The sequence below is a fragment of the Melopsittacus undulatus genome, chromosome 1, assembly GCF_012275295.1.
Source record: "Melopsittacus undulatus isolate bMelUnd1 chromosome 1, bMelUnd1.mat.Z, whole genome shotgun sequence".
Classification (NCBI taxonomy): domain Eukaryota; kingdom Metazoa; phylum Chordata; class Aves; order Psittaciformes; family Psittaculidae; genus Melopsittacus; species Melopsittacus undulatus.
This window is the reverse complement of record NC_047527.1, coordinates 103,588,357-103,711,235: the sequence shown is the minus strand read 5'-3', so window position 1 is coordinate 103,711,235 and position 122,879 is coordinate 103,588,357. Positions and strand designations below refer to the sequence as shown.

General features: G+C 39.9%; 2 protein-coding genes across 3 annotated transcripts; one reads left to right on the top strand and one right to left on the bottom strand.

Moving 5' to 3' along the window:
- Window positions 1–2,006: 2,006 nt before the first annotated feature.
- C1H9orf152 (chromosome 1 C9orf152 homolog) lies at window positions 2,007–6,400 on the bottom strand. Its single transcript, XM_005150029.3, has 2 exons — window positions 6,172–6,400; window positions 2,007–2,575 (listed from the first exon to the last, which is right to left on the bottom strand). The coding sequence occupies exons 1-2, from the start codon at window positions 6,398–6,400 to the stop codon at window positions 2,007–2,009; spliced, it is 798 nt and encodes a 265-aa protein (XP_005150086.3).
- Window positions 6,401–17,641: 11,241 nt separating this feature from the next.
- Window positions 17,642–100,982, top strand: XYLB (xylulokinase). 2 transcript variants are annotated; one of them, XM_005150028.3, is made up of 19 exons: window positions 17,642–17,719; window positions 19,609–19,691; window positions 20,580–20,649; window positions 21,861–21,941; window positions 23,669–23,755; window positions 24,918–25,046; window positions 26,279–26,344; window positions 30,347–30,419; window positions 34,972–35,090; window positions 36,282–36,363; window positions 37,363–37,403; window positions 37,809–37,924; window positions 39,958–40,073; window positions 42,970–43,043; window positions 44,398–44,494; window positions 86,040–86,098; window positions 89,895–89,982; window positions 92,236–92,330; window positions 100,715–100,982. In XM_005150028.3, exons 1-19 carry the CDS (start codon window positions 17,675–17,677, stop codon window positions 100,796–100,798), a joined length of 1,605 nt encoding a protein of 534 aa, XP_005150085.2. In that variant the 5' UTR covers window positions 17,642–17,674; the 3' UTR covers window positions 100,799–100,982. The 2 variants fall into 2 exon arrangements, with proteins under 2 accessions (XP_005150085.2, XP_030905659.2); XM_031049799.2 differs by lacking the exons at window positions 89,895–89,982; window positions 92,236–92,330 and having other exon boundaries at window positions 100,715–100,938.
- Window positions 100,983–122,879: the final 21,897 nt, after the last annotated feature.

Below are 122,879 nucleotides of genomic sequence, written 5' to 3'. Positions count from 1 at the left end.
TATGTGCAAGTCTGGTTCTAAACACCACCTCAAGTTGAGGTGGTGCTGGAATATCACTTCTAGTTCTCATAATGCCCAAGAGCAGGAGTAGGGTGCAAGACTGCGCAGACATTTGGCTGTACAATGTAGGCTGCTCAATGCTGTATTTGTATATGAGGTTCTCAAAGGGTGGTTGGGACTTGTTTCCGGAATCTTTTTGGTGCCTGTAAAAAGATGTAAGTGTTCCTGCAATGGGTTACACCAGAAATAATTAACTCGTGGGGTTAATTCTTCCCTGTGACCAGCTGTCCCAGCAGTGGAGGGATTGTATGCTAACTGCTCTGATGTGTGACTGAAATAATTGTATTGGAGTATTATTTGTTCCAGGATGGACACGTCTGCAGGACTGTCCTTACATAAAACATTCCTCTTTAGGTAACCATACAGACTAAGTGGGGGTACTGTTAACTGCAGCTTCAGAAATGGGATCCTCACAGAGGATTATGAGCTTGTGAATAAGACACTGAACTAGAAATTCAGGATTCCAGGCTCCCCTGTGTGCATAAATGAGTCAAGTTTGCCCAGTAATAAAATAAGGGCAAACTTGCTTTTATGACAATCCTGAGCTCAGTGCTTGAAACTTAGGAACTATGTAACTTAGGAACTAAGGTAATAGAATGATGAAAGTGACTGCCCCATAATCACCAAACATGAACAAGCTAACAGTGAAAGATTTTGAAAACTGGAACTTTCTCATATTTGAAGTTTTAATTTTTTTTTCCTCATGTTTCCCTGTTTCATTTTACTGCTGCTGTTTTGGGGGAGAGGGGAGAAGTCTTGAAGTGTAAGTATGGCAACTTTCATCATAACCAAAACTACATCATTAACAAATAAAAATTTACTGAAGTTGTTTATCCATGATGTCCTTGGGAATGAAGTTGAAAGACTTCTCAGAAGGCAAAAGGCCTATTCTTAACAAGTTCCAGTCAGTACAAAGCACAGTAATATGCTAGAGAAACCTCAGGAAAAGGACAAAGTGTTTGTATGAATGTGATCAGAAAGCAGTTAAGTTACTTAGTCTATGCATAAACTTACATTGAGTTTTAAATCAGCATATTCAAGGTCTGTGTTTACGTAAGAAAACTTAATGTAGCTATAATCCTTTATTAATGTCTCATGCCTACCCAGGAACAGAAATCAGCATCTGAGCTGGAAATTAGTCTGGGCAGGCCAGTTAACTGAAAACACTGGAAACCCTGAAAAATCACAATGAGCACCTCTTACCAAACCTGCCTTCATTTTGCTGCTTTTACTGAGGATGAGTGGAAATTTCTTTAGGAGTTACTGAGGCATACTCATAGCTGTTGGTAATAGCTGGTGCTTTTCCACAGTATGTATTATAGATTTTATAAGAAAAAGGTGACATTTACTATTAAACCATTTATTTATTACCATTAAAACAATAAAAATGAGCAGGGATTCTCTTCATTAATTTAAAAAATATACACATCAGAACGTATCTTCAATATCTTTTTCTAAGGAAAGTGAGTGATGAAATCATACATCAATTGCACCAATCACTTTCAATACTGTTTCATTTGTTACTTGTTTATTGTCTAAAGTAAATATTACTCTGCTGAAATTTGTCCTGGTTGCTTCATCAGTAGTTCTACTAGTCTTTGCTATAGCTCTTTCAGGTATTTCAGATATTGATGTGATAAAATCTTAGTTTCTGGAATTAGTGACCTGAAAAGAAGGAGGGGGAAAAAAAAAAAAGAAACACAAAAAGAGATGAAATTGCTCTTGTATCTCAAGATTCGAGTAACAGAAGTGAATATCTGTCATTGCAGCCCAGCATCTTTGTAAGAACATCTCCTTTTACACTGTACTATAAAACAACAGATTATGTAGTAAGGATCTTCTTTGGCTAGTAAAAGTAATAGACCCTTAGCAGGTCAATCAATGTAAGTAGGAAGGCTATTTTTCATTCAAGTTTTTTGCGAAGTTTTATGTATTACTGAATGTCTTCATTCTGAGACATATAATCCAAGCCTCTTTGCTGCTTCAGAAACTCTTGGCCCTTTCTTATTAGGAAAAGGGTAAAAGTTCAGTTTATTGCAGGCTGACATGCATTTTGTAGGAGAAATGTGTTGATGTGTCCAAACTGCTGAAGTGGCTGATTTCGGAGAAGGCTTTGGGCAGGTGCTTGAAATGCTGCTGCCGTTCTCTTTACTGAAAGTGTTCAACATGCTTGAACTTCCCAGTTGACTGGGTGCAGATAGTTCATTAGCTCCTTCTAATTCCTTGGATTGTAGTGTGCTGTTTCCCTGTGAAATCAGTCTTTGTTTGTCAAAGTTGCATGGTCCATTCTTGCAGTGGGAGACATCCTGGATAACTCCTTCATAAGGGGCTTGCACCAGACGGTGAATTCCCAGATGGGTATGCCATAGTGAGTTGTCTTGTGTGTTGCCACTGCTGGTCATCTCCAGTCTGACCTTTCTGACAGGAACATGCTCTGTAAATGACTTTGATCTAACTTTTTTATTAATTATAACAGTATTGACCATTGATTTTGGGATAACAGATTCATGTTCACCTGCAAGAGAAATGCATTTATGCATGTTACTATGGTGGCAGAAATCAAGGATCTAATTTCTGCAGCATAAACTCAGCTGAAGAGCTTTCACAGGTGAATTTATCTATACTTTTCCCATCTGTGGCTGAGAATAGTGCAAGTTCTTTTGAATACCAGCTTATGGAGTTGGAATATTGCATGCTTGGTTTTGCAGTTTGAAGTACATAAATGGCACCTTAGGGTTAGGCAAGTAAAAATGGAGATTTATTGAGTCAATATTGATCTAACTGATACTCTAAGACTCATTAGCAACAAAGATTGAGAACTGACTTTCAGTAATTAATTGCTTGTAAGCAAAGCTTCTTAAGGTGAGTAGGGACTTGCTCAGTGTGTTGGTAAATGCTGTAATTTGAAAGACAAAAATGTTTTGTTTGATACTGTTTGAAGCTTCTAATAACAACCTAAAAATACTGTGACCACTTTTAGATGAAACAAGTTGTGAATGTTTTCCTTCTTTTTTTTTAACAAGGGATCATTAATATCTAGGTGTGTATTTTAATATTTTATTGCAATTTTATTATTGTTATAAGTATAAATGGTGTAAAGTAAGCAGCTTATCACACTCTTGTTGCCTAAATGATCACTTAGAGGAAAAATGTGCCTGCTCCATGGATTGTATAGAGTAGCTGTAACAGTGGGAAAGAATCTGGTCTCTTTTTTTTTCTTCAATGCCTATAGCTTAATTTCTAGCACAGTATGAAAGTAACTGTCAGAAATGTATAAGGTATTAGGGACAGAAATGGTAATGCTACTTTAATTACATGTAGCAGCCATCAAATTACCGAATATGCCAGTCTTTCTGTGCCTTGAATAGAAACTGAACAGCTACAGTTACCCTAAAGCTAACCAGTGCTGTTGACATTGCAAGTACTCATGAAATATACCTCAGTTAGTGTAAATCTAGTTTAAAGTAGTTGTGCAGAATGCTGACCCTTATTTACAGGCTTGAGTTGTAGGAACTGTGTCTGTTGCAGTAGGAGTTATGAAGCAAAGTGAAAAAAGTAGACATAGAAGAGTGTTGATTATATTCTAAACCACAATATCTGGATAGCCATTTTAAAAAGAACTGTAACCCTGAATTTGAAATGAAGCTAGTTCGAATAGGATGCTGCATTTAAACCCTACCCCCATCCCCCCCACTGCCCTCTCTCCTCCTGCTGTCTTTCATACTGTCTTTACAAGGAAATATTTGAAGATGTCAGATCCAGCTGTTTTACTGGCAATAAATGAACCTCTACGGTGGGAGGGGCTTTCCTCACTGTCTTTGGCTCCCACTGATGAAGCAACAACACCAGTATAATAGAGAATTTTTACTGCTCCCTGGGTTGACCACATAAGGTTGATGTAAGAGGTGCTCTGCAGCATGGCTGTGTGAGAATCATGTCAACCTACATCTTCTGCTCTCTTGCAGTGTTACCAGGACAAAGGAGACTAAAGCACACTCAGAGCTTGGACGTACAGATGTGTGTATGTAACAGAAAAATTAATCTTATTTCAGGTTAGCTTGGGAAATACGTGGAAGATTCCTAAGTCAGTCTCAGTGTTTATTCTGTTGTGACTGCATGTGCTGAACACTCCTATTTAGTTCCTAAAGCAAATACTCTTTTTTTTTTTTTCCAGTTTCTTAATAAATAATGAAGACACGGCTGTATAATCCCATAGCTGGCAACTTTCACATCTTGTCCTGCTCTTTGTTCTCAAATAAGCAGGAACAGGCAGAAGCACGAATGTGTCTGTGTGTGCTGGGGAAGGAACAGAAGAAAGTTGTTTTCAGGTGACTTCTCAATTACTAACCCACCAATCAAAAACCCGGAGAAGTTAGAGAATCTTAAGTTCTGTTTAAGGGCCCACAGCTTCATGACTCTGGCAAATAGGTAGTGACATACAAAGCTCAAAGTCCTCAAGAAAAGTTACCATTCCAGCTGCAGTATAATAAATCTGAAATGCTCAAAATCCCTATGGTATCGTGACAGGATGGCTGGTCTGTCATGCAGGAACAAGACCTTTGGCAGGGATTTTTAAGACCATAAGTACTGAAGCTGTCTTCTTTCCGTGAGGCTTTTGTGTCTGGCCTTTGAGGTTTGTATGTACGTGTGGGGTTGTGGTGGTACTATTGTCATCATGCTCTTCCCAGCCTAGCCGTGATTTAACCTCTAAGTAGGGAAACAATTTGCTATCAGTACAAAATACTGATACATACGTGGACTGCCTTTTGGTACTAGCTGGAATTTCTGGATAGTTTAAGCTTGTAACTTAAAAGAGTGTAGGGCATGAGACTATTCCAGTATGGCAGTGTTCATTTCTGCATGACATATTCTTGGAAACAGATGCATGTAACAGGTTGAAAGTGCTGAGCTATGTAATAGATTTTCCCAGCTTCCAAACCCTAGGAATGTGTAAGATCAACTTGCAGGACATTGAGCACTCAGCATTATAAAAACCCTCAAACGTAACTGCTTCTAACAGTAACATGAATCTTTTCCATGCAGGTTGTTTGAAGATTAAAGTTGAGTTTTGGATTATGTGTATGTGTATGAAAATATTTGTATGTGAACTTCCAGCTCTACTAGATTTTAAACTTACCAGAAACTGTGCAGTCTCACTGTGTTACGTCTTTTCTTTAACCACCAAATGGTGTCCTTGCAAAAAAATCTCCTGATTACATTCATTATATTTGAAGCTTTAGTTGAATTTAATCTGAACACAAACTTCGGCTTGCTTTCTTTAACCAACTTATATTTTTGCTATACCTGATTAGATGGGCTGTTTTGTCTTCAAGTTAGTTGCCTTTTCATACCTGATACAATAAGCTTATATATATATATGTATTTTTTATGCCTCACAGAGATTTAAATTCTTTAAACATAAGAATTTCTAGACATTTGAGTAAAAGAATGTTGAATATATATCTGATATAGCAGGTAGATGAGTGATATATACCTTTAATTGTTTTCTATATATGTATTTTCCAAGCAATTTGCAGTGAAGATACTTTAAAACCAGGACCTCTGGTTCAAAGCTTCTAAGATTACTCACTGTGACTCTTAGTATAAGTTACTTTTTAAAAAAACCCAATTCATACTAGTCACTTGGTATTTGGTTTTGTTTCCTGTAGTCTTGTAGGACACATTGCTTTACACGGACAAAAAAGGGGGAAGCAGACAAAAGACTCATAATTGCTTGTTCTGACAGAAGCATTGAAGAGAGCAGAAATGTTACAGAATAGATTGCACAAATACACTGATGCTAGACATAAAGACATAGCTCCTGTAATAGTTAACATTTATGTTTAGAATTTTACTGACATAAAACGTATAAAACCTTATCTCAAAAATTTTCGTCTGTTTCAAATTCATGTTAATGTTTCACCATCATGTATAAACATAAGACCACATTTCAGTGAAATGAATGAAACCCCAAAATAACAGAAAAAGAATTCACTTAATACCTCTTTTGAAGCTAAGCATAAGAAGAGCAAATCTAGGAGTTCATAAAGATTTAAAGAAACAGTCATTACATCTACATTGTCATTTTTTCCCCTATAAATATAAGCATACCTGTTTTAAAAATAATAACGTGTGATTGCAGTTTTTGCTTCTGTTTTATATGGTCATACTGCTCCTCAAGAAAGCTCACATCCATCTCTGTTGGCTGCTTATCACAGTCTGAAGCCTGTTGCTTTGAGGTATGAGTCACTGAAAAAATACCAGTCATGTATTTGTAAGCCTTCACCATCTGCTCCAACAAGGAAGAAAAAGTCATGCAGAAGCAGGACATTTCCTTCATTGTGTTGGGAATAAGCAAATCAAGTATGAGACATCTGAACTCTTCATAAATGAAGAAGTAACTTTCTTGTAAATGAGGTGACTTCTTTCAGAAGTTGCGTGGTCTGCTCTGAAGTTGTGGATTTCAGCCAGCTTGTTTTCATGTGGTGTGGCTGGAGCTACTGCACACAGAGTTCATGATTATAACTGAGCAATTTGATTTAATGTTGACTTAAGGTTGTGAGCATATGAAACTTTGCCAAAAAACACAGTGAAATACAAAACCTCATTGAACACAGTCAGGTGCACAAAGGGCTGGGTAATACTGGTTTATTGTAGTAATGTGAATTCTTGAAGGGATGCTGTCATGGTGACCTCCCCAAGACAGTAATTCCACCAGAGAAATCTTTCATCAGGTTTCTTTCCATGTACTTTGTGTCTTTTCCACTCCATTTTCCCTTCCTTAAATTTTATCCAGTTTCATTCTTTCCACGCATCTTGGGGCAATGGTGTGGGATGGAAGGATTTATTATACCTCAATTTTGTGCTTGTTGCTTCCTTCCAAAAATGTATTATATCAAATAAAGTACAAGACTGTGTCTGGACTATGAGTTGCAAGTTTCTGCCCCCAGAATAGGTCCATATGAGCCTGTTGCAAGGGCCCAAGAGAGTAGTATGTGAAAAAGTAATGCAGTTAAACAGTAGTTTTAATATAATTGTGCATCTGCTGGGTTTCTTGCAGTGAAAAGCATTGCATAAAAAAGCACTGTGGAAACACTTTCCACACAGAGTGTGGAAAGAATGCTGGTGTGCTGTATTTTTCCAGTTACTGTCAAAAGTTATGATTTGCATCATAAATTATTTACTGATTCAGGCTCAAATCTTGCGGATCTTGGGAATCCCTTTGGAAGTTGTGCATGTGACAAGGCTCTAGTTATGCAGTGCATAGACTTTTGGTAAGTCACAACAGGCTTACATGGAAGTCTGCTGTAGTTAACTTATTAATCATCATTTTTTGCCTTCCTAATATGTTTGTGTCTTGCAAATCATGCTGCCTACTTCAACTGCAAGTCTTCTTCTGCCTTAGCCAGGGAAAGAACAGTAAACACAGCAGTTTGTCAGGCACAGTAGATATTCTTCAAGTTAGCTTCTCTCTTGACCTTGGAAAAAAAGCACGTGTCATATTAGAGTTGTTCTGATGTATCATGGCTTTGGTAGGTCTACTTTGATATTCTGCCTTCAGCAGTGACAAACATCAAGTGCTCTGTAGCAAGGGGTACTTCAGTTGCCTTGTTTGCTCAGTATTCTGAGTTGTTGCCACATAGAGTCCTCCTTTGGACCTTCAGGCAGTTGGTGTATACATTGGGGCAGGAGATTTAATTTAGCTTGCTACAGTTTGAGCTGGCATTCAATACAAACATTATTCATGGTCATAAAAATTACCCAAATGGTCATAAAAATTCCAGTCACGCTATTTGACTCAGTGACCTCCTGTGAAATTCACTTGTGCAATCCAACTATGTATTACAGAAAGAACTACTAGGACAGCAACCTTGAATGTGAAATGTGAACTCTGCCTTAAAAGATACACACTTCTCACTAGAAGAGCATTTAAAGTATGAGTTAGTATCTAATCAGAAGTTATTATTATTATTTGTACTATACTATTCCCTCAGGATTATGGCAGAGCCATCACACATAGTTACACAAACTGATTATACAAGGCAGTTTCTTCCCAAACAGTTGCATGGGTAAGCAGCAAAACCAGAAACTGGGAAAAGAATCATAGAGTTGTTTGGATTGGAGTGGGCCTTAAAGGTGATTTAGTTCCAACCCCCCTGCCATGGGCAGGACACCTTCCACTAGACTAGGTTGTTCAAAGCCCATCCAACCTGGCCTTGAACACTGCCAGGGACAGAGCATACACAACTTCCCTGGACAGCCTGTGCCAATGCCTCACCACACGAGATGCCCAGTGACATAAGTCCAAGAGGTACAGCAGAGTGGTGGAAACAAGAAAAGGATTAGCTTATGTTCTGCAGAACCAATCCCATGTATATTGGAGTTTATTGCCTTTTCAGGGAAAGCCTGTGTACAGGTCATCTTGATTCAGTCTCCAGAGGTGTGTGTACATATATTTGTGTGTATGTGTTTTGCTGTGTGTATACTTTGCTAGCAAGGAGTGTGTATCTGTGTGTGTGAGTATATATATACACAGACACACACATATGTAATATGTGTTCTGTGAATAATTTGCAACCACAGTATGATTCATAAAGTGACTTGCAGGCTGAACCCGCATGGTATCACGAAGTGCATAGGGTTAATAGTGGTTTTGATGTGCAGTTTTGTTAATTGCGGTTGTGATGATAGCTCATCTGTGTTATACCACTTAGATAAACTTGAAAATGGATTATCCACCAGTTCTGTTCTTAAACCATAGTGGAACAGCTTTCTTTGTACCCCTGGCCTGTTTAGTTATTACTAATAACAACAACAAAAAAATTTATATTGTCATACATACGCACAAAATTATGACTTCTGTTTGAATCAATCAATTGTTCTGTCTTTAAACTGAATTACTTAGATCTCCAGACCACTGTATACTTTCAAAATACACAGCAGGTGGCACTATTAGTCTTAAATGTTAGAGGCCTCCACTTGCCTTGCCTTGCAGGTTGCTGAGGGATATAAGAAGTCAAGCCATTTCCTAGCACTGGCACACATATTTCCTAACAGTAATACAGGTTCTGAAAGTGTATTGCTATGGTTAGGTTTGTGTGAAAACTTGCCTTTAATTGAGTAAACGCCCTTCCAAATCATCATCTATGAGTGATCTTCGTTTGATTGCCAACTGAAGTCTGAAGTGCTGTATTTCCCTTAAGTCTATTCTTCTGTCACACAATGGAAGTAATTCTTCATTTCCTTGAGGCAAAATAAAGAATAGTTCATAATCCAAAAGCAATGGCTTTTACAACTTGAAGTAAATGTTTATTGCTCTTGACCTTGGTGGCAAAATCTCATTTAAAAAGTTGCAACTAATTTTATCTCACACTAATTAATTTATGAGTAGGAAATTAGGTTTTATTAAAAAAATGTTTAGAGGACCTTATAGGAATAATTGTTGATTTGAAGATAATTAAAAATGCTCATAATGGTTAACTGACTGAATGCACTTCCTGTAACACTGGATTTTACTGTACACCTGAGACCAGAGGTATATTATTAGTGTTGTTCATATGTAGAATTATAGACGTGTCCAACACTGTTCATGCAGGTTACAAAGATAGAATACAAATATCTTAGATTTTAATTGGCACTGAAAAGGAAAATCAGAATTACTGTGACAGTCCTCTTTCTCTAGCTTTTTAGAGTGTTTGTTTTTCTTTCTTTTAATATAATTCAAATGCAGTCTTGAAGCATTAGAAAGTGACTGTTTTATTGTTGGAAAATATAATAACAAAATGAAAGGTAGAAGCAGGTTGGCTGCTATTATTTGGGTTCCAGACAGTGTTAGTAGAATCAATAGTAATTGTTTACTTTTTAATGTGATTTTTTTGATAAGAGCATATATATTTCTGTTGTTTGAAAGTGCAACTTCAAAGCTTGCCCCAGTTAGGACTTAGTGTAAGTAGTTAAGAGCACAGAACTTTCTGATGATGCAGGATTACTTTTTGGTGCTCTCTAAGTGTACATGCTAACGGGATGAAGAAGCTTATAATACAACATCTTGAGATGTTTCTTATCTGACTTTTCATGTGCTTTCAGACATACAGGGTACAAATGTATCAGAGGTAGAGTGGCCCAGCTGTCCTTCAAGTCCCTGTGAAGGTTTGGTGAGCTTGGGTGATATGTAATCTACCCTCACATTTCCTTGATAGGATTCTGTTTTCCCCTTTTATCCCTTTGAAGTCTTTAAATAAATATAATCAGACTCTGTGTGCATGTGTGTATGTAGGTATATATCAATATATCTATATATCCAAAATAGATCAGGAATGTTATTTTGTTAGCTGGTCTGAGAACATTGCCTGATAAGTACAGGTTGTAAAATGGCCTGCCAAATTTCTGTTCCTTAGATCCCCAAGGCTCCCCAGTAACTGAATGCAGTACCACTGATCCAGCCGTGACTGGGAGGGCTTTTGCAGAACGCAGGTGTGCTTTACTTCTAATACTTACTTATCTGGCTTTGCATGTATTGGGAAATTGGTGCTATCCAGTTCCCTTTGCAGAATCATGTTTGGGTTTTGTTGTTTGCTTTTTTTTAACCTTCTGGATGATAAATTTGGTCACACTGAAGTCACTGGATTCATCTCCAATTGAATTGTGCTGGTTGTGAGTGGTTGTGAGGAGTTAAATGCAGCAGATGTTCTGTAATGTATTTTGTGCCTGGCTTGATCAGTATTTAAAGATTTCTGTTATTCTGTCTTGACTCTGTTGTAAATAATCCTCAGATTATTTAATAATTTAAATAATTTAATTATTTAATTAATCTGAGGATTATGTAATCTCCCTTTGAATGTTAGTTGCTGTGGTAAGTAAACTAAAATGCTGAAATTTACTTTGTTAGAGGGCTGCTCACTCTTGTTGGATGTCTGCATTGTTAGGACTGGAATCCCCCCCCAGTGCAAAGAATCAGCACCCAAAATTTAAGGTCAGGAGTTGTTGTTTGTTTTGTAGTTCTGCTATGTTTGCCCACTGAGGATTCTCTTTTAGAAGTGATGATGTGCAGAGACAAGTCTAAAAGGAAACTGAAGGTATTTACCAGTTAGAGATTTTTAAATAAATGAAACCTGACATCTTCCCTTGCAGTTCGTCAGCCTTCCTTTTTGATTTTCTGGTTTCTTAAATTAGTGTGACAAACAAGAGAATTAGATTTACTCCATTTTGACCTCATAAAACTGTCTGCGAAAAGAAGGTGAGAGGGAAAGGAATGGCCTTCAATAGTTGTCTTTGGGGATTTTTGTAAATTCACTGAAGCTTCCTTGATCCTATAGATGCCTTATATTCCAGTTACTGGTCAGTGGAGTTCATGTTTCTGCTACTACTACCTAAGTGTCTTTTCTACACCAACTGCTACTCTGACTGTTTCCTATCCATAGAGTTATGATAGAGTTCTTTACCGTGAGGGTGGTGAGGCACCGGATCAGGTTGCCCAAAGAAGTGGTAAATGCTCCATCCCTGGCAGTGTTCGGGGCCAGGGTGGACAGGGCATTGGGCAACATGGTTTAGTGTGAGGTGTCCCTGCCCATGGCAGAGGGGCTGGAACTAGATGAGCTTTAAGGTCCCTCCCAACCCAAATGATGCTATGATCCTGTGATGGCTGGTGACAGGAAGGTGACAGCAACCTGGCTTTATTTGTTCTCCCAAAAAATATAATATGCATATAAGAACTCTAGGATGGTCTCAGGGAGGGTCTAAAACAAATTGGATAAGCTATATAAATTTTCTGCTTTGATATTTCCACCTGTAAATGGCATGATTTTGATTCATTCTTGGTTGCAAAATTATTTTGATCCTTTTAGGATAGTGCCAAAAAGTGCAAGGCTTGGCCCTTATTAGTTTCCATGTCAGGCATTGTTTCAGTAGGGATGAGTTTATCTTAGATTGTTTTTAATCAATAAAATGTACTTATCTGTACGTGCAGTTTGATAAGAATCAGGTACAGCATGAAAGAACTGGTTAATCTGTTGTTAATGAAAAGTTTTATCTGGATGACAACATCTTGCTTCTGAGATATTTGCTTTTGAGCATTAGGACATAAACCACTTCAGTATTCATCTTCAAGGAAATCTGCAGGGTGTATAAGCTAACTTCAATAAGTCTTGCAAATGACTCTAGTTGAGACAGTCCTCCAAAGAGGATGGATAACTACTGTTATTATTGTGAAAATTAATACGGACTTGAAATCTGTGCAGGGGAGGAAAGTATCCTAAAAATAATTTGCTATTCAGAAACATCCTTCACTTCACTTCCATGCAGAGATCTCCTGAGGAATTTGTACTGCATTTCATAATCACTAGTAGTCTAATTGAGTCAATGAAATTACATCTGTAAAACTAGAGTATCTAAAACCAGCTACAATTCCATAGTGCCTGATTCAGTACCCACTGAAGTCAACACATGTTCTGCTGAATTCGACTGAAGTGAAAGTGGAGGATTTTATGTATATGATTAAATAAAAGGTGCAAATTGGCCAGTACCTGTGAAACTGACAGTATAATTGGGATTATGTAGTTGAGCCATCATTTAAATTCTTTTCTTGTACCCATTGTTCATGTAAGCTCATATGCTTTTATATGGGAATCCTGCACCACTTCTTCATGAGGTCTCTATAAAGGGCCTTAATTGGTTAATGCAGTACCACACTTGGGGTTTGGAATATGCACATGTCAAGAATTAGATTGACCAACACATTTGTGGACTTACTACTATACCGAACTATGTCTTCAATTTCCATACAACAACTGTGATCTAGGCTTCCTCTTGTGGAACTTATGCATAGGGCTTTTGCCGGCTCTTTATAGATACTTTCATCTATTCAAAATACAGTCAGTAAAATCAGAGAGGATAACAGCTACATCTTTAATTCTTTAATTACTGCTTTAATTCTTACAAAATGAATAACGAAAGTCTCCACAGCATTTGGAGGCAAGGATAAACACAATGGTTACCACAAAATCACGTGCAAAAGTAACTTCAATGGGTAAATGCATATTTAGGGAAAGGAAACCATTTTTGGTGTTATAATGCCTGATGTGCTGGAAGGCAGCTCTGCAAAGAGGGACCTACGGGTCCTGGTGGGTAAGTTGTCCATGTGCCAGCAATGTGCCCTTGTGGCTAAGGTGGTCAGTGGTGTCCTGGGCTGTGTTAGGAAGAGCATTGCGAGCAGGTTGAGGGAGGTATCCCACTTTCGGCGCTAGTGAGGCCACACCTGGGACACTGTGCCCAGTTCTGGGCTCCCCAGTACAAGAGACACATATTGCTCCTGGAGCAAGTCCAGCAAAGAGCTACTAGAATGATTAGGATCTGGAGCATCTCTCCAATGAGGAGAAACTGAGGGAGCTGGGCCTGTTCAACCTAGAGAAGGCTCCAGGGGGATCTGATTGATGTATCTGAAGTGAAGATATCAGGAGAATGGGGCCAGACACTTCTTTGTGGTGCCAAGCTATAGGCTGAGAGGCAACAACCACAAACTGAAACACTGAAAGTTTCACCTGAAAAGGAGGAGGAGAAACTTTCTTCCTGTTGGGGGGACTGAGCATTGGAATAGTTTGCCCAGGGAGGTTGTGGGTCTCCCTCCTTGGAGGTATTAAACAGCTGTCTGGACACACTCCTGAGCAATGTGCTGCAGGTGACCCTGCCTAAGCAGGGTGGTTGGACTAGGTGACCCTCAACCATTCTGTGATTCTGTGATCCGTACTTGGTTAAACATTGCTGGAGATTCTGTGATAGCAGAGAACCTGCAATGCTAAGTAGAAAGGGAATGACCTTTAGAGCATTGTCATTGTTCAGATACCTTTCCAGTAGGTAGGTCTAGTGCTCAAACTGAGATTATTTTTTTTAAGGTGATGTGTTAATATGTTATTGTTGTGCTACTTGAAGCTAAACACCTCCCACCTAATTAAGTGACATTACACGTGACTATTGAGTTACTTGGCAAATAGGTTGGGATTTATCTGACCCAACTTGCTATGTTTAATGTTTCTGAGGCTAATTAAAGTGCAACATGATTTCTTATTGGGAAAAAGATAATTGTGCCAGCAGGCCTAACAGTGCTAGGTCTAACATGGGCTGCTGCAGTTGTACTGCATGTGCAGAGCTGATGCCTGTACATGCAATGACTCTTATCTGTCCCATTGTTTTTGCGATGCCAACCGATGCTGATGTATGCATGTGAAATAAGTGTTATGGGCTTGGAAATATTTGGCTGCCCTGCTACTTAAAATAACTAGTTAGATGCCCAAAATCAAATGTTGGAAGCAAAAGTGTTGGTAGTTTTGGAGTGGATCGTGGACTTCTGTTACAGGTGAGGGTGTAAGTACTTCCACATCCCATTAAATTATGGAGCCAGTATAAATCAGGATAGCTGGACTGCTGTCAATTTAGTATTCCTAATTTATATCAAAGGTCTGGTCTATCTATTCTGGAGCTTGTTGGCATGTCTAAGATGATTTGATGATGATGAAGCTTGGTAGTTAGGCTGTCACTGTTTTTGAAGGAGTTCACCTGCGTGAAGCTGAAGAGTGCAGTTAAATCTAAGTTCATATCAGGGTGCAACGCAGATTAGAGACAAATTCTGATACTCAAAATGAGAATAAAAAGTGAAAAATACCACTATGTAGGCATATGGAATAAAGTTAAAATAATTTGTTTTGCAATAAAATTAAATGTATGTGCAGTTGAAGTTAACTTGACAGTGGGGAGAGAAAAAAAAGCATTAATTGGTATACTAGTTATAACTTATCAGAAGAGCCAAGGGCCTAGCAGAGCATGGAGGGTATTGCTTCTCCATCAGGTCAGAAAGTAGTTAATAGGAAAAGGGGAATAAACTTGCTTTTCCCTTTACGCTGCTCTGTGTCTTGAGTGATTAATCAGTGCTCTGCCTCAAGCTGTTAAGCTGCAGTGGTGACATTTCAATTATAAATGGCATTTTGTCTATCCCCTCTGGAAATTCTGGATTTGTCAGTGCTAAAACTTCACTAGTACATGATTGTAACTTCACTGGTAACTGCACAGCTAAACCTTGTTTACTTTCAAGAAACTATTTTAGAGGCTGTGGTAGTATCTGCAACATGAAGATAGGCTGAGAAAGTTGGGGCTGTTCAGCCTGGAGAAGAGAAGGCTGCATGGAGACCTCATAGCAGCCTTCCAGTATCTGAAGGAGGCCTATAGGGATGCTGGGGAGGAACTCCTGACTAGGGACTGTAGTGACGGGACAAGGGGTAATGGGTTAAAACTTAAACAGGGGAAGTTTAGATTGGATATAAGGAAGAAGTTCTTTACTGTGAGGCTGGTGAGGCACTGGAATGGGTTGCCCAGGGAGGTTGAGAATGCTCCATCCCTGGTGGTGTTCATGGCCAGATTGGACAGAGCCTTGGGTGCCATGCTTTAGTGTGAGGTGTCCCTGCCCATGGCAGGGGGGTTGGAACTAGATGATCTTAAGGTGCTTCCCAACCCTAACTATTCTATGATTCTATGAACTTTAATGCAGGAAAAATAGCAACAATGAGCATTTTCCATATACAAATAACTAAAGAGAACACTGCCTTGGTGGAAGGGTGGAAAACAATAATTGGGTAAGGCAACAATTCTCCAAACTTGAAACTAGAAAAACATGTGAAAAAAAGTGAAAGTAGCAACATTAACATTCCCATTCTGTCCTTGACTGGATTCTCCTATTGTCTTACACCCTTGTTTCTACTTTAAGGAGATCTGATAATAAAAGGCCAGTTATTCCAGCCCTAACTTTTCTGTGCTACTTGAAGCAGAGTATTTCTTGCTTTTGAGGACTATTCTTCTGATCTGACTGCTGAACAATATAATTGATTCTTACATCCTCATAAGATTGCTTTATTTACAAACTGTTATTTTCTTTCTACTAACCAATACCTCCTTATAAAAAAAACAATAAAAATCCACTAGTGTCTCTTTTTCTGAAGTCATTTATTGTTCTTCCACCTTCAGAACTGACTTCAGTTTCTCTTCAGTACTTTGAAAATGGCAGGATCTCAAGCCTCAGCCTCTGTATCTGTTACTTGTTTATAGGGAATGTGCAGCAAGTTAAAGGGCAGAGTAAGCCTGTCCTTGGCTCACCAGTCACATCCTGCATTAATGGAAAAACAGCCTCTATGTTGTTTTTGATCCTTTGCTTTCTGGTAAGAGTTTCACTAAGGAAACAGTTGTTGGTAACATTTAAACCCCCCTTTATTTCCTTCACAGCCTCTTGGTTAAGTGAGACCTTTGTTCAGGATACGTCCATCCAGTGTGAGCTCCTTTGAGGGGGGGGAATTCCATCACTGCCTGGTGACCATCTGATTTAAAGAATACAAGCTACAAACTGGGTGACCATATACTTTTAAATGGGCTTGTACTTCCACTTACTTCCTTTGGATGTTTTGTTATTGCAGACTACTCAGGTAAATTTGCAGGATCAGACTCTAAAATGCAGGCCCATAACACTGTGCATTTAAAGGGATTTGTATTTTTCAGCCAATTTTCAATAAAACTCTGTCTTCTTTACAAATGTTGTGGTCACATTTCTAATAAGGTACTGTCAATACAGAATATTCAAAGGTGCTGTAATAAACTGGGTTTAAAAATCAGTATACTGGAATGTTAGTTTGCATTGTAGGTTGAGAGTCTTCAGGACTAATGTTATAAAGGTTTTTCTTTGCAATTATAATTAAAAATCTTCAAAGTATAAACCTATGGGAGTTAGGGTTTTGAGAAATCACTGGGAATATTTAAAATGCATTTGAAACATTCAGCGTATTACAAAATTCAGTAATAATTTACAGTTTAAAGGGCATTTCAAATTAAGTATTTGTACTATTAAACTAGTTTAAGATCCTGGGCATGTAAAACCCATTTGACTTCATTAAGGCTGTGCTGAGGTACCACCTTGATTGCAGAATGAAAGCATTTTAGATGAGCCTTCTGATTAAGCAATTCCACTTTGCCTGTCACATGTTACGGCAGGTAATAAACCCAAGATACCTCCCCAGGCCCTTCCAGCCGAAAAGGGAGAGCAACCCAATATTTCAGCCTAAGTACCAATTCTTGATTATTTTCTTAGTGGGATACTGTGTATTTGTGCAAGCTGGAGCGCAGTACCGCAACAGGACTGGTAGACAGTAATGTAATACTAACATTTCCTGAACTCCTTTGGAGGGTAGTTTGAAGTTGCTTCTGTTTTGTTTTACTTCCGTTCACTGTGCAGCTGCTTTGGCATTTTATCACCTACTCGGGCACAGGCAGGCTGAGGGATCACCGTGTGTTATCTTCCACTTACCGGTGATCAGCAACTGCCGTGAGCAGCCCTGGCACCGAGCAACCCGCCGCCACATCACATCTCCCCTGCCCAGAGCTCTTCCGTGCTCCACCGCTCTGCACAGCCCCTCCGTGCCAGGCATGAGGGGCTGCTCCTGCTCGCCCTGCTCCCGTGCGCGGAGCACTCATTAACTCCCGATCTCCCGCTCCGCACGCCCGGGCTGGCGGCGCCTTCCCGGGAGGGGGCCGGGCCTGCAAAGCCGCTGCGGAGCAAGGGTGAGATCCGGACAGGCCTGGCCGCACCATGGCAGCTCCCTGTTACTTGGGCTGGGATTTCAGCACGCAGCAGGTATCCGCAGCCGCCTCCCCCTGCCCTTCCCCTCCTCTACCCTCCCTTAGCCGGCGGCGGCTGCGCGCAGGGCCAGCAGAGCCGAGGTCCGGAGGAGCGGCTCCGTGCTGCCTTGCGCGGGGCTCGGGTGCCGCCGGCGGGGGAAGCCCGGCCCAGCCCGCCCGCCATCGTGGCCCTCTGGGCTGCCGCTGTGCTGACCCGCAGCACGGGAGAGGAACGGGCCTTCCTCCCGGCAGGCGGCTGTCGGCGCTCGTTTCCTCCACCCAGCGACCGTTCTGTTTTGCAGGGTTTCCTCGTATACAGCAGCGCGCTGCAGGATGCTGTGCTGTGTGCTGGCGTCCGCACACGCCGGCAGCCTGCCACAGCTCACGCAGGATAATGCCTAGTGCTTCACGTGTTTTAAAGGTTCAGGGGGCCATGGGCAGTGCGTGTGCCTGGTTGTCCAAGTGCCTCACCCAGCATAAACGCGTCTTTTATCCCTTTCTGTTTGTCCCATCTCTTGACTGAAGCTGTAGGCTGCATGTTCTGATGTGTCCTTCTTCCCCATCCTGCTAAGGATGCCTTTAATCCTGGAAAGGATTGTTGTGGCCCTTTACATGCAGGCTGCACTGAGACCCCTTTGCCTGCTGCATCAGACAGGCTGGGAGCTGTGATTTGCACCTGAATCCAGCTTTTCCAGTGCCCTCGTGTGGATCAGGATTAGTAGGATTGTGAACCTGGATGTTTGGGTTGCTTCTTGAAGTTTTGATTTGTTGGCACAATTGGGTATTGCTACACTGTGAATAGAAACTCTGCTGAAGTTGTGCTGAGGTATGAATATCTTTAAAATAGGCATATGAGCATAAATCACTTCATTATGGCTGTGCTGGAGTTTGGAAGCTTGAAAAGACACATCCAGGTTGGATTGATTAAGTGTTTTTAAGGGGGTATGCTGCAAGCAGAAAGCCAATTAAGCTGCAGTGGGTCAGAACCGTTTTAAAGCTAGCACAGGCATCAGGCTGGTAATGAATAGTTGTGCCCTAGTGCATAAATAATGGTCCTACATTAGTATGGCTAAATTGGGATGGCCTCGTTACTTGAATGCAACTGAGATGACTTAGTCTTTGTAGGTTTTTTCTGTCTGTTCCTTTAACAGCCGTTTGCACTCTCTCCTATGTTGAAATATGTGCAGAATGTGAGCTACCTTCTAATTTTTCTTCTAGGTTGTTAATGTTTTTCTTCTGTAGTAGGTGAACTTGAGTAGACAGAGGAGGAAAGGTTGTGGTACTCTTCTAGTATGTGCTTACAAAAAAGCTCAGCTTTACGGGGTTACCTGTTTGGGATATTGCTTTCCATATATTAGAGATGCTTGGAATCAACTTGTGTAATGCCCTCTGAGATCTGCCAGCCTAGTGGAGTTTGGTTTACTCATCATTTGGGGAGCAGGGAAGGTCCTCAAGGTATTCTAAGGGCATGTTAAGCTCCTTGGTGAGATGGGACAAGAAAATGAGGGGGAAAAACCCAACACCAACATATGGCATCTTTAGTCTAAGATATTGTATTCTTTGGAAAAATTGCAAAGAATGGTTACAATGATGCAAGTTACAAACCTAGTCACTTGTTTGCTGTTCTTTAGCATATGACTGCCTCTGGATCTGGTGTGTTTAAGGAGAGGGAAAATGAGGGGGGAAGGGAATGCAAGCACACAAATAGGCATGTTGCTGAACAAGTGGCATGCTGGAAATCCACGTAATAACTTGTTTAATGTAAAATTGTGCCCATGCTTTCAGCAAGTTGTATGGATTTGGGTGATCTTTCACATTTCCTCTGTGGGAATTGATTTGTTATAAATGAGTTATCAGTGCTATTTATTGTAAGTTTTTGTTAACATCCTGTTTTATATCTTCTAGCTGAAAGTCATTGCTATTGATGAGCAGCTGAGAGTAATTTATGAAGATAATGTTCATTTTGATAAAGATCTTCCGGAATTCAAGTAAGGCTTTTTATGTTTTATTTGGATATTAGTATTTAGAATTTTTGCGTTTGGGTGGGAGGCTGTTGTCCTGTTTGGTCTCATTGACATGTGTGAAGGCATGGAAAAAGTTCCTGCGGTGTTCATGCTTCATACTTGGCAAGGGTAATGTATGCTCTTGCCTTCCTTGGTATGGAAATATGTCAGGGACCCCCAACAGGAAATAAAGAAAATCTACCCCAAAGCACTATGTATAAATAAATATTTTTTTTTTCTTTTGGGCCTTCAAACTTGTGAACATATCTGTTTCTTCTTGAGTTGCAGAAGTAAGCATTGCTTTTGTGTCAGGGTAGAATGCTATGATAACAGCAAGTAAATTGCATGAGGGGAACTTCCAAAAGGTATTTAGAGACAAATGCTGTGGTTCCAAATCTCACAATAAGATGCAGGATAACAGTATTTGTCCACTTCAATTAATAGATTAGTATTTACAAATGTTCTCCATAGTCACAAGTTTCAATTAAGTGTATTTATTTACTTAATGGTTTAACTGCAAAGATTGAATTTTGTCTTGTAGGTTCTGGCCACTGCTGGGAACAGTCAAGAAATTTAGAAATAGCTATGAATGACATAGGGCCAGTGAGCAGTATTAGCACTGGAATCTATCACAGATCTTCAGGGTTAGAGCCTTTCCTTGCAAATTACTTACTGTGCAATTGGGTCAAATATCTCTTATGTTACTTCCTAGCAGCTGGCTTTTACTTTTTCAGGTTTCGAACACTGATTGTATCCTTCCTCTTAGCATAAAAGCATTGCAAACCCTTTTGGTTATTAATAAGCTTGAAGATCTTTTCTTGGTGGGGAACAACATTACTGAATTTACCAAGAGAAAATTTTTTATTCATGTAGGACTCAAAGTGGAGTCTATATTCACAGTGACAGGCTAACAGTCACCTCTCCTGTGCTAATGTGGGTCAAGGTATGAGCAACCTTTATGCTGTTCAGCTTCTTCTTTGCTGTTATTGAAAAGGAAATGTATTCCAAACAACAGTGAAATTCATCATTCAAATCAACATAGCCCTTTTGCTTGCATTCTGTTTCTTTTAAATGTTATTCTGCCTTTGGTATGCAAATATTGATACTACCATTTTGGTGGGGTTTTTTTTGTTTGTTTACTCTCTAATATTACAGCAGTGTATGTATGACAATCTTTAACTAACTTCCCCTAATTTGGAAAAAAGACAATTTTTTCCCTCATCTTTTTGTTTCATGTGTTGCATACAGGTTATTTGTGCTATTTTTTCAAAGTAAGCTTTGATACCAGTTTGAGACATCAATTGGTTAAGTGGTTAAAAAGCAATTTACTCAGTGATTCCCAGTCACTTCACGTGGTGTTTATTTTGAAATACAACATTCTTTTCTATTTTAAAAGAAGGCATTCCTTGCTGCTGTGCAGATTCTACAACACTGTTCTCACCTAGCACTAGGTATATACGTCTAACTGGTGTGATTTGCATAGTTAAGGTATTTAAAAGGTCAAAGAAGCCACAGCGAGTGATCCTTAGTAGTTGATAAAGGTTTGTTAAATTTGCTTGCAATTGGTCTTTTGAACCATAGTGAACAGGAACAGTTGTAATTATTAAATGAATAATATGATGATATATGATGTGTGCTTAAAGTGCTAAAATTCACTTGAATTAGCCTTATATTAAAGAGACTCTGAGTTTTCACCTGGCACTGGGGGAAGTGCTATTGAGGATACCTAACATCTTGTATGATGGGATGTAGACTGCACCCTGTTGAGATTTCATATATTTCCAAAAGTAAGAACAGAAAAAGATAATCCTGCTTTGTGTCTGGCATTGTTGAGAGTCGTCTTTTAATGAACTAGAATTCTTTAACTCTTGCCTCTTATTTAGGTTTCAAAGAATGGATCTTTATGATTCAGCTTCTTCAAAGATCTTTTTTTTCCCCCCATGTAATTCAACTTGTCTTTTATGGACTCTTCCTTAGTAAATTAATTTATGCAGCTTCTTGAGAAGTTAGTCATAGTTGTTAGCTAATTTTTCATTATTTGCCAATGAATTCTTATCAGTGATGACATAAATTTTACTGTTTAATTCCAGAGATTGTGAGTATGCATAATTTGATAGCTTTTACAGATATTCTTGATTCTGCTTTGTTTTGTAGGCTCTGGATATGATTTTGGAAAAGATGAAGTCTTCGGGCTTCAACTTCTCTCAAGTCAGAGCTTTGTCTGGTGCTGGCCAGGTTAGTTTATAAAGAAAAATATCAGTCTTACTGTATTTCTTCAATAGAGCATAAGGCATAGTTATAAATTTCATATAAATAATTGTACTGCACACCACCACAATGACATCAAGCAAGACTGGAGCTTCTGTATAAGGAGCCATTAAAAGATCTGTTCCTTAGGGGAACTTAAAACTTTGAAGCACACAAAGCAGTCACTATGAAGGTGGTGGGAGTGGACAATGAAGTTTACAGTGCAGTTGTTTAGATCAGTATAGTGCATAACTAGTTGGCTTCCTGTTGTTTAAATGCGTTGTACAAAGATTCTGAAATGACTGAAATAATTTTGAGTTTCAGCTTATCCAGGTGTTTGTGGAAATGGTGTAGAAAAAATAGCAAGGAGCACAGTTTTCTAAAGGTTTACTAACATGCAGTTGAGTGCAGTTTTTGCTGGTTAGGATAGAGATCTGCCTGGGAGCAACAGAAACCAAATGGTGATAGTCTTTGCAGAAATGACAAAGATGCTGTCATAACTTAGCCTATAGTACATAATGCTGCTTTTAAAAAACCCATTGTGAGATTTAGTCAGCCAGTCTCCTAGTACTCTGGTGAAATAAAGAAGTCTTTTATAACTTTCACAGATGATATGGTGAGGACAGCACTGAAACAATAACTAATTCTGACACATGAGGTTTTGATTATTCATCTTGCTGTATCTGGGACTAATTAATCAAAACTCTTGCTCTGATCTCCCTTTCATCGATTTCAGTTGAAAGTGAGCAAAGTGTGTGAAAATCATAGCCAATATCAAGGCTCTGTTATGAAATCTTCAGTGTAATAGAAGTTAGGACTGCAAGTAATCCCACCTTACTCAAGTAAAAAAAAAGAAGTGCATTTCCAGATTTCCTGTATTCCCTTTATTTTACCCATCCTTTGACAAAAGTTGGGGGAATAACTTGAGTCTATATTCAGATTCTTTCAGAGAGAAAAGATTTCTTTGAGTTGCCTCCTTTGAATCCACATTGTCTCCCTTTTCTCTTTGAAGAACTTTGTCTTTATACCGCAGATCACTGTGGAGGTGCACTGATTTGCCAGTGATTATTCCAAAGAAGGGATAAACATGATCTTGATTATGTTTGAAATGTCAGAGAGATGTGAAACACAATCTGGATGACACTGTGGTCAAGTACTCTGTGTCCAGGGGGTTCTGTGTGAATTGGTGTCATTGGAACTATGAGTGGGTTGTTGGATGGTGCTTTGTAGTTCCCTTAGGGTGTTCTGCAGGTGCATAACTAGAGATGCCTGCCGTGAGGAAGCTGCCTGAGAGATGGAGCTTAAATAACCTCAAAATTCTGCAGTCCTTAGTGGTGACTGGGGCGGGCATGTAACTGAAGAATCTGGTGGCTATGCTGAAATAGCACAGAACTAATAGTCTTGACAGTGGAGCTATGGCCACAGCTCAGAGAGCCCTAAAAGAAGTATCTAATGCCATTAGCAGTATAATAATAGTTCCCAGTAGAAACTGCCATAGTTCAAAATCATCACTGTCTCTTGGCTGCTACATTTTCTGGTTTAGAATATGCTTTGCTCAATCTTGGAGTCTTTTAATAAGAGACAGTTGATTTGAAAATGTGCATTTTTTTGATCCTTGGTTTGGAGAGAGTTCTCTGTCCCTTAAAGCTTGAAATTCAGATGAATTTCTCAGCTTGGGAGGGCATCTCCAACTTCTGTTTCTGTACTTTCTGCAGCAACATGGGAGTGTGTACTGGAAAAAAGGAAGCATGCAAATTTTAAAGAATGCGTCAGCTGAACTGCCCTTACATCAGTCACTACAGGTAAACATGCATAAAAGAGCTCTGAAGGGAGACCAGTGCTGTCCTTTTTCTGATCCTTGCACATTGCTTTTCTCCTTGCAAACCTTTCCTCTTGTTTGGCAGAGTTGCATCCTGCTGCAGCATAAAGTGGAATGTACTGGTTATTCCTTCAGCTCCAGGGCTTTTGACATTTCCTTTATTCCCCAGTGACAGTACATACTGCTTTAAAAGCTTACAGTTGCCAGTGGGCATCCCAGAATCTTTCTGTGTTGGAGTAGGAGCCTGTTTGTTCTTTTGGGAAATGTAATATTTTTGTAAATGACCTATAAATATTTTACTTTAAATACAGATTTGTGTTAACAAAAAATTGTGGTGAAAAACACTGTTGTACCAAAGTTTTCTCGCAGTGCTTGTGATTTAACTAGAAAAAATATATATAAAAAAAACCCAATTTGCACACTTAATGTCTGAAAAGATGAGAGTGTAGTACTATGTGGAGACAAATTCCTAACAAGTACGTCATTGAACCTCAACATTTTGTGTGTGTGTATGGCTGGTAAGTTTTGAACACAGTCTTTTATTTAAAGACAAACTTTTATTTAAAAATAGGGAGGAATCAGCTTTTCTCTGGGAGACCCTTACCTTCTTTATGTCAAGATCAGAAAGGACGGTTCTATGTTGAAGGGGAGACATTCATGCATCTGATCTATTAACTGATTGATTTTGGAAATACCTGTGCAAAACTCACAGAAATGGAATTAAATGCTCCTTGGTGATACAGTAAACATTGATTGCATGTCCAAATGGGTATGTCAGTCAAAGTAGACCTGTGGAAAGATAATCTGATTGTTTAGAGAGGAGTTCTAAAAAATGGGGTAAAACTTGCATAAAGCGGCAGGTGCTTTGGCTGCTGAAGGAGTGTACTGAGACATTGTGCTGCAGGTTCTGTCAAGTAACAGCAGAATAAGCCTGTGTTTCCATCTGGTGTAAGGCTTGGTTTAAACTTCTCCCCACTGATCAGTCTGCTGCCCAGTGCCTGCATTCCTGTCATTATTGAGGGGAGACCAGAAGGCATGTCAGAGAACTAAACTGTGAGCTGGAACATAGGTCTTTTGTATTGCTATGACTGTAGCAGAGACTCTTAGAGATCAGATTTACTAATAAAGGATATTGTTCATTGCAGGCTTGTTTTTCTGTCAGTAACAGCCCCATATGGATGGATTCTAGCACAGCTTCCCAGTGCAGTGCTCTGGAGAAAGCCGTGGGGGGAGCACAGCACCTAGCAAGTATCACTGGTTCTCGCGCCTATGAGGTAAGAAGCAGATGGGAAGAAAGTCCTCAGCAGTCTTGTGATAGAAACAATTCTGCCCTTGTAATGGTACTGTAGCAGATAGTGATCAGCCATGAACTATGAAGGAGAGTTTTTGAAGGAAGTCCAACAATATTGCACTTTGTAGTAGTTTCATGAAGGAAGATGTGGAAAAATTGAAGTGAAATTAGGTAAATACTGAAAATTTTGCTGCAGGAAGCAACTGTGTTGAGCTGTCGCATTTGGCCAGTGTTTCTGAAATACAGTGTTTGGTGGCCTGGTTCTCCCCTGGGAGCTCCTGTGCAGCCACATTTCCATTGGGGTGGCAATCCCGTTGGAGCTACAGGTTTACTTTGGGTTATGATCCCCCTGTTTGTGGATTAATGTTCTAGTTTACTCATGCAATTAGAAGATTGGCCTTTTAATATTCCCTAAAAGCTAACAAGCAGCTGTTGACCTCAGAGGTTTGGGGTGCTATCAGAGAGTACTGTCGCTTGTCACCTTGATACCTTTTTCTGTTGTAACTGGGACAGTGAGTTATGTAGTGGGACCAGTGCTGCCTTCCAGGCATGTCAGCACCTGCCTGCTTTTACTGTTGGTTCAACAGAATAAGGCTCTAACTCCCCAGATTGCTGATTCTGGTTTTGAATCATCATGCAAGGTTTATGGCCAGTGTTGAAAACAGACTTTGCATATCACTAACAGTTTATTTTTAACTTGCTAAAGGTTAAGGTTTCACTGTTAGAAGTTTTTTTGTTGTTTAATACATGTATAAAAAATAATTATTGTTGCAACTGATATTAGCCTGTGCTGGAGTTGCTTCTTTGAGTATGAAAATTTCTGCTTTGCTCCCAGTTCACCCACCTCTCAAAAAGGTACATAGGTTCGGAGGCTTACACCTTTTCAAGGATTTTGAAGGCAGCATGTGAATTGTGCTGGTTTCTGTGCACGGAATAAGTGTGATTCATTCCATTGAACTGTCATTTCTGAAATGTAAATTACGGATAGGAATGCTTTTCACATGCCTTTTCTTTTCAAAAGGTGAGCAAAATTCTCATAATGAGACTATGTGTTATAGCCTGTTTAGTGCAGATTGCCTGCTGTGCACTGACTTTCATCATGCATCAGGCAAATTAAATATCCAAAGTGCAATGTACTGAACTCATTACACAGAGTTAATGATTATTGACTCCATTTAGAGTTTGTGTTTCTAAGCATTTGCATTTTTTTCTCAGCGTTTTACAGGAAACCAGATAGCAAAGATTTACGGCCAGAATCCTGAGGTCTACATGGAAACTGAGGTTGGCTCAACTTCAATACACTTATTGGAAAACACAGTTGAAAATCTTTTAAAATTAATTTTGTAGGGGTGCTTTTACAAACTTTTTTACTAACAAGTGTATTGATCCTTGTGTTTGATTTTTAAGATAAGTTTGATGAGTTTATTTTTTGTTTTGTTAAATTTTTAGTTGTTAGGCAGATAAAAATCAGGCATCAGTTCCATCTTCAATGTTGCATTTGCCAAACTGCTGAAGTGGGCCTTAAAATAAAGTTGCTGGGGGAGGGGAACCTCAATCCATTTCACTCCTACCAGTTTGATGCCAGTGCCAGCAAGAGATGCTCAGAGCCTGTAGAGGGATGGCAGGTCAGCAGGAGAGCACCTGAACAGCAGCACAAAGAGATTCCAGCCCCTCCAGCCAGTAAGTCAGCTTCTTTGGGGACCCAACTTCAATGCCTCTATGCAAAGTCATGTAGCATGGGGAATAAACGGGAGGAGTTAGAGAGTATGCCTGCAGGGCTACAGTCTCATTGGCATTGTGAAAACATGGTGGGATGGCTCCTGTGACTGGAGTGCTGGAGTGGAAGGATAAAAGCTTTCTAGGAAGAACAGGCAGGGGAAATGAGAATGGGGTGTCACTCTACATCAATGGCCAGCTGCTGTGCATACAGGTCTGCCTGGGGATGGATGAGGAGCCAACCGAGAGCTTATGGGACAGGATTAAAGGGAGGGCAGGGACAGGTGATATTATAGTAGTGGTCTGCTACAGAGTGCCTGACCAGGAAGAACAAGTAGGTGAACATTCTGTAGACAGATAGGAGCAGACTTACATTCACAAGTTCTGGTCCTCAGAGGGAATTTCAACCACCCCAAAAATCTGTTAGAGGGACAACACAGCAGGGAATAAGCAAAATCCAGGAGGTTCCTGGAATAGGTTGATAATAACTTCCTTCTCCAAGGGATAGAGAAACCAATGAGGAAAGATGCTATGCTAGAGCTTGTTCTCAACAGCAAGGAGGAACTGGTGGGGAATGTGAAGTTCAAGAGTAGCCTTGGCTGCAATAACCATAACATGGTGAAGCTCAAGTTCCTTAGGGAACTCCTCCTGCAGGGAGGGTGTATAGCAAGGACTGCATCCCTGCACTTCAAGAGAGCAGACTTTGGCCTCTTCAAGGGTCTGCTTTGTAGAATTCCATGGGATAAAGCCCTGGATCAAAGAGGAGCCCAAGGAAGCTGGGTAATATTCAAGGATCACCTCCTCCAAGCTCAAGAGGGATGCACTGTGACAAAGAGGAAGTTGGACAAGCAGGTCAGGAGGCCTGCATGGACAAGCAATATGCTCCTGGAGAAACTCAAACACAGAAGGGAAGCTTACAGTGGGTGGAAGCAAGGGCAGCTCTCGTGAGATCCCCTCCCTTGCAGTCCTGCATTCAGCTCTGAGACCTCCACCAGAAGAAGGACATGGAGCCGTTGGAGCAAGTGTAGAGGAGGCCATGAAGATGCTCTGAGGGCTGGAGCACCTCTCCTATGGGGACAGCCTGAGAGAGTTGGGCTTATTCAGCCTGGAGAAGAGAAGGCTCCAGGGAGACCTTAGAGCAGCTTCCAGTGTCTAACGGGGCTGACAAGAAAGCCAGAGAGGAACTTTTGACAAGGGCATGTAGGGATGGGACGAGCGGGCTTTAAATTGCAAGGGTGTAGATTTAAATTAGATATTTGTTCTTCCCTGTGAGGGTGGTGAGGCACTGGCACAGGTTGCCCAGAGAAGCTGTGGCTGCCCCATCCCTGGCAGTGTTCAAGGCCAGGGCTGATGAGACTTGAAGCAACCTGGTCTAGTGGAAGGTGTCCCTGCCCATAGCAGGGTGTTGGAATTAGATAATCTTTAAGGTCCCAAACCATCCTATGATTATGTGGTTTAAGATATTGGGTTTCATTGGATCTCACCTTTGTGGAAGAAGCTTTTTTTTAAAAAAGACTTTAATTTGAGTACTAATAAATTGTATTTACTGCAGTTTGAACATAAATTGGTAATTAAGTAGAGTTGAAATTGACACACTTAGAACTGAATGTTTGCATGCAGAAATGTGATTACTCTGCCACACAAAGCTAGCATCCATGTGGATGTGTGTATGAAAAAAAGCTGCAATCAATTCTAGGCTCTTTTTCATAGTTTTTCCCCTGAGGAGTTATTTTGATTTTATTATAGCAAATAAATTGTACTGTGTAGTTTATTTCCTTCTGATTTTTAATTTTCAGAAGTCAGCTTCCAATTCCATTGTTTCAGTTCATTGAGTCTGAAATGCAATGATTTGAAGGAAGGTGAAAACTCCATGCAAATATGATATCAATGAAAGAAGGACTCATGTCCTGTGGTTAGAAGATGCCAAATATCTAGATCCATGAGTTTGGGCCTCTTCTGTTTTTGTATTACTGCAGTTCTCAATAGCATTAGTAATGAATTTTTTATGGTGTTTTAAATCTCACCCCTGCATGAAACAATTTAATGGAGAAGTGAGGTGAAAAGTGGACTGTTTTGTGGAGAATGGCTAATTTTTAATATATTTTTCTTAGTGCATTTTCATTGTATAACCTTTACGCTGGCAAGGTATGGGATGAAAACACTCATACAGTCTGATCATAAGCTTAAGACTAAATTTAGGGAAATATATGTTAATGGGAGCTATGTGGGCTTGTGAAACTGAGATATAGTAAGACCAATTTCAGACTTTGAGAGCTGGTTGCTTTGATGGCATCTTTTAGCAGTAAATGATATGCAAGATGTTTTGTTCAAGCACAGAATACCTCCATGCTCTTGGGGATCCTCAAAAATCAGTTAGCATCTGGCAGTCACAATGTGGAAGGTGGATGTTTTTCCTTCTGTAGGTCAGCTTGCTAAACTGGCTGATTCAGAGTTTAACTTCATCCTTTTCCTTCCATTTCAGGCAGCTAGTGCCCACTGGGGCACCACAGAAGGTAGGCCTTCATTATCTAAGCACAGTATGATATATTCTTGGGGAGAGACGCATGAAGAGCAAGTACATCATTAAGTTTCCTGGGCATTATAACCACCTCTTCAAGCTCTGGCTATAGTCCATCTTTGAATGCTGTGTGAAGCAGTGATTTTTGTGATCATTAGTAAAAAACCTGTCACTGCTGTCTCACTCGACCAGTAGAGGTTTGATTCGGATTAGTTATTGGGTGACAGTCATTTCTTCTGAATTAGTCAGAGCACACAATAAGGAATTTGTCAGCTTTCATGCCAGCTTCTTGGGAAGAAATAATATTTGATCACCTAGAAAGCTTGGCAGTAGCCGCTTAAATTGGGTAGTTTGTATAGCAGATTTGAAGTGGGAGCAAGTTCTTGTTGAATCAGTGCGTTGTGTCCTGTAGCTGGGGCATTTTTCGGCCAGTACTAGAAGCCCTACAGCTGTATCTAATGCATTGTTGAAACATACCCTGAGGCAGAGCTGCAGGGTATGTTTCAGTTAAAGGTAATTATTACCAGCTCCTGGGAGTAACTCCTGGAAAATCCAGGACCTCTTGGGAGGAATGAAGGAATGAAGGAGTTATGTAAAGGTGCTAGTAGAGCCTGGCCAGAGCTGCTCACAGACCTGTGCTCTGGGTGGACCAATGCATAGTTTTTGGGTGTTTTCCCTGCCATCCACATACAGGTGGTGTCATTTGTTGTTTTTTTCTTAGCAGTTTTCCTTGAAATGAGGTCTGTGATACACTGAAGTTGTGAATTAATTCATAATAACATAGTGTGCTAATATACTAGGTGTATTTTGCATGCTTCAGGATGCAGAGCTATTAACAGCTTTTATCATGGGGTTATTTCTAGGTTGATATCTGCTGTATTACTTAGGCAGTAAGACAGAACTGAATAATCCTTATAAGTGTATTTTTTTGTGTGCTTTCTGTGCCTAACATTAAGCATCTAATAACATTTGCTGCTTCAAATTTTTCAGTTATTTACTCTTGGAAGTCAATACTGATGGGACTCACTATCTCACACTTTTTCTTTCAGAGAATCTCTTTGGTTAGTAGTTTTGCAGCTTCTCTTTTCCTAGGAGCTTATGCACCTATCGATTACAGTGACGGTAAGTGTGTGGGCTTTTCTTATAGCAGCAATTCAAGAAGGAAATTTTTCTGTCCATTCCCACTTTACATAAAAGAGGGAAAAGGTCTCTGCTATTTATTTTCAGTCTTTAAACTTTAATGACAAGTCTATTATATATTAAGCTAAGTAACTCCATTCAATTTGTTGCTACTCTTGATAGTGCTGTTAGCTGTGCTTATTTATCCCTGCCGTACTATGATTCCCATTTCCGTAAAATGAGTCCACAGAAAATATTCATAAATGAAATTGTGTCTTTTTTCATTACTTTATGATATATAAAGGAATGTTGAAATACCTATTTGAAAGCATTAAAAAATGTGGATTTTTAAGCTAGACTTCATGGTTTTGATATTTGTTCTTTGGTTTTGCTGATTTGGCTCTGACTTGCACAGGATGTGAACAAGATGTGTATTGTGATTATTTCTCCCCCAGTTTGGAGTATGGCTCCACAAAAAAATATCTTTTTCAAAATGACCCAGAGAAAAAGAAGCATAAACCAAACAAAGAAATCCTAAACTCAGTTAAAAAAAAAGAAAATAAAATTTACTTTCCATATCTCTCTATTCATCAGAACAAAATGATGAGGCAAGTGTCTCTCTCCTGTTGCACGGAGAAGGACTTGGGGGTGTTGGTCAATGAGAAAATGAACGTGAGCCAGCTTCAGTGTGCGCTCACAGCCCAGAAAGCCAACCGTATTCTGGGCTGCATCAAAAGAAGTGTGACCAGCAGGTCAAAGGAGGTGATCCTGCCCCTCTGCTCTGCTCTCGTGAGACCTCACCTGGAGTATTGTGTGCAGTTCTGGTGTCCTCAACATAAAAAGGACATGGAACTGTTGGAACAAGTTCAGAGGAGGGCCACGAGGATGATCAGGGGACTGGACCACCTCCTGTATGAAAACAGGCTGAGAAAGTTGGGGCTGTTCAGCCTGGAGAAGAGAAGGCTGCATGGAGACCTCATAGCAGCCTTCCAGTATCTGAAGGGGGCCTACAGGGATGCTGTGGAGGGACTATTCATTAGGGACTGTAGTGATAAGACAAGGGGTAATGGATTAGAACTTAAACAGGGGAAGTTTAGACTGGATCTAAGGAAGAAATTCTTTACTGTAAGGGTGGTGAGGTACTGGAATGGGTTGCCCAGGGAAGTTGTGAATGCTCCATCCCTAGCAGTGTTCAAGGCCAGGTTGGACAGAGCCTTGGGTGATATGGTTTAGTGTGAGGTGTCCCTGCCCAAGGCAGGGGGTTTGGAACTAGATGATCTTAAGGTCCTTTCCAACCCTAACTATTCTATGATTCTATGATCTCAGTTATCCAGGTTTTAAATGATAAATTTAAAAGGCAGATACAAAGGAAACCATTTTCTTAGGAACTGTGCTTTTATTTCTGAGTAGCATTTTTGATTCCTGTTCTGAAACTAAGAGGAGATATATTTCAGAGCTGAAAGGTTAGATTACAAGGCTCTCTAAGGAATTTGTTGCATTATAGAGCCATAGTTGACACTCATGTGTTAAGACCAACTTATTTTTATTCTCTTGTTGTTCCATCAAAGCTCGTAGAAAAAGGCAGGACACCTCAATTCTAGCTAATGCACAACTTATTTAGTATCAGATCTCTCAGTTATACTTGAAACCTTAGAAATTGCAAGATGGCCCATGCTTGTTTTGCAGTGGTTGTGAGATTATTACATCAGTCTTCTGGTCCCGTTCTCTTAGTCATGTATTTTCACAACTGGATTTTGTTGTTTGGGTTTTTTTTTGTGTATTATTAGCAAAAATAATTCTTTAGGGATTATCACTTTGCTCCTCAGTAGGCCCAAATACTGAGCACTTTTCAGCAACCCACAGAACTAATTCCAGGTACTGCGTTTTGAAGAGAAGTGGTGAGATCTGCGATGTATTTTTTTCTGATAAAGAAGTATGTTGATTTATTTTTTTTCTCTTATTTTTCAATGAGACTGAAGTGTTAATTTTGATTCAAATGTATAAAATTATAAACGTTAAAGAAACAATCTTGGTTTTGGGGTTAGGGTTTTTGTGGGTTTTTTTGGTTGTTTTACCTCTGCCTTTTCTACTTGGAAGCAAGTGGGGGAGCACTGTGCTTCTTCAGTTTCAGCACATGAAAATTACCGTGTTTGATTGAAAACCAAACCATTTCAAACTGAAGAAAATGAAAATTTGATTAATTGGAAAATTTTCTTAGAAAAAGTATCACGTTCTTCAAAGAGCTCTAGGAAATCTCGTTCTGTTATACCTCTGGATATTTATGGAACTTGAATAAATGTTATCTGCTGTTCAGATCATGTAAGATTATTAAATCTTTGTGTGAAAAAAGATAAGGGAAGTAAGCAGGGTGCTACTATAGCTCTCTTTACAAGACAAAAGATTTTTCAGCATTGTAAGCTATATTTTGTCTTGTTTGTCCCTTTCTTCTGTTAACGTAATGAGAAAATTCTAATTCCAGTACTAATACATAATTAAAGTATGCAGCAGTTATTTGGATCCAGTTAATAAATTTGTTTCCTTGTCATTTATGATTTCTTGCAATTCACTTGATCTTTTACATTGCACCTGTATACTGTAGTTTAAAATGCATCTCTCAAAACAATGGTCAGGTAATGGACCTATTATTCATTTCTGTAGGTTTAACTTCAGGTCATATCGTCTTTAAATGACCCTGTCAGATTGTTTAGCTCTGCACAATAACTTATCTCTGTAAATTTGCAGGTTATTGTAGGAAAAGTGCTATTCAGTTTCAGGATTCTTTTGGTTTTCTTTTTAAAGGTCCAATCTCATAATGTTCAAATCAGTCATTGTGAATTGCTGAGCACCCTGGGTGATTGATTTAAAAAAAAATCAAATTACATTCTAGGGGAATGAAGAGTAATTTTCATTTATATTGTGCAGATGTTTAAAGTAAGATACCTTTGGGACCTAAACAACTTGAACACTTGAGGCATTGTTTCTCTTAGAAGACACCTTAAAGAACAGCAGTTCAGCTCTTGACCTAGAGAAGCTTTATCTTTTGAAATGCTTTTCTAAGAGCCTTAGGCAAATCATAGCTTAGCATACTTGTTTTGTTGTTCTATCAAACAAGGATGCTTTAAACTGAAGCCTTTGTGGTGGGCTGAATTTATTTCTATTGTAACTTGCACGGTGTCAGCAGAGTTACACTGCTTACTATTTTAGCTCACTGAAAAGGCAATCTGGAGTGCTGCAATACAGATGCACTGAATTGTTTATAAATACTGATCTTCAGTCTGTTTATTAATAAAACCAGTTACTCCGCATTGTTTGGTCTTTGTAATGAAGGGTTTGTTTCTGTATAATATAAACTTAGTCCTTTTCAGGTATAAAGGTTCATATTTTTCCTGGTTTATGCAGAAAAGATTGGAGACTGTCTTTATGTCTTGCAAAACTGCATTGAGGATACTGGTTAAATGTTTCTCTAGACTTACAGGGCGGGGAGGGAAAAGGAGTTTTTCTAAGAAAACCCACAGAAAACAGCTAACCTTTCTAACTAACCCGTGTTTTAGCATTGCAAGCGTAGTCTTGTTCCACAAACACTGCATATGAGGTCAGCTTCACCATCTTTGTCTTTTAAAAAGCTTAAAGTTGTACAGTAAATTTCAGGTTTTTCACTGTGCTCATCTGAGAATGTGGTTCTGTTTCTGAGATAGGCTGTGGGCTAAGCGTTCTTTGAAATTAAAATGTTGTTAATACAGAATAAGACTTATATGTCCCTGAACAGTACTAACCAGAAGCATATACAGATTTTCAAGTCTAATGAAATGTGCAATTAAAGGCATCTTAGAAGCATAAGTGAGGGATGTGGAATGCTCAGTATGTTATGTAGGTTTGGCCACTAACCACCTTCAATTAACTTTTAAACCAGCAATGAAATAGTGAGGCAAATCCAATGAGAAACCAAACCAAAACTGCACAGGCTTTCCTCGGATATAGTGAGTTATGGTGAGGAATTAAGTGACCAAATCAGTTACCTGGTTTTTTTTTTTTTGCAACTTATAAGACTTTATTTTGTTATCTCTGATGAAGGAATCATGGATATGGAGGAAGATTGGTCAGCATGGATTTAGATGCTGATATGATACCCAGAGGCAGGAGTAGTGTAAAGCCATACATCCAGCGGGAAGTTTCTCCGCTGTTAGGTCTCAGGTGCGTGCAAGTGCCATTGCTGCATCACCTTTAGATGGTTGTAGTGAAGTCTTTGCCTGAGGTGGAAGATTTGGGGCAGAGTTGATGGGGAGGCTTCCATATTCTTTTTGCTCCTTTTTTGGGAATAATTGAATTGTCAAGTGCATTGTGCACCAGAGAAACCTTTTCTGCTACCTTTACAGGTGAAAGCTATCCAGAGGCTGAATTACCAGTATGCTTTATGCTTCAAAGAGCTGAAACAGTTCCCTCTCAATGTAGAATACACATCTGTAAATTTTCTGTTGCGTGTAACAAGGTGGTATTTTCTCATACAGTACTGTCTTGGTTTAATCATATATACTTCCTGTTCTGATATGTTTTGTAGGTTCTGGTATGAACTTATTGCAGATTTGGGAAAAGGTATGGTCATCATCCTGCCTTGATGCTTGTGCACCTGGATTAAAGGAGAAACTAGGATGCCCTGTACCATCCCATTCGGTGCTGGTATGTGCCTGTTTAGAAGAATTGTGAGCAACAAACAGGACTTGTGCTTAGGGTTCTGCTAATAGCACTTTCTTGAAGTGTATTTGCATGTACATGCAAGCATGCATGCTCAGATCCTCAGTGCTGTGCTGCTGGATTTAATATTTCCAGGTGTATTGTGAATGTATATGCCAGAGTAGAAACAAAACATCTTTGAAAACTGCTAGCTAGTGTCTTTCACAGCTTTCACTGTTGACCTCCTTGGATGCTTGCATGCCCTGGGCTATGATAAGAAGAGTTTTGGTAGGTGCTCCAGTGATAAGAACCTTTGGGGTCTGCTCCCATGACCATGAGCAGCTGGTCACTGCAGAACTGTGCACTATATTTATTACTGCAGAAACAGAACCCAACATCTGCATTTCTTGACAGAGAGCTTGCTTTAAACTCTTTATAGAATTAATGAGGTAATCCTTGTGAATAATTTGGGATATTTAAAGCTCCTCAGTTCATGTAGCATAATGGTGAAAGCAAATCAAGCTGCACATCTCTTAGAGTAAATGAATTTAGTCTTGCTACCCAGCACAAAAAGAGCTATTGCTGTTTCTGGTGCATATGTGTAAGAGTGTGGTTACACATCACCCGATTCCTCTGAATTCAGAGCTGATTTTCTGTAAAGGAGAGGAACATATTAAAAATCAGTACAGGTTTTCTTGTATTTTTATGGATGTTTTTTTTCTCTGTGGCTCTCAAATAGATAAGCCAGAATAGAGAGGTTTGAAAGAATACAGCTCTTGACCCCTAAAATAATAGGGGTCATAATCACGCTTTTGATGCTGTGATGTATATTAATGTTGTGTTTCCTCCCATGTTTGCATTGAATTTCTAATTTCTATGCATTAATATTCATGTATGTGTGCAAAACAAATGGATGTGTTTATGTTACTTGATATGAATAACTGGTGGAAGATCCAAAGCTAAATGTTGCTATTTACTTAACCTGTTCCAAAATCTAATCTGAGGGTATTTCTATGAGGTTCTCAACAACAAAAAAATTGTGTTAAAAATCTTTAAAATATTCATTCATGCCTTAAATACACAGAAATGATTACTGTAGCTGCTCTGGATTTTTTCTGTTCTGTGTTATAACACATTGTCATACACTGCAAGATTACTTTCTGGTTTTTGAGCTTTTTTTCCTCTTTCTTTCCTTAGGGGCCCATTTCTCCGTATTATAGTCAGCGTTATGGGTTTAGCCCAGATTGTAAAGTGGTAGCATTTACAGGAGACAATCCAGGTGAGATGATTAAACATGATTTAGATTCAGTGAATATGCTTATGTATGTACTAAAATTCTAAATCGATCTCATTGATTCTCAGATGCTTCCTATACAATGACAGAATATTGTATTTGTCAGCATTAATACGTTTTTCCAACAGCCTTCAATCACTGCTTCTGAGATATAGGCGTCTTGGATAAGTTGGGTGTGATAAATGAATTCTCTTTTTGCCTAGTAATTAGAGGTGTCTCGATTTGCTTCTTGGTAACTTCAGTTTTGGTTTGCCTGCCCCTAAGAAACTATTTTTACTATGAACTGCTAACATTTTAATTTGGAAAATATGAATTAAAAAGTTGCTCTTGTGTCTTTTAAAGCAAAAAAGACCTCATAGCTTTCCCTAAGAATTAGAGCTGTCCTTTTGTCAGACTGATAGAGCTCAGTATAAGAGAAGGTGTTAATTTAAGGTAAGTTTTTGAATCTTGGAGGCTGTTTGAATGTAGAGCAAGGTCATCTGTTTCTCAAGACTGTGAAAATAAAATACTAATCTGTAGCATATGCAGGTTTGATTCAATATGAAGGCTTCATCATGGTATATTTTATATTCATATTTTGGGAGATGTTTAAACTTTGCATTTCCCAAAAGTCCAATTTTTCTTTAGAGATTCAAATCCAGCTTAGTCCAATAAATGTGTGAGTAGTCTGTTATATAAGTGGGAATGTTTCTCCTTTAAAGTGTGTTGTTAAGTAAGGGATCTGCTGTATTTAAAAACTGAATACGTGAAACATTAGATACTCATGCAGTTTTGAGCATTTTGCTTTTGTTAAAAATTGATACCACACCCAAATGCTTTGACCATCTTTTACAGCATATAGCCATATAGCCATCATGAGCATATTTGCCATTTAGATAGTTCTTTGAGGTGGTGAATGTGATGTATTGTGATGTCTGGCACAACATGCTATAATTGAGTCAAACAAGGAACTTTTTATCTGGTATTCTGACTTTTTGCTTTCAGCATCATTGGCAGGGATGAGACTTCAAGAAGGAGATATTGCAGTAAGTCAAAACATACTCCTGAAAATTGTCCATATTCCCAAACAAATGAAATACATGGTATGTAAAATAGCTGTAGATTGTCAGATAAATTTGTTAGTGTGGATTTTGTTTATTGGATTCATGCTTGGTTTATTTCTATCAATCTATAAGCTGCCTCAAAGATTGTAAGTAAACTCCTGTGACTCCTTTTTACTAATACTCCAGACATTAAAACCTAAGTCTCTTATCTAGTATGTATTTCACTGGCTTGACAACCTAAGTCAGAGCTAGCTTCAACATGAATCCAACTGACTTATTGTGTAATTTAAAAACAATTAGTGGTAATAACAAATGGTTTTAATTTAATTTCTGTATTGCTTTCCGTGCACATTGTGATAACGCTTCAATTATATTTTTCCCCTCCAGATTAGCCTTGGCACAAGTGACACATTGTTTCTGTGGATCCAAGAACCAACTCCTGCCTTAGAAGGTCATATCCTCTGCAATCCTGTTGATTCTCAAACATATATGGCACTTTTATGGTAATATCATTTATTTTCTGTACATCTGGGATCAATAACATATTTCTTCCTCTGTGTTAGTATTTTTTATTTCTTTTGCAAAATGATAATGAATAGAACATTCAGCATTCTGTATGGTATATGGCAATGTACTGCTGAAACATTTGCATCAACGTTATAGCATTCCTATTGTTTAATTTGAGTAACTGAAACTGCAGAGCTGTGGAGGATAAATTCTCATGGCAATAAAAAGCTGAAATTATTTTTACATATACATAAAGCCACTTCACCATGAATCTAAGGCAGTACATTTAATGTACAGGAATAATAGTCTTCTGAAATATAATAATGTGAAATGTCAAAAGCTTGACCAGGCTATATAACTTCTGTGCTCTTCTAGTGGTCCAGAGGGGACATAACAGTGCAAGTGAAGATCCCCTTTTCAGACAGTAGTATAATCAGTGCTGTTGAGGGATATATTAGGCTGTGCATGTGGAAAATACTGAGATCTCAAGAAACCCAGCTGAGAGAATGATCCTCATGGTAGCTTTTGGCTTCTGTGATTTGGGAATTGTTAGGTTCGTTGCCAGCCAAGTAGGTGGAAAGGTGGCCTGAAGCTATGTTTTCCCTCACTGAGTCACTTTATTCAGGGTAAAATCTTCCAAAGCATGTTGTAGTATTTAGGCAAATACTTGCAAGTAATATGCAGAGAAATTTTGTGTCTAAATCATGTGTTGGAGGTGCTTGAAACTCAAAACTTCAGCAATGCTCAAGTCTACTCTTTAACTATAATATTGAATATTATCTGTACAGTAATATGATGCTGTAGATGGCATTAGGAATAGTGCTTATAAAGTTGAGTTCCAAAGCATGATGTCCATTGCACATTACCAGGTATCATATAATGATTTTCCAGCAGTTATTACTTTTTTAAAGTTTTACATTCAAATTTCTCCTTTACCCAGTATTTTACTTTTGCTGTGTAAAAGAGATATAAACAGCCTGTCCATAGTAGCAAGGGAAAAGCCGAGGCATTTTTCTGAATACTTGTTATACTGCTGTTGTTTTATTGCAACTTAACATGTGCAGAGGGCCAAACCTGCCTTTCAGAACACAAGATATTTCTGTAGCCATGCAGATGCAAGAGTTCCTGTTTCTCCTGCCTAGCTGTTTCTGCTCTGACACTGCCCTTTTTGCACCAATGCCCTTTTATTTCTAGAATATTAGAGTTAAGAGGGGACTCCTGGTTAGTAGGGGAAGAGTGCCCAAGCTACCATGCACAGTGTTTGCACAGAAAACTGTAATTTCAGCTGCTGTTACTGAGCATGTTCAGTAATTTTCTTGCCCTCTTTTTGGATGTTTCAGTGCCTTTTCTGCTGAGTTGCTTTGATAACGCTGTGCTGGAGAGCATTCAAACTGCTTTCCTCTGGGTTTGAGTCCAATACTGCACAAGTATTTTATAGTGTTTGTAGCATTATGTTCACAGAGGAGGTGAAGAAGGTGACTTACGAACACTGAGCACTGCATGTTTTGCAGCATGATTTACTCCCTCTGGACCAGAAATGTGCAGATACAGCTGTGGTACTTTGCCAGATCATGGGTTGGGACTAGACCTAATAAGTCATGTTGTACCCTAATTGGCTCCATACTGGTACCATGCTTCTGAAATCATAAATGCAATGTAGAGACACTCTTGCTCCTTCTTGCAGAGTCATCTCAGAGTGAGCTTTTTTAGCACTGTCTCAGAGTGCTTCTCTCAGGAAATGTCTTAGCTGTTCAGGTGTGGCCTGCAAAACTGGATCTCAGCTAACTTATTGGAGAGGTATATACCAACATCTCTTCACTGAGCATCTCAACACATTCTGTAATATTTTTCTTTCTTATCTAGTTTTCTTCCTGTCTCTTTATAATGAGGAAGTGATTGTATCTTTAAGCTTCCCCAGCTTTATTCAGCTGATACAGTAAACACCAATATTGAGTAAACCAGCAAATTGCTTGAAGAATCTAGAGCCAAATGTTTTAGAAAATGCATATGTTGTGTTTGTGTATTTCAGTTTTAAGAACGGCTCTCTGATGAGAGAGAGGGTTAGAGATGACTGTGCTTCAGGCTCATGGGATGAATTCTCCAAAGCCTTGTCATCTACTGTTGCTGGAAACAATGGAAACTTGGGTATGATCCTTAGCAGGGCTGGGAGTTTCAGGGTATCCTTAGACACATGTTTGAGTGGGTGTTGTACCTACTTTTTAACTGGGTCATTATAAAGGCCAAGAATTAAGTTAACTAGAGAAAGGGAATTCATAATGTGTACTTAAAAATGCTCTGTTGGTAGGCTGTCATGACAATATTTTCCTTCAATATTCAATAAATAAGCAAATTATATTTATGGAGCTCTTTTAATCACTGAAAGGGTATTAGTAGCATCTTACCTAAGACTGTTTTAAACTAGTAATTTCTGAAGGAGACTTTTGTTAGAGATACGTTTCTTTCTCTGAAGAATTAAACCAAGTGAATTAAGTAGCTCCATATTATTTCTTTTTCAATCATTTCTCTAGAATCTTGTTCATACGTGTGGACAAAGCGGTAACGTCAAGTGATACCCAGATTTCCTTATTTTCCCCAGTGTATGTCAGAGTCATTTCATCCTGGTTTTTTACTCCATATTATAGTAAGTGAATGGAAAGAAATGATGATGATAGAAATATTGTAAAAGCCTAAACCCATGTATTTCAAGTTTTACATTATTTTCTTTCCCACAGTATAACATTTTACAAGTGTAGCAGGTAGCTGTGAAGTATGTTATTGAAAGGTGAGCAGATGTGTAATTGAGATCAAAATTTAACCATTGCAGAGCTGGATTTAAAACCATCACCATTATCCTAGATCTGAATTAATGTAAAATTAATTTAAAAACTGTAGGTAACAAAGTTCTAAAATGTAGATATTTAAGATATAGAAGACTTAACTCTTAGAAAAGTAAATTTAAGATACAGTTCATTGACACTATGAGGTTAGCACTGATTTTTCATTTTTAGAAACTCTGTTACATTGTCTGTCAGATCCATTCTCTGTGGGGTATTAAAATGACCAGGAATCTCTTTTCACTAGAAGGAAAATCAATTCAGGTGTTTCAGAAAATAGCAAAAGGTTATTCTAAAACCCCAAAGTCAGTCACTATGGGTGGTATTAAAAAAAATTGGAAGTTGATGAAAATACTGTTACAGATTTCAAGGGTACCAGGACACCAACTTAAAGTTTTAAAATTTGTATTATAGTGTGTTTCCTTGAATATCCCAATTGCATATAACAAGGCGTGTTTCATGAAAGTTGTTCTCAATAACATGTATGGTTGGATAACCTCTGGGTATACATGTAAGAATACAGTGATCTCCGAATCTGAGTTCGAGAGCAAAGCAAAGAAGTAACTGGTTAGCCACCCTTCCTTTTATAACTTGTTCCCTGCACTGCTTGTTGTGAGATGTGCTTGCAAATGTTTGAGAGATGGGCAGAGGCAGCTGCTAGGATGAGGCTGGGATAATGCAAGTAGCAGGGGTGAGGGTCCTGTTGTACCGGGAAGTACTTGAGAAGGCTAATAGAGTCATAGGATCACTTGGGTTGGACGGAACCTTAAAGACTATCCAGTTCCAAACCCCTGCCTTGGGCAGGGACACCCTCCACTAGACCAGGTTGCTCAAAGCCCTGTCCAATCTGGCCTTGAACACTGCCAGGGATGGAGCAGCCACAACTACTTCTGTTCCAGTGTCTCACCACTCTCATAGTGAAGAATTTTTTTCCTAATATGTAATCTGCCTCCGCCCTCTTTCACTTTTAAAGCCATTCCCCTTGTCCTGTCCCTACATGCCCTTTAAAAAAGTCCCTCGCCAAATTTCTTGTAGGCCCCCTTCTATTCAGGCTGAATAAGCTCAGCTCTGTATGCCTGTCTTCATAAGAGAGGTGCTCCAGACCTCTGATGGTCTTTGCGGCCCTCCTCTGAACTTGCTCCAATAGGTCCATGTTCTTCTGTTGGGAGTCCCAGAGCTAGACACAGCACTGCAGGTAGGGTCTCAGGAGAGCAGAGTAGAGGGGGAGAATTGCCCCCCTTGACCCACTGGTCACGTTTCTTTTGATGCAGCCTGGGACAGCTGGCTTTCTGGCCTGCAAGCACATGCTGCTTGGTCATGTTGTCAACCCAGCATCCCCAAATCCTTCTCCTCAGGACTGCTCTCAATCCATTCTCCACCCAGCTTGTAGCTGTGCTTGGGATTGCCCCAACCTACATTCAGGACCTTGCACTTGACCCCCTTCTTTTTTAGGTTTTTTATTTTGGGATTTTTTTTATTTCTTTTTTTTGGCTAATAATTGTAGGTCTCCTAAGGCAACATATTCTTGTTTCAAGGTCTGAACGTCAGAATGTCTCCTTAGTAGCTTAGCTATTCAGTTCAGTTTCTCTGTCCTTGTTTTCTTTTTCATTTTTAGTCTCATTTCTTGAATATCTTTTCTGACCGTTTCAACCGTTCCTGCCATCAACACAAAAGAAATCTTTTTCACACTTTTTCTCCAGTAGGCTACAAAGCATTCGTGCATTTCGTCAGATCTCATAAAAAGTATTCAGACCAGCTCTGCTTCATGACTTAAAATGTCTGATGTTCTCTAATATGCTCACAAAATCTAACCCAACAGTATTCCAGTACTCTTCTTGCTTGCCATTTTCTGTGTTTTTTTTCCTTTCACCCCACCCCTCCCCAGTCCCCCATTTCTAACATATGTTCTATAGTATCTATGTTACTTGCATGTGTGTTTGTTGTGGTGGATGTTTGCTCTTCATAGTCTTGTTGTTTATATATCATTTGGATTCCTAGACCCAGACATGCTCAAGATCCACATTTTTGGAAAGTAGTGACATTTTGTTAAATTTATGGACTGAAGTCAGTTAAGAAACAGGATGCATGGCAACTCAAATGTCCAAATACCTGATGAGCGTTTATTATCATTTTATCTGTGTGCTGAAATAAGATTCCAGCTTTGGGCTGGGAGCAAACATGACACTCTTTACTGTTCCTTGGTGCAGGTTTCTACTTTGATGTGATGGAAATTACTCCTGAAGCAGTTGGGATTCACAGATTCAACAAAGACAACCAAAAGGTAGTAATAATCTAGATAACGTCTCCAACCTTGAAGGAGTGCTGTCAAGGCTTGAAATCTTTGCTGTTATCTTTCCTTTTTTTCTGGTCGGAGATACTTGCTTTCAAGTTTTATTTATATTGGTGCAAGTCCCTGATGATGATTTTCATAAGGAAGTATGTGGACTGTAGCTTGAGAGTGTCTACAGTGCAAAGTCTGAACTAGAACTTATATGGTATTATTTTTAGGAAATGTTTCCTTTACTAGAAAATATGGATTTAGTGAAACCAGTTCTGTTTTTGAAAAGGGATTAACTTTAAGCTTATTGAGAGCTTAGTACGCTTACATGACTTGGTCCCCACCTTCTAAGTTTCAGACACACAGATAAGGATGTGTTGAAATTTTTGGGCTATACTATTTTGTCTTTTATCTGTCTTGTTCTAAATGTGTATACGAAGACCTCAGTTTTCTGTCCTGCATGGCTTGGGGTAACCTACAAGCTACATAGCTGTATCTGAGTAAACACAGGCTCAAGACCAATTGGAATTAAAATAGAAATTATGAAAAGGAAGGTTCTTGATATCTTTTTCTTTTGAGGAATGGATATTGTTTAAATGTCTGGCTTTCTGGGTGGTGCTGAAACTCAAAAGATGTCTTTGATCTATCATGACTCCCAGTCTATTAGACTTCACCCAGGTGAAGAGAGATTGATACTGCTGTGTGTTTGCAGTGTAGTACTAGTGTCTTAAATGTTTGCTGTTTAAATGAATGCTTAATCACTTCTAACTGTTATGCAAGTTGTAGGCACTATTGTAGTGCACAGAAACAGTCTTTTTTGAAGCTTTCTTTGTATTTGTAGTTCTGCATTTTCCTGCTTCTGTTGCATTTCTCACATTCTGGTTAATGAAAGGACAGAAAAATGTTACATATAGAAACTGAATGAAAAGGTTACATGGTTTCACTTTTATGGAGACAGAAATAAGTTTTTGTGACATTGCTTAATGCATCTGAATTTTATTTACCTGCTTTAATTTTATATTTTTGAGATATTGATTCTTCAGCAGTCTTTGGTGCTGGGAAATGCATAGAGAAGAGTTTACAACTTGCAGTAGAACCTCTTTGCATTGTGTGTTGAATTCAAGTTTGATGGATTTGCCAACAAACACTGAGGTTATGGGCTGTGTTCTCTGTCATGAGTCTTTAGGTCCATCTTATGTGTATGAGTGAAGAATTAGGCCTTGCTGAAAGCAGACTTGGTGGTGAAGACAAGGATAATAAACTATAAATCTGTCTTGCTTTTTTAACTAGTCTGCAGCTTGGCATTATATACTGTGCAAGGTGCTTGTTAACTTAATGTATTCCCTCTTTGATATAGGTTTCAGTCTTTCCAAAGGAAGTGGAAATACGAGCACTGATTGAAGGGCAGTTCATGGCCAAGAGGATTCATGCTGAAAAGCTGGGGTATAAAGTCAGTAAGTATGATGAAAAGCTGTACAACTCATGGCACTAGAGATCAAACACAAAGATAGGAGTCCTAACAGTAATGTCAGTATTGTGATTCTTGTCCTGCCTGATGGATATAGAAACTGATATAAATTCTAAATTAGCCTCCTGGGAAAATTTTGGGTGATGTGTTGAGGCAAGTTTTTGCAGATGTTGATTTTAGAAGGACTGATGGTTTAACTTTAATATGACTTCTTTTTCAAGTATTCTTACTGTTTCATTGTTACTGAGCTGCATTGCCAATTTTTAAATAAGAAATTGGGCTTCAACAGCTTGTTAAATGAAAAGATGACCAGCCTCCTTCCTTAAGCTCAAGACTGTAACTCAGACAATCTGAAATCTATTTTCAGTTCCTGGATCTCCCATCAGCCTCTTTACCTCAGTTTCCTGTTAATAAAGCAGAAGGCTTTTCCCTGTCTTGTGATTCAGAAAGCAAGAGATCCTGCTTCCTAGAGTTGATAATGTATTTTTTAGCACATTGGAACAACAAAGTCAGTATTTTACGTGTAGAAGTGGGATCAGGTTGCTACTAGCTTTACAGTTCTACAAAAAATTACAGGCAGGTGGGTAAGATGTTTTATTGGCATTTTCTGCCAGTGTATCAGCCAGTGGCATCTTAAAAAATATTGAATTATCTTTTTAAAATTGTATTATTTTTATTTACATCCTGACCTTCTCCTTTACAAGCCAATGCTGACCTCCTAATTTAGAAGCCATTGCCTGACTCTTACCTCCAGGCTTTTATCCATAATCAAGGAGGATAGAATTCTTTTACTTTTAAAAGAGAACTTGGAAGTTGGAAGTTGAGAAAATAGAGAGACACTGGAACAAATCACAAGGCTTGGCAACACCACCTCATAAATTTATGCCGTAAAGGCTTTGTTGCTATATATTTTCTTATATACTTGAAACCGCATTTATTTGGGAAGGTTATTTATGGCAACAGGCAGAGGTTCAAATAGATCGTGTTTAAAATACCTGTTATAGCCTTCATTCTTAGATCCTGCTCCACCAAAAGCTTGGCTTATATGGCCTAGAAAGCTCATGGTTGAAGAGGACACTTTTGCAATCTGTAAATGTCAGGGATTAGATAAACACCAGAGTGCAAGAGGAGCTATTCAAGATATCGGACAACTCTGACACAGAAACAAATGGGTAGAAATTATCTGTAAATATGTTTAGTCTCTGTAGGACAGCCAGAAGCCTAACTAGATTTAGGATGTGGCTTAGTAAGCTTTAAAAACTTTTTTTCTTTAATGCTGTATATGTCTACAGTAAGGAGATGGGTGTGATCGCACTGTGTTCCTCTAGTTTCCTTGGAACCTTGTATGCATTCGTTTTGTTGCATCCCAAAAGTCTTTCACCTATGTAGTAACTAACAGACGAATTGCTTTAAAAAAGAACTGCTGTATGTAGTGTAGGCTGTATGCATCTCCCACTTTTCCTTAGTGGTATTATTTAAATGTCATATTCTGTTATTTGTATAGTAATGGCAGGCTTACATCTGCATTGTTGTGTGACAGCTCTGAAAACAGGGTGAATTCTGAATGTGTTTGAGGGTACAGATGAGCATTGTGGGAATTACTCTTGTATTGCTAGACATTCTCTTGTTTAATAGCTGCTGGTTTTCAGGCTGCTTCTCTGTTTCTAATGTGATTTAAAATCTTATTTATCTTTTGGGTGAAATATACAGTCAGGACCTTTGTGTTTATTCAGTTCCTTTTAGGCCTTGTCTACACAGGGAATTTACTTTGATTTTTCCAGGAATCAAGCTGATTTACATTCAGAAATATAATCACAGCAGTGTAAATCTTGGCTTATGTTGTTGTTTACACCAATGGGAGAATAGAATAATAACTGCTCACAAGATCTGGGAAGTTATAGGATAATACATTAAATTGATCTGTAACACAAATGGAACCAACATGGTCAGTCACAACAAATGTTTTGCTGTGGTGTCCTGCAGTTTGTGTGGTGCCATCTCAATGGTGCATATGAGTCAGAAACCTGGCTAAGAAGTGCCCTACCTCTGGCACCAAGGTTCTGGAAAAAACATTTTGGCAGTCATGCACTCTGTTCTTGGGCCAAATGCAGTTTGGATGACTGTGATCTGAAAAGCAGCAGCATATGTGGAAGAGAATTTTGTGAAGATAAATAAATAAAAATCAGCCATATATAGTTCTTGGTTATGCACTGTGAACATGACAAACATTAGATAATCCCTTAGAATTTACTTTCAGTTAATGAATATACTATCTTGCTAGGAGCAGTATTTTTGAATCTTCAGTCTAGCTAGCACTGCAGGAAGAAGTGCAATGACGCTGAAAGAGTGTCTTATATTTGCGTGTGGTTTTGTTCCCGGTTTGATATGTCTGGTTGTCTTATGCAAATTGCAAATAATAGTTTCAAAACCCCTTAAAACAGCTCTTCGGGTGCTGTTTGTGCTTGCCTGAAGGCATATGCAGGGGTTTCAGTGCGCCTTGTGTGCCAGTAGAGGGCAGGGAATTCTCTCTCATGACTTTTTCAATTTGAAGCTGGGATGTGTGTGTCAGCCTTGTTTTGAAAATGGCAGAGTCACCAGATGATCCCTAGGAGAAATGTTAAGCCCTACATTAATCGTGATTTAAGGGTTTTAAAAGTGTGTGTCACTCTGTTCTAATTGCTCTAATCTTTCTCAATCAGATTTCAGGGGAAATCATTCAGTAACACCCTGTATCCTGTTTTGCTTATGTGCTTAAGGGGTGGATAGAGGATTGCGAACTAGAAACAAACAAGTGAAGTTTGGTTTGTCCCTGTTGTTTACATCCTCCGATTCAGAGATTCATGCAGATAAGGTGAAGGTTTGCTGTTCTGGCTTTATTTTCCTGAATTTTGATTGTATCATAAACAACTGCTGTTGTGTTACTTCCTTTTTCTGCTTGCAGCCATCCCCTTTTGAAAGTCAAACTCATGACTGGATTTCAGAGGCTGGTCATACAGACGTGCTTGCTGCATGGTTTGTGGACTCTCTGAAGTCAAAACCGTGGTAACTTTATAGAGAAATGACAGTGTCTGCAGCTTACTGACACAGGTGATTGCAGCAGCTATAAAGCTGTCACTGGTTGAGACTGATCTGCCAGTATGTACTTTAATAACCTTGGTGGTCAGTTCAGAGTTGCTTCTATTCCTGACCAAGCAATATTAAAGTTCATCCTAAAATTGACACTGACTGGATAATGTTGCAATGGTCCTTGCTTGGACCTAGTGAAGCTGTCCCAGTGAAGATCCACAAAAGTGATTATTCTTGGGAGCAAAATCTACCTCCAGGCCCACTGGTGGGTGAAGTAAATATTGCCATGATGTATGTTACGTGTGCTGAAAGAAGCAGCACACAGGTAGGGGTTCTGGTGTTCATCACACATGTAGTCAATAGATATTTAAGTGATGTGCTGGTCTTCAGTGTAGAAACCTTTGTGTCAATGGTAATATCAGCACTAAGTCTATACATACTGGGTCCTGTGTGTGCTAGAGTTGTGTTAAACAAGGTTTCTGTGGGACTGCAGCATCAGTTAATAAATCCTGCCTGCAGGTGGCTAGTTATCTGGGGTGGGGTCTATGCTAAAGCTGTTAACTTTGGACAAGGCTTTCTGCCTTCACCTTGTGCCTGTCAGTGAGTTCATATACTCCAGTTGCTCTGGATGTGCTCTTTGTGTCGCATACCTTTAGGAATCTGATTCTGCCACCTAACTGTCAACAGCAGGGGTAGGTGGGTAGAAGGTGCCACATTTTACAAGCATGATCTTTGTCCATAAAATCCCATATCTCTGTTTATTATGTAATTTACAGCTTCTTGCATACATAAATCCATCAGTCAGAAATAATGTTGGTGCCCTGAATTCTACTGACTGTACTTGGTGCTTAAGTCCTGGCTGGAGTGACACAGGCATGCCCGTGGTTTTGCACGGGTATAAGAATAAGCCATTTTTTTTCCCTTAAGTGCTACATGTTACTGGTGTTTCAAATATGTGAAAGTACATCCTTCTGTTCGAATATCTAATGAGATGCGTTCTTAAACAAAATAGCAGTCCTGAAGTGCTAGGGAAAAATTGGAAATGTCAGAGCATGCTGGGCTTGACATCTCTGTGATTAAAGGGGGAACTTATATTTTCTGAAGAACCCAGTCTAAGACTGCATGAGGGCAAACTCAAAGGTGCCCAATTTCTTTTTTCTTCAGGTGGTGTTTTTTTCTGATGCTCTTTCCAGCAGGTTGAAGGTAGTAATAATGTGTAGCACTTTGTCTGCAGGGAAGGCAGTCTGATGGAGCAAGGGGAGCTCAGAAAATATCAGTATAGCATGGAGTAATTGGTTTTCAGTGTTCATGATGTCATGCAAAATCACAGAACCCGAAGGAGAGGCATGGTGCTGTCAATTCAGAGCAAAGTGTTGGTCCATTGGAGGATGAACTGGCTTTCCAGTCTGGCAAAGCTACATGGCACTGGTCCTTGGGGCACTCCGGAGATGGCTTTGTGTCGGGCTACAAGACAGGTTTTTCTGCTGGTGGTTGCCTTTGACTGGCTTCAGTGACTGTAGTCTCCATAGTCTTATGAAATATCAAGAATGTTGGAGTACTTGTGCCATCGGTTGCCCTTACCCTCACCACTAAATGTTCTTCTACTCCAGTTGTAGCAGTGTTCTGGCTGCAAACTGTTTGTGAGGCCATTTTGTAGTTGCATACAGATTAAATTGATGTTTATGCCCTGTGGGATTTAAATTTCTTAGAGAAATCAATACTAAAATGTTGTGTTGGCTTTGTGCTTGGCTCTTGCTGTTTGCTGCTAAGAGTGCTGATGTTGTTTCAGCAGCATGAGGGTGATGGCTTTGTTAGGGGCCTTTTGCTTCAGCAGTTGAATGAAAACAGTTTAAAAATAATTAGAGGACAGAGCCCTCGGTGAGAGGTTGAAATCCTTTGCTTACAGTAATAGTGAATTGTGGTAGTGGTCACATTGGAACATATATGAATATATGAACATATATGAATAGTGATGGGGCAGAGAGTACTGCTTGGCATGCAGTACAAACAGACTGTAAATATGTCTTGCCATTAGATCTGAAGCCTTATATTTTTGAGGGAGGAGTGTTGGCTTAAGAAGGACTTTCAAATTCATCAAAGTCAAAGTCAGGATCTTCCTCCCAGATAAGTTAGTGAGTCTGCTGCAGAGGATATTTGTATTTTCTGATGAAAGTTCTGGCTGATAAGAGTGCCAGTGTGAGATGGGCAATACCTTGCCAAGAACTTGACTGTATCCCCTCTTATTTTCCACAGAGCATCAGACTTGTATCACGTAGCAGAGCCTTCCATGTGTGATCAAGCAAGGCTTGGTTTTAAGCCAGTGATCTGGAGTGAAAGGTTGGTTAGCTCATTACAAATTCCCTGACCAAGTATTTTGCAAAGAAGAGCTTTTTTTTTATTACTTGGCTCCAGAGAGCCAAGAGTATTAGTTTAACTAATTTTAAAACGGGTTAGATAAAATGTCTCTGGAGGAAATGACCTAATGTACTATAAGGAAGCTGCATACGTGCTCTAGAATTTTTCATGCGGTGGCTATTGTCTTGCTTTTATTTTGTTTTATTGTTGTTATACATATACAGGAAACACAGTGAAGACAGAAAATCTGAAGAGTTAATAAAAAGATTGGAAAAAGTACTATCTGTCTTTCATTTCTGACACAATGATAAAATGTTGTCATTGTTTGAACAATCACTTTTAATGTTTGGTCAGCAAAAGACCAAGTATGTAAATGGTTCAATTCCTGTGCCCTAATGTTAGGCGGGATTGTTTATGACTGTTCCAGTGATGTACTGTTCAAGCAGTACTCAGAAAAATAGTCAAGCTGTCAGTTGGCTGGTTTTGTTAGAGCTTCATGGATTTTTAGAAGCTTGGGACTTGGACATCAGTTAAGTTGTCTAATAAATCTTTTATCACTCGTCTTTTTAGGACTGATCTAGTTTTAAATCCAATTAGATTAGGGGGGGAATGACATGATTGTATTCTATAAGTACCTTCCTGGGGAAAGGAAACTTGGTAGTATAGAACTCCTGAGCCTTACAGACAGAAACACTATGATTCAATAACTGAAAATAGGCGAACCTCAAATGACAAGCAAGGTGCAGATTTTTAACAGAAACTGAAATAAAACAGTGCAGCAATTGACAGGGTGTAGTGGACTCATGAGCAGTGGAAGTTTTATGAACAAGGTTTGGGTTTTTTTTTTTCCTAAATACAGGTGCTCTGGTCCAAAGAGATTGTTCGTGTTATAGAAGGGTGAGTTAAAAGGATCAGAGTGGTCCATTCTGTCTCAGACACATGGGAATCTGTAAGAGATACCATTGCTAGGAAGCTCATCTGATTCACTGCTATATATACATTGCTTTGTAGTAATCATTTATACCAATAGCAGCTGCTGGTATCACTGTAAATGATCCCCTGTTTTTACATTCTGCTTAGTTGACACTTAGTGAGATGATACCTATTTATTACTATAAATCTTTCTTCAGTGTCTTTCTGTGTTTTCATTATTGTTGCTCAAATGTGACAGGTCTGTTAGTGAACTCCATTCAGCTCTCCCCAGAATCCCTAGTCTCTCCAGCTGTCTTTCCTTTTTTCTGGCTTAAGGTTATTCAGCTGCTCTTACACATCTCATGTTATGCATCACTTCTGAGCACTGAGTGTTTCCATGCTTTCAGCTGCATCAATCCATACTTGAGATTTTTCAGTGTTAACAGGGATTCTACAAGACAAGTCATTCTTTCCCAACCTACTCTATTTGCCTGCATGTACAGTGATTTTTAGCTCTGTTTGCTGCATGACATTAAGCAAGACAGTTTTGCCTTACTTTAAAAGAGATCGTTGTCTGAGTTGTTTTAAAATGAATTTGAATATCTGAAGTGTTGGTTCCATACAGACTTTGATTTCTAGAGGACAGCTTCTCAGTGCTTACTCAGATTATCTCAAGAGAAAAATAACAAACCACCCTGCATTTATTAAGTAAAAACAGAGTAAAAGCTCACATGTCTGTGGGGAAGGGGAATTCTGCATTCTACTTGTGTAACTTTCATTCTCTTTAGATGTGAAAGGATTAATTTGGGCAGCTTTTTGTTTTGGGGTTTTTTTGTTATTTTTTTATTTCTGACCGATGTTTTTCAGGAATGAGTGTAAAGGGTATTCTTTTTTTCTGCCTTTAAAATACAACGTTACTTAGCCTGTACATGGTGTGTCTAACTTACGCACTTGCTAAGGTGTGCATGGTGCATGTAAACTGACAGGTCTCAGCCCCAAGGCTTTCACAACGTTGGTTCAGTCCAGGTGTAAAGGGTGGCACAGAGTGGGAAGTTCATGAAAAATAAGCTTCAAGTACAGTATGTGCTTCTGAAGTTCTTGCTCTGACATGAGTACCAACAGAAAGTTTTTAGCTTTGCACTTGGAGGCTGTAATTTATGATCAGTGACAGGACTGACCCAAAGAAGGACGAAATTCCTGATCCCAGGTTCCAGAGAGTGATATATTTTTTCTCCTTGATGTGTAAAAGGCTGGACTTGAGTTTCTTACAGTGGCCTTCAGCTCATCAGTGCTATTCCTCCTTGGAAAATCTAAAGAGTGTACGAAAGAACACAAGGAAAAAAGTTTGCTTGAAACTGAAATTGTCTTCTTCCAACTGCACTTACAGTGATTGTACAGCATCAGACAGACTTGAAGTAAAACTAAACTCAGGCGTACCTGCTGAGCATTGTACATCAATTACTACTCAAGTAGAGAGTGAGTTTAAAAATGGCCACTTCTCTACCACTTATGTTGGCTTTAAAGTATTTGTCTTCCATTTGATAATATTTAAACTTAAGAAATTTCTGAAAACTGGAAAGTTGCAATTAAAAATAGAGTATGTATATACATACAAAGGGAGATTTTGTGATTTTTTTTTATAGTGTCTCAAAGTGAAATACTTTAGAGGATACCTCTATGGTAGATAACAACTTGTAAATCTATATCTTTAATGTTATTACAATGTGACTTAACTCTCAGTGTTTCATCTCTGGGTGTGCCTATCTCGGTTGATTCTTCTGAAATGCATAATTATTAGACCTTTTCAGAAGTTCTGGTAGATGGAAATTCAGTTAGGCACGGTTTGTAGGAACCAGCTAGCATCTTTATAAAATATAAATCTGTGTGCCTTTGTATTTACACTTTTGCAGCAACACTGAGTGGAAGGAATGGCTGCACAGGAATTTGAATGAGCTGAATGCTCTGTCTCAAAAACTCTACTGGAAGGTGTTTGCTGTGCACAAACACACAGTATTGAATTCTTTCTTTTTACAAGGCAACAATGTTACCCAAGATAGCAATTCTAAACAGTGTCTATTCATTATAGAAGTAGAAGCAAATGGCAGTATTATTTTGGAAAACAAATGAACTGACTTGGAAATACGCTTGATTTCCTTAGCCTAAAGTTAGTAGCCAAAGTTTCAGTGACTTTTCTGTCTAGTCAATGTACTTCATCATTGATAGCAAAGTTCTTCACTTCTGTGTGTTTTCATGTCATGCTTTCAATATTTCAAATATTGGCTTTGTTGGTAGAAGATTTTGAATCCTAGGGGTATCCATGTGTTGAAGGAATGCATCTGGGAACTGTATTCCAGCACATCCTTGGGTGACTTCTCTGTGTTTTCAGTATTGAGTCACTCCGTTCCTTCCCTCACCATTGCTAGTATCCATTACCAAACAGGTAAATGTCAATATTTATCTGTACATAGCTATTTCCATGTGTGCATCTCAAGAAGTAATTATGGAGAGCTGGAGGGCACTCAGCATTGTTTCAAACTGGCAAAGTATTTCTGTGCTGTTGGTGGCCAACTTAAAACCTACAAAACAGCAGAGAATAATGTCATATATTGGCCTGTGTAGCAGCAGCACTGTGAGTAGCATTGGAATTAAAGTGGTCACAGAGCTGGAGGGATGTTGAACGATGTTTTCAAAAGCATTCACTCTCTTCACTCAAGGTGCTCTTGATCTTTTCCCTCTGTGTTTATTCTGGTCAAAAATGAACTTTTTGTTATTTTGAAGTGGTTCTAATTATAATGGTAATACAAATGTACAAGTGGAGAGCTGCTTGAGTAATCTCTTCAAATTAAGTGCACTTCTAGTAAAATGATTTAAGTTTACCTGCAAGTGAACACTTGTGCTGCAGAGTGATACAAAGCTTCATATATCATACCTAATTTTTGTCTGTGAACATAAAAGCCTGGTACCCACTGAAATGCAGGTGAACATCTGAAGCCATTGTTTTTAAGTATGATACATTAGAATAAAAAACTGCTGGCAAGAGCTCAGGATCTGGTGGCTTCTTGTTTATTTTTGTATTTTAAATTCCTTTTTTAATCATTAGAGTTATTAAATTCTCTCAAATACAGTAGCGGCTATGAACTTTGATACATGTCAGGGCAGATTTTAGATGCTATCCAGGCTGTTACTTAAAGTGTAATCACTGCAAGGGCATTCCTGTTGATTTCAGTGCTGCCATTTGCATGAATAAGGGTTAATCATGAGAACCAGGAGAGTGTAAGATTATAACCCTAATTTCCATCCCCTTTTATATGCTTGAAAATGGGTTAGATCACTCCTCAGAGGCCTGACCATTTAACTCTTTTCATTTTAACTAAGGGATAAAACTGACAGCAGTTCCAGTTTGGAGAGGCCTCAGACAAGCTTCTGTTGTTTACCTCCCCTATACATCCTCTCTGTCTGGCCTGGTGGCACATCCAACACCCCAAAATCAGCTGCACATTTCAGCAGACTACAAAAGCAAATGTACGGTGAGGGCTGAGGTCAGCTATGTTGTATTCTAGTGGTTAAAGGAAGAAACTTACATATATGTATATTTTTATTTATACGCACTCACTATATATATATATAGTACAAATAAGTATATTGTACAAATAACTTTTCTATTTCATTTAGAGGATGGGAGGCAAGACTGGAAATTCACAGAACCTTTTGGTTATTATAACTGACATTTCTGAAATGAATTATTTTCTCTGAGTAGTCACTCATGTGAAAGTGACTGCTATGTGTGGAGATGCAGAAAATGTCTTGTAAAACTATTGTGGCTTGGGTAACTTGTGTGTCTGATGCTTAGAAGCGATACCACAAATGTATGAGAGAAGTGATGTAACAAATAGTGTATACCTAAAGAGCTCCAGATAAAAGGTTCAAAGAACAATTATCTCAGTTGAATGTAGTATTTTAAAAACAGCTTAATCCATTTTCCTGCCCTTTTTGTGCTTTTCCTCTAAATAACTCTAATGTATAATAATTAATTGCTTAGAATAATACCAATAAATCTAACAAGGTTTGTCTAAAGCTTGGCTGCACAGAGGAAACTTCATGTTTGTTTCAGTGTGAGAGGAAAAAGCCATTTACTGAAAAATATTAAGAAAGCTAATATTAATTTAGATGGAACTTAATGAAATCTTTAATGGCTTTTTAAAATTATTTTCCTTAGGTTTTAATTTGAATTAAATCATTGCTATTGTTAAATTAGTTAAACACTAAATTAAGAAATGCAAATGAAGTAAGCCCAAAATCCAATGTGGTTATTGTTTTTATTGATATATGTAGGCTAGTGGTGCAGAGCAAATTCCAATTATATCTGATCTGTTATTTGCAGCACAAGTTCCTGACTCTTCATTAAGTGTAATACATTAGATTAAATGCTTTGCTCGATAAGAGCTTGGAAAATACCAGTATTACAATAAACCACTTGCTGCTTTTGCCTCTTTGTTTGGGCCGTTAGCGCTGCCTGTAATGCAGGCTTTCTAGTTTAATGTTTTAAAATCCTGTCCAGTTGTGATCATCAGAGAAAGATAAATGTAAACTTTAGGTAGCATAATCACAGGAGGCCTGGGAGCAAGGGAGAGTTGCTAAAGGCAACTCCATTACATACATGAATTCACCTGAATAAATGTTCAGTGGCTTGTGCTATGCTAACTGTAAATACTAGTAGCTAGCGAGGAAAATGCTAGTTTCACATGATGTATCTCCCTATATGATTAAAACATCCAAAATAAATGGAGTGTGTCTTCATGTACCAGAATTAAATTTATTCAAGTTGTTCTGTATCTGTTGGTTTTTATTTTTATAAAGTGCAATATCCTAAACTGACTAAAATAAGTAGAAGTCTAGGTAGGAAAGAGAAAAACGTATGTGCCATTTTGAGCTTGTCTGCTTTGTGCACAACTGAGGTATTTGTCTGTATAAAAGCCCCTTTCTGATTTTTAAGCTACTTTTTCTCCCAGAAGCCATTCAGGAAGGCAAAATTGAGCCAAAGCTGCCCTGTGACAGTCCCAGATGGAGAGAGGACACCCTAACCAAGAGTACACCTTGCTGCATGGCTGGCCCAGCACAGCTGTGGGCAAGCCAGACACACGGGGGGGTACCATGTTCCTGAGCTGTAGCTGGTTTTTGCCTGCGCTGCTGTATCCGGCAGCAGCAGCTTCATAATCATCCATGTGAATAAAACTGTTTTGGCTTCAGTCAATGGTTAATCTTTTTCTGGCAGGATAAATGTTGCAGTTGATGTGAGGGAGCCTTGTGAGGTAATTACTGTTCTGTTTTAACCTGATGTGGTGGGCATAGCAAGTGTACCCAAAGTGTGGGCTGGGTTTGGGAGATGACGTTCCAATGCTGCAGTTAAGTAATTTGTGATGTCTAAGTCTACAGGTGGAGTATTTGGCAGAGCTGAGACAAGACATTGACACCCACTTAGCATGGATGTCAGCCTTCTCACCCTATGCCCAGAGACACTTCTGCCCATTCTACTCTAAATAGTGTAAACCAGTCATTTTCCACTCTCTCTCTGTCCTCCTCTCTCATTTTCCCTGAGTTCTGGATCAACCTGCATCTAGAGTAATTCAAAATGGTTCTGTGAAGACACTGAAAGAGACTGTAATGTTTTATTACTGGAATGAGTGAAAAAAAGCCCTCTTTTCTGCATCATCATGAGAAACTGATGGTATTTGCTGTCTTGCTTTGTTTCACATGTTTGATTGCTTAGTAACTGCTACCATACCGTAGAAGCAAAATGCTTCTCTTTCTTGATGCTTTCCTCCCATGCTTGTTGCACAAATCCTTGGAGTGTGGCTCCAGAAAGTCTCCCTGAAACACTTTCTTCTGGCAGCATAGTCTATTTTGCTACTCCATGCCCATGGTCATCAGAATCCCCATTCTGTGCCTGGGCTAAAAATGAGACCCATTCTAGCTCAACACCTCCTCCACTTCCATATGTTATACTGCATTTGTTGCTGAGGGTGATGCCAACTATTGAGTGCCTCCTTGCAGTGGTGGCAAGGAGGCAAGATGATGAGTTTCTGGGTTGCAGACAGGGATCTTTACCTTGCAGGAGATGTTTTGTGGTTTTGAGGTGGTCATTGCTTGGGCTTCTCTTCTGTAAGATTTTTGAAAATCCTCTTACATAGATGTTTTCAGGTGCTTCTTCCAAACTTGTGTACCTTTTTGTCCCACCTTGGTCAGAGGATAACTAGGCTTCCAGAATGATACTGTGGCAATGGCATCATCTTGCACTTGCTTAACTGTATTGAATGTATGGCGCTGCAGCAATCTGCAAAGAATGATGTCTCTGCATCCAGGAAGAGCAAACAGTGGGTTGTTTTCAGTGCATGCTAGTTAAATGGGAATCGATTATGGAGAAGTCCTGGAAGCACTGGCATGGAGGAAAGGTGGAGTTGTATTGAACTTTAATGTTTGACCATGCTGCATAGTAGAAGCTTGTTTCCTCCCGCAAAACAGACTGGTTTCACATGGCTAGAGTAGTATTTAGGTTATGACCCAGCCCACGCAATGAAGTCTATAAATAAAAGTACAGGTATTATGAATAGTGAGGATAAGTAGTGCTGGATTAGAATATAAATCTTAAACAGGATTAAGCCACAGCAAATATGTACCTGTGGAGCAGAATGTGCTTTCTGAATAGGGAACAAGCTAGATAAACAGACTTCATAATATCAGAGGCAGCTCTGCCTCAGTTTGTGAGTGATCATGCCCTTTTATACTCCAAGGAGAATTCGTATTGCACCAAAGCTGAAGGTTTTCTTTGGAATCATATTTGCTTGTTGGCCCAGGACTGAGAAAAACTTGTTGCAGGATTTGTGTAGGATTCACTCACCCCATCTGAAATTCTGTCAGGGCTGAAATGAAATGTGAGCAAGAGGAAGAACCATGTAATGGTACAGGCTCATTTGTTTTCACATGAATACATTAGAGCAAAATCTGACTTTCATGAATCAGCATTTCCTTTGTCAATAACTTTCAATATTAAACAGTAAGGTGACACCAGGATTACATTGGAGAAAAAGTAAATTAAACTGCGACAAAAGATTCTTGAGGGTAAATTGACATCTCAGATCTTGATTCATGGTTCAGCGACAGAACAGGATGGGAATAACTATTTCCTTCCCACTATGTGTAAAATTGTTTTGTAACTGAGAGATAAAAAAGGACATTTCCAGATTCTTACTGGATACCAGCTCATTCAAATCCCACGCTCTACTGAGAAAAGATTCCTTTACTCCGTTCCATGTTTTCTGAAAATCGTAATGCTTTTTCAGTTTGTCACTATATGGAGCAGATTGTCGTGCACTTTCCTTGTTGCTAGAAAGAAAATAGCTGATGTTTTAGTATCCTCATGTGCTGAAATGTCATATTCTTCAGCCAAAGTACAGTGTTTCCTCCTCTTCATTCTTACCAAATCCATTTTCCACACATTAACCTCTTCCTGACCTAGTGCCACTCATGCATAAAAAGCCCAAGTGCTTCTAGGTTGCAAGTGTAGCAGTTGTCTAATAAGTTAGTCTCGACAAGAATTCAAAGGAAATACACAAATTTATGAATATTATTAACTTTAATAAATAATCCTGGGGAAGTTATTTTGGAATGCTTATTCTAGTGAAAATGCTGTCATTAAAGCTTCTGAGACTGCTGTTTAAATTACATAGGTGTCCTGCTACTCTGATCTCAGTGGTAGAAATTATTCTACCTTGGGACACACTTGGTTCATATCCATAAGTATCTGTGGGTTTCAATAAATACAAGTACATGGCATTTCCTTGACATGTCAGTTTAGCACCTCCTCCCTCATGCTTATTTATGTAAGTCTTCTAAACTCTTAAAAAAAGTTTCCTGTGTTCTGCCTCTTGGCATTGCCAGCTCAGTCCTGAAATGCTTCTGCTGGCTTTAGAAGTTCACAGAAAATTTAGAAGATAAACAAAAACCAAGAGAGAACACGCTTTCTGCAGGATCAGTGGTGGAAATTGCCATTGCTTCTCTATTTGTAGAATAGATTCTGCACAGACAGCAGTGAAAGCTTCCCTATCCTGCAGTCCTATCTCTGACTTAAGAAAGCACCTTTGGAAGAAAATATATGTATTTTTATATAAATGGGCTTTATCTTTAGTCTGGCCATATTTTTTCCCCCCAAATTTAAATACAGACATTATTGTCTCATTGGCTTGTTGATGCTACTGATGCTACTTGTGTTTAAGCATGTTCTGAAGCAATTTCCTAAGTTCTTAGCTTTAATTTTTCATCTCCTGCTGAAAGCCACAAGAAAACTGAGTTGTGTAATTTGTGATCTAGTGTGTGCTTAGCAATATCTGGCAGGAATCCTTTAAACAGAGACATGTGGCTTGGGCCGAGTTTCTCAGAACAGAGAGCTATTAGTGGAGATACCTCCAGTGTGTTAGTTGCTGTGACTATAAACACTGAGAAAGGTCTTATGATATAATGAGAAAAAGCCAAAGAGGTGAGCTGTGCATCACACGACTTCATCCAATGTTCCTCTAATCCTGTCTTAAGCAGTCAGCTCTCTCTCCAGGCTTATTCTCTGATATGATGATGAGAAGCTTATGCTTGTGACTTGAATAAATCACGTAAGTTGCATGTTAAACAGAGGAATGGTATGTTGGGAGCCTCATCAAATTCAACAAGGAAAAATGTCAAGTCTTGCACCTGGGGCACATAAACTTCCTGCGTTGATAAGAATCAGGGAGAGAAGCTCTCCTGAAATGGACGTGGGAGGTCTAGCTAAAAATGAGCAAGCAGTGTATCTATGCAGCAAGGAAGGCTGACATCATCCAGGCTGCATCAACAGGAGAATAGCCAGGCGACTGAAGGAGATAAATTACTGTTCTTTCTTCAGCAGTCCTTTAGATCAGGCCTGGAGTACTGTGCCCATTTTGAGCCCCCTAATGTAAGAAACACATTGACAAACTGGTCTAAGTGCAGTGAAGAAGCCATCAAGGTGCTTGGGGGCTGGAGGACCTGTCCTGATCAGAGAGGCTGGGGGAGCTGGGCTGTTCAGCCTGGAGAAGAGGAGACTTTAGAAGGGACCTAATGGTGGCCTGTTGAGGTGCTCTTTGGTGAGGTATCCAGTGGTGGGATGTGAGACCATGTCCATAAATTGATAGTTTCTAATGGGATATACAAAAGATAAGAAGTTTTTCACAGGGAGGAGTATAATATAAAGCATTTTATTAGTGGGTCCTTGGTGTAACTGAAGGTCTTGAAACCTTGTCTCAGAAATGTAAAAAGACAAGGCTAATTTTATGTTGTTCTCCTTCTGAATAAAGTTGGTGTATTGACCTAGTTCTGTCACTCTGCAGCCACAAGCCAATTGGATCCTTCAGCTGCCACCTCATCTCATTTTGCCTCGTTTGGACAGATAGAGCTAATTACAGTAGGTACTCTATCCAAATTTCTGCAGATTAATTTACAGCATGATGAACAGTCAGTGATGGAGATGCAACCAAGAAAGTGAGGGATGCTCTGACCTTGTCACTCAGATGGATGTGGAGACATACTGCTTTTTTCCCAGATGGCTTTTGAGTTTTACAGAAAGTCAGTGACATGTTTAATTACTTCTGACAAACAGAGAATGCATTCTCTTTTAGCTGTATTGTGTTATGTCCTTCATGACAGTGGAAGAAGGTGAAGCAGCATCTTGACCAGCCACCCTTTGAGTAGAGTATTATGGACTGAAAGTCTTGGGGTTGAAGTGCAGGCTTTCAGCTCCCATTGGCTCTTGGTGCTGTAAGCATTAGAAATAGTGATGCAAGAAATTGCTTTGGGTACCTGTGATGTTAATGAGACTTCAATGCATGCCTAAATAATGTTCTGCAGAGATGTTATTTCAGCAATCAAGATGTAGCTTACATGCTATATGACATTTGGTAACTTTTGCGAAACAAATTAATTTGAAATTGCATTAGCATGTAGTAAAACAGGTCAAGATTGTTGCAGTCCTCAGAATTATGATAAATATAATTAGGGTTGTCAGACTTTTGTCTTCTCGTGAGTTTTAAGACAAACACGTGTGTGGGGGGAATTGGATATACTTGGAAATTTAGAGCTGATACAATCAGATATCTGTTTGCAGCATCTGAAGGTGCCTTATTAGTTGGGTTGATGGTGAATATTTTAAACACTCGATGTAAAATACTTTCATGTATTTTGTAAAAAGAAAAATGTGCTGGGTGTTTCTTCCCCACTGAGCATTCTTTCGGACCACCTCTGGGTTGACCTGATTTACAGGCTTTCATTCAAAAGTGGCAGAGAATTAAGGGGAGATGCTTTCAATAGTTCTTAAGGCTGAAATAGTTCTGTTGTTGGTGAAGGTAAGAATGGTTATCCTGAGTCAGGCCAAAGGGTCAGCTAAGCTAGAATCTTCTGGCAGTGGCCAGTCTGTAATACACAAGCAAGGCTTGAATGGCTATTATATCCTCTCAGCTTCCACCAGTATGCAGTTTAGCAACTTCCTGAGCCTCAGGGTTTTTTATTTAACAGTGTTGACTGAGTTTTTCCCATGAACTTCTCTAATCACTTTCTAAAAGCATGTAGGTTTTTGGCACCCATAGTGTCCTGTAGTGCAGAGCATTTCATCTGAGCTATGCATTTGTGTGAAAAGTCCCTAGTTTTTGTTTATATTGAGCATGTCACCTGATAATTCCATTTGCTCCTCAATAGGTTTTGTACTATGAGAAACAGTGGATAATTATTCTGTATTTATCATCTTCTTGACTGTCTGTGCTCTGCTGGCCTTCCCCTGGTATTGTCTTAGCTATTTCTTTTCTTGGCTGAAGAACTGTAATCAAGACTTAGTCATGTCTCGTTGGAAGCTGTCCCACACCTTTGATCAGCCTTGTGCATCTATGTATTGTTTCCATTTTTACTATGTTCTTTTCGTGATGTAGGACCAGTACTACACTGAATATTCAAACAGATACTAACCTTTTATTTAAAAGGTAGCATAATACTATTTCTGGTTTTATTAATACAATTTTTAAAGCACTTGCTTTTACAATTTTTAGTATTGATCTAATATTTTCATGAAATTATTAAAACTCACCATGCTTTACTCAACGATAATAAATACTTAGGGCATGATGGATATGTAAATTTAGATTTGTTCTTTCTGTGTACATTACTTTGTACTAATCAGCATTGAATTTCATCTGCCATTTTGTTTCTTATCCTGTCTCACATAAGAAAATTCTGTAACTTCTCAGGGCTGGCTTTGTTGCTCTTTGCCCTTTCCCAGGTTACTTGTGACCTTTCACTAGTGACTGTGAAAAACGATCACTTAGTCCTGTTTTTTTTCATCTCTTTTAGAAAGTGATCATTAATGTGTAAGATCACCTCTATTCTGTCCTGTGGCAACTGCCTTTCTGCAAAAAAATTTGGCAAAGAACCCTGTTAGAAAAAGCTGTTGGAAATCCATGCTTATGCTTCTGTAAAGCAAGTTGTTGGAGACTCCTGTTTCAAGACTTTTAGCAAGATGTATTTTCTTCAGTTAACATTTGAACAACTTGGTACTTCATTTATACACAACATGTTCTAAGCATCATCCCATGTTGACAACTCGGTCTGGGACAGGCCCTCCAACACATCCCAAATTAAGACCTCCTTCATACATTGTCCTTGAACTGTCTTGGTGTTAGTTAAGGGTATTCTAGGCTTTTGACTGCTGCCTTTAATTTCTTTTTAATGTGTTTTCTCCTTCTTATGTTATTCCACTTTGCTGAAATTATGTGTTTTCACTGTGGATTGATGGCTTATTTTTATTGATTCATAGACTGATTTATCTTAATAGAATCATAGAATGTTTTGGTGTGGAAGGGACCATTAGAAATCATCTAACCTGCAGTATGCAGGGACATCTTCAACTAGATCAGATTGCCCAGTACCCCATCCAGTCTTGACCTTGAAGGTTTCCATGGATGAGGCATCTACCACATATCTGTGCAACCTGTGCCAGTGCTTCAGAACCTGCACTATTAAAAATGTCTTCCTTAAATCTAGCCTGGATCTACCTTATTTTGGTTTAAAGCTATTACCCCTTGCTCTATTGCAACAGGCCCTACTAAAAAGTCTGTCACCATCTTTCTTATAAGCTACCCTTTAATTGCTGAAAGGCTTCAGTAAGGTCTCCCCACAACCCTCTTTTCTCCAGACTGAACAACCTCAACTCAGCTCTTCATGGTAACTGTTTACAGAGTGCTTCTTCAGTAGTAACTTTCTGAACCCTCATGTGTTCTGTGCTTAAGATAAGCCAGGTCAGGAGTTGCTGCTTTATTTTTCTTTTTTTTTTTTTAGAGTTCTATAAAAGTTGTAGCATAAGCATATGCAAGTATTGTGTTTATTCTAACTCATACAGGGATAACTGCGTTATTTCATTGTTACTGTATTGTCTGTCCAGGTGGTCTCTCCAATCCCTTTGTGTGTGTTTTAGTCACTGTTGTCATTCTGGGCAGTGGCCTGGTTTATGTTCCCAGCATTGATGTGGTATTCAAACCATATGAGTTACATTAGAAGTTGGTACAGTTAACTGTTTGCTCTGACTTCAGGTTTTTATTAATGTATAGCAACACTCACTGCTGTGGTTTTCCAATGTCTTTGCAGCATAATTTGTTATTTTATTATACAACATGTAATGATTACCTTTTGCCAGTAAGCTGCTTCTGTCAATATCCTTATTGAAAACTAGGTATTTTAAGGTTTTCTATTTAAATTTTTTAAATACCTAGTATCAGTACAGGAACACTTCCATGCTTGGCTTAGTAGCGGGTTTTTTTTTGTGCTATGATTAAAATGGAATTATTTCTTCTTTGCAGTTTCTTGTTCAGATTTATTAATGTCTGCCCTATCTTTTATTTATAGATACAAAGTTTTAATGATTTCAGCCCTAGAAAATGTGTCATGTCCATTTGTGCCAGCCTTACTGCACTTCTTCGTTTAAAAGATTCTTTTGTAACATTATTAATTGTAAATGCCAGTAGTCTGGTACCAGCTTGATTTAGATGAAAACCATCTTTCCTGTATAAGCAGCCTTTCTTTCAAAAGCTTCTGCAGTTCCTACGGAGTCAAAATTTAATAGTAAATGCTCACATTTGTGAGAACAGAGTTATGCCAGTGTGGAGGTGTTTGTTTTTTTTTTAAATCATAACCAAAATGTTTAATAGACTTTATTGATGGAAAGAGATTTATTAGAATAGATAAAATGTTTGATTTACAGTAAATCTGTGGACACTGAAAATGCAAAGTGGTAGTTGCCAAAGCAATAGGCATTCAGGTACTGGCTATGACTTTGGAAGGACTAAGCTATAAAAGATCATTTTGTTCTACCATTGACTTGGCACAAGACATTCAGAATCTTCAGCAGAGGGGAGAATCAGGCTAATAAAGGCAAATGCATGGTGTACGGGTAGGATTTGATTGTAGGAATTTGAAAGTTGAAGACAGTGAGCTAAGCAGCTTAACATCTTCAGAATAAGAGGGAGTGAAGCTTGTAAGTGCGTCAAGCTGTTTGCTTAGATCTAGTCTAAGGAGCTTAAGTAGCTTATAACACCCCAAGCTCGCTAGCTCTGGAGGAAGAGACTTACAAGCTGTGCAACAGCTATACTTCAAAGACCTTACAAGTACCACTGATGCAGCCTGCAGGGCCTCTAGACAGCATGTCAAATAAATCTGTCTGTCTGTTTCTATGCAGTATCCCAGTGCTTCCTTTTGTTTCTTCCTTATAAAGTTATGGACAACTCTTCACCCTGGAGTTATCATGATGTTAAATACCAGGGACTTTGAAATCAGGAGGTTCTCAAAATTAATTTGTGTCCTTCATATGTATTATGTTCTCTTTTTCCTCACTAAAACCCCATACCATTACACGTTCTTGGATGTACCATTTTTTTCCTATCACGTGTTATATGAGGAACTTGAGTCCCCACCTTTATAGTGCGAGATAGAAAACTATCTCAATTTTATAGTTGTAAGTTAGCGGTCTTTGGGGTCTTCAGCTTTAAATGTGTTTGTTTCTTGTTGAAGTGTTTTGGACTAGATCATCACAAATTATAGAACTGCTCAGTATTGCTATGGTCCCATCCAATTCACACTGAAATCACTTGGTTTACTTGGGGTCAAAGGCTCCTGCAAAGCAGACATGGCTATCTTCACAAACTTTTGCTCTATAATATAACTGTCATGTTCTCAAAAGTGTCCTTACTTAGTAGTCAAAAAATTACCTTCATAATGATGCTTTCTTGAGTAATTTTATCATCTTGAGCTTGTTCTGTCCTGACTTCATTAAGGGTACTGAAGATGCACTTTAAATTACAGGCATATGACCTGTTTTCTAGTTTGTTCTGACTCCTTGCTTTCTAGATATTTCGTTTCTATATTTCAAAGTAGATTCTTACATGGATTTTTGTCTGTACAGGCTGAATCATATAATGATGAAAAATGGATCTTTGTAAATTAATATTTCACACAGTTCAGGCTGATTTTGCAAAGTAGTCTTTCAGGGTATTTTACTGTTTACAGTTCCTTGTAATAAGTTATTCTAAGAATAGTTAAAATCACAGAATGGATGAGGATGGAAAGGACCTCTGAAGATCATCTAGTTAGAGCAGGGTGAGCTGGAGGAGGTAGCCCAGGATTGCGTCCAGTTGGGTTTTTAAAATCTCAAGGATGAAAGTTCCACAAACTCTCTGGGAAAACTGCTGAAGGGGGAACACAATTTTAAAAGGAATTTTTTGTATTTCAGTTTGTGCTCTTTGCTTCTTGTTCTGTCACTGGGCAACACTGAGAAGTGCTAAAATGCCTCATGAGCCTTCTCTTCTCCAGGCTGAACAGTCCCAGCTCCTCTCTCAGCTTTTCTTTGTATGCCAGGTGTTCTAGTCCTTAACTGTCCTCATGGCTCTTCACTGGACTCATTCCAGTATTTTTGTACTGTCTTTCCCAGAGCTGGACCCATCAATACCACATTGTGCTGAATAGTGCTCCTTAGACCTGCTAATAATGTTCTTTTTAATGCCGCACAGGTTCTGTTGGTGCTCTTTGCTGTAAGGACATATAGCTGGATCATGTTTACCTCATGAAAAGGATCGGGTCCTTTTCTGCTAAACTACTTTCCAGCTGATGGCCTCCAGCCAGTTGACCCTCAGCCTGTAGTTGTGCATGGGGTGTTTCCTCCCCAGGTGCAGGACTTTGTATTTCCATTTATTGAACTTGCTGAGGTTCCTGTTGGTCCATTTGTCCAACCTGTTGAGGTCCTGCTGATGGCAGCACAGCCCTCTTGTATATCAGCACTTCTCTCAGTTTTGTGTCCTCTTTGATCTTGCTGAAGATACACTCTGTCCTGTCATCTACTGAACAGTATCAGACCAGTGTTCACCATTGGGGTACATCATTAGTGAGCTGCCTCCAGCTAGAATTTGTACCACTGATCATAACCTTTAAGTCCAGCAGTTCAGCTAATTTTCAGTCCACCTCCCTGTCACCATATCTAATCTGTTCTTCGTCAGTTTGTCTGTGAAGATACTCTGGGAGACAGTGTCAAAAGGCTTGCTTAAAACTGAAATAAACAACACCCAGTGCTTTTTCCTTATCCACCAAACCAGTCATCTCATATCAGAAGGCTGTGCTGACTGATGCCAATCACCTTTCTATCCTTCTTATATCCAGAAATGGTTTCCAGGAAATTTTGCTCCATCTTCCCAAAGGTCAAGGTGGGTGTGACTGTCCTGTGTTCCCAGTATTCTCCTTATTGTCATTGTCAAAGACAGGAGTGACGTTTGCTTTCTTCCAGTCCTCAGGAGCTCCCTGAGTTGCTGCATCCTTTCAGAGATGATCAAGAGTGGTCTCAAAATTTATATTGGCCCATTGCCTCAGCACTCATGGGGATATCCCATGAGTTTCCACCGACTTGTGTATGTCCAATCTATATAAATGTTCCCCAGCCTGGTCTGCTCCATTGAAGGTAATTCTTCCCTGCTCTGGACTTTCTTCTTAGCCTCACAGACCTGACAGTCCTAAAAGCGAATCTTAGCAGAGAAGACTGAGGCAAAGATGGCATCAAGAACTTTACTCCTTTATCACCAGGCCCTGTGAGTTTGCAATCACGTGCTATAGACCTTGGTCTGTCTGTGTGTGTAAGTGTGTTTACGTGTGGGCTCATTTCCAGGCAAACAAGCCTGAGGTTTGTGCTGATTTCCCAGACAAGCTTTTCCTGTCCACGGCTCAGGATGTCAGCCAGCTGCCCCAGCGAGCCAGCGATTCAATTGCAGGGGAAGTTCAGCTTGGGTGAAAACAAAGCCAGCAGTACACATTTGTCTTTTGGTTTTTAATTGCTTCCGTCTCCGTATCTGAAGCATTTTTCTTAAAAATACTTCACTTCACAGGTGTAGCCTCGTGGACTTTCTCTCATCATCGCCTTTCTTATCATTTGTAGCCATTACAGAGTTCAAAATACTTTTGGCAAGGGAGTTTACGCAGGTGCCCTAGAGCAAGTCCCATTGGGATAGCTGCATTCTTTTTATTAAAGTCCCCTTTTTGTCTCTATTATCTTGGGGTTCATTTCGTGTCATGAGTTGTTGTGTTGTGCTGTGTTGTACAACCCAGAGAGGTTTGTATGTCACTGGGGAATTTTCTAGAGCTGAAGCTTTTGTATGCAAAGTATTTTTTTTTTTTAAATAAAGGAGGACAATCCAATAAACCATTTCTTTCTTACTGGAAATTGAAAGAATGTTGCTTTTTTTTTAATTAGAAAAAAAGTATACAGGCTGGACTTTGATTTCTCATTGATTTTTAAAGCAAAGCCATGGCTGTAGGTCACAGTTAAAAGGTGGTGTAATTTAGGTGCTGCTATGACATTCTTAGACTTGGCCTTCAGTCCTCATTTATCTAGATGAGTATCTTCACTGTGTCTTTTTCTCACCTCTGAAACCAGGATTATGATAATTCCTATTTGTTAAGAGTATTCTGAGGATTATTAGACTGGGTTTATAAACTCAGTCATTATGGGAAATAAGATTCAGGCCCAGAGATTTCTCTTTTTGGGTTAATTCTCAGATGAAAGACCTGCTGGGGACTCTGTATGCCAACACGTACAGCGGTCTAGACCAGGGTCACTGAAGTTTTCAGGTTCACAGTGATTTATTTGCACCTTGGATAAGATGCTTGTATATAAGTAGAATAAGCCAGTTTGACACTTAGTTCTGGAGAGCAGCAACTGTTGCTTCTGCTGAAAACTTTCGTGGCACATGTTTTGGATTTGTGTGTGGTAGGAAAATAGATGTGGTGTAGGACCTACATAGTTTCTTTTGGGAATTTGTGGAAGAAAACAGTAGCTGATAAGCTGTGCAGCCTTTGCATGGTGAGCATGATGTCTGTGATATGTCAGATCTCTGACACATGTAGTGCACAGGAAGCCAGGGCACATACGGTAAATCTTGATGTCTTTTGTATTCTTTTCAACCAGTCAAAATTTGAGCTCAAAAAAAGAAAACATGAAAGCAGAAATCTGAACATATGGCAACCCTAATTAAGGGGGTGATGTTATTTTTCTTTCACCTTCAAACTCTTTGCAGTCTATACTGACTTCAGTGCTCTTTCCTATGGTGCATTCAGCTATTCCCATTGAAGGTTTGCTTTCCTGAGCAGGGAGACTGAGTAAGCATGCACAATCAAATACCTGAATTTTTGTTTCATAAGAAATAATGTGCTTTCAAAATTTCTTCTCAATCTTTCTCATAATTAAAGTCGCATTTCAGAGGTCTTTTATGAAGAAACATGAAGGATATCTCCTTTTGGAGGCTGAGACTGAGATGCCTGTACTGACTAATAACAGAAATGAGTCTTGAACCTATATTTAACATAAATCAAGGCAGTGTCTTTGCTATTTGGTTTAGAGTCAGTCTGTCTTCCGCTTGGGGCCATTCTACTTCTTATGAAAAATTCACTGGTCTGGAGACAGAATGTGACTTTGTATAACTTGGTAGTGAAGGAAAATCTGTAAGATAAAGCAGACCCCAGTTCAGGTTCTGCCCCTCCTAAATTAGGTGATTTACATCCTAAGTGAGTCCATAGGCAGGAAGGTGACAGTGTTTATCTGCGCTCTTTCTGATCTTTCTTCTGTTGCACATTTTCTGTCGTGGCCCTGAGAAACTGTTTGGTTAGCTGTCGTGGTCCAACAAAAAATATCTTGCAGAGAAATTCTTGACCAGCTCTTTCAGAATTACTTAGTAAGTTATGAATTATAGAACAAAGGTGCCAATATGTTCTAGGTAATAGTATGTAGGGTATGCCATTTTATTTAATAAGTCTTTGCAAGGTCAGCATCTCTGTTTAGATCCTTGGCTTGTTTGTAGCCACTCTATTCCTACTTTGCATATAACAATGTAAGAAGAGGGTCTAACGCTGTCTTTCTTCTGACTAGAGCTTTGTTTTCTCTTTTTGTGTGATTCTCCATAATTTAGGTAGCTTGACAGTGTGTCTTAGTGTATTTTTAATTTTGCAGAACTTGAGTCAATTTGCTTTTGAAAAATTAAGCAGTCCATGCCCTTGAAAAGTCATTGCATCTGTTATTACCTCCACATGTGATAAGTTTAGGAAAATGATTAGCAAAGGTGTCACTCATTTCTGCATCCTGTATATCAGGCTGGACTTGCTGTGAAGTACTGAACCATATTAAAGCTGTGAAATCAGCCCTTCTCTACAGGGACTACAACCAGCTGCACCAATTTTACTACTTTTTTCCCTTGCAGATTCAGGAGTGATTGGAATGGAGTTTGACAGTTTATTTACAGATTTGCTGGGACTGACAGGATGCCAGAGGGGAAATGTTTGTACTCCCTGAAGATAGTTTTTGGTAACTAAGGCTAAATATCTGACAGGACTTCTGTTCGAAAACAGAGTGTGATCAACAGTTGTGTTACTGCAGAATTCAGGACATCTTTTCATTTAAAATACAGCTAAAAATACACAACTAAACGCAGAATTTGTCTTGATGCAAATAAAAGACATGAAACACTGGTGAATTCTGATCTCTCATCCCTATAAGAAATTAGGGAAAGGAGGAAGAAAATCACTCATGTGCTGCCTTCTTTTCTCTTGGCTGCTGATTTTTAGGCTTGAGATTTGTAGTATTTGTATTCCCTAAATTTTTCAATATATGACTGGACCTCTTAAATGGTAAATTCAAGTCTCCTTGACAACCGCCCTACTTCTCTTACATTATGGGCTGCCAAGAGATCACATTGAAAACTTACACCCCTATGTGTGATGTTAAGGTTTCTTGAAGTTTAACCTTGAAATAAATAAAATTTATCTTGTTTTCCTCTTATGTCCATCCCTTGGCTTTGAAATTAAGGCAAATGGGTCTTTTCTTTTTCATTGTCATGTCATTCTGTTTCTGATCATCAATCTGCAGTAAGCTGGCTAAAGTATCCTCATGGTGTACAAAAGCCAGTCTTATACAATGATACTTTGAAAACAGAAACATTTTGTAAGAAGATGTATGAGCTGTATACGGTATTATATGCAGTATAGGGGTAGTAATATTATAGTCTGTATTCCCAGAAATAGTATGAAACATTTGATCAGGAAAGTATTTTTTTGTTCATTAATAGCTCTTTGTTCATTTAAGAGGCACAGATGCTTTTGTACTTTGAAAAGGTTAATTATACTCAGAGTAAAGGTACTTGAATAAATTGTGTTTTATGGGTAGCAAAGGTTGAAGGTGGGTAGATTTGTCTAGCATAGAGAAAAAAAAAAAGTATTTTTATTAGATTGTTAGGTGTTAAGAAGTTCTGCCCACTAGCCAAATGTAATCTAAGTATTCATGAGCAAGAGATACTGATATATTACAGGGGACAGAAAATACACACCTGAGTGCCTGTGTTCTTACTTGTATTTATGCTAGTCCTACTGGTTATGTCAGTTATCACAGATTTTAGCAGGGTTAATTTTTTTCTTAATTGTTTTTGGATTGGTGATCTACTGTAGACTGGATTCCTTGCCACATATTTCTGTTGTATTAAGACAATACATCAAGAAAAAAGAAAAGTAGAGCACAATTAGTACAGAATCATAGAATGGTTTGGGTTGGAAAGGACCTTAAAGATCATTCAGTTACACCCTCACCCCTGCCGTGGACAGGGACACTTTCCAGGAGAGCAGGTTGAGCAGAGCCCCATCCAGCCTGATCTTGAACACTTGAAGGATGGGGCAGCAATAGCTTCTCTGGGCAACCTGTTCCAGTGTCTTACTGGAGTAAATGAGAAAAGGCAAAATGAGACTTTCTCTGTCATGATCTTCTAGTGATGTGTATCCATTTTTAATATTGATATAGAAGTATGACTTATAGAAAGATCTGAATACACTGCGGTGTACCACAACTCTAAGGAAGATTTCTCTGGTTATTAGATTGTCAGGCTGAGCCCACCTCCCCAGTGATGCTTCTGACACAATATTTACTCTGGATGCAGTAGGGTTGACAGGTAGACTCTTACTTGTATTTTGTTACTGTTGGGAATAAAAGACATTGTGGGAGCAGAGAGACTGGCATCCAACTCAGCTCTTTCCCAAGTAAATTATTTTTTCATTAGACTGTATGGCCATGGTTCTTGTGGACCACTGCTCTGTCAGTCCAGTCTGTGTGGTAACTTTTCTGTAACTGAAGAATGATGGTTGTCTGTGTTCACGCTGTTGTTATCCATGCAGCCAAGTAGGTCCTCAAGGAACTGGAGTGGTGGTTACCTATACCTGTGTCTTGCTTTCTTGACTGTTAAAAGTTTTTCTTGCAACAAATCTAACTTTGGCATGTTGCAGTTTAATACTGTCAGACTTTCTTCTGTCTCTGTCCTGAATATGGAGTAGAGAGTTGATTTCCTTTCTTCTTACAGAAGCTTTTTTTATCATGTTGAACAGATAGAAGACAAAAGGAGGTGTAATGTACTTTTATTAGAGTTCAGTCAATCATGAATGTGGATCCTAAAATCCTTAGCTTCCAGGTTCTCACTGTTGCTGTAAGAAGCTGTTAGGTGCTGTATTACTGGCTGATTGCCTCATTCCTGCCTTGATCACGCTGCAGTTACTATGGCTCATGCCCATGTGAGGGTTGTGACTCTGTGAGCTCTATTAAAACTCTCATGCTCATTAAGACCCAAGAAAAGTCAACGAAATATTCAAAGAATAGTCAGTGAGCAGGGTGCCTTATAGTTGAAATTCTTCAGTAGCTGGATTAAGGATTAGATGGCATAGAAGGAATGGAGTGCTTTGAGATCAGCAATAGAGCTGTGAACTGGAATCTGGTATTACTGAGACTGTCATCCAGTGCCTAAAGACAAAAGCATAATTACCATGAGAAGGTCATTTTTCTAAGCAAAGGACAGTTATAAACTGCCTTTACCAGGGAAAAATCAGTATTTGTTGCATTGCATCATTGAATTATTCATCAAGTTCAGATACTTTCTTGTTCCATTTACTTTGTCATTTTCTTCTAGCCAATTCTCAGCATTTTGGATGAAAATATAACACAGTAGCACCTGCTTACAAGAGATGCTCAATTCAGTGGATGTCTTGATTGGAAATATGCTTGCTTTGGTCCATGCTAGAATCAAATGCTCTTTGTTTTATTGAGATATTCATGTTTTATGGACAAATAACCAGAATTAGTGTTGTGGTATCTTTCTGTTTACCTGGTCTTATTATTTTAGTGAGTTATATCAGGGCCTTAATTTACAATAAACAAGATTTATTCATGGATTAGATCATGCACCTATTCTTCTGTTCTGTACAGCCTCTGTTGAAATAAGTGTTTTCCCAACAGTAAGACTTGATTGTCTAGAAAGGTGTTAACATTCTTTTTTTTCTGAAATTGCTTTCATGTGTATAGCTGAAAACAACACTCTCTTAGGAAATTCTAGGCATGGTTAGATTGTTTCAAGACCCTAGCCAAGAGCACTGAAATGAGTAAATAATATTTTTCCATCATTTCACAACCTTTTCTTCTTATACACAAGTGTATAGAGAAACTTAGGTATGCAAGGAGATCAGAATCTGCTCCCGTATGTTCACCATGATCTCTTTTATTCTCTTTTGTTGCTTTCCCCCATAATTTACTTCGTTTGCATATTTTAGTGTTTCATACCATGGTGCCTGAGTCAATTTTCTTTTGAATAATTAAACAGGTACATGCCCTTGGAAAGTCATTGCACCCTTTATTGCCACTTAATGTGTTAACCATGAGGAATTCGGAAAAGATGTTGTGCATTTTAGTTGGCTGCTGTTTTATGCAAGGATTAGATACGACGTAGTGAATGGGAGAATATGCTGTATTTTAGTGTACGAGGTGAACCACATCTTAGGTACCCAGAGGATGTACCCAGACTGGGAATCCTTGTCCTTTTGCCATTTCAAAGGAAGATGCGAGCAACCTCCTACTTTAATAATAACAATAACAAAATATTAATTAGAGGGGTCAGTAGCTATTCAGTGATGCCTCATGCTTGGAGATGGGTTTTAGGTAGTGGAAGATGTTGTCCTCTACAGAAGAAAATTTAAAGCAAAGAATTTGTCATGGGTCCTCTGTGCTGTGGGTTTGTGAGAAGGGAAAGAGAGAGAGGATAGACAAGAGGAGTTTTCCAGCCTTTTAGTCTAGTCTCAGCTACAGACTTCTCAACAGAGGTGTCAGTCGGACATGGGATTGGGGTTGGTAATGTTTCACTAGGAATGGATGGCTGGGTTAATGTGGAAGTTTCTGTAAGCATTGAAGAAATCCAAGTTCTCATTAAAATCTTGAGCTAGGTGAGCTTGAGTGTAACAGTACTACAGATGCAGCTTTAGTGCTGATATTATAGGGATTAACAAATCCCTATATTTTGTACTGCCTTGGGCAAATGAGTCACTGTTTCCATTGTAGGAACAATGACCCTGCACCAGGGTAGGCCAGTGACAAAATGTGCTTGGCTGAATTGCATTTAATTTTAGTGTTGTTTTGTAGTCATGCTTTAATTTACCCCCTCCTTTTGCTAGTGAATACTCTTAATTGTAAACATATTTCAGTCTCTTTGGTCACTCTAAATGACATTAAATGCTGGTTTGCCTTCATTGCTCATTCAAGCTCTGCTCTTTGCAATTAGGATGCTACTAGAAATTTATATTGATTTTTAGGTGGGTGTTTTCCATCTGATAGGACATATCTCTGCTTAAATGTTACAAAACAAACCAAGACAGTTGTGTTCTTTAATGCCAATAAATAGCTTGTTGAGATTGCGTGACTTTTTACTCAACATACAACGAGTGCCAGGGAGAGATCTTGGCTGATTCCTGCAGCTAAGGCAGTTACCTGACTCCAGCTCTGTGGCAGGGAGGTGAAATCTCTGCTCGAACTGTCGAAGGCAGAGAATTCCTTTAAGAAACAAAACTTCTGCTTGGTCAAGCTTGAGGAGAGAGTGCAGACTGCAGCTTATGCATTTGATGTTTGAGTTGATAAATAAATGTAGGAATAGAAGGAAAGGTTATGACAGGTTGGGTTTGGATTCAGTGCAATCAATATTGATTTATTTAGAGAAAAGAACTCTACCCATTGCTATGGTCCTCTTCTCTTGGTCTTTGAATGAGTTTACCCTAGGATTGCCTAGCTGTGATTAAAATTTCCCTGTACCAGCATGGCTGATGTGTTTATCCAAATGCTAAATGAAATGAATCCAGTTTTGGGGTTCCTCACTGGGAGAAAATGTGGGGAGTTTGACAGCAGTTTATAAAAAAGCAGCCTCTAGAACTAAGAAGAACAATATCTTGGGGACGACTATAGGCACAAAGCATACCTAAATAATGATCATTGGTTAAAAGGTGTCAGTGCCTTGGAGATAAAGAACTGTTACAGATTGTAAAAGACATTATCAAAATCCCTCAAACCAGACAGTGTTAATGATGCAGATCATGAAATGTGTGGTGACTGAGATTTAAATGTGTGTTTTGATATGGATTGTATGATCGCTCATCAAAAGCTTCAGACCTGTTGTTTTTTAAAGAGCATTTTCTTTGCTATCCAAATCAAATATGTCAGCTCTGCAGTCTGTGGTAGGTTAATTGAAATGCAGTGAGAGTGTAAAATCTGAATCAAGCATGAAGTTGGCAAACTTTGTTTATCCTTTTATTTAAAAGTAACCGCTTAGCTTGAGAACTGTTGATGAAATTAATGTGATTTTTTCCGTCCCTCCTTTGATAGAAAGAATTTGGGCCACATGGAGTCTAAAGGAGCTATTTCAAAGATACGATAGAATCATAGAATGGAAGGGTCCTTAAAGCTCATCCAGCTCCAACCCCCTGCCATGGGCAGGGACACCTCCCACTAGACCAGGTTGCTCAAAGCAACCTGGTGAGACATCTCACAGTAAAGAACTTCTTTATATCTCCTCTAAATCTACCCTCTTTCTATTTAAAGCCATTACCCCTTGTCTTTTCATTAAAAAGCCATATTTAACTGGTTTGAGTGAATGTATAGCTGGAGCTTGAAGGGAATGTGTTATTATAGTAGTATTGTAGTTACTTTTCATTGTCCAGTGATAGACTTCATCTCACTTGAGTGAAATTCTGCAAGTGACATACTGAAAATACCCCAATGTGGTTTTTGCTGCCTCCTTTTTCCTCGTAAACTGTTACTTAATATTATGTGATTGAATTTCGTGACATTTAGTGCACATTAAAGGGAGGAATTTATAATGCTAGCTAAAGCAAAGGGTATTTCAGGTTTATTCTTTGTGAGCTGTTCTTGCTGTTTTGGCAAATCGATGTGCACCTCTGCATGTTAGCAACCTGTGGCTCTCCATGTCAAGTTCTAATTGGGCTCCTGCCTTAGATCAAATGGTATCTTCAGAGACTGTCAGCCAGAGAAGTAAACAACATAAACATGAATTTGTGAAAGCATTGAACCTTAGTGTGAGAGGTTGAAGATGTTCTTTCCTTCTCCTTAGCTAGACCTCTGGTTCCCATTGTAGTGATCTCTTGGTGGCTCTAACTTCTATTGATTGTATGGAAACATAATGTCAATTAAGGATGGTTTAGGTACTAGGATGTTTTCCCAGGTCCATGTAGCCACACCCTAGCTGGAGTGATATGGGCAGGTGCCTTGGCATCAGATCTCACTTTCCAGTGACATAGTTATTAGGGTGTTTGTACTAAGGGGTTGTATTGTTTCACTACCCAACAGTGTACCCTTGCTAGGTCTAATATTTCATTTAAAAGCAATTTGCCTGAATAAAATAAAATATGCATGATGGGTGAACACAGATGAGCTCTGTTAATGTATTCTAATTAACTTGCTAAAAATATTTTAAAATCTTAATAAGCTTAAAGAGAATTTCTGATGATCAGATGCAATGTTAATGAGCATGGTATAAAAACATAGGAAGGTAAAGTAGATAGCTGATTGGCAGTTGCAGTGCTGTCTGTATAGATAACATTTTTCTTGTGCAAAAGAAAGATCTTTGGGTTAAATTTTAGTGTTTGTCTTGGTAGCTAATTTCTCAAGATTTATTTCTAGAAAGCCTAATGAACAAAACATTAAAAAAAATTTACCTCTTTGATTTGGGGTGGGGAAGGGATTTTATTGGTTAATTATGCCTTAGAAAAACACACTAAGGACATTTATAATAAAGTATCTGTGTTCTTTTGTGTGGGAGAATGACTCTTTTCCTTTTATATATGCCATAAATCTCAGATTGTAGTTCTTTTTCTCTCCAGGCTATTAGGTTTCTGCAGACTGTATTTCATTCCTTAGCACCTATGGTTGCTTGGCAACAGCATCCCATTTACATGAACCCAGCCTCATGAATGAATGGTTACCTGGAACCTTTCTGTGCAGAAACCCTGAGAAACATAGCAGTTCTCCCATTCAGTATGACAATTATTAGGAAATATTAATTGCTTGCCTCTATCCATCTTTCTGTAGCCTTTCTCTTTCAGTTAAAGGGGAAACCCCCCTGTGTTCTCTGTTTAGTTCTAGCCTGCCAGAGGTCACAAAATTAATTTATAAATAATCCACTTGGAAAGCAGGAGGTTTATTAATAACAGAAGACTTTAGCAGTGCTCAGACCCTCAACTGGTACAAGTGGTCTCCGGTGCTGTATTCTATAGGCACAGAAAGGAGGAGGTTCATATGAGTGCAGTAACTCACCACATTCACAAATAGAAGGTCAGCATGGTGGGTTTTTTTTTTTTGCTAGTAAGTTTGGTTTTTTGGGAGCAGAAGTAGCAAATTTTTCCTACTCAGTATATTTGCTTCCCTTTTCGGCATATGGAACTTTGAACAAAGTAAACAGATTTTTCTGCTTTGGGAGCAGGGTCACCCTGACATCAATTCATTTTATTCTTGCTAAGTATTTTACAACCTGTAGGTTATTTCTATTGAGAAGAGTAGGAGGTATTAAAAAGAAAAATCAAGAAGAAAAATTTTTCACCAGCACCAAACACAAAACAGTCTTTCAGGAACAGGGGTAGAGTGCTACAGGCAGTATTTGTGGATGCCAAAATAGTTGTAATAATTCTTTTGAAAAATCTTGTAAAGAAAACACCCAAATTACCTTGTTTTGTCAGTTCTTTTCTGGTTTTCAGATGGCTTATCCTTTGCACAAATGAAATGATACTTGGGCCTTGACTCTTTTCTGTTGGGTTTGTAGAGGCTTTCGTTAATGTTATTGATAAGATGCAAAGACCACTGCTGAGGGAAGCAGAGTGGTCCTGAGAAACCACCTCTCTCTGGTAGAGATCTGGTTTGCAGAGATCCCTCCTGAACACTGGGGCTTCCTGTGATGGGGACTGCAGGACACTTGACCTTCTAGCACAGGGCTCCACAGAGCATCTGTCTCTTGGAGCTACAGATCTTCAAAGCTGGAACATGCTCCCAAGAAGCCATGCAGTTTTCTAGTGCAAGGTTTATAAGAGCAAGTAGGGACAGGACAAGGGCAAATGGCTTTAAACTGAAAGAGGGGAGATACAGACTAGATATTGGGAAGAAATTCTTCACTGTGAGGATGCTGAGGCCCTGTCACAGGTTGCCCAGAGAAGTTGTGGCTGCCCCATCCCTGGCAGTGTTCAAGGCCAGGTTGGATGGGGCTTTAAGCAACCTGGTCTAGTGAAAAGTGTTGGGTTTCGAACTGGATGAGTTTTAAGTTCTCTTCCAACCCGAACTATACTATGATGATTCTATAAGGTTCTCTGTGAGTTATAAGGAGTTTTTATAAACTGATACTTTATTATTAAATATTTGGATAGGCAAATTGACAATAAGCAGTGTCAGATGCTGCTAGGCTAGGCATTTTTAATGCTTTTACCAACTCTGCTCTTTTCTGATAGAGGTTTCAGTGGTGAAGACATTACTGCTAGGCACTAGTAGTATACCAGCAGCACAAAGCATCAGTGGTTTGTGGTCTTGAAATTATGGTTTTTAATGAGAACCAGTACTTAATATCCTCAGCTTATCAAAAAGAAAGACAAGATGCTATTTAATTGTGGTCTGTAAGTGCCAACACATGAAGGGGAAACCCATTTCTATAGTACTATTTTAACTGGAAGACTAAAGCCAGAAAAATCAAGTGGCTAGAATTTTAAAGAATAAAAACCTGAGTTTTGGGAAAAGTGCAAATGTTTAAAGGTATTAAACATGAAAACAGCCAGTAGTTGCAGTAAATTCTCTGTCACTTTGAGTCCTTCAGCTGATGTTCTGTGTCTTCTTCAAATTACTGTAGTTCAGTGAATACTGAAGGGCTGGATAGTGGGATCTGGGATGGTCTGAAAGTTGTGTCATATTGTTTAAGCAGAAGGTCCATTCTGACCTTTTATGTTTTTGGAGCTTTCTGCATGTGGTTATTACATAGCTGTATGTGATGGCTAGGTTTCAGATGCTCAGTTTTGTTTTTAGACTGATATCACCTGCTTTAGAATATTTTTTGAAAGTCAGTTTATTTGTTATATTGGTTCCATATTTTGTATTTATTCACTAGATGCCAGGAATTCTGAAGTGGATGGTGAAGGGAGAGGTGTTGCCAGGGGTCTCTGAAAAATTGTGGAACCATTGAGTAAACCAAAGCTGGAGCCTTTACTTGGAGCCTTTGCTACTTTATGGTTGTTTGTACAATTGCTGAATGGTTTTTGTGATAATTTTCCCCCAACACACACTATTTATAAGTTTTGTAGTTCTTGCCATAAGCAAACTGTGTAACAAAAGAGGAAAACTTTGAGTAGCCAAAAAATAAAAAATAAACCTGATATAAGCCAGCTCCATTGGTACATGAACCCGTTTTAACTTAGCTATTCATTAAATATATTACTTTTTATCTTTAAGAAATTAATTCTGAACCAAGGATTTACACACGTTAGAGGTAGCAAGGGTTTATTACATTGCATCTAGTAATAGCGTCATCAGGAGAGGACTTCTCCCCAACTACATTTTCAGTCTTGACCAAACAGATTTTAAGTGCTCCTTTTAATTTGTCTTCCATCTCTTTCCTTTAAAAGCTTTCACAGGAATATTTTTGAAAAATAAATATTCATCCTTTATCTGCAAAGCTTTTGGTCTGAATCTGATGTTTCCCCATCCCCCTCCCCCACTTCCCTCTCCTCCTCCCTTGCTGTAAGCTCCAGTGCTGAGCTGTAGAATTTCTTTATATATTACTGTTGATATTTATCCCAGGCTTCATCAAAATATTCTGTCAAACAGAGGTCTGTGTCTCAATGGAAAAGAAAATTCCAGTGAATTGATAAGCAATTGCAGCTCTGAAGTATTTCTGCAAGAAGGGCAAATATTTCAGAGGTCTTGTTGTGAGTGTGTCAACTTATGTGTTTTAACAGTGTTATGACTATTGATCTGCTTGTTCCCAAGTATGTCTTTACCAGTCATGTTCCAAAGTTTCCCTTGCTGTATAGCTCTGCAGAAGTCAATGGAGCTGAATTGTCAGTGGGGCTGTATCTTGAGTAGATTTTGTTTCCTATAGTACATCTGTGTGCATTTTTCAGGTGATCTGCAATAATTTAAGTTGCTCTTAAGGGGGAATTTATGTACATGTTTTTGTATGTTATTTTTTTTCTGAAATCCATCAGAAAGGGGAAGGCCTTGAGTCAACGTTAAATTTTAAATTGATATCTGACATGATCTAGACTAAGAGAATTTTCAGAATGAGGCAATTTGGTGTCTTTAAGCTTCAGACTACAAAATACAAAGTTTTGTCTTTATTAAAGTAAGGGCTTAGGAAAGCCAAATTTGGCACCCTCATGAAGAACAATTTCTGCTGTTAGAAGTTGCTTGAGGATGTAAGGTGACCTAGGCTATAAGTAGAATGTAAGCTTTGACTATGGATACCAGTCCTACTCTGTTTTACTTACGTGTGTGAGCACCTACTCATTTTAGTGGTATTATTCTTGCCTTAGAGCAATGTGAGCAAGAAGAATCATGCTTGTTCTCCCCTATATCATTGTACAGACTTTATCTATGTAAGTAGCATAATTGTCGAGAATATTAGGCATATTTGTCATTGCCGCTGAGAAAACTGAAGCTTTTCCCCCTGTTGAATTACAGCTGATATGATAGCAGCTCTGCTACAGCAGCCTTAGAGGCTGATGATCAATTCTATCCTTAAAAGTTGTTTTTCTTCCGCAGGCACTGCATTTAAAAAATAAGAATAAATTCTGTGTCTGGAAAATTTCTCATACATTTGAGCAATTGAAAACCTCAGTGATATTAAAGCATGTTACAAAATATGAAAGCGTCTTTGCTTATAAGCAAGAAACCAGCCAATCTGTGGCAAATAGGGCTTGCTTTTCCCTGTAATAAATTGGCTCATGCTTCGAAGTGAAAGTCAGAAGCACTTCTAAAAATAGTTTTTTAATAGCTTTTATGAATAACTGTATTGTTTTTAGAATTGTAAGAGTGGCTGAATTTGAGTATTTGGTTTCAGTATTTGGCTTTTAATTTGTCTCCTTGGTGGTTGTATGGTGGTTGTATTGGTCTAAATGAAAACGGGAAAAAAAAGAGTGTGTCCTAGTTCACGTTACTTTTGTCTCAATCAGGTAGATATTGTCTAACATGCTGAAGGCTGGTTTATGACAGTCTTTTTTCTCTGCTGTGAAATACTTGGAGATGTCAGAAGTGATGCAGCACAATGAGGCAGATAAACAAGGGCTTTTGGACCCAATTCTAGACCTCACATGGACAGAAGGGGTGCTCAGGACCTTGTATGTTTTCATATTTTAAAAGGGTATAGATGAAAACCCTTTTACTATAGCTGGAGTTTAATTTCACAAGCTTTATATGAATATGAAAGATTAGCATGAATTTTGGAAGAGCTAATGTGCAAGTAGGATGATTTTGGAGTATTTGTTTTCTAAATGGGAAAAAATAATCATGCATTTTTGTTTTGTTTTCTTGAATGAAAAGCTAGGAAAATACTTTTTTTTTGAAATTATAGTGTTTGGAGTTAATCAGAGAAATAAAGGAGGGGCTGATCCTTTTCTTGTTGCTTGCAAATTGTAAATTGCAGTTATTCGCAATCATGCTTATAGCTGGCGTGGGTTCATGCACATAATCAGCTGCTTTTTGAATGCCTGTTCTATTGTTCTGTTTTATTTATGTATTCAGTTGTGATGAGAAAGATGCTATGAAGTTGTTTGGATGAAGCCTTGGAAATGTCTTATAGGAGTTTTGAATGTCAGCAAATGCCTGGAGTTTGTACAAACCAGGGCTGTGAGCAGCACTGGAAATTTAGATGACAAAGTTGAGTTTTCACTGACAAAATGGAAGGTCAGATTCTGCTTCCAGACCTTGCAGCACATGAGCCAGCAAAATTCTGGACTGACACAGGCACGTTGTTGCCGCCCTGTTGAAATACAGCCAGATGCAAAAGCCATAAGATCAGGAGTCACCCCCTCGATTTCAGCATCCGGACCTGCTAGCAGTCTGATCTGACCCCGCTGCTGGTGGTACAGGAGGCTGAATTCCTACCTCCAGTCTCCTTGCACAAATGATGTGGCAGTGGAGTTTTGGTGCTAATTATCAGCGCTAACCTTCAGATTGATGCAAGTTTGCTTATGTGATTATTTTCCTTAATAGCTATGGTTTTGTGCCAAGGCTATTAGAGGGGATGTCAGACTGCTCAAGGGGCACTTGCCCTGTGTTACTGGTTCTACTGTCTTACCTGCTGAATCCACTTGGGCAATGCTCTTTGAGTCTGCACTTCCTAAAATCTTTTGTTTTGCCTCTGCTTTTTGTCTTAATCTGCTTAAACTGCTTTCTTTCCTGGGAAGGCATCAATTCTATGTTTCTAAATGTATGGTGATGCAGGACTTCAATCTTTTTGGGACCACTCTCCATGTCTGAACACAACAAAATTTCCCAGTGGCAGATTTTTTTTCCCCTATGTGCCTTTCAATGAAAGCAATATTTTGCCTAAAAACTAGTCAGGAGATGAACTTTAATTCTTGATCGCTCATTTCTTGCTGGATCTCTGTGAAAGGCAAAATGGGGACTGTTGTGTGAGTAGTAACATACATAGAGTGGGCTGACTTCTCAGCCTTGTATGAAAAGGTGCCTTTTGCTGTGTCTTCCCTCATAATAGAGATGCTGGGGAGGGACTCTTCATTAGGGACTGTAGTGATAGGACAAGGGGTAATGGGTTAAAATTTAAACAGGGGAGGTTTAGATTGGATATAAGGAAGAAATCCTTTACTGTTAGGGTGGTGAGGCACTGGAATGGGTTGCCCAGGGAGGTAGTGAATGCTCCATCCCTGGCAGTGTTCAAGGCCATTCAAGGCCAGGTTGGACAGAGCCTTGGGTGATATGGTTTAGTGTGAGGTGTCCCTGCCCATGGCAGCGGGGTTGGAACTTGATGATCTTAAGGCCCTTTCCAACCCTAACTATTCTATGATTCTGTGATTGTATAAGTGAACATCATTACTTGGATTTTCCCTGCTCCTCCAGTCCAGTGGGAATTGTTATTTTCACAGTTTTGTTAGATCAGTAGCCATGTTCCACAGCAGATAACAGATCTGTAGAAGGTGTGTATATTGCAGGATGACACTATGCCATGTGCAGCTGTGAGTGCTTTCCAGATAGGGTTAAAATTCTCTATCAGCTCTCTAAAAATCATTAGTTTTTAAATAGGAAGGAAATAAACTGGTTGGTTAGGTACTACGCAGGGAGCTTTTAATTAAAAGATGTTTAAATCTGATTCAGCTGTCAAAGAATTGAATTCATGAATTATGTTTGCTACAGTTGTTTATTTTTTTTAGTAACACTGTATTTTCTGTGCACTGCCCTAGGGGATAGATGGTAGCTCCTGACAGATTCAAACACAGCTGGCTGAGAACACTGCTAGTGATGGATGAACGATGTCTTTGTTAATGCCCCTGTATACATAAATGATGGGCTTTATTTATTTATTTATGAGATGTATCCAATTACACATCTTGGAGCAAATGTCTACACTTCAGTAAAGCGCATAATATTGGCATTAAAAAGACAACCTCTGAAATCAGTGATCAATGCATTTTCCTTGCTCTCCAGAGAGAGATTGAAGTAAAAGGCAGACCTAAAATTCAGCAAATTCAAGTAAGTTCTTCTTTTGCGACCTACTCCTCATCTGTAAGAAGTGACTGAAAGTCAATCAGGGAATCTGTTGTCTCTGCTCTGGTGCGCTGGCTTCACATAAGACCACTCTTCCACATGGCCTGGATGAATCAGTCCCACTGGCAGAGAGGTCAGATTCTGTTGTCAGTCATGGCTAAGGTTTGCTAGGCTGTTATCTACTGGGATATGTTTTGGTGAAGTGAGCCTAATTGTTTGAAATGGAGGAGAATGAATGGTTTTGTTGTTCATGTAGCTTCAGCATAGGATTTTGTTTTTTTTACAGTTCATGTGCATTCATGAACTGATCCAATTTAGAACTTGAAATGTCCAACATTACAAACTTTGCAGTGTAAATCAATTTAGTTTATTTTATCATGTAGGTTAGCTACATACTGAAATAATTTTTAGCATTTTCCTATGAAAGGATTAGTCTGGATTAAGATGGATGTGCAGGTAATCAGGGTGTTAAACACTTTTAGACTTGAGATCTGTTATAGTTATGGCATAAATTGATAACATAGCCAAAAATCGCATCTTCTGACCTAGCAAGGAGTAAGTCTCATGTCCAGTCCTTGATTCCCAAAGCAAGCATGTTATATGTTACAGGGCCACTGAGTCAGGTAGAAGACACAAATCAGCCCTACTGGCCTCAGTGCAAGCAGGTGGCAATATAGACTGACAGAGCTCTGAAACATTTGCAAAGCTGTGGAGCAGGAGCCATGAAACAGAGAGAGCTGGCATGCAGGTGAAAGCCTAAGAAGCAGTTGAGCTAACGTATGTTTGCAGTTTCACAGGAGTGGTTGCTGTTTGGCTTTACCTCTTATATATTGTCCACCCTTCTTCCTTGATGGTAATAGCCTAGCAGTTTATGAAGCCCCTTTGCAGAGGCAGAGAAGTGCAAACAAGCCTTATTCTTCAGTGTTAGCTGCTGTGAAGTGTAGCGAACATGTTTGTTTCTCATTCTGCCTTGCTGGCTGTCTCTGAAATGTGGTGTTTTCATGTTGGATACTGTAGCTCTTCAAGAATCTGTATTTGCAACAAAGTTTAGCAAGACGGAATTGCAACTACTGATCAAATCATTTAGAGTTCAGTTTGGTTTCTAGGAACACAGGCTCACTAGTTATTTTTCACTGGTTTCTGTGCTCTTATGCTGTTGTGATAATCTTGGCAGGGATCTGTCACTCTGTGTTGGCATAATTGAAACTCGTTTTCCCTGAGGAATCACTCTGCTGTTTGTTTTATTTGTTTACTGACATTGACAGAGATCCTAATGGCTTTTAAAACCCAATTTGTGCATCACTGAATATCCTCCAAAGAGGAAAATAAAATTAAATTTATCAGCAAAATAGGGTCCCCCATGCAAGGCTTTGTCTGGGTCTTAGACTCCACCTGAGCATGTAGCTCTGTGTCTAGATCTGGCAGAGTGAGCTGCCTCTTTTGTTTGTTTCCAGTTCTGTCTTCAGGGCTTTTCTCATTAAGATACTTGAAAGGACAAATGACAATAAGTTATTTAGGGCATCAGTATAAGTTGACCAAGCTTGCCTTGTGAGAAATAAATTAACTTTTATTAAAAAGGAGATTAAGATAACAAAACAATAATCACAGTAAAATTCCGCTTTTGGGAGGGCATACATGATGGTATCATTTCCTATTGTCATAAATCAGGTTAATTGTTTAGGTTTTTATTTTTTTTTTTAAATGTACAGTATCAAAGTATTTATGCATGTATTTTGTTTTAAGCCCTTAAAGAATTTCAGTGAGATCATCTGGACTACTTGCATTCATAATGCCTTGCTGAAGTGCAGTTATGGATAAATGTATGGCTTATCACATTCCGTGCTCCACAGGAGCATGCACACAAATAAATGATGAGGCACAGGACAGACGTTCAGGAATGTGAGAAGGAAAGGTGGGTTTCTTTAGAGACTAAAGAATACAGGATAATTTATTTTTATCATCCCCAGAGCTGTGGGTTTGCACTGGATGAAGATTCAGATACTTTTTCTTTTATTGAAGTGACTTAGACCATTTCTAATTACCTTTCGACACACTTCCTTGTCATTCAAGCAGATAGGGATTGCCCAGATTTAGTGAGCTCTGACTGTGAACGTCACAAGGAGATAAGTTTAAAAATATTGCTGATTTTAAAGGTTATCTGTCAGTTTGTATATGTACAGCTATGAGCCAAACCAATCTGACCTCAAACCAGAGCTCCGTAGTATGATAACACTCTGCCTTTCATACTGTATATCGCTTTTGTAAATCTCCCTGACTTTGATAGCACTATAATAGTAATAGATCTGCAATATTTATGTTGCCTCTTCTCAGGAAGTGTTCTAATGTGCCTTGGAAAGGTGGGTAATTAGTCTTATCTCCTTTTTTACAGAAGGTAAATCAGAGGTACAGGGAGAGAACCCAGATCACCTGACTCCCTGCTCCTTTTTCTCATTGCTTGGTTCAGTAGTACTAATCTCGACAATATGCGCTTTCAATCTGATCTATATGTTGTATTACATTGCAGTGCCCAGAACAAGGATTTTGGCTACTGGTGGTGCATCACACAATAGAAAGATCTTACAGGTAAGAAGAAAATTGAATACTTTGCTTTAACTTGCAGTTACATTTTCATTTTCATTTTGCTGTACTGAATCCAAATCAGTGCAGCTGCACAGGAATGTGTGGAAATGGGATAATGAATCTACTGCAGGTCTTCGGGGCTTTTCTTCAGGTTTAGTGTGGAAACTGTTAGCCCAGTGCTTCTTACACTTGACTAGTTCTATGAATGTGTGTATCCGAAGCTCTGTGATTTCCTGGTCTCATTACTTAAATCAATCAGCAATGAAATCAATAAGAGACTTGATACAAATTCTTGAGATTTTTGTGGTTTTTGTCATTCAGATCAAAGTTGGACTATTTGTTTAAACTGGAGTGTGGTTATGCTGGTGTTGAACACTCAAAAAATTCCACTTCAAACAAACAAAATCCTCCATACAAACCTCAAAACCCTGCCCTTGCTGCTCTGAGTATTTGTTACTTGTTAACATCATGCCACATACTGAGGGGAAGCTACTCTTTTGCATAGTCTGTCCTCCCTCTTCCCAACTTCCCCTTCTGCTGCTGTTGCTGCACATACAGGCATGGTTAAGATCATCCATCCATCTTTTCAGGAACAGACTACCAGGTGTTTTTACCTGTTGAGATCTGGCAAAACCTTGCTGACACATAGTAAGAGGCCTCTCACCTGGCTTTTACTAGCACAAAACTAGACAACTGGATTGGGATTCATCTTGCCCAAATTCAGTCATCTGTGATGTTGTGTATATGATCTGTCAATCCTGTAATAGTCAGGAGAGATCCAGTCAGTTACATTATAAAGGAAACCGGATGGTGTCTTGACTTACCAAATGTATGTGTCTCTCTCTGAGTGAACCTGAGAGCTTTCTGCACTCCACTGACTGTCTTGACGAGATTCCCTTTGACTACAGGTTCCAACATTGAGCCTGGAGGTAGACATTTACACCAAAAGGTACCTGACTTAATCTTGGGCTAAGTCATGGCACTGGAGTTGATCAGCAACAGGGTGAATTGGTTTCTGGAGATGCTAATCCATTTCCATCAGCTAAAGAAAGTCTAGAGACCAGCTTTGACTAGTACCGTACTTTGACAGTAATAATCATATGAAAGGAAGGTCATCTGCTCTGCAAAACCTGAGCTGGACTAAATGGAGGTTGAAGAGCAAAGAGTGAAAAACTGTCTTTCTCCTAAGGCATCTAAAACATGTTTGTATAACCATTGGTTGTACAGCTGATTAGGACACAGCAAATTTGGCATGTTTTGCCTGTAGATGTCACTTCTCTTCATCTGCTTTGGTTATTTTGCTTAAGAACTTGACGTTAGAAAATTAACTGATAGGTTAATTGCTTAAAACATTGGTCCCTGCTGGGGTAATTCTACTAAGAATATGTCAGGAAAGAGATTGGATTAATAGATGAGTTTGTTTTTAAAGCTGCATTTCCAATTTAGGTCCCAGGAGTATCTCATTTCTGTGGAATATAGACAGAGAACAGAATGGTTTTATAGCATGTAATTCTGCAGCACAGCTGAAAAATCGTGGAGATGGGGGAGTGGTGGCTGTGGTGCTCGCTCTTCACATGTAACAATGCAGCTGCTTTTAAAACTCCTTAGAAGTGTCTTAAAATAATATGATCAATACAGTGTCATCCACTTAATTCAATCACTGGTTAATTGGATCCTTCTTTTTAATTTAATCAGAACCTCAGAAACCGCATAAGTTGCGTGAAGAGTAACAGCTTCCTCCCTTATCATGGTCAATTTTGGATAATTTGTTCCAGGGCTACAAAAGGCTATCATTTAATTAACATTCGGTAACTCCTATATTTTACACTGCAAAGGAGGCAACTTAGGAAAATCTGTTAAAAAGAAAAAATATAGTAGGGCAGCTTCTCTGCGGTTCTGGGAAGCTTTTTATAACAGATGTGGGCCTTGATTAATGACCACATGAAACACTGAAATATTTTTAAAAGTAAAACCTCTAACAGTTTCTTTAAAAGTTATTAATGGGAGATACCACAGTTTCAAATGACTTCCTGAATATATGAACTTTGAATAATTTTAACTTTATAATGACGTGACACAAAAGGTAGTTGTTATTTGTAGTATTAGAGCACTTATTAGCATTCAGTATAGAGCTGCATTGTATAAGGCTCTGCGGAGATGCAGAATAGACCTGTGTTGTCCAAAGGAATGTACAATTCAAGCTTAAGAAAAGAAATACCTATCAGAGTTGGGATGAAGAAGCAGATGGGGAATGTGCTGAAACACTACAGTAGTATTGCCTGGCAGGATGGGCAGTGGAACCAGCATTCTGTGACCTTGTAATTTCCAAAGGGTTTCTTAATAGATACTGTGATTTATTTTCCATATGTCTTCTAGCATCGAAGCTCATGTACTGCTCAATACTTGCGTGCAAGTGAAGTTAGACATTACTGACCTGGCTATCTTATTAGAAGAGTGTTTTAAGTGTATAATCTTGGGCTTTCATTGGATTCTAGTGAGCAGCCAGCCACCTTTGTTTAATATTATAATAATTGGTGACTTTCAAAGGTTTTGATTTGCAGATTCCCTACAAACTTTCAGAGAAAGAGGCAAAATCCTTTAAAAAACCTCACATGCTATTTTTGTCTGTAGCCTATAAGAACTGAATTTCTTGGTCATCTTTTATGAAGCCATGGGGCCCATGATAGGTAGGGCTCTGGATTCCTGGGTCAGGGTTGTATATCACTAGTTCAAATAGTTTGTATTCCTGGGCACTCTGTCTTTATTTAGATTTAATTGCCTGGATGTAAATCGGGTGATTCTTTGTTCCTTTTGGCAAAAGTAATAAAACCAGCACAAGTTAAATCTGAATTGTTACCTGCTTCTCACAGTGCTCAGCCCGAGGGACACTTGCCATCCTGGATGGAGTTTGTTGACAATATTTTTTGAAAAGTGTTATTGAACTTCCTGTGTCCCTATCCAAATATGTCTTAATTTTTCCCCTTTTGTATCTGTTTTCTTAAACCTACACTGTGGGGAAGAGCATATGTACTCAGTGAATGCACAATGCCTGGTATTTATTTCAGTGCAGAACAATGTGTGGTCGAATATCTTTAGTGTCTGATACCATAATAAATTCTTTGCCTGTAAAATTTTCTTTGTATAGTTCAAGCCAAGTTGAGAAGTGACTTGGTACATCTTCATAGCTCAGGATGCCTTGAATACAGGAAAATTCCTGGTAAATGTAGACTGTAACCAGCTCACATGTCATTCTTCCTGCTAACCCTAATATGATGGGAATGGTGGAGGTGACGAAGACAGGCTTAGCAGGCCTTCAGTCTGCTGGAACTTCTATTTTATCAAAGTTAAGAACTGAGAACCCATGACTGGTTCCTTTTTCCTTCCTTCCTGCTTGGCTCAGACATAAATGTGATGGAAGAAAACAGGCACCAGTTGTGGATTCCTGAGCAGATCTCCTTGATTACATCTCCTTGATCTAAGTCTTTGGCATGGGCTGGTTATGTGGGCTTATGAGGGAGGCAGTGCTTAAAACCAGACTCCTTTGAACTTGCAATAAAGAGATCTGGCGAGAAATGGGACTTGATTTCCTGGCTGCAGTTACAGCTCTAGCTCAGATTTACCAGTATCGTTTTGTGTGATAAACTCAGGACTCATCATTTCCTGCAGCGCTTCTTTCCCTGGGTACCCAAATGCTTGTCTGGTGTGTATGGTAGTTATTTGTTTTCCTGAGCAGTGATAGGGGATTGCTTATCCCTTATTATTCATGGACATATGTAACCGATGCTTTGGTACTTCTCAGGTCCTGTCTGACGTGTTCAATGCACCAGTGTATACTATTGATACCACCAACTCTGCTTGTTTAGGAAGTGCTTACAGAGCAATTCACGGTAAGACTGTGAGGAGATACTTCTGAGTGGTCTGGGCATTTAATTTCAGTTGATTAATACTTGGGATTAACATTACTGGAAAAGAGGGGAGAATAAAGCTGTGTGGATCTGACTGAAAGGTCGCTCAGGTCAAAGAGGGTTTTTTGCTCTTAGTACACTTGGATTAGGCCCAAGAATAACACTTACGTTATAATTCAAATCTGGTGGCTGCTTCTGAGCCAATGGATAGGGCCTGAAAACTGTTGATACTGTTTGGCTACTAGAAAAAACTGTTGGCTACTACAGAGGAAGGCCTAGGACCTTAATGTGTTGAGTGGCTGCCTTGATGTGCCACTCTTCAGGTAATACAGCCAACTGAAAGTGCTAGTGTAGCTTGCTGCCCTGCTTTGTGGACCAGGCTGTGAACCAGGTTGCTAAAATGTCAAACCAGACAAAAGATCAGTGCAAGCAAAGAAGACCAGAGAGGGCAGGGATGACATAACCAGGAGTATTGCTGGCCAAGTAAATGTTTTTCAACCTGTATGTATCTTCCAGCTTTTAAATGTCAAGATGAAGGATACGCAAGGTGTCCTGGGCTCCATGCGCTTTCTCTTGTAAAAGCATAAAGCTTGGAATACTCTTAGGTTCACCAGTCATTTTGCTTGCTGTACTACATCACTCCTTGTAATGCAATAGTCTGAGTCCCAGATTTAAAATGTTAATTAACTTATATCTATTAATGCATGCAGATGTATATTAAGGGTGGGCCCTCAGCCATTTAAGAGTTGAATCCCAGGCAGGAGATTTTATTCCTATATTTAAAACAGTTCCTAATATCTTACAACTAAACAAGTCAAGGACTGTGTATCAAATTCTTAAGTCCTTATTTAGGTTGAATTTTGTTAGCCTTAGTTTTTTTATTAGAACCTTTAGGATTTGGACGTGAAGACATGGACAGCTTCAATACGAATTCATGTAAGATCATGGGATTGCAGCAAGCATGGAAAAGATAACATCAGCCATCAGAAGAAATCAGCCAGGTTTTAATTTTAGAAGCAAATTCTGCTGTCACGTTATAGCATCTGAACACTACATGCTCTCTTGCATTTGAAAACAGCACAGAAAATCGCACAGTGAAAACTTGACTAGATGTGTTTAATACACTCAGCATGCTCTTCTGTTTATTTCCAAAAAATACACAAGGGTTTTGACAAGCAAAGTATGCTTTTGCAGGACAGCAGAAACAGTCCTGTTAGATTATCAGTATGTTTGAAGCCATAAGACCATTTTTCCACCTTGGGGGGCAAGTGTCTGAGCTGTTTTTCTCTGTACTCAAACTTTGCTCACTGCTTCAGAAGCCGGCAGAAGCTTCCCAGCACCTAATGCTGCAGGCAAATTCCTTGTCCATGAATGCATGTAAAATGTGAATCTGTCATTAAAGTTTGTACACATATTTCGTGTGTATGGAAGATGAGTATTCCCTCTGCCAGTTTGGCATATGAAATCTTGAGGCTTGGTTGACAGAGCGTTTGAGAGAAGATTTCAGATGCCATGCTGATGGAGGGACTCCTTAGCTCAGATATTCTGCCAGCCAAGCCTCAGGGGTTTGCAGTGTGTGTTTCTAAATGGCATTTTTGATTGATGCTTTCAGCTGACTCACTCTTGGCCTGGCAAAGGAATTGAGTAAAAGTGAAGACTTGCTAATATAAATGAAATATTGATGGCAAGGGTTTCTTAATAATATTGCCGTGTACAAGTAGGGTGTTCCACAGTTAGCCTGGGGTACTTAGTAGGTGTACATGGAACTCCTGAAATTGCGATTCACTTGCAAAGCAAAATGCTGTAGTACCAGAACTCCCCTATTATTCTTCTTCCTTATATATAAATGTATTTAATAATTTGCAGGATATTTTCTTGACAGTGTTTTCATTTCTGCTCCTGCTTTTTGTTTAGTCACATTTTGCCCTTGAATCCCTTGCTTCCACATATTTTCCCTGCTGTTTACTATATTGTTGTAGCCATAAATAATTACTGATATTGTTGAGCAGCATTTCTGCTGCTTACGTATTCTCCAGGGTACGAATTGAGTGAGTGGCAAAAACTCAATCACAGAGTCCCAATTTCCTGGGCTAGCGCACAGGAATGTAAGATCTTCTGCCATTTATCCTTCAGTCCTGAATGCTGACCTGACCAGGGAAGATCAATATAATGTATTAATTTGCCAGTCCCTCATCGTGCTTTTTGCATTGATCAGGGTTGTGATTCTTATTGCAGGGCTTGTAGCTGAAACGAATGTGTCCTTGGCTGATGTCGTGAAATTAGCACCAGAGCCTAAATTGGCTGTTACACCAGCTGCTGGGGCTGAGGAGGTGAGCAAGCTTGGGAATACCATTTTTCTTTTAATTTCCTGTCTGCTTCAAAATGTAGTATTTTACTAACTCTTCTAGTAAAATAGATTAACTTAAAAATCATTTGGTTACACAGTTCTTGCTCCTTGTTGTAAAGATAGATTTGATTTGGAGAGATCTTTAGTGCTGTAATGATGCAATGATCTGATCACTCCGTCCAGGTCTGGGAGACTGATTTTTCCAAATGGGTATGATCAAAGAGCAAAATCTGTTCGTCAAGGGACAGAAAAAGTTATAGGTTGAATTTGGATACACGTCAGTCAGATTGTAACTGACAATATTGACAAAATAATCTTGACTGATAGTTTGCAGCAAGCACATGGAAAAAGTCATGGTGATGGTGCTTTCTGGCCTCTTGGAAAACATCCCCCACAAATCCTTCCTGATCTTAAGTAGTGAAAGAGCAATTCTATATCTTTACTTGTAGTTCCCAGTTGCAAAGCATTCCAACTGGAAGGATTCAGTAGGCACAGCTTCAGTACTGTGCTCATCTCAAGGTGAAACCTGTGCTTTGTGGTACTGCATAGATAAAGCAAAAGAAACAGTCATTGTTGCTGACTGTGGTTCCAGCACCTGTAAGACCAGTGCAGCCCTGTACTTCAGGTGTCAAAAGCCTTAGTTTACAACACCTTCTGAAATACCATGTCCAGTAATAAATAAACAATACAATATAATATAGCAAGATTACTAGAACACAAGTTTAAATAACCAAAAGCAAATCTAACTCTGTCAGTTTGAAACTCAGAAACTTTTACATCAATGCAGCCTTACACTCTCCATTTATGAGATTTGGATGTGCCCTAACTACAGGCAACAAGGTTTTAAAGCTTTTATTTAAACTGGGAAATTAATGAGCTGCCAAAACTACTAACTCCCAGCTACATGTGTAGTGGAGCACCAGATATCATCATGAGTAATAATAGAAATGATCATGCTGCATTGTGCCTGCCAGCATATTATTTAATTATTAACTGAGATGGAGGAGCTCAGTAATCAAATAGAAGTCCCCTTCAGAAATATTAAGACATTGAATAATTTAAACTTGATTGATCTGATCTCATTTACTCAACCTTCCCCCCTCATTTTAAAAGATAAAATAATTAACAGCAATGACCTATGTCGTGTGTTCTGCAGCTGAAGCCTTCTGCAGGGAATACACTTCAGGAGCAGATCCCTGGTGTATGATTCGACCTCATGCTGCTGCCCTGTTCCCCCAAAAAATGCTGTCTGCTGAAAAGCTGCCAGGCAGGCTTGTGTGATGCTGGAGAGTGCTCAGAGACCTGCTTTTGACCCCCCAGTGCTGCTTCAGCTATAAAAACTCAAGGGCAGGGAATACAGCTGTCATTCACAGGGGCCTTGCAAGAACAGCAACCACCTTGTACCCCTGCAGCGGCCAAGCTGACCTAGCTGGGGAGATCATTGGGGAATTCATTTACCTCTTTCTATTTTACTGTCTGCATAAAATGGCCTGGAAACTAAAAGAGTTAATTATCTCCCTCTCGATACTTTTCTTCTCCTTTTCCACTTGGTTAGATCTGGCTCTCATAGCACATCTTTTTATTGGTTTTAAATGATGTACAGCAGTGAATTATTGCCCCAGTAGATAAGACTGAATGATAGAGAAAGTAGTGGCCAAACGGCATGTGAAGAAATAACTGTTCCTGCACGTTAAGCTTAGCTTTCCAGCTTCATTCCATTAAAAGCAGCTTCTTGCAATTACATATTCCACACCATTTTTTTAAACTTTCCTGTCTTATAATTTTGCAGTTGATGGTGGATTCCCTGGCTAGTTTCATGGCTGTGAAACTGCAGAAAGCCAGAGGGCCTGTCAGTAATACAGTGTGTTAGCATGAACAGTGCAGTAAAAATTCATAATGTGATGAGTCAGTTTGATTCTGTTTTTTACAGAGCTGCATCGCCCTGTCCATCCAATTTCATTCTGTTGAGGTTAGAGCCTTTCACTTAAATGATGGTTCTTTTTATAAACTTCAAAGTCGTCCTGAGGTTAAGTTCTGTCTCACTGAGGAGCTCATCTGAAAGAGTCTGGCTAACCAATGTGAAATTCCCCGGACCACTTTCCTACATTTTTTGGACAGCTACAGCTAAATCTTGGCAGGGTGGAGAAAAAACAGGTCATAACACAGCAATCTGCTCTGATTTCATCCTTTCTTCCTGGTATAGGTTGGAGACAACATGTGTTAGATCATTGGAGAGAGGAAAACCTCCTATAGAAAAAGGTCAAACACGACAGTTTGATGCAGCTTACTCTTCATTGCCAAGGCTTATGCACGCAGTAGGGGTTTCCAGGAACCAAAAATGCAAAAAGTGTTTCTTTGATTGCTGAGGGATCGTTTGTGATAATGAATGTGAGTTCAGAAAGGAAGGGCAGGGCACACAAAACCGCTCTTCTGATTCAATTAAACCGATGGGCAGGTAAAATAGAATAAAGTCTCAAAATGGGGTGCATAGAGCTTGTGATGGGTGATGAATTAGTAGTTATTGGAAACTGAAGTCACATAAGCTCCAGTTTGTCTGGCAAAAATGTGACTTTATCCTGTAGCAGACCATCCTGCCTTGAAGAGACCATTTCAGAGAGGGTAAATCCCTCTCTCTGGCTGTGACCCCAAGTCTCTTAGCTGAACTTGATTTCACAGTAAATTTGTATGGTGTGGGGTCTCACTTGAACTTGTTTCTAATTATGTCATAAGATATTCTGGTGGGAGCCACTGTGGTGATGGTCTTTGGTCAGTTACTCAACCAGGGTAGCTGAAGTCAGTCATCTGTGGGTTAATCCTCCTTCCCTATTTTAAGAATAGCAAAAATTAAAGAGTCATCTCTTGTCTTTGGAGCCTCCTCTCCACCCCCTCCCTTGGAGAAAGACTAATCAGAGCCACTAAGCATGACCAGAAATAACCAGGAGATTCTTAAGCAGTAAGTATCTTTTACAGACAGAAAGAACCTATTATTCCAGCATTAGAATTCAGATTTATTTTAGTAATCTATTAAAACAGAGATGGTTGGCTAGTGGGTTAATTAAGCAAAAAAGCATGAGAGAGAACATGATTATCTGGAGTTGGATCACTTGTGCTTATACATTCCATGTGCCTAGTGTTAGATTTATTGGGATGTTGTCCTGTAAGGTTTTTTAGGGAGAACGTATAGCACATGACCTTCGGATGCGTATTTTTGATTGCATTATTGACTCTACTGAGATGTATTAATCCTGCAAAAATTCAAGAACGGAAAATGTAGACCTAACTGGTTTTCTTGACTTTGGTAAATTGCCTTGTAAGTAGGGGGATTTCTAGAAGTGACCCCATTACCCAGGAAGGTTATAATGACTTAGTTATTGATTTAAAATAATGATATTTTTTGTTGAGTTAGATTTTTGAGGGGGGAGGTTATTTTCCAGAATTGGTTTAGGTTGCTAATTTACTGCAAAGTAGGTAATAATAATACAACCACCAAAATATAATAGGTATTGATGAGAGTTTGATTAAGGTGATTTGTGTAGCCAATATTTTTTTTAACCTATTAAACTGATTAAGATAGGCTTGCAGAATGAGTATCTGAAGTAAATAAAGTAACTGTTGGAGGTATGGTTCCTTGGAGGAGTCTTCAGAGTATTTCAGCACACTGTCATACTCTTTCTGCTTTACAAGTATTCTTTCCGTGTTAAGAAAGGTGAACAACCGCTATGACTTAAAAATAAAATACCTGTAACTCTTGATTTCTCAGGCAAATCTCTTGAGTAATTTGAGTTTTTGTTTTTTAAAGAAAGGGACCTATCAGAAGTAGTGTTTGTAAGAGACTGATTAATTTTAACTATTCAACATAGATTAAATGTACTAGGGTAGATTAAAATTAGATAATCACCAGTATTACCTTTGTAATTTGTAAATTTTGAGCTGCTCTAATCATTGGCTAACATACCACTGCAGGAGACAGAAGGATCCATGTAGATTGTTGCTTGCTGTAATAGTTTGTAGCTGGTTTTCTTCTAGAGAGTGGCAGGACAAAAGTAAAAGCCCTGTTGAATTCATAGAATCATAAAATAGTTAGGGTTGGAAAGGACCTTAAGATCATCTAGTTCCAACTCCCCTGCCACGGGCAAGAAAACCTTGCACTAGACCATGCCATCTAAGGCTCTCTCCAACCTGGCCTTGAGCACTGCCAGGGAAGTAGCATTCACAACTTCCCTGTGCATCATGTCTTTATATTTCAGGGGGTTTTATTTCCTCTATTATCAACTACACCAAATGGAAAAAGGAAATGAGCAAGTTTTACCAGTGGCTCAGAGGTTTTGTTGGTTTTTGCATTTGGTCCCAAGCACTGCTCTGGTACCTGTAAGAAGCAGAAGGCTAAAGAGCTGATAGTGAAGAAACTATTATTCAAGCTGCCAGAAGAGCAATCTTCTTTGCAGTATTGACATAAGACTGCTACATACAGAAACCTCTACTCTACTGTTGAGCCAACACAGGCAAGACAACAATCTACAACTCAAATTTAGCTTGAAGTGATTCTTTTATTAGTCTCTCAAGAAGAGTCATCTATTTGCTGACTTAACAAGTCATAGGCTGGTGCCGTGGTGAGAGGTGGTATGAGGATGACATATTTGATTTGCACAAGGTAACACTTATTTGAATGTGTTTTCCAGGCAGGGCAGGTTAAGTTATTCCTTATTATAATGCAGTATTTATCATTAGCATTTTCTTAGTTATTTGTGGGACTGTCAGAGTGGGGCCAGATTTTCCCAGGAGAGAAGTTTAGGGTTTGTAAATGAAGCTGTCACAGTAATGCAAAGCCATCTGAGTACTGCTGATGTTGTGGAGTAGGCTACAGAGATAAGCAGGAGAACAGGTCATAATATAGCAAGGACAATTAAATTATGGACAATAATAAGGTTCATGTTGTGATACGTGTAATTGCTTTTGTTAAATATCATGGTTTGATACATTAGGTTTGAGGCTATGACAGACAGGAAATTTATGTTCTTGAGTTTTTATGCATAGAGAGGTCTTTATTCCCTTTGGACCTCAATTATAAAAATAAATCTATATAATTGCCTCAAGATAAAGACCCCTGGTATCACTTATGAGGATTTGCCTGAGGTTCTGCAGGGGCAGTTCAGCTGTAGCAGACACAGTGAAGCATCTTTCACATACTCAGCTGTGTGTGCTCTCAGGCCATATTCTCAGTCAGGGCAGGTGGGCTTTTCTTCTCCATACTTCATGAGAGCTGCTCTGCTTTGGCCCCAAACTTCAGCTGGTGTCAAGCTGGCATATAAAATACTGCTTGTGAAAAGCTTGTAGAAGTGGTGCACTTATCAGCCATGATGTACTGGTGGTAATACAGCCAGATTCCCTGAGGAAAGGAATTTAGGACTTTGTCCTAGCTCTCTGAACTGCACTGCTTTTTACCCCAAAGGAAGAAAAAAACAGAGTACAAGGAACATTCTTAATTTTTTGTTTGCATTTCTTTCAGATGGTCCATAATGCAGCATTCATTTACACTAATGGCCGAGAAGCTTATTGCAAATGCCTGAATTTTGTCAATTAGCAACCTAAGTGCTTAAGTCCAATAAACAGGAAAAGAAACTGTATCAGTAAATGATGTTGTTCATTTATTTTGACACATTTTAATTTAGAATGATGTATTAACAATAATGCTTCCCAGCCTCCTAATAAATATGCTGTTGTGTATTTTGCAGAAATACTGCTGGGTAAGTAATACAGAGCCTGTTTGCTCTGAGCTCACTTACCAATGCAGCTTTGTTATTCTGAATCTTTGCTGAGAAGGGCTTAGGGTTTATCAGATTACTGAATAGCAAAGTAAGGAGTAGAGAGGCTTGGTTATAGATGATTCAGTGAATAAAGGTGCTGGTTTTATTTGGCATACTGATACTGCCAGTTATAGCTACAGTTGCCTGGTCAATATTTTTTGTATTCTGATGTGCATATTTAGGAGAAATGGGAGCAATAATACTCTTTGGGAACATTACAAGGATATATATATATACACACATATATATGTACTTCACTGAGCCTGCAAGGCCCTCATGCGGTTGGTTAAAAGTATCATGCTGAAACAAGTGGCATTTCATAATAGGGGGTAATTTTATTTTCTAACCCCATAAATCCACATAAATCTTCACGGATCTCATATTGCTGTCCTGTGGAGAAGCGGACTCGGGGCACATACATGTTAAGTAACTTGCCCAGGGTCACTGAACAAGTCTGTTGCAGAAGAAGAAACAAGTAGTTTTCTGTGTTTTAATCAGTGAAAGATACTGTAAGACCAGTCAGTCTTACAGTTCTGTCACTGTGAAATGGATCTCACACCATCTCACTAGTCACTGTGAGGTGGATTTTAAAACTCTCATAATGATGCCTTGGCTAGCAAACTTTCCCTTTCCCTTTGCTGTAGATGTTCCTCTTCTTCTCCTCCGTATACTTAATCTGTTGTGGAAATGTACTTTAACTTCTGTAACATCTGACTGTAATAGGAAGGAGTTGATCTAAACAGGGTCCTGCAGAATTTGTCCATTAAGTCTCTGTCATGTGTGCTTGTGGAAGGTGGAAGTGGGAATGAAGAAGTATTTCCAGGTTTCACTGATCAGACTGAAATGATCATTCAGGAAGAGCGAGACACAGAAACTGGACATTTTGCCATTAACTGAAACACAAAACTAAAAGACACATTTTTTTTTATCTCTTAGATTAGCAAACAATGTGATTTTTTATTTTTTTTAATTCCTCTGTGAAAGTGTGACTTGCAGACACTGAGGCTGATGCAGGACTGTACATAAAACTGAGCAAGGACAACTCTGTCTCTTCCTACAGCCTCATAGTTTACACTTGAAATATTTTCCTCCTGAGTTTTTCACGTAAATACATACACAGTTGTTGGCTGTGGCTCTTACCCGGATAAAATGCACTTAAATTGCACTTAAATGCTGGATCTCACTTATTGATGAGAGCAGTAATTCAGTTTACTGGGTATGATTCATTATGGCTCTATAACCTCTGTGAACCTGGAGCCAGAAGCTAGACTGCCCTGATTATGAATAACATCAGTGCAGAGGACTTGTAGACTAGACTGGCGGCCCCTAGGATTCATTGTGGCATGACCTTATGGCATCCTCTTAAAGACTGCTCATGCCTATACCAGACCTCACACTGGCTCCTGGCAGTCCCTTCTTTGTGCTCAAGCTAGCAAATGAGTGAATCTGTTCTGGTATGGCTTATCAAACTACAGATTTTGTTAGATGGACAGTTCAGAAAGAGGAGATAATGAAGGAGGTGTACCTCCAAGATGTAGATGAAGCACAGTTTTAGGTTGGAGCCAGCAGTAGGGCTAGGCTCTGTTCAGGCTTTCTGCAATGTAACCTGGTCACATACTAGCAGCTCATCTTCTATGATGCATCTTGTGAGGAATTTGAAGCAAAGGAGAAAAAAAGAAAAAAGTAACAAATGAAGTAAGTCCTTACATGGATTTTGCCAATATCCAGAAGCATAGGGTATATTTGAATTTGGGTTTTGGATATATCTGAGTCTTAATTCTTCTTTTTATGGTTGTAACAATTAATTCCTGAAGAATTCTAGCTAATGAAATACAAAAAAGCTACTCAGGTTTAGTTGTGGAAAGAAGTTGTGTTTCCATTTGTCCTCCAGAGCATGGGATCAGGGATTGATGAGTCTGGTCATGGAGCAGATTGTAGATGGGAAAATTCATGGCTGTGGAAGGTGTGAGAGAGAGAAGAAGCTCAAATAGTTAGGGAAATAGAGAGTGGCAGGAGAGGGAACGTGAAGTGTATTTTAGAATGATCTGGTCAGCATATTAGCTAAGGAGAACCTTTCTTTTCTGATGGTGGTGTTTGACTGTGCTAGAGGGTGGCAGTGTACTTATTAGCAAGGCCAAAGAGGATGGGACAGAGGCACTGATCCGTTGTGAGGTAGTGGAGGGAGGCAAGGACAGGATTTCTGCCTGGGTGATTAGGACAGATATTACAGAGAGGTTATGTTGAACTGGGAGAGGTGACTTCAATTGAGCTGCTTCCACTGGAAGTAATGACTTCTGCTTATAGCAAGAATGCAGTCACAGTAAGAACCTGTGTGTGTCATAAAATCAATATGCAAAGGAGACGGTAAAAATGACTGTGATATTTGAAGAAGGAAGAACCTGCAGCATTTCCTAAGCAAATTGGGGGGAAAAAAACCACAGACCCTAGGTACCTATGAAGATGCTGCATTTTTCAGGTCTGAAGATGTTTTTTTTTCAACTGTGGCATGATTTAGAAGTCTAATTTTTCAACCTAGACATATTTATTTCTTTTTCCTATTTAGCTCTATCGTCCACTTCTGAAAAGATATGCTGAACTTGAACAGAAGGTTATCTACAACCCAACCTCCTCTTGTCTTGCGAAATAGAAGCAGACAAAATTTATAAGTTGGCTGGAGTGGACTCCCAAGGAGAAGATCAGAGAAGATTTGCTCAGAATTTACTGGAGTTGTTTAAATCATTTTGCTCCTCTTTCTAGACAAATAATTTTTAAGTGTCTGTGTTTGTGTTGGTGGAAAAAATTACATTGTGATTGAAAACCTGATTAAAAAAGCATCATATTGCTCTGTGTGTTTGTGACTTCAATTTTTCTTAGGTACTTTTTGCGTCATCTTCACTGTTTAGCTGGATGACAAAGTCAAGTTCCTTGTATAAATCACTCTATCCACCTCTGTCAGCTTTGATTTCATGTGTTTAGCATGGCAGCCTCTGCATGAGGTTCTGACACAATATCTTAATTCTACAACTTCTGCTCAAGTTGTTTGAGACTATCTTTTTGTACATCTGTAACTCATCAATGTTTGTGTCTTTGCCTCCATAAAACCAACAGAACACAGAAGTATACTGACTTAATTCCATCCTTCTTTAATATGTGGGATATTTGTGGTGTGAAGGCTGATTAAAGTCTTCGAAGACTCCCTGGGATCCTCATAGAAGGTGAATTCTTGTTACATGACACTATGGAAAATCTGTTGTGTGATAAAATATGATGTAGTTGGATTTTATAAATTATGGATAGCACAGAGGCCTTATGATACAGATGCCATTGCAGTGTTTCACTTGGCATCAGTTCTGTAAAAAAAAAGAAAATAAGGGATCAAAAGTGGGAAGTGTTACATGTTTCCTTCCTGTTTCAAAGAGCAGAATCAGTTCATCAGTGCACTGGTTTTAGGGTTATTCCTTTTTCCTTTCCTCCTTCAGGTGTTATGGCTGTGGAACATTTTGTGTTGTCCTGAGGGCAACTGCAAGAATAGGGCTCTGGCATCACTAATATCCCATTTCTTTCTTGGAGATACTGAGCAGAACTGCTGGCTGTCTTACTCCTTTGCTACTCTTTAAACGTTGTAGTCCAGATTAAGCAGCCTCTAGCTGAGAAAATCTAAAGAGAAAATACAAGCCAGGACATTTTTCAGCAGAGACGTATGGAAGTCACAGAATTGGAGTGAACATCCTAGTTCACCCTGTGCAGGTGGGAAGGTTTTACTGCACTATTCTGCAGTGTCAGTATCTTTCCCTTAGGATAAAATTTCTTCTGGGAGTAAACCAGACTTATTTAATGAAAGTGACTGAAGCCTGTCTTCCCTTGTAGAAATGTGCCTAGGAAATAAGCCAGGGAATTGCAGGGAATAGAGGATCTCTACCGAGTATTTGAGAGCTGGATTATAGAGTTGGGTGACTCAGATTTGTACTCTTCATATTAAATTGGCACAGGAGCACTCTCCCTGTCCCTACCTGACCTCTGTGATGAGGGTGGGCACCCCTTGCCATGATTCACCTCTGGAGTAGCAAGGAAATAGGCATGTTCCCCCTTTGCTCTCCCTTTTATGTGCTTCATTTGCAAGAATGAACAGTGCCTTTTCTTTTTGTTCACAACTGAATAATTATAACTTCTCTTGTTATTAGCATGATTACTCAGGAAGGTCAAGAATTACATTTCCGAGTTTCTAAAGCAGGCTACTTTAAAGCAATTGCTTTAAAAGGCAGCATTAGAAATACACATATATCTCTTTTATGTGCTTATTACTCTAGGTACCAAGGTACAGTGCTAAAATGTATAATACTTCTCACAGGCCTCCACTGTCAGCAGTTGCTTTGTCATTGAGCCTGGCTGTAGAAAGGTACAGCAGGATTCATTAATTCAACTTAAACAATGCCTACTAGTTTAAGCAGCATTGCCCTCATCATTAGTCTTGTTCTGCCTGGTTACTGGTTTGACATCAAGGGTAACCACACAGGGAAGGGATTCAGAGGGGTGTTTCAGCATTGTGCAGTTTTGGTGACAGTTTCTTGAGTAGCTCATATGGCTTATCAGAGTGAGAAGACTGATGTGTCTCGTAGCCTTGTGGCTTTATTTTCCCCTGAAATGGGAGACTAGGGATCGATTCCTTATGCAGCTGAAGGAGGTTAAAGCTTGTGTTTCCCAGCTCATACCACATGTTAGAACGCTTCTAGATGGTTTCTAGGGTTGGATCCAGGTGATCTTTAAGGTCCCTTCCAACCCAAACCATGCTGTGATTCTATTATTCTAGATAATACATTACTCCTAGCAAAGTGTTATGTAGCGCTAATAGGATGTTTAGAAGGTTTAATGACTTTCTGGGCCTGAGCTCTTTTCTGGGTAGGAGGAAAGGTACATGTCCTTTTCTTCTGAGCTGTGTTGGGGCTCTCTGATGTGTTCCATCTTAGCGTTAAAACACTGTTTCCTCAAGCTAGCTGATGCATCGTGTATGTGGAGCAGAAGTCTCTGAGAAAAGACTCAGATGCATGGCTCCTAAGGGCCAGGAGTTGAACACCACTGAATTATAGTGTTGCTGTGGTGATGGGTTTATTAGGGCTGGCCTCTGAAGAATGGTGTCTGGTGTATAAGAATTTATAGACAAGATCTTTTTTTTCCAGCTCTCCAAAGTTGCACATGTTCACTGACTGGTGTCAGATAGAATAAGACTCAATAAATCTTCCCCTTGAAAGGTCCTTTGAAGAAATGCTGCTGTAAGACTCTGACCACTCTTTTCTTTTTGTCTTTCCAGGAATGCACATTAGCTTGCCAAAGAACCACAGGCTCTCGTGCACATCCCCCAGTGATAGAAGGATCTGGTGCCCTTTGGTTTCCAAGCCAGCTTGCCTACCTTATGTTATTCTGGTTGTCTGGAGCAGAGAGGTTATCAAATTAACATCTTAGCTAACAGGAATCTAAAGGAAAGACACTGTCTTCTACCTCAATGTATTTGATGGGGGTTGATTCCCTCCCTTCCCCATAAGTGACCTTACTGTTCTTCAGGGTGAACAACATGGCATCCCCATCTTGTCTGGATGGAAGGTTAGCTTCTGTGTTTAAAGACCTGCTGAGCTATTCCCAGTCTAAACTAATCTGTTGAAAAATTGATATCTTCTTGACTGCCGCAAGGAGGTTGTTCATCGCTGTCTAACCTCACAGCTCCTGTCTTGCACAGCTAAAGCCACTCTAGGTTGGATATGGGCAATGGAGTTACATGGAAAAATCCAAGCAGCTTCCTTAGTTCAATGGCCTCGTGCCCTCACCCATCAATCAGAGCTGCATTGGATTCACCCACAAGCTCCTGGTGTACCATGACCCAAACACAAACAGTTTTCATTGCAGCCTGAAGTCTTTAAAGTCTTTTGTGATGCAGCTGGAAACAAACAGGGAAAAATGTTTGCTTTTTCTTAAGGGATCAGTCTGAGAGCTGGAGCTCTGATTGAATAAGTAACGTACTGAAAAAAGTCTATGTGCTGTCAGTGCTTTAATAAGTAATTGAGCTGAATGCTGCCATGTGTGATCCCAGTGGGACCTTTCTGTTTTTCAGCTTTCTTTTCCTTTGGAGTTGCAGCTACCACCACAGATCACAGAGCAGTGCAGTGAAGGTTGTGTATCTAAACCCACAAAAAGACAAAGCAGAACTCTGAACAAATCACTTGTTTTATCTGTATTTCTATTACTTTGGTCACTAGACTGCTTCATGCAGGTTAAGTGTTGAGGGTAGGGAAGAGTAACATTTTAGAGAAGTAAACTGTCTGCTGTTGGTGCTTGTTAAGAATATGGGGCCAAATTATAACCCCTTCCCTAACAGAGAGGTGCTGTTTGGTTTTTTCTTCTCCTCAGCTGCTGATTTTTCATATAATCTCTCTGATTTTTGTGAGATCTCAACCCTCATGTTCAATTGGGTTGAACTTCTCTTACATGATACTTCCCTAAGTGAACTTGTCTCCTAAAATCCAGCTCCAAGAGTCATTTTGCTTTACTTGTTCTTCTGCTCCTCTGTTGTTTCTTAAAGTTGGCCTTCACAAACGGAATGATGCTTCTGCAGTGATCCCAGACTTCAGGATATATATCAGCCATTGTGGGAACTTGATGATTTTGTTCAATATTCTTGAAGCATATCCCTGAGGTGTAAGGGTGAAGGAACAGCTATTGCTGCTTATGGATACTCCTATGACCTCTGATTTTAGTCTTTCGCTAAGTTGCTTCATCCATTGATGTGTCAGTCTGCCCATTAGGACAACTGGGGATATTTTTAATTGCATACAATATTTCCTGCTCCAAGATTTTTAGATGACAGGTATTAGTGATATGTTATTTGTTAAGATGCTCTGATTAGCTCTGCTTTTGTTTGGCATGTTGTGCCTTAGTAGTCTGTAATGCATCCATCTGGTTGTTGTTTCTCTTTTCAGCCAAACAGAAGTCTTTGGTCACTCAGGTGTGGGATTCATCTGACCAGTGTAGACATCTGTGTCTGCTATCATATGGGCTCCTTTTATAATCAGAGAACACCACAAGGGAGAGGAGCTTCTTTCTGTTATTCATTTTATCTTATGGCAGATGTCTACAACAGATCAGATGATTTGTCTCTTGAGTGAGCCATTTCTCCCTGCTGAGTAGAAAGGCAGTGGTGTGAAGAGGACAGAAAAAGCCAGTTTTACTTCTTGTGCCAAAACTCCTGAAGACTTGATTGAAAGCTGGTCTCAACTGCGGAGAGAAGATTTGTCCCCAGTTACCATTGTACAACTGAGAAAGCCTTCTTGGTCCAGGACTGCTCTGTTTTTACTGTCAAATTCATGAGATTGACCTCCCCAACTTCCTTCAGACAGTCATCTCCATACACCTGCATGGAGAGATCCAGCAGACATAGGTCGGGAGCTTTGTTACTTACATTCTTGCTTTTTGTCCTTGTGTTGCATGCCCTTGCTTGTGTTTATCCCTTCGAGCTGGACTCTTTCAGGCATTTGTGTTATATGCCCGCAAGCTCAGTATCCCGGTTCAGTGAAAGACAGCTCCCTTAAGACTTAGACAAGCATTGCACAGGAAAACAAAGGTCTGTTCAACTTGCTGTTTGGAGACAATATTTACTCTTTGACTGACATGTGTGCACTACCCTCTTGAAATCTTAACTCTGTTCAAGATCTGACTGGTGAATTGGAAGATGGAGTTCTTAAAAAAATAGCCTAAGCTATGGTGTATAACAGAAGGGTTTAGACAGAGAAGCAGAGCAGAAATGGAGCTGCTTCTTAGCTAAGGACTTTTATCTTAAAATGAAATGTGTTGCAGAAAACTAGAAGCAAAGGATTCTCAAATAACTTTGGTATCACAGCTTACGCCTCTTGAGATCATCTCTTCACACTGCTGCCATAGATTGTTAGGTTAGTATGGGACATTCCCCTGTCACTCCTGGTACCATTTCTACACAAGATTCCCGCCCTACTTGAGGACAGTTGTATATAGCAGAAATACACTTTTGATCAAGAAAGAAGCTGTTGAAAGTCAACAATTTGTTTTCCAGGTTTTCATTTCTTATCCTAATTATTCTGGTCTCTCTTATTGTTGTCCCTTAGAATAAACTCCTACTCAAGCAGAGGGAAGACACTGAATGCAGCTAATTCAATATGTGACTTAGTCAGTTCAACTGAATGAATAAGCAAATAAGCTGTATTTCAAGATGTCCCTTGCTGTGAATGTGTTTTTTTCAGAGTGACTCTTGGCTCAGAAGATAGGGCCATTGTTTTTCGTTTGTTCCATCTCTCTGTGTTTGCAGCACAGCAGCCTCTCCCAGAAGCCTTTCAGCAGAGACTCATTTTGCTGTTGACCCAGTGAATACAGATTTTTTCATTTGGATCTGTGTTGTGTGTGGTTTTGGCATGCTTTATAAATGGACCGGTTAAACAAGTGTTGCTAACAACTGCCCCTGCCTATTGGTAGTCAACCCTTATTGTTCGCCATGAGCCACCATGGGCAACTGCTTCCTGTAAAGGCTACAGTAAATGTCAAGAAACTCTTTTCTTTCTCTCTCAGCCCAGAAACTTTGCTGTAACTCCAGTTCACTGGACAGGCAGTGTTGGATTGTCAATAGTATGAATATTTTGGGGTAAGGATTGCTGCTGTTGAGGCAGGTTGCCTCTGTGAGAAATCACTGAGGTGAGACTGGACAGGTGATTTATATCAAGGTCTGCATTTGTAATTTATACACTGAATCTTTAAGTGACAAAGTAAATTAACTTTCTTAGATGAGTGAAAACCATGTGTTTAGAGGGGGAGGAAGCATGCATATGGGCTTGTGAACTGGTTGGTGAGGGGACCCACGTACTCAGTCAGGCTCCCTTTCTTTCTGATCTGATGTATCTTGCTTTTTTTTCCCTCTACAGCAGCCCAGGATCATGGGAGGTACAGAAACTCTCTAGCTTCCTCCAGCCTGCCAGCACTCACCTGCAAACTGGAACCCGGGGTCAAACCCACCACGCAGAGCTCTGCTCCAGATGATGTGCTGCCGTCCTGAGGCTGTTGTCTAAAAAGCTGACAGCTTTGCACCCATTGCTTTTAGCTGAACATGAGGCTCTTTGGAGGCTGAGTTGTGACTATTAGAAACTCTGAGTATGATCTGGCCATGAAGAAGGTGAATATTATCCTTGAGCTTACCCCCTGTGCCTTTCTTGTCAAGAGGTGAACACTGCCTCATGCAAGACTTTGGTAAGAGCCAGCCTGGGAGTGGATTTGCAAATCTGCTCAATTGTGCTTAAGAATGAAGAACTAAAACTGGATCAGGTGAGGAAGAAGGCTGATACATTGAACAGGGGAAAGGAAAGGCTGTCCTAGAAGAGGAGACTAAAAGCCTAGCTTGCTTTGCCTGGCAAGAGGAAACTGTGGGGTGAGCCCATTGCTCAGTAAAACCCCTTCAGGTTAGGGGTGTAAAGAGCAGGTGAAAAGCTATTCAATCCAAAGAACAATGTTGGCACACAAGCAGCTGGCACATACTGGTTGGGAATAAATTTGATCTGGAAGTTTGGAGTAAGGTGGGGGTGAGGTGCTGAAGCACCTATTGTACTGTGTGGTGCCAGGAATATAGAGCCCCATACCTGCAGCATGACATTTTGCAAGGCTATAACATGGTGTCAGAAATCCTGGGATGAAAACCGCATTTAGTTTGGACTAGTAGTGACCTTTAGAGAAGCTGTTGTTTGCCATGTGGACAGAGTGGGGTTTCACACTTGATCTCTTTTGAATTTCCTTCTTGACTGTGTTTGGTTTGTGGGAAGGAACTAGTATGGAAGGGACAAATAAATGGAAAGCTTCCAACTCTGATTCTTAAGCCTGGGACATAAAATAGTCCTGTTTGCTATCAGTTTATTGGGCTAGTCCTCTACAAACAAGAGAAATTTACCCCACGGCAATCTTTCTTCACTAGAACCCTGCAAAAGGAAGTGAGGTTTAATTAGCATTTTAAAGTGGACAGCCTTGAAGTTAATGATATTCAATAAAGAAAAATCGTTTTAACCTTATTTGCACTTTTCAATCTACTTATTAGAGGCCATCTGTTATATTTTAAGCAAGAGCACTGGGAGCTAAACTCTCGGATTGTTGAATGAGGTTTTAACTGGCTAAGCAGAAGGGAAAGAGCAGGCTGCCTTAAATGAGCAGTTAGACTGTTCTTCAATTTCTCACTTTTGTGTCAAAAAGCAAATGGTCACCATTTCAAGTAACAGTTGGGTTGTGACAATGACATCTGTTTTTGCAGGTACTGATGAGTCCTGGGAAATGTCATTTGTCCTCAGATCGCAGATATGGTCCAACATGGATGAAATTCAAAGAGTCAAAAGGGAGATGAAAATGGTGAGGGGTGTGAAGGGCAAGAATAAGGATTTCAAGGTAAATTACCAAAAAAAAAGAGAAAACGGGAACAGATTGATTTGCTGCTGAATGGGTTGGCTGACCTAGTGACAAACGGCATGGTAAAAGCTGAGGCGCTCTTTGCTTTGGTCTTTACTGGCAAGATCTGCTGTCAAGTCTCTTTATCTTTGTACCTAGTGGCAGAATTTAGGGAAGATAGATACTACCTATAGAAGTGGAGGATCAATTTGGGGACTACTGAAGCAAAATGGTCATACATGAGTGCATGAGACCAGATGGGATGTGTTTGAGGGTGCTGAGGAAGCTGGTTGATGTCATTGTGAGACTGCTCTCTAACATCTCTGAAAGGTGGTGATGATAGTGGAAGGTCTTCAGCCACTGGGAGGAGGCTAATGTTAAGATTTCCACCATATTTCTGGGAAGCTGGGTGTTTTCCCTGTGTCCTTGGCAGGACAGGAACCACACCTTAGTCTCCAAGGTCTCATGAGAGTTATTTAAATACTGGGCCACCCATAATTCCTCCTGGAGTGTTGGGAAAGGAAAGCAAAATGTCTTCTCAAAATCTATTTAAAAATCTATGAAAATCTATTTAAAAATCTATGGGAGCCAGTGCAGCTGGTGCTGTGCATCTGGATTTGGAAGTGTACATCCATGTATGGATGTTAGCAATCCCTCTGGATTTAATAATAGATGCTGTTTACCTGAGCAGAGGCTCTGAATCCTGGTGTTTGGGGGATTGGGCTGCAGTGGTTGTAAATTTACTGTGCCCAGAGTGGGAGTGGAATAATCCCTTTAATCCCTTTCGCAAACGAATGCAGAATGTGATCAATGCCATGATACCCTGTTCCCCAGCAGCAACTTAAATTGGTACAGCCTGAATCCCTTCAGCCTGGAGATTTGAAGATTGATCCTACAATTATGTGAAAATTTAGAACTTGGCATCACTCCTGTGGGTCATCCCACTGAAGTTAAGCTGAGGTTGACTTCTCTATTGTGAGGTTTTGTGGGTATTCCAGATTTGCTAGGGACTGAGCCCACCAGCTCCTGTTGAGGCTCTGCAGCCAGCTGCATTTCTGTCCTGTGAGGAGAGTTACAGCAACAGAAGGAAGGAGAAATGATCCAAACAAAAGAAACAGGGCAGAAACATAAACTAGATCACGTTGATTCACAACAGCACTTGATCATTAGTGAGAAAACCCCCACTAAACCAAATGAACTATGAAGTATCTGTAGCAGTGAAATCCATCTGCCAACAATGTTATCATAAAAAATAGCCATGGGGACTATTAGTTTGCTGTAAGCACTAAAGCTGAATGTGTGTGCAATAAAATAGCTTTTATAAAACCTTGCTTTTGTGTCATTCCAAGCCAAAAATGCTATTTTGTGTTCAGATCTATAGAGGAAAAAAACCCCACAACTTGAGGTGACTTTTGTTTTAAGACTCTTAAATTTATAACTGAGCTGGCTAAAATGCTTTTCATCAAAGTACAAAAGTTTCATGCTGTAATTAATGGCAAGTGATATCTAACGCAATAAAACACCATCATTTGAGTGTTCTTACAAGACTATTTATGACTGGATATTGAAACTGATAATGATTCTGCCATTTGTCCTCATAATTTATTATTCCAAGGAGAGGCAAGTGGTGTTAAGGGTTCACGATCCGTTTTATGGAAAGAGTGCTGAATTCAGCTTTTATGGGTGTAAATGACAATGTTTGGCGCTCTGTGGAAAATGTGCATGTGACAATGAGTGCAGACCCTACTGAGGGGTTTGAGATGGGGGGTGTTAATGCTTTTTCTTAGAGAGCAGAAGTCCTTGGCTGACTGATCCAGTTGCAAGTAGCCAGTGCAATGACTTAGTCTTCTACCTGGTTTCTGAGCTAGATGATCTCTTGAAGTATCACTTTGGCCAGCAAAAGCTGAATATACTATAAACAACCTAATCCAAAGCCTGTGGAAGATAATGGAGAAAATTAGTGGCATTGGCAAGTCTTGTGACAGGCCAAAACTACAGCCTGACTCTGGGGAAGGCTTTCCTTGATCTTGCAAAGTGCCAGCCAGACTGTATCCCTTTAAGCACAGCCCTTTCATACTGCACCAGTCTGAGGCTGATTTACTGAACATGCAGGCTCTGATCCTTACCTTATTCAGGCTCATGTAAACCTGAAGGAATGTCTTTAAAGTCAGTGTTGATGCAACTAATGGAAAATCTGAGTGAAGTCAGACCTTGGGTCTTTCTTTTTGGAATGAGATCTGAAAAGCAGAGATGATGCTTCAGTCTGCCAAACTCACAGACCTGAGACTATAGCTTTCTGGTTTTCCCCAGCCTGCTGTTCATTTGCTGTTGAATAAGGTACTGTAGGTAAAGATTTACATTTCCATCAATAGCCCTAGCAGCAGTCTAATGAGTTTCTTGCTGCTTTGCAAATAGCTTGGAGTGAATCTGATGCCACAAAAGCAGAGAGCAGGATGTGACCGATTTTCTTTGCCTTTCATGAGCTGTGGTCCCTTTCTTCTTCCTTTACACCTCCCTTCATTTATTCTAATCATCATGTCAAAAGGGAAGTCACTCCTTTATTGGAGGTTATCCGTGTCAAGGGAAGTTATGTTTCCATCAGTACCAGGGGGCCCATCAGCAGACGAAGATGGGGAGCAGTGACTCAGAATGACTTTCAAGCAACACCCAGCAGCAACTGAAGACAAGAACATAACCTTAGCTGACGGTTGAAATAACCTGGTACACAAATAAAACTGCTCTGCTAAATTATGCATCTTTTTACTCTTGGCTGTTCTTAAAGGAAGGGGACTGGGTGAGTGTTTTCTAGGCATGCCTCTTCCTTTTCCCATGCTGGGAGCTGAGTGACAGATGCACACTGATGGAGCATAGAGCATTGATTTTTGTGGCTGTAGTGCTTTATGCTGAAAAGATATACAGCTTTTAAAACGATGGAGGGCCCCTATTCAAAGAAAAAAAGTGAGGCATCTGGGTGAGTTTTGCTGAATGCACCTTAGTTATCTGCTTTGAGTTAAGCACATGCCTAAATGCTTTGTTGACCAGCATTGATGGGAATACATTTAACGGCAAGTTTGAGTTGAACTAAGTAATGGCTAAAGAACAAGCAAGAAAAATGAGGTAATAGGGATATTGAGAAAAATCTCTCTCTGTTTCACTAATCATTGTAAACCAAGAAACAATGTGTTAACTTTAAAGCTTTTTCCCTAATGGCACAAACACAGATATGTGCCGTTGCTTGTGCACTCATTTCTTTTCCCACCTGAAAAGTACAGACAGTGAAGTGCTGGTTGTCAGCAGTGTGCCAGGGCAAACTGCATCCTGAATGCATCAAACACAGCATGACCTGGCAAGTCAAAAGAGGCGATTATCCCACTGTATCAAGCGTTGGTGCAGCCTCACTTTGAGTGCTGTGTGCAGTGCTGGGACCCACAGTTTAAGAAGGATATGAAGGTCCTCGAATGCATCCAGGGGAGGGCAACAAAGCTGGTGACAGGGCTGGAAGGAATGTCCTGTGAGAAGCAGCTAAGGAATTTGGGCTTGTCTACTCTGGAGAAAAGGAGGCTGAGTGGAGACCTCATTGCTCTCTACAGCCCCCTGATGAAGGGAGGTGGAGATGGAGGTGCTTCTCCCTGAGATCCAGTGATAGGGAATGGTTCAAAGCTGCACCAGTGAAGGATCAGACTGGACAGCAGGAAGCATTTTTTTTGCCAAGAGAGTGTTCAAACACTGGAACAGGCTTTGTAGAGAGGTGGTCGATGTCCCAAGCCTGTCAGTGTTTAAGAAGTGTTTGGGCAATACCTATTGGTCAGCCCTGAATTGGTCAGACAATTGAACAGGATGATTGTTGTAGGTCTCTTCCAACTGAAATAGTCTAGTCTATTTCTAGATGATAGCTGGTTTCAGCTCCTCAATTTTACAACAGCTCAGGCTGTTTCTCTTGTCAGTGATTTCCCTCTGCTCTCACCAGCACACTCCCTGTCCAAACCTCCCTGAGATCCTGTGTCTGAGCCCTTGCCTGATGCAATTTCTCTGGCAGTAAAGGAGATGGATAGATTGACCTAGAGCTTTCTTTTAATGGTTATTATTCAAAACTTTTAGGAAGGGTATGTGGAAGATGAAAGATGTCTCATTTCGTTTTGGTATTATTGCATTAGTTTTCCTACTTCAGTAGTGCTGAGCAGCTGTAGGCATGGACAAATGTGACGTTGCACTGTTGTACAAAAGCACATCAAGTACAATGCTTGCATACTTGTTTATCTTCCTTTTGTGTCTTCTGTAAGTGCATAACTAGAAAATACAACCCAATGTTATACATTCAGAGTCATGTGCTACTCTTCCCTAGGCATCTGCTGTGGCAGGCGAGATACAGAGCAGCATCAGCCTGGTTTGCAGTGAGAAGGGCAGCACTTGCTCTCATTGCATTTTGCCAAGACCTGTTTTTAAAGTGATCTCCTACTAAGCACAGCTTCTGTAATGTTCTTATGGCAAGGCTGTATCTTTCTGTGATTTACCAAAAGGGATCAAGCATTGCGCATGTCAAGGAAACCTTGGTTTGCAAGTGGAAATGCCCGTGTAAGGGAATTGCTTTAACGTTTATCCTCCTGCCCTGCTTCTGATAGGGGCTGGTGATATGGTCATAACTCTAATGTCTTGAGCACGGCTTGAGTCACCACTCTAATAACTTTTGCTTGCTGGATTCAGTGTATCCATTTTTGGTGAATCTATGGTTTGAAAATACAGTTGATTTTAAGAAGGAATCTCACATCTTTAAGGGAGAAAAATCTCACTTTCTAGAATATGTGTGTCAATTGAGAGTAATCTCTCTCATGGATGATCTCAGTCTTCTGTGAACATGTATCTATATCACAATATGACCATGTGATTTAGCATAACAGGCCATAGGTGTTTTAAAGGTCATTAAGGGGATACACTGGCTGATCTGCCTGCAAAAGCTTGTGTAGACCCTGGCTCAGCCCATGATTTTATATTTCCCCCTCTCTTACACTAACGAGCAATAAAAATTTAAGCTGTGTAGCAAAAAATCCTTTTATTTCAGGGGCCAGGCAAATGTTCCAGGTTTTGTGTTTATTTATAGGAGGTGAACTTGCTTGTGAGATGGGGTTTGTAAAATTGGTTCCAGCTTTACCCAGAGCTTAGCCAAATCCATGGCTTGCATTATCAGCAGATGGTTTTCATGGGGTACAGCTGGCTAGTGCAGAGGACCAAAGACCATGGGAGGAGAGCAGTTGGGGATGTAAAAAGTGGTGCAGGAGACACATGGCCCTGGGTTGCCCCCTACCTGAGCAGGGTCCTTGGGTGTTGGACTTAAAGGATGAGGAAGAGCAGGAGGCATGAGGGTAGAGGACTGTTTTGAGGGGACAAGCTTGCCCTAAACCAAACACAAAACTGTATGCAGATCATACAGACCTCTGACGTGTAAAGATGCCAGCAATGATGTGACAGCAATGATGTGACAAGAAGGGGTAACCTTCAGTGGCATGGAGGCTGGTTAGGTGCCAGCTCTCCAGGGTTGCCAGGGACACTCACATTAATGTGTTTGCCGTACCAGTCACAATATGCATCACAGCCATTTGGGACTTGGCCTTGTCCTGCCTCTGATGGTTGGCAGTCCAGTTGCTGCTGGGACAGTTGTCTCACTGACACCCTCCCATGTGCTGATGGCCAGGCCACCAACTGCTGTCCCATGCCTGCGTGGTCTGACCCCAAAACTCTTCTGTTTGCACAGCTCTGGAAGAGGAGGAAGGTTTGTTCAGTAGCATTTGTGTAAGTGGTCCCAGACCCCCCCCCTGCAAGGGGAAAGTGCTCTCTGGCTTGGGGAAATTGCGGGTATATTGTTTCCTCTGGCCTGTGCTCTGCATTGGCCCCTTGGGTTCAATGATAATGTGAACTGTCATCCGGAGAAATATATGGGTGCCTGTTTACTATCCGTGGAGCAGCACTGCTCTGATGACACAGCATACATTACCCAAAAGTTCACTGGAGGACTGTGAAGGGGATTAGGAAAGGGAGAAAGCTGCTTTCCTTCCAACGGCTTGAGAGCCAAGTCGTAAAAAGTGAAATGTTCTTGGGCGGCTGTAGCTGTGTCTGCACTGCTGGGGCCAGGCTGGTTCTTGGGGTTGGTTTTGGTGTAACTCAGTCCCTTTTAATGCAAATGTCCTACTCCAGATGTCACGCAGACTCCTGCTCTCTCCTGGCTTAATGCTGTCAAACAGCAACGTATCTCGTTTACCACCATGGGCCCTGGGACATGTCTGCCTTTATGTTGCACTTCACTCTTGTGGTGCTGCATGTGATGGTGGCCCCAGCATCTTGGCATCGGCACTTCTTTGGTCTCAGCCGTGCCATGTCTCCAAAGCTTTGGAAATCTCTTTTAAATCCTTGCCGGGCTGCGCATGTGCCACAGATCAGGCTTGCACACACGGAATGGCTTGGGATGCAAATGGCTAGACAGGCTCACTGTGAAGTGTTGCTGCTCGAGCTAATGAGCTTCGTTTCTTGTTACAGTGGATGGCAATTAAAGGGGGCTGATGAGACTAAGCCTGTGGGCACGGACGGCCTGTGTGGTTGTGAGGAAAGACGTGGCTGAGGCAGAGAGAAGGGTGCGGGAGGGACGAGTTTTTCTCAGAGCATCACACTAGAGGGTGCCAGATTGCTTTCCTCCACGCCGCTGCCTCCCTGCGCACAGGTTTGGACAGATTTGGCTTTGTACATCTTGATGGCTCCTTCCCCTCCTCTGAATGCTCATTGTATGCTCACAGCCTTGCTGCCAACCAGGTGGAAGAGCACTGATCACCTCAAAATCCGTGCCATGCATGTGTGGTGTCCTCTTCTGCACTGGCTGGCTTGGTCATAAAGCCAGAGCTGCTTCTTGAAACTCAGCAGTGGCCAAACAGCAAATTGGGTTGATTGTGGGATGTACCTTGACCTGGTAACAGGAAGTGTCCCTTAACATGCTCCCTGGCTAACCCCTCCAGCTAGCACAGCCCACAGCTTTGATGGGATGCTGTTCTCATTGCTGAATCTGTGGCCTTTTTCCCTTGCCAGCACGTCTCGTGCGTGTGCTCCAGAGATGTCCTTTACAAAGCAGGAGGTTGAGCTCACCTCTCTGGATTTCATTCCTCCTTCTTTCGGATAGTTGCATTTCAGGTCCTGGTCTGTCTGAATTCTGGTCCTCCCCTCTGGAGCACCTGTGCCCCTTTCAAGCTTGGTCCCAGCACACATTTCACAAGCATGTTCTCAATCTTTCATCAAAGGCATCACTCAAGGCACTGGCCAGGCCCAGATCTGAAGCAAGCCTCTGCAGGTTTTGGAGTGAAGCATCACTAACCACCTTGCATGCTGTCTTTCCTCCTTACCTTTTCCTATAGCCTGGGGCTATCAGCTGGGCTTTCTGGGCCCAAAGCATTAACAATACGAATTCACCAAGATCCATGGATCTGTCCATGGACACTATTGTGCAGACCCAGCCCTGCAAGGATGTTTCTGCCCTGCTGGGGGTCTAGGTCCACCTTTCTGAAGTAATTATAATTCACTAGAACAAGAGCTTTTCTGAAGTAATTATAATTCACTAGAACAAGAGCTTTTCCTTCCAAACTGGTTGATGAATGTGTCCAGTGTACCAGATTCTTGTCCACACTAACTGGAATCCCCTTGGAAATATGTCTCCTCCCCAGAAAGGTCCAGCTGGCACCGTTGGTACCTTTGGGTTTGAAATTGCTCCTAATATGGGACATGAAAAATCTGTAAGAGAAGGGTGAGTGTATGAGACAGATGGGAGAAAATAATTATAAACTCCAAATCCCCCAAACTGTAATCCCACCCATGTATAAACACACCTTCCCTCACAACTGAAAGAGGGTAGACTTAGATTAGATATTAGGAAGCTCTTCCCTGTGAGGATGGTGAGGCCCTGGCACAGGTTGCCCAGAGAAGCTGTGGCTGCCCCATCCCTGGCAACCCAGGTTGGATGGGGCTTTGAGCAACCTGGTCTGGTGGAAGGTGTCCCTGCCCATGGCAGGGGTTTGGAAATAGAAGATCTTTAAGGTTTCAAACTGTTCCATGATTCTTATGGATCTTCAAGCACACCAAGCAGTGGTGTTACCCCCAGAATACCTACAGGGACACCCACTCCCTAAAATCTGTAGTAATAGTAGGGATTGGATATTGCAGGGGTGGGTAGAAAACTGTCAGGTAGGTAAAGGTGCATAATGGTAAATTAGAAACAAGCTAATTCCTGAACACCAGCAGGGTAACTCTTTCTCTAGTGAGGGAATGTCTCCCACTTCATCCCTGGCCATTGTGCACAGGTCCAGGGATGTTTTCCCTTCTTCATCCTGTTGCTGTCACCCTTGGAGCCAGACTTCAGTCTGTGTGCTACTTCTTTCTCTTCTCACATGGGTAAATTAGAACAGAAGTGATGTGAGACGCAATCAAACCTGCCAGTTAGAATTATGTTCAGTTATACATATTAAGCCAAATTAGAACCCTGTGTATATCTGCTGGAACTCAATGAATCTGCACTGTGGATAGATTTAGCCCTGTGTTTTCATATCATTCACACATGTCTGTAAAATGCTAACGTGTGTAAACCTGGTGGCATCATAAGATGGCCCAGGAAGAGGAAATGTGTCCTCTGATGTATCCTGACTGCTTGCTCCTTCATCAAAACTTTTGCATTCATGTTTGCCCACTTTTATTTTAGAGACTGGCTATATTATAACACCCAAACACTGTTCCATTTGATTTACCTAGAGGTGTTAGTAGTGATGTTTTATCATCCTCTGAACTTTAGAAGGGTGAGAAAGAAGTAGGACTTCCCCTCAGTTGCACAAAAAGCTTGCCAGATTTCACCGCTCCTTACAACAAGCCAAGCTCAGAAGTGTTTGGGAGTCAGCTGTGGGTCTGATTCTTACACTGCTGTAAAGTACTGTGACAAGTAGCCCTTTCTGGAGGTGAATCTTTCAGACCAGTGCTCAGCATGAGTAGCACTTTTATTCTCAGGTTGTCCTGATGGTGTTGATTGTGGTTTGGTTAGCAGCAAGAGGACGTAGCCTCTTACGACTTGTCCTGTGCCTGGTTCTCTCCATCAGGCTCAGCTTGAGTTCTAACCTGTCTCCCTTGTCCCTGAACAGGTCAGGGTGGCAGTGTCCCACTCAAGCAAGGGCAAAACACCTGGGAAGGGACATAAATTTTCTCAGTTCCACAAGGTTGCCTGGGTCTGACTGCTGGGTACCACAGCCAGGCTTTGCTCTCTGATGTAGCATCATTTCCTTGGTTTTTCTCCTGACTGAATCAATGTATTCTCATTCTAATGCCCGAACTGAGATTTTGTCTTTTGAAAAAAAACAGTACCACTTCTCTTTTGTATCCTTGTCCTTCTCTGTAGCCCTACCGAAGTTTGCAGGCTTTAACTGTTCATGCTTAAAATGCACAGGAAGGCAAAAGGGGAGTGTGCCCTTCTTTCAGGCACTGTTGCATGCAAACATTTCCACTGTTAACAAGCAGGGATGTTCTCTTAAGTTACAGGGGCAGAGCAAGCAGATGGTAGGTTCTCCATGCCTGGCTCTGCAGAGTAAAACTATAGTGCGGCCAAGGCTTTGAAATAAGTTATACTTATTGTGATTCTTGTTTATAACACCAGATTCATTGTTTGCAATTTTGTTCAGTGGCATCCAATCAATAGCAGACAATAAAATATTATTTCGAGTGGTGTAGACGTTCCATGAGAATGTGATTGATTGCTTTAATTTCTGCCTTCCTCAGTGTTTTTACTAAGTCCTGTCTTGATTTCTTTCATTCCGCTTAGTTCTCTTCAGCATCAGTTGTTAAATAAAGTGACATATTTATTATATCAGCTTTATTTGACAGATTGCTGGGCGACATATTTTACATTAATTTTTTCATATATAGATGTATGTATATGTGTGTGTGAAATTATACATACATATATATATATACATACACACTGCATAAAATCAGTGTGTATATGAACATACTTACGGCCAACATTTCCAAGCATATCTAGAGAATTTGGGTGCTGTTTTAGGTGTCTCACTTGACACCCCTTTAACTAGCCCAAAGTCAATCACCAGCAAGTATATGATCATATGATGTAAATAACCATGTTAGTGTGTGTTATATGAAGTTCTCACTGGTCAGAATGCTGCAGTAGCAGAGCACGAGTACTCTTGGTTTTCCATGTCTGACAGGTTAGCTTAAAAGACCTCCACAGAGAATAGTTATACTAAAACGAGCCCTAAAAGGTGGCTTTAATGTGTATTTTACAGAGGTATTTCAGAAATGTCTGGAAAAATTCTTTTTTTTTTTTTTTTAAAAAAACCCAGGGAATTTGTTGGAAACAATTCTGGTAACCTCTAACCCCCACAGAACACCTTGTTCCCGTAAGCCTGCTGTATTCAGAGCTTGGAGGTTAAAATCAAGCTCTTTGGGTAGTGTATATTGACTTAATCCATTTATTCCATGTAAGGATACAGCCATGAGATTTAGTGTGTCTCCTAAATTACTGCCTAAACGAGCTCTTTCTCCCCATAAATATTGCATGACTCTAAGTTAGGTGCCCCAGGACCTTAACAGTCAATCCCAGAAATCCAGTGTCGTGGGAACATGGTAACTGCTTCCAGCATTAGTTGGTCAAGATATTGGGCTGTAAATCCTAGTCTTGGAGGAGGCCTGAGCATTGCTTCATAACATGCCCAGTGTGCTTTGGGTAAGGAGTTTCATAGCTGGAGAACAGCTGGGTGCTGTTAAACATCCATTCTTGATCCCTAGATGACTCCTTTTTTGTGCTAATCTGAGTTTTTCATTTAAAATGGCAATTGTCTGAACTTGCTTAGCAATTTAGGATGTTCTCATAGCAGGGAGGCATTAAAGACTACACAGGCTCTGAACTGCATATTGAAAATGGAGTACATTCATGTTTATTTTCTAATCCTTTCAAAATGTTGTTGGAGTAGGGTTTAAGCCCAGCCATCTCCCTTTTCACGAACATAGCTTGTTGTCTCTGAGCTTAAAACACCCGCAACCACCAAACAACCAACAAATAAATCCTATTACTCCAGAATATGATTAGTGTTCTGGTTTGAGTTATAAATCCCCTTCATTTAAAATGCACTGTTGCTACAAGTTAGGATTTGAAAGTACAATCATGCAAATGCCATTTGCAATGTTTTCACTCTAGTAACCTTGGCAATACTGCAAACACCTCTCCTGTTTGATACACACAGTTTGGGAATCTCAGCTGTAAAGCAGAGGGGGAAGCTGCCAATTTGTGCCACTCTTAGAGGGGAAAGAGGTCATTTCCAGGGGAAAATCTGGCTGCTGCAGGAGCCATGCCTTTTTAGTCCACCCCATTCTGGATACTAGTGCTTTGTTTTATGTTGTTTCATGCTGGTTATATCCAGCTTTACAATATTTAAGCCCCTTATATAAATCAAAATCATGGAGCATAAATATTTATCAGCAAAATAAATACATTGCACAGGAGACAAGCTTGGGAACAGAATAAGCCAAGTATTGCTTATAAAGGCAAAACCAGTGGGTTACTTTTTCATCCTGTCCAGCGTTAACGTGTAAAGCAGTCACAGACCCAAGCACCTTAATGCCCTCTCTGTTTGATATTAAACATCCCAGAACAGCATGGATATTCATGCTGTGGCCACCTGTTTGTCAGGGCTGATGGAGAGGAGCAGTGGGGGCAAATCTCCCTTCTGAACAATAGAGCCCCCCTTTATGCAGGCACACAGCCCTAAAAATGGGCCCCTGTCCAGCGCTGCTTGACCTACCCAAGACGGCTAGCAGTTACTTTTTGGTTGGACCTGAGCACTGCTGTGCTGCTACCTGCCTGATTGAGCATGGAGAATGCTTTGTAAGATGTGTCTCGCTGTGAATGTGGGAGAGCCAGAATTTCTGCTTGTGCATGGATAGAAAAATCTCCTGCAAGGCACAGCAAGAACCTTGCCTTCGTCAGTCGTTACCCTCTGACTGACAAGCTGGTCTGATGTTTTCTCACCCAGGAGGCTCCTTACTGATGTTGATGTTCTGACAGCAGCTGCTCATGGAAATTCCTGCACCCACTTTCCTCAGGCTATGGCTTGCTGCTCCCACAAGCCAGCCCTGCTCACCTTTTAGCCTGGGACACCAAAACCTATTGTACTTTGGAGGGTGGGTGAGATGTCAGTGCATCAGCTCCTCTTGCTTTCCCTTTGGGTCTCTAAGTGTTGGAGCCCATCTGCAGTTCTGCCTCTGCTGCTGGAGGTAACTGTGCAGGAATTGGCCCTGTGGAATGTTGCTCTCAAGATCTCCCCAAGCCTTTCTTCAATGAGATGTTCTCGCAGCTCTGATCATAAAAAGCAGGCAGAAAACAAAAGTGAAAACATATGAAAAGAGTTTTAAGGAAAAAAAACTGTTGTGGTTTAAACACAGCCAGTAACTAAGAACCACCAGGACAAACTGTTATGTGTGTCTGTAGGGAAAAGTATTGTTTAGAGCCGACTAAAAGCAGCAAATCTAACCTTTGAGGTGCTCCTGGCTGCTTGAACCTTAGCTGATTTCCAGAGTTTAATTTATTAGCAAAAGCATATGAGTTAAAATTTAGTCTTCTCCAACCCAGTTCACATGATGATCTCATTAGGTCTAGAAAGCCCATCCAGTACTGCAGAAGAATGTAAGCTGTTTAAATTGAATGTACCTGCAGAAATGGATAACTACAGCTAGTGACAGCTTGGCTCAGTTCAGGTGGTGGCTGCATGGCTGGCTTCTCTGGTCCTCATGTCCTTCCCACCTCCCCGCAAGCAGCATGGGAAGGAACCTCGGGATGAGCCTGCTGTGGTTTGTGCATGGGTGGAAAGTGCCTTGAGGGCAGAAAGCAGAACCTGAGGAGTACTTCTGATTCGCAAGAGCAGAAGGCTCTTGTAATTCCTGTAGAAGGGGAACGCCATTGCGTGCCCTGCATTCTGCAGCACACACTTCCTTCGGATAGATTGTACCTTGAAACAAAACACCTTTCCTGTGCCTTTTCACCATGGGTAGCTAGCATGAGCACAAAACCACCCGGTGGCTGAGCAGGGGAGCTGTATGGGGGCCCTTCCTGCCTCGGCAAGAGCTCTTTGTGTGACTGTATTGTTTTGCATCGCCTTTTCAGGCAGGCATTTTGCAGCCTGTAGCATTGTTTAGGTTCTATAGCAGAGTCAGATGTTAATTGGTTTGTTGTAGTAAAATGTTTTATGGGGCAATTTAGCTTTAGCTGTATACCTTCCCTCTCTCCCCCTCCTTGTTTGTCTTCAAAAAGGGAAAAGACCTGCATGGTGCTGTTTGTCAGGGTGTGAGAGGTTTCCCGGGCAGCTCGCTCTCCCTTCCCACTCAAGCAGGGACTGTATTGGGTAATAATGTCATGTGCATGTGGGATAGGTGTTTCTTCCATCTGTGGTCTGCAGAAGATCCTATCTATATTTGTTGCCTTTGAGCAGGATTTACCCCATCCCACACAGATGCCAAATCCGGATGCCCACCCCCAGGGACAAGGGGTTGTGCTCAGGAAGCTTGTTATCAGTGTGGGGGGGTCATGTTTTCCACCCGCTTCCTTCAGACAACCTATCCCACGATAGCATTCCAGTCCTCCCGTCATCACCTGTGGCTCAAACTATTGGATGCATCCCCCTGTGCTGGCAACAGTCTTTCCAGGTTGGAGCGTCAGTTCAGGAAGTAAGGACTGTTTCTAATGCAAACCCATTATTTGCAAAACAATCATTCATCATTTTGGAAAATCATGTTTGAAGGAAGGTGCTGAACCAAGCTCATAAGGTGTCAGGCTGCTTAGTGTCTGCTCTCCAGCAGCTTCCCCAGGATTACAGTCCTCCTGGTAATGTTAGCTGTGCTTGGAGGCTGGTTCTGGGATGCTGAGATGCTTCAGGATCTGTGGCTGTATTGCCCATAGCTAGCTGGATCCTGATTCAAAAGCCACCTGGAAGCCAACAGAAGTGTTTTATGGGCAACTTGAACTTCTCCCTTAAAACCTGTCAGATAAGCTTCATTCAAGACTTTGGAGTAGGATGTTTGGAAGCAGGATGTGACTTTGAACAACTTGGTCTAGTGGAAGGTGTCCCTGCCCGTAGCAGGGATTGGAACTGGGTGAGCTTTAAGGTCCATTCCAACCCAAACCATTCTGATTCTATGATCTTTCAAGTGCTACAGCCACAGGAGTGAAACATGCAGGTAAGCAAGGAGCTGGGGGCAGGAGGGGAGAAAAGGCAGAGAAAAGAGAA

Excerpts from the sequence above, each read along its gene's own strand:
- C1H9orf152 (XM_005150029.3), bottom strand. The coding sequence starts at position 6,400 with ATGAAGGAAATGTCCTGCTTCTGCATGACTTTTTCTTCCTTGTTGGAG. Across the intron at positions 2,576-6,171 it reads CGTTATTATTTTTAAAACAG|GTGAACATGAATCTGTTATC; the intron begins GTATGCTTATAT and ends TTTCTCTTGCAG.
- XYLB (XM_005150028.3), top strand. The coding sequence starts at position 17,675 with ATGGCAGCTCCCTGTTACTTGGGCTGGGATTTCAGCACGCAGCAG. Across the intron at positions 37,925-39,957 it reads ACATATATGGCACTTTTATG|TTTTAAGAACGGCTCTCTGA; the intron begins GTAATATCATTT and ends TGTGTATTTCAG. Across the intron at positions 92,331-100,714 it reads CAGCTGCTGGGGCTGAGGAG|CTCTATCGTCCACTTCTGAA; the intron begins GTGAGCAAGCTT and ends TTTCCTATTTAG.